At 37.4% G+C, this 144179-nt stretch overlaps 2 pseudogenes; both read left to right on the forward strand.

Annotated features, from left to right (window-relative positions):
- LOC138422912 (tubulin beta chain-like) overlaps positions 1-753 on the forward strand; it is an 805-nt pseudogene extending 52 nt beyond the window's left edge.
- Positions 754-33938: 33185 nt separating this feature from the next.
- Positions 33939-80501, forward strand: LOC138422913 (WW domain-binding protein 11 pseudogene; annotated as a pseudogene).
- The last annotated feature ends 63678 nt before the right edge of the window (positions 80502-144179 follow it).

Here is a 144179-nt window from a genome sequence, read left to right on the forward strand (position 1 = left end):
ACAGATGAGACCTACTGCATTGATAATGAGGCACTGTACAACATCTGCTTCAGAACCCTAAAGCTGACCACCCCCACCTACGGTGACCTGAACCACCTGGTGTCAGCCACCACGAGTGGGGTCACTACCTGCCTGCGCATCCCAGGCCAGCTCAATGCTGACCTGCGGAAGCTGGCTGTCAACATGGTCCCCTCCCTCTGCCTGTACTTTTTCATGCCCGGCTTTGCCCCGCTAACCAGCCGGGGCAGCCAGCAGTACCAGGCGCTGACGGTGCCGGAGCTCACCCAGCAGATGTTCGAGGCCAAGAACATGATGGCCACCTGCGACCCGTGCCATGGCCGCTACCTGACCGTGGCTGCTGTCTTCCAGGGCCGCATGTCCATGAAGGAGGTGGACGAGCAGATGCTTAACGTGCAGAACAAGAACAGCAGCTACTTCGTGGAGAAGATCCCCAACAACGTGAAGACAGCCGTGTGCGACATCCCGCCCCGCAGCCTGAAGATGTCGGCCACCTTCATCAGCAACAGCACGGCCATCCAGGAGCTGTTCAAGAGCATCTCGGAGCAGTTCACGGCCATGTTCCGGCGCAAGGCCTTCCTGCACTGGTACATGGGCTAGGGCATGGACAAGTTGGAGTTCACTGAGGCCGAGAGCAACATGAACGACCTGGTGTCCGAGTACCAGCAGTACTAGGAAGCCACGGCCCAGGAGGATTGCGAGTTCAAGGAGGAGGCGGAGGAGGAGGTGGCCTAGAGCCGCGGGAGCCGGAAGGCCAAGGCCCTGGGAACTCTTTATTCACTCACAGCCCGTTCTGATAGTGTGTCTCACTGTGTGTGTGTTCTTTCCTGTCTTGACATCATGTGCTGTATAGCCACCACCATTAAAGCATTTCCATAGTGGGGGGAAAAAAAAAAAGAAACATTAAATTTGGACCTATTAAAGTTACCATTTGGAATTTAATAGCATAAATGTAGAACAGCACAATGTCTTCTCTTGAACTCTTTAGATCATAATCATTATATTCTTATAATGTGATCCTTCGCAATACTGATGGCACTCCTGCTTATTTAATGAGGAATATAGGCAGAGAACCTATGCAAGAAGTGTGAAGAGACATCTAAATTCCAAAAGGAAAGTTTCTCTTTGAGCATGGCTCAAGACTAACCCAGGAGAGCACAATATCATGACTTTGTTTGGAGCCCAATCAAGGACATCATTTGGAAAGAGTTTGGTATTACAGACCAAAAACCGCAAAATTTCTTACAGGAGACACACAGTTACCTCTTGGTGAATGGAACTTGTAGCACAGAAATCTGCAGGAGTTATGGGGTGAATACACTGAGTACCAACAGTAGAAGTTGCAGAGGGTGAAAATGATAGTCACTCAGTCATGTCTGACTCTTTTTGATCCCATAGACTATAGCCTCCCAGGCTCCTCTATCCATGGAATGCTCCAGACACGAATACTGCAGTGGGTTGCCATGCCCTTCTCCAGGGGATCTTCCCAATCCAGGGATCAAACCCAGGTCTCCTGCCTTACAGGCAGATTCTTTACCATCTGAGCCACAAGGATGTGTTTATCCCCAGGTGCTGTAAACTGAAGGGGGCCCATATCTTTGGCCAAAAGATGGGCAAGAGGCTTAGGCCTCCAAGTTCTAAGGAAAGTACTGAAAGAAATATTGTAGGAAATGATATGTTTCTTGTGAATATTACTGAGCATCCATATAACCTCTTCATCATCCTAACATGTAACTTGAAGCTCAACCTTGAAGAAAACAATTTATGAAAAAGTTGATAATTTGGGAAACAGAAAAGAAAGATACAAAGAACTTAACTTTTAAATAATGAAGTTCGACTTATGAATGAATCCATGTGAAGCCAATACTAGCTCTGGATTTCCATCTCCCTATTTACTCTGAGTAAGACTTGGGTGGTACACGGTTATCTAATTGATAATACCATGGATTTGGAGAAGGGTAACATTAGGGCAAGGAAACCAGTTAAAAGACCATTGCTATTATTTGGATTAAGGGTTTGGACTACATGATGAAAACTATGATATTGGAGAAATTAACTTAAACCTAATATATTATTAAAAACTTGATACCTCAATCCATATCTGTTACAGGATTATTCACCCTAGAGCTCCTACATGGACTATACAGCCTGTTGGAGTTTCAGTATCAGTACTATCCATTTTATATAGGTATTTAATGATAAGCAGTCTTGCATTTTAAGGGACGAGGTCGAGAAAATGACATTTTCAGAGAACGAAACTATTAGACTGAACAAATAGTATAGCCACCTACCAGTAAAAACAATAGTACCTTCATTTGTTGTGTCAGTCACTGTGTTAGACACTTCTGCCATTTTATCTAAATTCTTACTCTCTCAGCCGGCATTATTCTCATTTTACAGGTGAGGAATCTGAAACTCACTGAGTTTGAGCAAGTTATAAAAATCATGTGCCTTATAACTGAAATCACTCAAATTTCATCCGCAAACTGTTTGGTTTCTAAAAACTGTGGTCTTTTCATGCAAACTGGGCTCAATAAAGGAAAGAAATTTTACGGACCTAACAGAAGCAGAAGATATTAAGAAGAGATGGCAAGAATACACAGAACTGTACAAAAAGGATCTTCGCGACCCAGATAATCATGATGGTGTGACTCATCTAGAGCCAGACATCTTGGAATGTGAAGTCAAGTGGGCCTTAGAAAGCATTATTATAAACAAAGCTATTGGAGGTGATGGAATTCCAGTAGAGCTATTTCAAATCCTGAAAGATGATGCTGTGAAAGTGCTGCACTCAATATGCCAGCAAATTTGGAAAACTCAGCAGTGGCCACAGGACTGGAAAAGGTCAGTTTTCCTTCTAATCCCAAAGAAAGGCAATGCCAAAGAATGCTCAAATTACTGCACAATTGCACTCATCTCACATGCTAGTAAAGTAATGATCAAAATTCTCCAAGCCAGGCTTCAGCAATGTGTGAACTGTGAACTTCCTGATGTTCAAGCTGGTTTTAGAAAAGGCAGAGGAACCAGAGATCAAATTGCCAACATCTGCTGGATCATGGAAAAAGCAAGAGAGTTCCAGAAAAAGATCTATTTCTGCTTTATTGACTATGCCAAAGCCTTTAACTGTGTGAATCACAATAAACTGTGGAACATTCTGAAAGAGATGGGACTACCAGACCACCTAAGCTGCCTCTTGAGAAATCTGTATGCAGGCCAGGAAGCAACAATTAGAACTGGACATGGAACAACAGACTGGTTCCACATAGGAAAAGGAGTACATCAAGGCTGTATATTGTCACTCTGCTTATTTAACTTATATGCAGAGTACATCATGAAAAACGCTGGACTGGAAGAAACACAAGCTGGAATCAAGATTACCGGGAGAAATATCAATAACCTCAGATATGCAGATGACACCACCCTTATGGCAGAAAGTGAAGAGGAACTAAAAAGCCTCTTGATGAAAGTAAAAGAGGAGAGTGAAAAAGTTGGCTTAAAGCTCAACATTCAGAAAACTTAGATCATGGCATCCGGTCCCATCACTCCACAGGAAATAGATGGAAAAACAGTGGAAACAGTGTCAGACTTTATTTGTTTGGGCTCCAAAATCACTGCAGATGGTGATTGCAGCCATGAAATTAAAAGACGCTTACTCCTTGAAAGAAAAGTTATGACCAACCTAGATAGCATATTCAAAAGTAGAGACATTACTTTGCCAACTAAGGTCTGTCTAGTTAAGGCTATGGTTTTTCCTGCGGTCATGTATGGGTGTGAAATTTGGTCTGTGAAGAAGGCTGAGTGCCGAAGAATTGATGGTTTTGAACTGTGGTGTTGGAGAGGACTCTTGAGAGTCACTTGGACTGCAAGGAGATCCAACGAGTCCATTCTGAAGGAGATCAACCCTGGGATTTCTTTGGAAGGAATGATGCTGAAGCTGAAACTCCAGTACTTTAGCCACCTCATGTGAAGATTTGACTCATTGGAAAAGACTCTGATGCTGGGAGGGATTGAGGGCAGGAGAAGAAGGGGATGACCGAGGATGAGATGGCTGGATGGCATCACTAACTCGATGGACGTGAGTCTGAGTGAACTCCGGGAGTTGGTGGTGGACAGAGAAGCCTGGCATGCTGATTCATGGGGTCGTAGATTCGGACACGACTGAGCGACTGAACTGAAATGAACTGAACTGAACTGAACTTCCTTCATATTAGGTATATATTTTATGTTTACATCACCATATTTTTATCCCAGACTCATAATACACAGCACACATCACCGGAGCACCAGTTGACAACAAGGGCATAAACTTAATTATTATCTATCTATTCTTTGGTCTTCCCTGGTGGCTCAGAGGTTAAAGCATCTGCCTGTAATGCAGGGGACCTGGGTTCAATCCCTGGGTCAGGAAGATCCCCTGGAGAAGGAAATGGCAACCCACTCCAGTATTCTTGCCTGGAGAATCCCATGGATGGAGGAGCCTGGTGGGCTACAGTCCACAGGGTCCCAAAGAGTCAGACACAACTGAGCAACTTCACTTTCTATTCTTTGCTTAATAGTTTCTACTCTGAAACAAATCTTACTAGGTCAGAAAAGAGCCAATGCAAACATCCATTCCTTTCCAATTCAAACTTAAAATTCCATCTATTAAAATACAGATTTCCTGAATTGCATAGAAATTAGAAGGTGAAGTAATTGAGCTCCATGTTATCTAAAATTTACCCTGAATACAAAATTTATCAGTTTTGGAAGCTTTTAGTAAAACTCTGCTCGTGTGTGTGTGTGTGTGTGTGTGTCTGTGTGTGTGTGAAGCAGAGAAACAGAGAGAAATAAAGAGACAGAGACAGAGGCTGACCTAAGCAAAGAGTTATTTTATGCAGCAAACAGCTGTCATACTGGCTATGCTTTATTGGCTTCTTGATATTCTTACAGTGGATGCTGAATCACTCATATTTTCTCAGTACTGGAGTCACTGACAGTACTCTTTTCACTTTAGCAGATGGCATTGCCTTTTGTGTCCTGGGACATGAGACTCAAGACTCAAGGGTTAAAGATGTTACTTTAGGACCTTAATCCACTCCACACACCCCTAAGTTTCTCCAGATTCAGAAAAAGTTGTTTGGTCTCTGAGAACTTTCACATATGATTTTGTAAAAACAACCCCTCCAGAGATCACCCAGTTTTCTGCTCTTTGTCTAGAGCAAGCACTTTTTTTCTGTAATGAACCAAATGTTAAATATTTTTTGGTTTTATGAGCCAGATGTTCTCTGTCATGACTATTCAACTCTGCCATTATAATGTGAAAGCAGCCATATGTAATATGAATGGCATGGCTATATTCTAATAAAACTTTATTTACAAAAACATGTGGCTGATGCAGTTGGTCCATGGGTTGTAGTTTGCTAAACCCCGATATAGGGTATCTCTATGTTATTTGTCTTCTTTTACCATAAGTATATTCAGTTTTGGACTATCTTGAATAAAATTTCACTATATAAAAGAATCAGCAAATCAAATTATCCTGAAATAAAATATTTGGGGAAAGTTATTCTGAAATATATGTATTATTTTGTTTACCAATTTTTCAAACTGAATTTCAAATCCTTATTGTCTATTTCAGCATATTTCTTCTCTATACATGCACCACCCCAGTCTGATATTGATTACCTCCTCAACAATCTAGTTGTACAACCATCCCACTGTGATATAGTGTTCATTTTATTCCTCTACCTCCTTTTTTCTTCAATCTCTACTTCCTGAAATTCTCACCTAGAAGTTACCTACCTAAATGATGGTCATATTTCAATGTGTAGAGCTAGAATGAACATGAATTTTTATTGTTTGGCTGAGTACTCTAATTGTTGGTAATATTTATCTAATTTAACTAATAACTTATGGCATTAATTGTCATGACCAATTATTCCCTCTGTGTGTGTGTATGTGTATGAGCGGGTGGGTATGACTATGTGGGGGGGGTGTTTTAATGCTGCTCTAGGATCTGGGTCGGAGAAGGCAATGGCACCCCACTCCAGTACTCTTGCCTGGAAAATCCCGTGGATGGAGGAGCCTGGTAGGCTGCAGTCCATGGGGTGGCAAAGAGTCGGACACGACTGAACGACTTCACTTTCACTTTTCACTTTCATGCATTGGAGAAGGAAATGGCAGCCCACTCCAGTGTTCTTGCCTGGAGAATCCCAGGGATGGGGGTGGGCTGCCGTCTATGGGTTCTCACAGAGTCAGACACGACTGAAGCGACTTAGCAGCAGCAGCAGGATCTGGATATTACTAGTTTGCATTCTAGTAGGCAAGACAGTCATTTGAGTAGCTGTTGCCATGTATTTTGCTTGCATTAAGCAATATTATGTGTTATATTATTCCTTCTCATTAAAACTGTAATATAAATGAAGACAGGAAACTGTTCTATGTTTCATATATACCTCACACAATAACTAGATAAGCAGATGTGTTTTTATTCCCCGAACTCAAAAACAAAATAATAAATTAAATCTAAAAGTGAAGTTTCTGTTTTAAATTACAAGTATTATACAAATTTAATATAATTTGCCACATTTTCCAGTTTTTGTATTTGTAAGGGCACCATGGGTTTTACAACTGCAGGTTAATTCTTAAGTTCCTTCTAAAGTTAGAGTTTCAGTTAGTAAACCACGTTTTGACTCAACATAAGGGAGCAAAAACGCACGTTGAGTGAAAGGTCAGGAAGCTTAGGAGAGAAAAGATACTTGGGCTGCTTGTAAACAGACTGCAGCTCTCTCTTTTAAATGTTTTATTGTCTAATAGGGGAAAAAAGCCTTTTCTCCATGAAGCTACTGTTAATTCAGGGGGAAAAAGGAAGAAAGAGAAAGGTGAAGAATGGTATCAGAACGCATTTTTCTTGATTTCTTTCTTTCATACACATGACAAACATGTGTATTCAGGGAAAAATATGCAATCACAGGCCTGGTATGTGTCACTTATAAAAGGATTCAGTATCTTTTCTTTAAACATCAGTTACTTAATTGAGAAATTAAAATTTTGATTCCTGAATCAAGTGACAAGATGTGTCAGGATTATATATCGGTCAGAAATAGCATAATTCTAAGTCACTTGAATTGAATATTGTTAAAAGATAATTTCTCACCAGTCTTACAATTACTTACAAGTAAGCAATCTGCCTAATTTTCTTTTAACATAACTGTGATGACAGAGGCCCAGTATTTAATTTAGAGCTAACTCCTATCAACTAATGGTTCAATTTGACACCTTGTTGCTATATACTAACAAGGATGAGATTTTGTAAAGGTTTTGGCAGAGATCCAGTCATCACAGCTGCTCTTGTATGATCACTGCTTGAGAAAACAGTTTTTCCCACCTCTAAATACCCTATTTTCAAATGTAATTTTGCTGTGAGAACTTCTTTTATCCTTTTTTAAATCCTTCCCCTTAGGAAATACTCTAACATTGGCTACTAACTGCTATTACTCACAACTATTACTCATCTGTGATATCATTGTAAAGTAAATCACCAGAAACCATCCAACCAAATATCACAGGGAGGGTAGTATTTTATTGTTAGAAGGTTAAGGTAGAGAAGCTTTTAGGCAAAAGAAACAACACATATCATGAGTATATCATAAAATTATTAAACTCCTAAAAACATTAAACTCATGTCTTTATAGCATTTTTTTATTCTTATAGACAAGGTGAAGATATTGGGAGATATCCAGATTCAGATTCCCAATTCCAGATATTGAGAATATTTAGAAAGCACTACACATAGAATAGATTCTAAGGTCCTGCAGTGAAAGCATGAACAAAATGAGTTTCTTTTGGCATGGTACTTAAGGACATTAAAATAATTTTTAGCTCTAAGTTTAGCATTATACAACTAGCTTAAGTACAGCTTTTTGTTAATATAATATTGATATGTAGTTATTTTGATTGGTATTTATTGGATTGTGATTATGTAAACTCTAGACTTCAGGAAAACTCTGGGCTTTGAAATGTACGTGATTATAATTTTGTATTCTGAGCCTACTAAGTTCACCTCTGAATGACATGCCAAAGTGCTCATAACCAGAATATCATAATAGACTTGCAAACATGGCACTAACACCAAAATTTCTCATTTGACCCATTATATCTTGTTTGCCTTGGACTACACTAACTTTGAGTCTTAATTAGCTCTGTCTCTTCTGCTCAGGCAATCTTACTGGCATATCAGTTGTCTCCCTTGCAGTCTTTCAACTTTTCATTTTGTTCCCTCAAATTTGAATGATGTCTAATTTAACTTGTCCTTGGTATCCATTGGCTGTTAAACTGAGAGCAAATACCACTTGACACAGAATCACTACCAGCAGCTATCACAGAAGTCTATGTCTGCTGCTGCTGCTAAGTCGCTTCTGTCGTGTCCGACACTGTGCGACCCCATAGATAGCGGCCCACCAGGCTGCCCAGTCCCTGGAATTCTCCAGGCAAGAACACTGGAGTGGGCTGCCATTTCCTTCTCCAATGCATGAAAGTGAAAAGTGAAAGTGAAGTGGCTCAGTCGTGTCCAGTTCTTTGCGACCCCATGGACTGCAGCCTACCAGGCTCCTCCGTCCATGGGAAGTCTCTGTCAGAACCCAACAAATGTGTGGTTTTGAGATGTAATATTATTAATTGTACAATAACACATAATTAAGAGTCAATTTAGATGGCACATAATTTTTTTAAAGTGTGCCTTCAATGGCAGAATCATTCTATCTTGCCTTCCCTATAATATTTTCCTTCTCTACTGATTCAATTTATATACTTAATTAAGCAAACATGTGTCCCAACTTTGATCCCTTTTATAGTTGGATATCTATAAACAATTTCATATATAGTGCTGCTAAAGAATACCTTTATTTCTTTATTGATTATATCAAAGCCCAAACATAAAGGATTTTCAACAGAGCTGGCTTCATAAATATAACCCTATATGCTTACACAGGGTCTTACCCTTAGAAGTATCCATACTTGGTATGGTTCTCTACCTCTTTGTCTTGAAATTCTTAAGAATTTTGAAACAATTTAAGTTTTACTACGCTTGACAAATTATCAGCCAGCTTGCTTTTGAAATTTGGCAAAGATGGTAGTAAATTTAGCCATAGGTGATTTTTGGTATTTATTAGGAGATGAGAACTCCCAGGATATAGGAAAAGCTTTAATTCAAAAGATATTGTGGGGACTACTTGGCTGGCACTATTGTTCTAGAAGTTAGTGCAACAAATGGACAAAAATCTTTTCATTATAAAGTTTATGTACCAGGAAGAGAGACAGATAATAAATAAACAGAAAGGCTACTACACTGTATACCAGATTTAAGAACTGGAGAGGGAATTAACGTATTATAAGAGGAATGAAGAAAAAGAGAGACAGACAGGCAGATTTTACCACCAGGACAGAGATGGAATGAAATTTAGCATCATCTCTCTTTTTACTGAAATTGTCTTTGCCTTAGAAAAAACTGCATATCTGAGGTTATTGATATTTCTCCTGGTAATCTTGACTCCAGCTTTTGCTTCTTCCAGCTCAGCGTTTCTCATGATGTACTCTGCATATAAGTTAAATAAGCAGGGTGTCATTTTACAGCCTTGACGTACATCTTTTCCTATTTGGAACCAGTCTGTTGTTCCATGTCCAGTTCTAACTGTTGCCTCCTGACCTTCATATAGGTTTCTCAAGAGGCAGGTCAGGTGGTCTGTTATTCCCATCTCTTGAAGAATTGTCCACAGTTTATTGTGATCCACACAGTCAAAGGCTTTGGCATAGTCAATAAAGCATAAATAGATGTTTTTCTGGAACTCTCTTGCTTTTTCAATGATCCAGCGATGTTGGCAATTTGATCTCTGGTTCCTCTGCCTTTTCTAAAACCAGCTTGAACATCTGGAAGTTCATGGTTCACGTATTGCTGAAGCCTGACTTGGAGAATTTTTAGCATTACTTTACTAGAGTGTGAGAGGAGGCCTGGCGTGCTGTGATTCACGGGGTCGCAAAGAGTTGGACACGACTGAGAGACTGAACTGAGCTGAACTGAACTAGGAAAAAATCTCCTCTTTGACCTTTTAATATGAAAGAGGGTTGTTATTAGTCTGTCATTTAGGTGAGAAAACAGAATTGGTAGAAAGTTTTCTTGAGAAGTTATTGAAATCAAATTTGTGATTGATTAAAATCTGTCTCTGGCTTAGAACAAGTTCTTTATTGTGGCAAATGGTGGAGTGAAGGAGTCTATGATGAAAGTATTACCTTTAATTCTGCCAAATAAATTGTTTCTGTCCTAAGGTAAGCACACAACCAGAGATAACATGGGTCTGGGTATTTGTAAAAGGAACATGACACCTTTGCAAATATATTTCAAGATTGATAAGAACATGTGAAGGTTATAAAGCCAAGATGATCAATTTTCCAAGTACTTAAAAAACAATAAATACCAGAAAATTAGCCTCATGGTATTACACAGTCTATCTTGGAAGACATTTGGTCTTGTCCAAAACATCCATTGAGACATGGGTCCATGATTTATTTATTAATATAAACATTTAACTTCATTAATTTTTATATTATTTTTATTGTAGTTCATGATGAATTTTGGATTTCACATTTATTCTTGTTCTTCTTCATCATTAAATTACTTTTTGGTAAATGAGCAATTTCTCTCAAACGTATATAGACCTGATTATTAGCTTTCTGTTTGTTATATGCTAACAGTCTCTCCAGAATAACATTTATTTCTGCTGTATTGACTATGCCAAAGCCTTTGACTGTGTGGATCACAAGAAACTGTGGAAAATTCTGAAAGAGATGGGATTACCAGACCACCTGACCTGCCTCTTGAGAAACCTATATGCAGGTCAGGAAGCAACAGTTAGAACTGAACATGGAACAACAGACTGGTTCCAAATAGGAAAAGGAACATGTCAAAGCTATATATTGTCACCCTGCTTATTTAACTTATATGTAGAGTACATAATGAGAAATGCTGGGCTAGAAGAAGCACAAGCTGGAATCAAGATTGCTGGGAGAAAATCAATAACCTCAGATATGCAGATGACACCACCTTTATGGCAGAAAGTGAAGAGGAACTAAAGAGCCTCTTGATGAAAGTGAAAAAGGAGAGTGAAAAAGTTGACTTAAACCTCAACATTCAGAAAACTAAGACCATGACATCTGGTCCCATCACTTCATGGCAAACAGATGGGAAAACAGTGGAAACAGTGTCAGACTTTATTTGTTTGGGCTCCAAAATCACTGCAGATGGTGACTGCAGCCTTGAAATTAAAAGACGCTTACTCTTTGGAAAGAAAGTTATGACCAAATAGATAGCATATTTAAAAGCAGAGACATTACTTTGTCAACAAAGGTCTGTCTAGTCACTGCTATGGTTTTTCCAATAGTCATGTATAGATGTGAGAGTTGGACTGTGAAGAAAGCTGAGCACCAAAGAATTGATGCTTTTGAACTGTGGTGTTGGAGAAGACTCTTGAGAGTCCCTTGGACTGCAAGGAGATCCAACCAGTCTATCCTAATGGAGATCAGTCCTAGGTGTTCATTGAAAAGACTGATGCTGAAGCTGAAACTCCAAAACTTTGGCCACCTTATGCGAAGAGTTGACTCATTGGAAGAGACCCTGATGCTGGGAGCGATTGGGGGCAGGAGGAGAAGGGGACAACAGAGGGTGAAATGGCTGGATGACATCACTGACTTAATGGGCATGAGTTTGGGTAAACTCTGGGAGTTGGTGATGGACCTGGAAGCCTGGCGTGCTGCAATTCATGGGATCACAAAGAGTCAGACATGACTGAGCGACTAAACTGAACTGAACTCAACAATCTCTATATTCTGAATTTGATTTTGTTAGTATCATCATGAGGTTAATGACCTTTTCTTAGTGTGACCACCAAAAATCTTGATAACTTATACATGTTTTTTTCAGTTCATCTTTTTAACACTTCATTAGATCTCCAAATTAAAGGATTTGGCACTATCATCAGCTTTTGAAATTTTCTATGCCAGCCTTCCACTGCATTTTTCATCCTGGGGTTGCTGTTCAGTTGTTGATGTGTGAACATTCCAAATTTCTTGTGGAAATCGTGGACCTTCTAGTTCTTTGCCTCTGTCATGCCTTTCAGGGACATATACTCTCTCCACATAATCCATTTGGTCATCTAAAATTTTTTTTTACACTGTCCATAATGGAGAAGGAAATGGCAACTCACTCCAGTAATCTTGCCTGGAGAATTCCATGAACAGAGGAGCCTGGTAGGCTAGAGTCCGTGGGGTTGCAAAGGGTCAGGCATGACTGAACAACCATCACTCACTCACAAAGTACTCAAAAGTTTCATTCACATCTTCCAAAAGCATATATGAAAGTCCAAAAACATGAATACATGCTTAGAGGTGTTACTTGTCGTATACTTTCATCTTAAAGCCAACAAAAATAATTTTTGCCACAGTGATTATGAAAAGTGAAACAAGGATTCTTTTACTTGTGCCTTTGGTTAAGAGTGGTTGACTCACACACATATTTGTAATCTCAAAATCCATCACACACAGTGAAAGTTTATAATGTTGAAAAGTTTTTCCCATGCAAATGCAAGTACATATATATATATATATATATATATATTTTCATCTTTCAATTATTATGCAAAATCAATACTACTGTGTAACTCAGTACTGTGCACAGTAAATATCTGAATGAACAGTGTTGATGCCATCTTGAAGTTGCCATTACTGAGTAGTGTGGTCATTTCAGTTCAGTTCAGTTGCTCAGTCATGTCCAACTCTTTGTGACCCCAAGGACTGCAGCATGCCAAGCCTCCCTATCTATTACCAACTCTCAGAGCTTTCTCGGACTCATGTCCATTGAGTCAGTGATGCCATCCAACCATCTCATCTTCTGTCATCCATGTTTCCTCCCGCCTTCAATCTTTCCCAGCATCAGGGTCTTTTCCAGTGAGTCAGTTCTTCTCATTAAGTGGCAAAAATATTGGAGTTTCAGCTTCAGCCTCAGTCTTTCCAGTGAATATTCAGGACTGATTTCCTTCCAACACCAACATTGTGCTGATATTTTCCTGTCACATCTTGAATGACTGGACTGTTACCATAATCCTGACTAGTTATACATCTGGCATTATAGGTTTTCTCTCTTTACAGTGGTGGTACCTTTTACTTCTATTTTTGTTAAAGGAATGGAAATGGTAACAAAACCATTATAATGTAACATTTTTTGTGAGTATACCTTTTCTGCCATTCATATTGACATTGCTAAGCAATAAAATAAGGTGTTTTTTTTTTCTTTATTTCATAGACATCTGACCAGTGGTTTCTGATTTACTGGTAGGGGAAACCTTATTAATGTCTTATGAACTGGACATCCTATTTGGCCAGGCTGACTCAGCCAGTTGGGAGACCCCAGCTGAAGATTTGGTGGTTCATGTTGATTAGCAGGTAAGTGTGGGAGTCACACCCACTAAAGCCTCTCTATGCTTCTTGAAGTCTACCTCAGTTGTACTTCTGTAGGACATCAGTTCAAGGGAAAAATCACCCATTAGCTCTGAGCAATAGAATAGTTTGTTGGGCATTAATTAGATGTGTGATATCACCCCACGGTCAATATTACAGTGACAAGTGAGATACTTTATAAAGTGTTCACATAAACTCATTTGCCACCTGTTTTACAGTGTCTTGACCAAGCTCCTGCTTACAAACTCCACTCTTTTTTAATGACCAGCCTCATCCAACCAAATGCCCAATGATATATTAATGCCCCATGCATCACAAGATCCCATCCTTGACTTGATATATTCTATGCATTTCTCCAATTGTAAGACCAACTGTAAGACTCTTCCTTGGTACCCATAATTAATATAACTCCCACTCTTTTGCAAGATTTGAACCCTCACCCACCTACCTAACTGCACATGCCATTACTAGGTAGGCCACTGAGGCAAGAAGGGTTATTATAAATTGTCAGTACAACCACAACATAGTTATTGGACCAATATAATATGATAAAATTTATGTATTATTATTTATGTATTAGTCTGTTAAACCAAAATATAAATAAATGTTTTGGTCATTTAGGAACCCAGGGACATTTTCTAAGCATGGGCATTTTGACAGGACGAAATATCAAGGGACATTTGTTATGGAACAAATATGCTTATGGATGTTTTGGTAGGATCAGATTTCAAGGACCTTTTGGCTTGGACCAAATATCTTAATGGACTCGCAGGACCAAATGTGTGCTAGTCCATATTTTATGATTTGTATGTTGTAGTTCTAAGTAGCATATGTTATTTTCACTTGGACAGATGCAATATGTATATGCTAACTTAATGTACAAGTCATAAAATTGGGCCTTGATGGGAGAACACAGATGTCATGTATAACATTCTATCCATGATACCTTCAAATTATCATAGCATCTGTACCATAATGACCTAAAGTCTCTTCAGATATATAACAAATGGAATTTCATACCTTCCCACAATCCATGCTAATCATATATTACCACAGTTCTTCAAGAGCTCTTTATATAAACCCAGGAAACCAAATTAACTTTGATAAGTCAGTGGGTCAGCTGATAAACATGTGGCTCTTCAAAAAACTGAACTACCTTATTTATATCAAACATCTGTGTGTATCCAACATTAGCACTCTTAAGCTTATGGGTCTGCTCAGTCACTCAGTCTTGTCTGATTCTTTGCCATCCCTTGGACTGTAGCCCACCAGTCTCTCTGTCCATGGAATTTTGCAGACAAGAATACTGGAGTGGGTTGCTGTTTCCCACTCCAGGGGATCTTCCTGACCCAGGGATTGAAACTACATCCCCTGCATCTCATGCATTGGCAAGCAGATTCTTTACCTCTAAGCTAGCTGAGAAGTCCTCCTTAATATTTATAGGCAGAATTAAATTTAATAGAACTATGTATCACCAGTCACTGGATGAATTGTGTAAATTACTCTATATATTACCAATCACTGGTTGAACTCGGTAAAGATAAAAATCTGTTCATATTAGCAGCGTCATCAAAAGTGGACATCATTACTTAAATAGTGACATTATTCACCAAACACTATTGATTTTGGCTGAAGATTCTAGAATTATCACAGTGTATAAAGCAGATACAACCACCTCTATGTACTTAGTTCAGTTCATGTCTGACTCTTTGCAACCCATGGACTGCAGCACACGAGACTTTCCTGTCCATTACCAACTCCCAGAACTTGTTCAAACTAATGTCCAACAAGTCAGTGATGCCATCCAATCATGTCATCCTCTGCCATCCCCTACTTTTCATGCCTTCAATCTTTCCCAGCATCAGGGTCTTTTCCAAAGACTCATTTTTTTGCATCAGGTGGCCAAAGCATTGGAGTTTTAGCTTCAGCATCAGTCTTTCCAATGAATATTCAGGACTGATTTCCTTTAGGATGGACTGGTTGAATCTTCTTGCAGTCCAAGGGACTCTCAAGTCTTCTCCAACACCACAGTTCAAAAGCATTAATTCTTCGGTGCTCAGCTTTCTTTATAGTTCAACTCTCACATTCATACATGACTATTGGAAAAACCATAACTTTGACTAGATGGACCTTTGTTGGTAAAGTAATGTCTCTGCTTTTTAATGTGCTTTCTAGGTTAGTCATAGCTTTTCTTCCAAGGAGCAACCATCTTTTAATTTCATGGGTGCAGTCACCATCTGCAGTGATTTTGGAGCCCCCCAAAGTAAAGTCTCTCCCTATTTCCCTTGTTTCCCCATCTATGAGGACCAGATGTCGTGATCCTAGTTTTCTGAATATTGAGTTTTAAGCCAACTTTTCACTCTCTTCTTTCACTTTCATCAAGAGGCTCTTTAGTTCTTCAATTTCTTCCATAAGGGTGATGTCATCTGCATATCTGAGGTTCTTGATATTTCTCCTGGCAATCTTGATTCCACCTTGAGTTCATCCAGCCCGGCATTTTGGATGATGTACTCTGTATATAAGTTAAATAGCAGGGTGACAATATACAACCTTGTGCAACAATATACAACATATAGAATATACAACCTCTATGTACTGCTGCTAAGTTGCTTCAGTCATGTCCGACTCTGTGTGACCCCATAGATGGCAGCCAATCAGGCTACCCTGTCCCTGGGATTCTCCAGGCAAGAACACTGGAGTGGGGTGCCATTGCCTTCTCCACCAAGTTTTAAAATATACTACCAAGTTTTAAAATGTGGATTATATACCTTCATCTGTGCATTTAATTTTGTTTACTTTTCCTAGATCAGAGTCCATTTCTTTTTTGCCTTGTATTAAAAAAATGTATTTTTTATTTTAAAATCTTTACTGTGCTTTAAATTATTTTAACATCTTTTCAATAGGATTTGAAGTAAAGTACATCAATTTGCATTTTTGTTTATTCTAGATAAGTTATGTTCCTGTTAGATAAGTAGTTTCCAAGATGTGCTTTTCCTACCATCTGTTCCAATAACTGGGGGGGAAATGTTTAATGGCTAATGATGTACATGTGCTAGTATCTCTTTAAGATACTCTATCATTTTGATGGGCTCAGTGGTGCTTACATAATCATCTAGCAAATGAAATTTAATTTTGAAATCTAAGAGTGATAGAGACAAAATCTGCAAAGCTTGAAGAAATATTTTGGGCTTGAGTTGCACACATTATTCCAAATTATCTCTGTCTATTTTTTAAAAATTTCATTTGATACCAGTTGTACAATCTAGTAGACTAAAATCGAGATTATCTTCATGAAAAGAGAGTTATGTTAATACATTTGTAGGTCATATATTATGTTCAGAGTATTTGAGCAACTTCTGTAAGTCTATAACACCTCTTGTGGAAGAAATCAGAACATATTATGTATGTTGTTTACATTGCAGTCCTCAAATATTTTGAACCCCTAAACCAATAAAAATGTTGGATAGTTTATTATTACCATTAGGAATGTAGAATAATTTTTATTAAAAATTGGATCATCTAGTTAAAATGAATATTCCAAGGTAAATTTAAAAAATAAGAGTTCACATTCATATAATTAGTAATCACCCTTATGGCATAAAGTGAAGAGGAACAAAAAAGCCTCTTGATGAAAGTGAAAGAGGAGAGTGAAAAAGTTGGCTTAAAGCTCAACATTCAGAAAATTCAGATCATGGCATCCAGTCCCATCACTTCACGGGAAATAGATGGAGAAACAGTGGAAACAGTGTCAGACTTTGTTTGGGCTCCAAAATCACTGCAGATGGTGATTGCAGCCATGAAATTAAAAGACACTTACTCCTTGGAAGAAAAGTTATGACCAACCTAGATAGCATATTCAAAAGTAGAGACATTACTTTGCCAACTAAGGTCTGTCTAATTAAGGCTATGGTTTTTCCTGTGGTCATGTATGGATGTGAGAGTTGGACTGTGAAGACAGCTGAGCGCTGAAGAATTGATGCTTTTGAACTGTGGTGTTGGAGAAGACTCTTGAGAGTCTCTTGGACTGTGAGAGCCAACTAGTCCATTCTAAAGGAGACCAGTCCTGGGTGTTCTTTGGAAGGAATGATGCTCAAGCTGAAACTCCAGTACTTTGGCCAGCTCATGAGAAGAGTTGACTCATTGGAGAAGACTTTGATGCTGGGAGGGATTGAGGGCAGGAGAAGAAGGGGACGACCGAGGATGAGATAGATGGATGGCATCACTGACTCGATGGACACAAGTCTGAGTGAACTCTGGGAATTGGTGATGGACAGGGAGGCCTGGCGTGCTGTGATTCATGGGGTTGCAAAGATTTGGACACTACTGAGGGATTGATTTGAACTGAACTGAAATGATAATTAGTAACACCAATTTAAAACTATAAATATGAAGGATAAAATACTATTTTTCTTTGTTTTTGGTCTATATGTTTAAAAATTTAAAACAATATTAGCAAACAAAAGCCTAATGAGATTGTTGTTGTTCATTTGCTCAGTTGTGTCCCGACTCTATGCAACCCCATGGACTGCAGCACAACAGGCTTCCCTGTCTTTCACTATCTCTCTGAGCTTTTTGAAACTCATGTCCATTGAGTCATTGATGCCATCCAACCATCTCATCCTCCATCTCTCCCTTCTCCTCCTGCCCTCAATGTTTCCCAGCATCAAGGTCTTTCCCTATGAATCAGCTCTTCGCATCAGGTGGCCAAAGTATTGGAGCTTCAGCTTCAGCATCAGTCCTTCCAATGAATATTCAGGGTTGATTTCTTTAAGACTGACTGGCTGGATCTCCTTGCTGTCAAAGGGACTCTCAAGAGTCTTCTGCAAAACTCAAACACCACAATTCAAAAGCATTAACTCTTTTGTGCTCAGACTTATTTATGGTCCAATACTCACATGCATATATGACTACTGGGAAAACCATAGATTTGGCCATATGGACTTTTGTCAGCAAAGTAATGTCTCTGCTTTTTAATACACTGTTTAGGTTGGCCATAGCTAATTTTCCAAGGAACAAGTGTCTTTTAATTTCATGGCTGCAGTCATTGTCCACATTGATTTTGGAGCCCAAGAAAATGAAAATGAAATATGACACTTTTTCCACATTTTCCCCATCTTTTGCTATGAATGCATAGATGCAATGAAGCTTCGTTCTTTGAATGTTGAGCTTTAAGCCAGTTTATCTATTCTCCTCTTACATTTTCATTAAGAGGCTCTTTAGTTCCTCTTCACTTTCTGTCATTAAAGTGGTATCATCTGCATATCTGAGGTTATTGATATTTCTCCTGGCAAACTTGATTACAGCTTGTGCTTCATCCAGCTTGGCATTTTGCATGATGTACTCTGCATACAAGTTAGAGAAGCAGGGTGACAATATACAGCCTTGATGTACTCCTTTCCCAGTTTTGAACCAGTCCATGGCTCCATGTCCAGTTCTAGCCATTGCTTCTTGTCTTGCATACAGGTTTCTTAGGAAGCAGGTAATGTGGCCTGGAATTCTCATCTCTTTAAGAATTTTCCACAGTTATTTTGTGATCAACACAGTCAAAATCTTTAGCATAGCCAATGAAGTGGAAGTATATTTTATTTATTATTATTAGTTTTTAGATGTCCTTGCTTTTTCTATGATCCAGCGAATGTTGGCACTTTGATCTCTGGTTCCTCTGCCTTTTCTAAATCCAGCTTGAGCATTTGGAAGTTACCAATTCACATACTGCTGAAGTTTTACTTGAAGTATTTTTAGCATAATTTTGCTGACATGTGAAATGAGTGCAGTTGTACAGTATTTTGAACTTTCTTTGGCATTGCTTTTCTTTGGGATTGGAATGAAAAGTGACCTTTTCCAGTCCTGTGGCCACTGCTGAGTTTACAAATTTGCTGGCATAGTGAGCGCAGCACTTTAAAAACATCATCTTTTAGGATTTGAACTAGTTCTGCTGAAATTCCATTATCTCTACTAGCTTTGTTCATAGTAATGCTTCCTAAGGCCCATTTGACTTAACACTCTAGGATATCTGGCTCTAGGTGACTGACTGCACCATCGTGTTCTTCTGGGTCATTAAGAGCTTTTTTGCACAGTTCTGTATATTCTTGTCACCTCTTCTTAATCTCTTCTGTTTCTGTTAGGTCCATACCATTTCTGTCCTTTATCGAGCCCATCTTTGCATGAAATGTTCCCTTGGTATCTCTAATTTTCTGGAAGAGACCTCTAGTCTTTCCCATTCTGTTGTTTTCCTCTATTTCTTTGCATTGATCACTGAGGAAGTTTTTTTTAATCTCTCCTTGCTATTCTTTGGAACTTTGCATTCAGATGGGAATAACTTTCTTTTTCTCCTTTGCTTTTCACTTCACTTCTTTTCACAGCTATTTGTAAGGCCTCCTCAGACAGCCATTTTGCTTTTCTACATTTCTTTTCCATGGGGATGGTCTTGATCCCTGTCTCCTGTACAATGTCATGAACCTCTGTCCATAGTTCATCAGGCACTCTGTCTATCAGATCTAGTCCCTTAAACTTATTTCTCACTTCCACTATATAATCATAAGGTATTTGATTTAGGTCATACCTGAACGGTCTAGTGGCTTTCCCTACTTTCTTTTATTTAAGTCTGAATTTGGCAATAAGGAGTTCATGATCTGAGCTAAAGTCAGCTCCTGGTCTTGTTTTTGCTGACTGTATAGAGCTTCTCCATCTTTGGCTGCAAAGAATATAATCAATCTGATTTTGGTGTTGACCATCTGGTGATATCCATGTGTAGTCTTCTCTTGTGTAGTTGGAAGAGGGTGTTTGCTATGACCAGTGCATTCTCTTGGCAAAACTCTATTATCCTTTGCCCTGCTTCATTCTTTACTCCAAGGCCAAATTTGGTTGTTACTCCAGGTGTTTCCTGACTTCCTACTTTTGCATTCCAGTCTCCTCTAATGAAAAGGACATCTTTTTTTGGTGTTTGTTCTAAAAGGTCTTGTAGGTCTTCATAGAACCGTTCAACTTCAGCTTCTTCAGCGTTATTAGTTTGGGCATAGGCTTGGATTACCATGATATTGAATTGTTTGCCTTGAAAACGAACAGAGATCATACTGTCATTTTTTAGAATTCTATAAATTCACATTAAAAATTAATCAGTCTTCCTTAAAGCAAGCAAGCAGAAAAATCATAATAACCACATTTTTAAAATATTTAGACTCAAAATATCCACAACAGAGTCACTGATAGCAAATATGAGTGTTTCTGTGCCATCTATGTAAGTGCCTACTCAGTGCCAAGCCCTGTCTTGGGGTAGGAATATAATGGTGCTGCAGCAGACACAATTTCCCCACCTCTGCACTGAACTGATAACACAGAATGGGGATATTTTTGACAGAGCATATTTCAAGATTTAGATGAGAAAAACATGGAACATCAAGGGGACCAAATAAATAAATTCAGTGATAGCTACTGGAATACAGAGTGTAAAAGATACTAGTTTAAGAGGCAAGATTGGAGAAAGAAAGGACTAGACCTTCTAGTGATGATGGCAGTTGTAAGTCAGGTTTAGGAGTGTAGTCTTTCTCCTTAAAGGAAATAGAAGCCATTAAGAAATTGAAAACTGAGAAGCGTCACAATCTCCCATGTTAGGCAACCGGGTAGACATCAAAATATTTACTTAAAAACAGAACACTGGGGAGGAGGCAAGTTTGGGAGATGATGAATTTAGATATTCAAATATTAAGTACTATGTCTCCTGAAAACACTCAAATGTACATGTGCAATTGGCAATTGAACATATATTTTTAGCAAACAAGAGAGTAGGGTGATTTGAGACAAAGCTTTGTAGCTTTATAGAAGTAAAATGAGGGATAAAAAGGTGACTTAATATGTAAATGGGAAAAGAAAAAAAATGTGTATCTTCAGTGAATTTAAGGTGAACAAGTCAAATGATTTTGGATCCCAGGTTCAGACGAATTATGAATACAGAAAACTATTAATAATGCAATCACTTATGGAAGAAAAGGGGACAAAAAGATTAACAAACAGATTATTGGAAGAAATTTATTTTTGTCATGGAAAAGATAAAGAAGCAGCATACAATGATTGGGTTAATGAAGGGATTCTTTAATTAAAAAAATTTAATGTTTGAATAGTGATGGAAAAAAGCAAAGAGCAAGGAGATCTCTATTTCTCTTCTTCTTTGTCTCAATGCAATAGTCTTGACAATATCTGTAAGTATAGTGTAGGTTTTGTATGCATAAGGTTAGGAAAATACTTGAGCTTATTTATCTGATTCAGTTTGATCTGGACAAAAGAGTAACCTTTTGTAACATTGTAAAAAGTAACATTGTAAAAGGTATTTTCAAGAAGCAGGGTCCTAATCTCAGAATACCTTGCGGTGAAGTAAAGAAGAACTAACTGTACCGCTGTGTCTTGAGATGCTTGGTGAGAATCTCAAATACTTGCTTCTTCTGGCAAGTATTTGCCTCTGACTTTCTGGGGTATTCCTTCATGTATTGTTTATATTCTCCCTGATGTCTCAGCCTCTGATAGAACAGTGTAGTAAAGTCATCCCTATTAATCAATTCTTGTCAATTCTGCCTCTGTTTCTCCAAGAGTTAAAGTCTGCTGATCTCAGAAATTATTCTTCTGCCAGGGCTGGAGAGAAAGAACATGAAAGGGAGAGGATCATCAAAGTAATATCTTTGCTTCAGTTCAGTCACTGTCGTGTTCAATTCTTTGTGACCCCATGAATCCCAGTACGCCAGGCCTCCCTGTCCATCACCGTCTCCCAGAGTTCACTCAGACTCACGTCCATCGAGTCCGTGATGCCATCCCACCATCTCATCCTTTGTCGTCCCCTTCTCCTCCTGCCCCCAATCCCTCCCAGCATCAGAGTCTTTTCCAATGAGTCAACTCTTCTCATGAGCTGGCCAAAGTACTGGAGTTTCAGCTTTAGCATCATTCCCTCCAAAGGAATCCCAGGGGTGATCTCTTTCAGAATGGACTGGTTGGATCTCCTTGCAGTCCAAGGGATTCTCAAGAGTCTTCTCCACAGTTCAAAAGCATCAGTTCTTCAGCGCTCAGCCTTCTTCACAGTCCAACTCTCACATCCATACATGACCACTGGGAAAACCATAGCCTTGACTAGACGGACCTTAGTCGGCAAAGTAATGTCTCTGCTTTTGAATATGCTTTCTAGGTTGGTCATAACTTTTTTTCCAAGGAGTAAGGGTCTTTTAATTTCAGGGCTGCAATCACCATCTGCAGTGATTTTGGAGCCCAGACAAGTAAAGTCTGACACTGTTTCCACTGTTTCCTCATCTATTTCCCATGGAGTGATGGGACCGGATGCCATGATCTTCGTTTTCTGAATGTTGAGCTTTAAGCCAACTTTTTCGCTCTCCTCTTTCACTTTCATCAAGAGGCTTTTTTGTTCCTCTTCACTTTCTGCCATAAGGGTGGTGTCATCTGCATATCTGAGGTTATTGATATTTCTCCCTGTAATCTTGATTCCAGCTTCTGTTTCTTCCAGTCCAGCGTTTCTCATGATGTACTCTGCATATAAGTTAAATAGGCAGGTGACAATATAGCCTTGACGTACTCCTTTTCCTATTTGGAACCAGTCTGTTGTTCCATGTCCAATTCTAACTGTTGCTTCCTGACCTGCATACAGATTTCTCAAGTGGCAGGTCAGGTGGTCTGGTATTCCCATCTCTCTCAGAATTTTCCACAGTTTATTGTGATCCACACAGTTAAAGGCTTTGGCATAGTCAATAAAGCAGAAATAGATGTTTTTCTGGAACTCTCTTGCTTTTCCCATGATGCAGCAGACGTTGGCTATTTGATCTGTGGTTCCTGTGCCTTATATACAACCATCTTGAACATCTGGAAATTCATGGTTCACGTATTGCTGAAGCCTGGCTTGGAGAATTTTGAGCTTTACTTTATCAGCACATGAGATGAGTGCAATTGTGCAGTAGTTTGTGCATTCTTTGGCATTGCCTTTCTTTGGGATTGGAATGAAAACTTACTTTTTCCAGTCCTGTGGCCACTGCTGAGTTTTCCAAATTTGCTGGCATATTGAGTGCAGCACTTTCACAGCGTCATCTTTCAGGATTTGAAACAGCTCAACTGAAATTCCATCATCTCCACTAGCTTTGTTTGTACTGATGCTTTCTAAGGCCCTGAGGTTCATGACATTGTAAAGGAGACAGGTATCAACACCATCCCCATGGAAAAGAAATGCAAAAAGCAAAATGGCTGTCTGGGGAGGACTTACAAATAACTGTGAAAAGAAGAGAGGCAGAAAACAAAGGAGAAAAGGAAAGACATAAGCATCTTAATTCAGAGTTCCAAAGAATAGCAAGAAGAGATAAGAAAGTCTTCTCCAGCGATCAATGCAAAGAAATAGAGGAAAAGAACAGAATGGGAAAGACTAGAGATCTCTTCAAGAAAATTAGAAATACCAAGGGAACATTTCATGCAAAGATGGGCTCGATCAAAGACAGAAATGGTACGGACCTAACAGAAGCAGAAGATATTAAGAAGAGGTGACAAGAATACACAGAAGAACTGTACAAAAAAGATCTTCATGACCCGGATAATCACGATGGTGTGATCACTCATCTAGAGCCAGACATCTTGGAAGTAATATCTTATTGTAATTCTAAGTCAGTAGAATTGGAATTTGTAAATCTCCTGATCTGACTTTATACCTTTTACCCACCCACCCACCTCAATCCCCACCCCCACCAAAAAAAAAAAAACACGTAGCTTTGAAAGCATTTAAAAATTTCAGTTTGTAGCAAATTAATATAAAGAGTAAATGTCTTTTTTTTTTCCAAGAAGTATCAAAAAGGCTCTTAATCCATTCTTTCTCCAAGGTAATTTATTGGGTGTCTTATTTATTTAAATAAGGAATGCTGGCATAAATAAAAACATGTAACTAGTTTGATTCAAAACATCAAGACTTCTCTAACAACACCAAAATGTCTTAGTCTATAACCTTTAAAAATGCTTTGGAAATGTAAATTAAAGATGACAACATGAAACAGTACTATTGGTACAATTGGTTTTAATTATGAAACAATGCACGGCTATGCAGAATTTAAGAGCTTTATGAAAGATTGTAACATTTTGCTAAGAAATGGAAGTTTGAATGAGTTTATGTCATAAGAGTGTTTGACAAGTATTTTACTATAAAGAAGCAGATAGTAAAAAGTGTAGGTTTTGAAAATCATTGGCTTTGTTGTAATGACTCAATTCTGTCATGGTAGTTTTAAAGCAGACAAACATAAAAGAATGTGGTCCACACAGTCAAGGTCTTTGGCATAGTCAATAACTCAGAAGTAGATGTTTTTTCTGCAACTGTATTGCTTTTTCGATGATCCAAGTGATGTTGACAATTATCTCTGGTACCTCTGCCTTTTGTATATCCAGCTTGAACATCTGGAAGTTCACTATTCATGTACTGTTGAAGCCTGGCTTGGAGAATTTTGAGTTTTACTTTACTAGTGTGTGAGATGAGTGCAATTGTGTGGTAGTTTGAGTGTTCTTTGGCATTGGAATGAAAACAGACCTTTTCCAGTCCTGTGGCCACTGCTGAGTTTTCCAAATTTGCTGGCATATTGGGTGCAGCACTTTCACAGCATCGTCTTCCAGGATTTGAAATAGCTCCATTGGAATTCCATCACCTCCACTAGCTTGTTCATAGTGATGCTTCCTGAGGCCCACTTGACTTCAAATTCTAGGATGTCTGGCTCTAGGTGAGTGATCACACCATCATGATTTTCTGGATCGTGAAGATCTTTTTTGTATAGCTCTTCTGTGTATTCTTGTCACTTCTTAATATCCCCTGCTTCTGTTAGGTCCAGGCTTCCCTGGTGACTCACAAGGCAAAGCATCTGTGTGCAATGTGGGAGACCTGGGTTCGATACCTGGGTTCAATCTCTGGGTTGGGAAGATCCCTTGGAGAAGGAAAAGGCAACCCAATCTGGTACTCTGGCATGGAAAATCCCATAGACAGAGAAGCCTGGTAGGCTACATTCCATGGGTTCACAAAGAGTCAAACATGACTGAGTGACTTCACTTTCACTTTTTCTATTAGGTCCATACCATTTGTTCTTTATTATGCCCATCTTTGCATGAAATGTTCCCTAGGCATCTCTAATTTTCTTGAAGAGATCTCTAGTCTTTCCCATTCTATTTTTTTTCCTGTATTTCTTTGCACTGACCACTGAGGAAAGCTTTCTTATCTCTCCTTGCTATTCTTTGGAACTCTGCATTCAAATGGGTATATCTTTCCTTTTCTCCTTTGTCTTTCATTTCTCTTCTTTTCACAGCTTTAGTAAGGCCTCCTCAGACAACCATTTTGCCTTTATGCACTTCTTTTTCCTGGGGATGGTCTTGATCCCTGCCTCCTGTACAATGTTATGAACCTCTGTCAATAGTTCATCAGGCACTCTATCAGATCTGGTCCCTTAAATCTATTTCTCACTTCCACTGTATAATCGTAAGGGATTTGATTTAGGTCATACCTGAATTGTCTAGTGGTTTTCCCTACTTTCTTCAATTTAGTCTGAATTTGGCAATAAGTTCATTATCTGAGCCAAGGTCAGCTCTTGGTCATGTTTTTTGCTGACTGTATAGAGCTTCTCCATCTTTGGCTGCAAAGAATATAATCGATCAGGTTTTGGTATTGACCATCTGGTGATGAGAGTGTGTAGACCAGTACGTTCTCTTGGCCAAACTCTATTGGCCTTTGCCCTGCGTCATTCTGTACTCCAAGGCCAAATTTGCCTGTTACTCCAGATATTTCTTGACTTCCTGCTTCCAGGTATTTCTTGACTTTCAAGAAGTCAAGACTTCTTGACTTGTGTAGGGTCCTTTTCAAGTCCTTTTCCAGTCCCCAAAATGAAAAGGGCATCTTCTTTGGGTGTTAGTTCTAGAAGGTCTTGTAGGTCTTCATAGAACCATTCAACTTCAGCTTCTTCAGCATTAGTGGTCAGGGCATAGACTTGGATTACTGAGATATTGAATGGTTTGCCTTGGAAAAGAAGAGAGATCATCCTGTCTTTTTGAGATTTCATCCAAGTATTGCATTTTTTACTTTTTCATTGACTATTATAGCTACTCCATTTCTTCTAAGGGATTCTTTCCCATAGTAGTAGATATAATGGTCATCTGAGTTAAATTCCCCCATTTCAGTTGATTTTGGTTCGCTGATTCCTAAAATGTTGATGTTCACTCTTGCCATTTCCTGTTTGACCACTTCCAATTTGCCTTAGTTCATGGACCTAACATTCCAGGTTCCTATGCAATATTGCTCTTTACAGCATCAGACCTTGCTTCCATCACCAGTCACATCCACAACTGGGTGATATTTTTGCTTTGGCTCCATCTCTTCATTCTTTCTGGGGTTATTTCTCCACTGATCTCTAGTAGCATCTTCAACACCTACTGCCCTGGGAAGTTCATTTTTCAGTGTCCTATGTTTTTTTGCCTTTTATAATCTGTTCATGGGGTTCTCAAGGCAAGAATACTGAAGTGGTTTTCCATTCCCTTCTCCAGAAGTCCACGTTTTTTCAGAACTCTCCACCATGGCCTGTCTGTCTTGGGGGACCCTACATGGCATGGCTCATAGTTTCATTGATCTGTGACCCATGTGGTCAGATTGGTTAGTTTTCTGCGATTATGGTTTTTAATTTGTCTGCCCTCTGATAGAGAAGGATAAGAGGCTTATGGAAGCTTCCTGATAGGAGAGACTGACTGAGGAGGAAACTGGGTATTTTTCTGATGGGCAGCACCTGTTCCCTCCCTGTTATTTACATGGGGCCAAACTATGGTGGAGGTAATGAAGATAATGGAAACCTCCTTTAAAAGTTCCCATGCACACTCAGCTAGACTCAGTGCCCCCCAACCCTGCAGCAGGCAACCATTGACCCACCACTGAGCCTCTTCCAGAGACTCTTGGACCCTCTTGGGCATGTCTGGGTCAGTCTCTTGTGGGGTCACTGCTCCTTTCTTCTGGGTTCTGCTGTGCATACGGTTCTGTTTGTGCCCTCCAACAGTCTGTTTCCCCAGTCCTGTGTAAGTTCTGGTGGCTCTATGCTGGCGTTAATGGTGACTTCCTCCAAGAGGGCTTATTCCATACCCAGATCTGCTGCACCCAGAAGCCCTGCCCCATGGCAGTGGACTGCTGACCCATACCTCCACAGGAGATACTCAAACACATTTTTGTCTCACTCTGGGTAGTGTCTCTGGGTCCTGGTGTGCACAAGGTTTGTTTGAGCCCTCTGAGTGTCTCTGATGGGTATGGGGTTTGATTCTAAACATGATTTCTCCCCTCCTGCCATCTTGCTTTTCCTTTGCCCTTGGAGCCTCTTGAACGTGAAAGAGCAGAATTAAAAAGTTGTCTTAAACCTCAACATTCATAAAACTAAGTTCATGGCATCTGGTCCCATCACTATGGCAAATAGATGGGGAAACAATGGAAACAGTGACAGGCTTTATTTTTCTGGGTCTCAAAATCACTGAAGATGGTGACTGCAGCTATGAAATTAAAAGACGCTTACTCCTTGGAAGAAAAGTTATGACCAACCTAGACGGCAGAGATATTACTTTTCAAAAAAAGGTCAGTCTAGTAAAGCTATGGTTTTTCCAGTAGTTACATACGGATATCAGAGTTGGACTATATAGAAAGATGACTGCTGAAGAATTGATGCTTTTAAACTGTGGTGTTGGAGGAAACTCTTGAGAGTCCCTTGGACTGCAAGGAGATCCAACCCGTCCATCCTAAAGGAAATCCATCCTGAATATTCATTGGAAAGACTGATGCTGAAGCTGAACTCCAATACTTTGGCCACCTGATGCGAAGAACTGATTCATTTGAAAAGCCCCTGAGGCTGGGAAAGTTTTAAGGCAGGAGGAGAAGGGGACGATGACAGACGATGAGATGGTTGGATGGCATAACAGACTCAATGGACCTGAATTTGAGTAAACTCTTGGAGTTGGTGATGGACAAGGAGGCCTGGCACGCTGCAGTCCATGGGGTCCCAAAGAGTCAGACATGACTGAATGACTGAACTCAACTGATTATTGCTTAGGTCAGAAAAGTATGCCTAGTACATGAATTTCCAAAGATATGCCTCTCAGTACTTGGACACTTCAGTGTGGAAACGTAGAAAGCTTCCAGAGTGACAGGTTCAGGATAGATTTTGTAGTTTATTACCTCATAGCCCAAGAATTGTTGAGATTGCCTACTCCCCAAATATTTGGCAGCTTTTTCTTTTAGACATTTATAAAGCAAATGGTCTGATTATATTGCCCTTTTTGAATATAATAATATTCAGCAAACTTTGTCATTCTTCAGTAAGCTACGTATCATTTTTTCATAGTGTCTTGTTTTATTTCTCTTTAAAAAAAAGATACCCTCCTTGAAGTAACAGTGTCTTTGCTAAAGCCAAGGTACCCAGAACATAAATAAATAAATCCATAAATGCACAGGTAATCTTAGGTATGCCATTAGATTATGTGAGTATTAAGCATTCACTACACAAAAAATAAGTTGGCTTAAAGCTCAACATTCAGAAAATGAAGATCATGGCATCTGATACCATCACTTCATGGGAAACAGATGGGGAACCAGTGGAAACAGTTTTGGATATTATCTTGGGGGGTGGGGCTCCAAACTCACTGCCGATGGTAATTGCAGACAGTAAAAGATGCTTACTCCTTGGAAGAACAGTTATGACCAACCTAGATAGCATATTCAGAAGCAAAGACATTACTTTGCCAACTAAGGTCCATCTAGTCAAGGCTATGGCTTTTCCTGTGGTCATGTATGGATGTGAGAGTTGGACTGTGAAGACAGCTGAGTGCCGAAGAATCGATGCTTTTGAACTGTGGTGTTGGAGAAGACTCTTGAGAGTCTCTTGGACTGTGAGAGCCAACTAGTCCGTTCTAAAGGAGACAAGTCCTGGGTGTTCTTTGGAAGGAATGATGCTAAAGCTGAAACTCTAGTACTTTGGCCACCTCATGCGAAGATTTGACTCATTGGAAAAGACTCTGATGCTGGGAGGGATTGGGGGCAGGAGGAGAAGGGGACAACAGAGGATGAGATGGCCAGATGGCATCACTCTCTTGATGGACGTGAGTCTGAGTGAACTCTGGGAGACGGTGATGGACAGGGAGGCCTGGCATGCTGCGGTTCATGGGGTTGCAAAGAGTTGGACACAACTGAGTGACTGAACTGAATGCAAAAAATGCCATAAATATATGATCAGAGTATTATTTGTCTTATCAGACACCAGACTGTTGCATTGCCCACCTCATCCTAAATCTGAAATCCCAGATACTTTTTGCTATAATCTAACACTGATAACTATACCTCTGAATTCACAGTCCTCATGACAGAAATGTGACAACTATACTTCCAAATAGGTTGTACTGAAATGATTAGTTTATTAAAATGTTATAATGTGTATCTGCCGCAGGTAAAACCCTGGAGTGGAGTCAAAGCCCAAGGCCTACTATCTAAGTTTAATAGTTCAAATGTCTTCTTCATGTTCATAGGACTTAACCACTCCCCTGTTCCCATACTTACTCCCAGCACAACAGAGTCCAAGGAGGGCGTCTAATGTTAGAGATATATGATGCAATTACTATTACACTATGTCTTCTTTGGTTATCTCTATCTCAAAGGCAAATATAAGTTTGAAGGCTTTAAAGTCTTTGCGATATGTCCATGAGATGAATATGGGTATTCTTTCAAGGTTCGGTTCAGTTCAGTCACTCAATCGTGTCTGAATTTTGCGACACCATGAATCTCAGCACGCCAGGCCTCCCTGTCCATCACCAACTCCCGGAGTTCACTCAGGCTCACGTCCACTGAGTCCGTGATGCCATCCTGCCATCTCATCCTCTGTCGTCCCCTTTTCCTCCTGCCTCCAATCCCTCCCAGCATCAGAGTCTTTTCCAATGAGTCAACTCTTCGCATGAGGTGGCCAAAGTACCGGAGTTTCAGCTTTAGCATCAGGCCTTCCAAACAAATTCCAGGGCTGATCTTCAGAAGGGACTGGTTGGATCTCCTTGCAGTCCAAGGGATTCTCAAGAGTCCTCTCCAACAGCACAGTTCAAAAACATCAATTCTTCGGCGGTCAGCCTTCTTCACAGTCCAGCTCTCACATCCATACATGATCACAGGAAAACCCATAGCCTTGACTAGATGGACCTTAGTTGGCAAAGTAATGTCTCTGCTTTTGAATATGCTGTCTAGGTTGATCATAACTTTTCTTCCAAGGAGTAAGTGCCTTTTAATTTCATGGCTGCAATCACCATCTGCAGTGATTTTGGAGCCCAGAAAAATAAACTCTGACACTGTTTCCACTGTTTCCTCGTCTATTTCCCATGGAGTGATGGGACCAGATGCCATGATCTCCATTTTCTGAATGTTGAGCTTTGAGCCAACTTTTTCACTCTCCACTTTCACTGTCATCAAGAGGCTTTATAGTTCCTCTTCACTTTCTGCCATAAGGGTGGTGTCATCTGCATATCTGAAGTTATTGATATTTCTCCCAGCAACCTTGATTCCAGCTTTTGTTTCTTCCAGTCCAGCGTTTCTCATGATGTACTCTGCATGAGAGTTAAATAAGCAGGTGACAATATATAGACTTGACATACTCCTTCTCCTATTTAAAACCAGTCTATTGTTCCATGTCCAATTCTAACTGTTGCTTCCTGACCTGCATACAGATTTCTCAAGAGGCAGGTCAGGTGGTCTGATATTCCCATCTCTCAGAATTTTCCACAGTTTATTGTGATCCACACAGTAAAAAGGCTTTGGCATAGTCAATAAAGCAGAAATAGATGTTTTTCTGGAACTCTCTTGCTTGTTCCATGATGCAGCAGATGTTGGCATTTTGATCTCTGGTTCCTCTGCCTTTTTTAAAACCAGCTTGAACATCTGGAATTTCACGATTCACATATTGCTGAAGCCTGGCTTGGAGAATTTTAGCATTACTTTACTAGCGTGTGAGATGAGTGCAATTGTGTGGTAGTTTGAGCAATCTTTGGCATTGCCTTTTTTTGGGATTGGAATGAAAACTGACCTTTTCCAGTCCTGTGGCCACTGCTGAGTTTTCCAAATTTGCCGGCATATTGAGTGCAGCACTTTCACAGCATCATCTTTCAGGATTTGAAATAGCTCCACTGGAATTCCATCACCTCCACTAGTTTTGTTCATAATGATGCTTTCTAAGGCCCACTTGACTTCACATTCCAGGATGTCTGTCTCTAGATGAGTGATCACACCATCGTGATTACCTGGGTCGTGAAGATCTTTTTTGTACAGTTCTTCTGTGTATTCTTGCCACCTCTTCTTAACATCTTCTGCTTCTGTTAGGTCCATACCATTTCTGTCCTTTATCAAGCCCATCTTTGCATGAAATATTCCCTTGGTATCTCTAATTTTCTTGAAGAGATGTCTAGTCTTTTCCATTTTGTCCTTTTCCTCTATTTGTTTGCATTGATCGCTGAGGAAGGCTTTCTTATCTCTTCTTGCTATTCTTTAGAACTCTGCATTCAGATGCTTATATCTTTCCTTTTCTCTTTTGTTTTTCACCTCTCTTCTTTTTCAGCTATTTGTAAGGCCTCCTCAGACAGCCATTTTGCTTTTTTGCATTTCTTTTTCTTGGGGATGGTCCTGATCCCTGTCTCCTGTACAATGTCATGAACCTCATTTCATAGTTCATCAGGCACTCTATCTATCAGATCTAGGCCCTTAAATCTATTTCTCCCTTCCACTGTATAATTATAAGGTATTTGATTTAGGTCATACCTGAATGGTCTAGCGGTTTTCCCTACTTTCTTCAATTTAAGTCTGAATTTAGTAATAAGGAGTTCATGATCTCAGCCACAGTCAGCTCCTGGTCTTGTTTTTGTTGACTGTATAAAGCTTCTCCATCTTTGGCTGCAAAGAATATAATCAATCTGATTTCAGTGCTGACCATCTGCTGATGACTATGTGTAGAGTCTTCTCTTGTGTTGTTGGAAGAGGGTGTTATCTATGACCTGTGCGTTTTCTTGGCAAAACTCTATTAACATTTGCCCTGCTTCATTTTGTATTCCAAGGCCAAATTTGCCTGTTACCCCAGATGTTTCTTGACTTCCTACTTTTGCATTCCAGTCTCCTCTAATGAAAAGGACATCTTTTTTTGGTGTTAGTTCTAAAAGGTCTTGTAGGTCTTCATAGAACCGTTCAACTTCAGCTTCTTCAGTGTTACTCGTTGGGGCATAGACTTGGATTACTGTGATAGTGAATGGTTTGCCTTGGAAACGAACAGAGATCATTCTTTCATTTTTGAGATTGCACCCAAGTACTGCATTTCAGTCTCTTTTGTTGACCATGATGGCTACTCCATTTCTTCTGAGGGATCCTGCCTGCAGTAGTAGATATAATGGTCATCTGAGTTAAATTCACCCATTCCAGTCCATTTTAGTTTGCTGATTCCTAGAATGTCATGTTCACTCTTGCCATCTCTTGTTTGACCACTTCTAATTTGCCTTGATTCATGGACCTGACATTCCAGGGTCCTATGCAATTTTGCTTTTACAGCACTGGACCTTGCTTCTATCACGAGTCACATCCACAGCTGGATATTGTTTTTGCTTTGGCTCCATCCCTTCATTCTTTCTGGAGTTATTTCTCCACTGATTGCCAGTAGCATGTTGAGTACCTACTGACCTGCGGAGTTCCTCTTTCTTTATCCTATCGTTTTGCCTTTTCATACTGTTCATGGGGTTCTCAAGGCAAGAATATTGAAGTGGTTTTCCATTCCCTTCTCCAGTGGACCACATTCTGTCAGACCCCTCCACAATGACCAGCCCATCTTGGGTTGCCCCGTGGGCATGGCTTAGTTTCATTGAGTTAGACAAGGCTGTGGTCCTACTGTGACTAGATTGACTAGTTTTCTGTGAGTATGGTTTCGGTGTGTCTGCCCTCTGATGCCCTCTTGCAACACCTACCATTTTACTTGGGTTTCTCTTACCTTGGGCCTGGGGTATCTCTTCATGGCTGCTCCAGCAAAATACAGCCGCTGCTCCTTACCTTGGACAAAGGGGTATCTCCTCACTGCCGCCCTTCCTGACCTTCAACGTGAAATCACTCCTCTAGGCCCTCCTGCACCTGTGCAGCCACCGCTCCTTGGACGTGGGGTTGCTCCTCCCAGCCGCCACCCATGGCCTCAGGCGCCAGTTGGCTCCTCCTTGCTGCTGCCCCTGACCTTGTACATGTGGTAGCTCCTCTTGGCTGCCACCCCTGGCCTCGGACGCAAGGTAGCTCCTCCTGGCTGCTGCCCCTGACATCAGACATGGGGTAGCTCCTCTCAGCCGTTCCTGCACAGTCGCAGACTGGCACTTTTGGCCACTGCCTCTGGCCTCATGGAGTAACTCCTCTTGGCCATCACCCTTCGGGCATGGGGTCCTCCCGGCTTCTGCCCCTGACCTCGGATGTGGGGTAACTCCTCTCGGCCACCCAAAAAAGCAGGTGTCAATAAATATGTCCTGGTTCTATCAGTGGCTCAGCTAGTAAAGAATTCCCCTGCAATGCAGAAGACCTGGCTTCGATCCCCAGGTGGGGAAGATTCCCTGAAGAAGCGAAAGGCTACCCACTCCAGTATTCTGGCATGGAGAATTCCACGGACTGTATAGTCCATAGAGTCACAAAAAGTCAGACACTATTGAGTGACTTTCATTTTCTCTTTCTATCAGCTTTGGAGATGATGATCAAAGGAATATGGTGGAAAGGGCATCAAAGCCTCTCACTCCCCTTCTATATTACTAGAAAACTACAGCATAGGCTACCTGTAGGAGATGGTACAAGCTACAAGATTATTTGTAGTGCTAGACCAAAACCTCAACATTTGGATAATCTAGCTCAAGGCAAGGCCTTTAACCAATTAAGAAGCTTCTCAAGGGATTTTATAGTGTATTTATTTTCCCCATTTATTCTCTACTCTTCTTCTTAGAATTAATTCTACTTTCACATGAAATCCCCAAGTAAGATTGATGATTAGACCTTATAGATGGCCCCTAAATTCATTTTAAACTAATTATCCAGAATACTGATAGAGAGCTGATAAACAGATGCAATGGTTAATGGTATATTCTCTTTAGGTAATTATGCATGAACTTGGATATATCCTCTGCCTATAAAACCCAAGCATTGTAATCCTACATGAAAACATCTGTCTTTTTGTTTCAATCTGGAATACCCAGGTTAGCATCCTTCAAGCAAATCTCTAAAATCAGCTTAAATGAATAGGGATCCTTATGATACTATGATACTTCTTTCCCAAGTGAAAGACATTACAGATAACAAGTTGAAACTGAAGAAAGTAGTAGGAGGGAGTGATGCAGTCAGCACAGAAATGCAATATGAATTTATATTGTTGTTGTTCAGTCGATAAGTTGTGTCCCGCTCTTTACAACCCCATGAACTGCAGCATACCAGGCTTCCCTGTCCTTTACTATCTCCCAGAGTTTGCTCAAACTCATGATCATTGAGTTAGTGATGCTACCTAACCATTTCATCCTCTGCTGCCCTCTTCTCCTCTTGCCCTCAAAGTTTCCCAGAAGCAGGATCTTTTCCAATCAATTGACTCTTTTTATCAGGTGGCCAAAGCATTAGAACTTCAGCTTCAGCATCAGTCCTTCCAGTGAACATTCAGCATTTATTTTGATTGACTGGTTTGATCTCCTTGCTTCTAAGGGACTCTCAAGAGTCTTCCCTAGCACCACAAAAAGCATTAATTCTTCAGTGCTCAGCCTGCTTTATGGTTCAACTCTCACATCTATACATGACTACTGAAAAACCATAGCTTTGACTATATGGACTTTTGTTGGCAAAGTGATTTCTCTGCTTTTTAATATGCTGTCTAGATTTATCATAGCTTTCCTTCTGAGGAGCAAATGTCTTTTAATTTATATAGGCATATTTAAAACATGCTATGATACTATTTAATTAAACTTCAGTTTAATGCATTCATCATCAACCACATATTGAACATATACTATGAATTCAGGGCTATAAACAGGCAGTAGATGTAGTGATAAATATTTCATTCTTGCCTTGGAGATGGCTTCATCCAAGAAAAAGAGAAAATCCCAGAGGAGACTATGATATTTGCTGAAACAGTATAAGCATAGGAAGTTACAAGTACAGGGAAAAAAAGCACCTTTTCCCTGGAAGAACTGGCTAAAGAATGGAAAACTCTAGTCTCTTACCCATTAGACAGAACATGCCTCCTCTGTTACAATGAGAGAGGAAATATGGAAAGAATGGCCAGAATGTTTATTTTTGCAAAAATCAACTGAAAAAAACTGGAAAACCAAGAAAATAGATGTTCTTTTCTAACATATGTGGCTAAAAATAATCAAATTAGAGTTGATTTAGTTCTTTTGTTGTTTGGTGGTAAGACAGAATGGTTTCTATCACTTTTATGTAACAACAAAAACAAAAACAACGTTCCCACAGGAATTATGAGAAGACTTCAAGTCACCATGAAGAGAGCTAGCCTGAAGACAGAGCTGACAGTGGAATAGAGCTAGATCCCCAGTAAACATGACTGTCTGTGTACTGCCTTATTGTGTAACATTTCAGTTCGGTCAATACCTTCATTTTATTAAGACAATTGTGTTTTGTTTTTGTTTTTTTTTTCCCTTAAACCACAGAGATGACAATGTTTTGTGATTGATATACAGAATGATAGAAAATAAATTTCCTGAAGATGTTTTAAATGCCCTTAAAGATTTTTTTATGTCAAAATATATCATATATATTATATCAGATTTCATACTGTTATTATATATTATTATATATTATATATATTATTATATTATAAGCCTAGGATATGTGATGGCATGCTAATATTCTCAGGAAGCGCAGGCAATGAGACTTGCTAATTTGTCTTACTTCTTATATCTTGTGTTCTCTTTTCCTCACGTTGAAACATTGCTTGTATTGGTCACTGGCAGAGGCAATCTGCCTAACTAGATGGGACAGAAATCTAATCTGGTGTGACAAATTAAAGAGACACATAATTGGCTATGTTTCTAGAGTGGAACTGTTATAATTTTAAGCAATTGATGTTCTGAGAACAGCATTATATACAACACAAGTGATTACAATTACCGTGAAGAATCACTGAATGCTCTCTAATCTTTCAGTGGGTTATAAAAATTAACAGAAACTTTTGGTAACTGGTATTTTACTCACATATGGTGATGATCTGAGTTTAGCTTCTTTGATGCAAAATGTTTCTAACCATAAAGCTATTTCTTATTGTGGAAAGTATCCATCTCTAAGTGTAATATGACTGCTCGTTTTCCTTTGAGTATAGAAGCCTTTCACTTTAGATCATGTCAAATTCTCTTACCTGAAGTACCTTCCAAGTGTGCAGTCTGGGGCACTTGTTTTGGTGACCTCAGCTTCTATTACTCTGCTCACCTTGTGGTCTAGGAAAACTTCTAAAATCACTAATATTATTCTTTCAAATTCTATTGTGCATACACTTTCATATGTACCCTAATTTACCAGAAAACCAAACCCTTTGAGGTTTAAGGGAAGTCTAACTTTCATAACTGAAAGTTGAGAGAAACCCTAAGTAGGCCGTATAAAGAGTCACGTACTAATCACTTCCTGGCTTGCATCTTAAGGAACTGATGAAATTTAGCCCAAACTTGGAAATGTCACTCTTTGTGAGAGATTGTGCTATACTACCGGTTATTTCTGTTTTTTCATTCCTCCAATATATCTCAGAGTTGGCTCATTCTCCATTTCACTGTTTTAGTAGATTCTGTATGATTTGGCAGATGGAAAGACGCAAATGAGACAGTTTTCCATGTGCCCACGTTCACCATGTGCTACAATTAAACTATGGTCTTTAGCATAGCCTGATTTACAGAAAACAACTTTTGACAAAATATTCTGGGTAACTCTGAAGCTGCAACGTTGAAAATATCCAGGAGACATTAATTCTCTATTATGTCCCCAAATACAAAATAACACTATAGCAGGACATAATAAATTTCCATGGCTTTGTAGGATTCTTAATGTAGAAGTGATCAGATAATTTGAAACACCCTAACAGAAGGAGAGTTCTAATAATAATAACAACAATAAGATATATTAGTACACATTCTGTTTTTGCCAGGCACTGCATTAAGTGCACCATATACATTAAATTCTAATCCTTTCCATAAACTCTGAACATTTGTGATCACTATCTACTTTTTAGAGTGAAGAGTTTGAAACTCTGGCCATTTACCTGGCAAAAGAATACACCAGGATTTGAATTCATTTTTGTTTCTCTTTAAAGCATGTGCCTTTTAAATTATAGCACCAAGCTCAGCTTCAAACTAGTAGTGCATTAAAATTTCTTTGTCACAAATTATATAATGGGCAAGAAGTAGATTCATTGTCCTGTTTTAAAAAGAAATAGTTGGAATATAAGGACCCAAAAGAAGGTAACATAGATGTCCAATATGTTATTCTATTAAACTCTAACAATAGAGGTCTTAGTTCAGGGTTGTCAGGCAAACATACTGCCAATAAATTAACCGATTTTTTTTTTCTTTAAGTAATAAACTAGAACTACATGTAAGGTTTTTTCTTTTTCTTTTTTTTTTTCCTTTTCTGATTGTGTAAGAAACAAAGCAAAATGTTTGAGTCATCAAAAACATTTCCTATTGCTTAGTGACTATAACTATTTTATAATAATATTGACTCCCATAATAAAAAAAAATCCAAATGACTCAAGATTATCTCTGGGGATTAATTTGGAATTATTTAACTGGTAGATGTATTCTGGACAGGAATTTAGTTAGTATAGCTATCAAAGGACTTCAAAATAAAGTTAGCTCACCGTTCTTATATACTAGAGCCTAATTAGCATTATGAGTTAAAGAAGACTTTTGTCACAGACAAAAGTTATTTGGACAAAGCCAAATTAAGGTGGAAATAAGTCCTGATACACAAAAACACTGCTCACTCCCCAATGAATCTAATGATAATTTATGTCTGGCTTAAAGGAACCTTTGGGAATGACTTGGAATGTTTTAATTTGTCCATCTTACTTGCCTGCAGGCTTTTCTGTTGCGGAGATGATTTAAGCCTCTCCTTGCTTTCAGTTAAATCTCAGCATGTCTCAGATTTCTGAAGCCACCTTTATCGTTTGAGGCCTTAAGGAAAAAATGAATTGTAATTCAGCTTTCATCTTACTTCATGCAGAATTAGAGTGTTACCATAATTTAAGTTACCATAATTTTAAAGAGAGAGTTGATTAAGAAAGCAAGAATCAATCACAAAACAAAACCAAAAAAAAAAAATAATAATAACTAGGAATGGATCTTTAGGAGTCCACTAATATGTATGACCTAATTTTTTCATGTAAAATATATCATATGAATATATATTTTAATTTAAAAGTCATATAAGATTGTTTGCTAAAATCACTGGGGAGACAAATTGAGATATGTTGAAATAGTACAAAGCCATAAATTTTCTAAAATCTATCAATATTTGGCATTCCTGTAATGAAATGAGACATGAAAATTACTGAATGTTAACTGTATTCTCTGCTTATATATTTTTACTGTTGAATACTTTGAATGAAACCCATCTGAGAGTGGTTATCAAAAAATAATGATATCCATTAAGAGTGCAGATCTAATTGAAGGCATTATCAAATGTGGTAATACTTGCATCTGGACCATCATGGAAATGGAAATAAATATGCAGATGGTTCAAACCCAGTCTGCCTGTCAACGAACCATTAAGGCACGTTATTCCAGCTGTCAAAATTTTTCCTATTTATATTGAGCATTCATCTTTGCTAAGTGGTAGACAGGCAAATTAATCTATTTATCTTTTAAGACTGTATTTTTATAATTTTAGAAAACTAAACTATTGCTCGGACTTCTCTGCTGGCTCCAAAGTAAAGAATCTGCCTGATGCAGGAGACATGAATTTGATCTGTTGACCAGGACGTCTTCTGGAGAAAGAAATGGCAACCCACTCCTGTATTCTTCCCTGGGAAATCCCATCAACAGAGGAGCTTGGCAGGCTGCAATCCATGGGGTCTCAAAGAGTCAGACACTCCTTAGTGACTAAACAACAACAACCAAACTGTTGCTTTCTGGAAAGTTTTTATATTGCTTTGTTCAATCACTCTCTTACTGTAAATGATATTATCCTAATTACAGATTATATCTATTATTATACTATCTACATTACAGTATGCTGCTGCTGCTGTTAAGTTACTTCAGTCATGTCCAACTCTCTGTGACCCCATAGACCGCAGCCCACCAGGCTCCTCTGTCCTTGGGATTCTCCAGGCAAGAACAGTAGAGTGGGTTGCCATTTCCTTCTCCAAAGCATGCATGCATGCTAAGTCGCTTCAGTCGTGTCCGACTCTGTGCGACCCCATAGATGGCAGCCCAGCAGGTGCCTCTGTCCCTGGGATTCTCTAGGCAAGAATACTGGAGTGGGTTTCCATTTCCTTCTCCATATTATAGTATATTACTAATTAAATATATTTGATATTAACTGCCTTAACATTTATTAACACATTTATTTTTCATGTAAATTCCTTTCATATAAACACCAAATCATTTTTATGACATTATGAAGAACACATCTCTTACTTTGGTTTTGAGCTATGTAGTTGTAGATGACATGTTCAGAAATGAAAATTTCAAAAATCTTTTGCCTGCAGAGAGAAATGGACAGCAACGTATTTTATTTCCTTTTTTTGTTACTTTCACTACACACACTCACACACATAGAAGTCCCAGTATTTCTATTATGCAGAAATAGAAATGTCAGAATGAGTAGAAAGTAGAGTCCTGCTGTCACTGAGAGTACTTGAATCTCTAATTCTGAATGAGTTATCTGAGGGTGGCTGGTAAATAAAGGAAAATTCTTGTCAATCTTCTACTTAATTTGATGTACTTACTTATTTGTATCTCTGGAGAGAAACTCTCTCAAAACAGTGGGCCAATAAAATTTATAATTAAAATACTACACTTAAAGTTTTGCTTTCATTTAAGCCGGACAGATTTATTCTTTTAAGTTTCATATGAACACATTAACATGAAATATATGCAACAAAATCTGTGTAAGGTGAATATATACATGAGTTTGAGTTAAAAAAAATTTGCCTTGAATCTCTATCATTTCTAAATAATTTTTTCCAATTTTATGTGGAAAGAAATCATTGTTTTTTTCACATTTGGGTATGGTGAAGTGTAGTGACATTCCATCAAAAAGTAATTTTGATACTAGTAAGAATTAAACTTGTGATATGAAATATGTGAGAATACATTCCAAAGTTGCCCATAACCCAGATTCGTCTTCAAATAATTAAATGGCTATGAAACAGGAAAAAGAATTGCAGTGGAAACCAGGAAAAAAAAAAAAAAACAAAAACTTGTATATATGTGTCAAAATATAAAGACACTTCTGCCAGCAAAGTAAAGGTAAAAACGGATGAATGAAAGGAAAAATGATGAACGATGAACATGACACACCACAAATCACTTTAAAATTGATAGTGGAATTCATAATTTGAAGGAGTAAGAACTAGATCGTGTCAGGGAAATCAGTAGCCTTTCCAGGAATGTTTCTCAGATGTTCATGAGGCCATGTTGAACAGAGATCCTGATGTGCTCATTACTCCAGTCTGCAGTATCTGACAAAAGCACAATATTAGTCACAGCAAAGTGGCTGAGCACTGACCTTCCTGCTGTTCAGCTATTGCATCCATGCCAGGTGATAAACAGTTGGCTTCAGCTTAGAGTCCAGATGCTTCCTCAACAAAGGAAAACCACCCATCCTCTCCTGTTTGTCTTCTCTCAATATCTTGCCTATTGTCAAGTCTAACAACTAAATTGACTGTAGGAAATCTAAATGTTCTCCTTCATAGCAAATTGAAAGAAGAGATCAGTGTTTCCTACATTCTCTGGCAGAATCTTAGTTCACAATATGAAAGTTAATTTCTCTTTCTGTTAAACATGGAGCAAAGAGAAAAATTATCTGACATAAGAAAAAATATTGCAGTTCAAAGGAAAGAGCACAATATTAAGAAACAAACATGTCTCACTATGACAAATAATTATAAAGAGTCAAGAAAATATGTAGACAATGTATAACTGTACTTAAATTTATTAAGTTTAATATTACTTCTAGAACAACTCACTAAGAGTTGTGAGTAATAATTCTAAAGAGTGTTACATATAACAAATAATTTTTATCACTATAGTAAATTTTTGTTATAATCCCCTTTTCACAGATTTTATTCTTAAGAAAAAAATCAAGAGCATGCTCTATATAGGAAAATAGAGGCAAAAGACATAAAAAGGGAAAAATATAAGATCAAAAAAGGATCATGGCTTTGGAATAATGCATAGCACATAGTAGGACCTCAATAAATATTTGTTGACTTGAATTTTGTTGTATTTGGGAGAGAATTTCTGATTTTATAAATATATGTGTTGTACTGTGCTTAGTTGCTCAGTCATATCTGACTCTTTGCAACCCCATGGACTATAGCCCACCAGGCTCCTCTGTCCATGGATTCTCCAGGCAAGAATACTGCAGTGGGTTGCCATGCCCTCCTCCAGGGAATCTTTTCAACACAGAGATCAAACCCAGGTCTCTCACACGGCAGGGAGATTCTTTACTGTCTGAATGACCAGGGAAGCCCTTAAATGAGATTGAGTTATTCACATAGAAACTCAGTTCAGTTCAGTTCAGTTCAGTCGCTCAGTCGTGTCTATTTGCGACCTCATTAATTGCAACACACCAGGCCTCCCTGTTCATCACCATCTCCCAGAGTTCACTCAGACTCATGTCCACCCAGACTCACATCCACCAAGTCCGTGATGCCATCCAGCCATCTCATCCTGGGTCGTCCCCTTCTCCTCCTGCCCCCAGTCCCTCCCAGCATCAGAGTCTTTTCCAATGAGTCAACTCTTCTCATGAGCTAGCCAAAGTACCGGAGTTTCAGCTTTAGCATCATTACTTCCAAAGAAATCCCAGGGCTGATCTCCTTCAGGATGGACTGATTGGCTCTCCTTGAAGTCCAAGGGACTATCAAGAATCTTCTCCAACACCACAGTTCAAAAGCATCAATTCTTCGGCACTCAGCCTTCTTCACAGTCCAACTCTCACATCCATACATGACCACAGGAAAAACCATAGCCTTGACTAGATGGACCTTAGTCAGCAAAGTAATGTCTCTGCTTTTGAATATACTATCTAGGTTGGTCATAACTTTTCTTCCAAGGAGTAAGTGTCTTTGAATTTCCTGTCTGCAATCACCATCTGCAGTGATTTTGGAGCCCAAAAATATAAAGTCTGACACTGTTTCCACTGTTTCCCCATCTATTTTCCATGAAGTGATGGGACCAGATGCCATGATCTTCGTTTTCTGAATGTTGAGCTTTAAGCCAACTTCTTCGCTCTCCTCTTTCACTTTGACACAAAGAAAATATCAGCATCAAAATAATAAAGAAGTTCAAGAATTTCCTACATAGTTAAAAATAAATGATAGAGGTAAAAATGAAATAAAGAAATAAAATATATTTATTAACAATTTTAGATAGTATTATAAACAGAATGCCAGGATGAAAAAATGGAAGAGAAGCAATACTAAGGAAATAAGATTTTTACAAAAGTTTAAGAAAATTTCTTTTTTAATATAAGCATTCATGATATATTTGGTAATTAAATTGATAATGGTAATGATGATAACTAGCATTAAAGTACAGGCATACCTCTGAGATATTTGGGATTTGGTTCCAGACCACTGCAAATCACAATAAAGTGAATCACATGAATTTATTGGTTTCCTAGTGCATACAAGTTATGTTTATATCATACTGTAGTTTATTAAGTATGCAGTAACAGTATGTCTTTAAAATGTACATACCTAATTAAAAACACTGTATTGCTAAAAAATCCCTAACTAATCCTCTGACAACATAGAATTGCCACAGCCTTCAGTTTGTAGTACATAGTATCTGTGAAGCACAATAAGGTGAGCAATGAGATAAGTTATGCCTATAACAATAATGATTAACTTCTAAAGTGCTCTATGTCTATAAATTCACTTAATGTTCATAACTTATTAACCCTATAAAAGCTTATTAAAGGAGTACTGTTATCAGCACTTTGCAGAAGCAGAAATTGAAGTGCATGACGAAAGTTAGAGCCTGGATTCAAACCCACAGAGCTTTTCCCTGAGCCCTTTCCTCTAATCACCTCTAACAAATTCTAGTGATGAAAAGAGACTCACATCTTAATAGATTAAGTAACTTCAAGAATAACAACAGCAACAACAGCTATGCTTATTCATGCAGAAATATATTAAAAATAAACAATGCAAAGGAAAAAAAGAAAAAACTCACAACAACGTGGTGCCTAATAAGATAGACATGAGAATTTTCAGACAAAAATAAGTGTCAAAGACTGTGAATCCATTTCCATATAGTTTTGAGTAAAACAAATTGTGATTCAGATTTTAAAGCTGGCCATAGACAATCTCGAAAAAGTTTACTTCTTGGAATAAAGAGTAATTCAAAGGCATATTTGGAATTAACCATGAGGTATATCAAGATAATTTCTTTAGAAATATGGAATCTTGGTTAAAAGTAAATAGTTAATGAAATATAAGAAACTATTAATAGATTCATAAATTACAATGTATATGTCAATATACCATTAGATGCAGATGTTACATTATTAATTTAATCTTTTATTCTGTAATATTTACTGAGAGGTAACTCAGTGCTTGGTGATAGAGATTCAACAATGAATAAGACAGATAGGTGAAAGCATGAAAGTGTTAGTCACTCAGTGGTGTCCAACTTTCTGTGACCGCTCACACTGTAGCTTGCCAGATTCCTCTGTCCATGGAATTCTCCAGGCAAGAATACTGGAGTGGGTAGCCATTCCCTTCTCCAGGGACTTTTACTGGCCAAGGGATCAAACTTGGGTCCCCTGCATTGCAGGCAGATTCTTTACCACTAGAGCCATCATTAAGCCAAAACAGATACATCCTTTTCTTATGTAATTTACTTTTAGCAAAGAGGGTGTGGTCACAAACACACACACACACATACACTCAAATCAGGTTGTAATGAATGCTGTGAAGTAAAATAAAGCAGAGAAAGGCAATAAGGAATGGCCTTTGTGTTAAGGAGACACTTGAATGAGATAAAGTAAGGGAGTGAGCCTTGTAGGTGTCTGGAGAATGATAATCTCAGGATGAAGGGACAGAAAGTACAAAGAACCTGGGGTTGAAGAGTGCCTGGCAGGGTTCAGAGTTAAGAGTGAAATGAGTGAGGGAAGTGAGTTAGTTTTTAATATTAGAGAAAGAACCAGATTTTTAGGCCAGGAGATGGCAAATGGTAAACGTATAGGTCAAATACTCGGTGGGTGCAGGAGGGCCGACAGGAGCTACCCCACGATCAAGGTCAGGAGGGGCAGCTGTGAGGAGATACCCACTCCTCCAAGGTAAGGAGCAGTGGCTGTGCTTTGCTGGAGCAGCCGTGAAGAGATACCCCACGCCCAAGGTAAGAGAAACCCAAGTAACACGGTAGGTGTTGAAAGAGGGCATCAGAGGGCAGACACACTGAAAGCATAATCACAGAAAACTAGTCACTCTAATAACACAGACCACAGCATTGTCTAACTCAATGAAACTAAGCCATGCTGTGTGGGGCCACCCAAGATGGGCGGGTCATGGTGGAGAGGTCTGACAGAATGTGGTCCACTGGAGAAGGGAATGGCAAACCACTTCAGTATTCTTGCCTTGAGAACCCTATGAACAGTATGAAAAGGCAAAATGATAGGCTACTGAAAAAGGAACTCCCAAGTCGGTAGGTTCTCAATATGCTACTGGAGATCAGTGGAGAATAACTCTGGAAAGAATGAAGGGATGGAGCCAAAGCAAAAACAATACCCAGCTGTGGATGTGACTGGTGATAGAAGCAAGGCCCAATGCTGTAAAGAGCAACATTGCATGGAAATCTGGAATGTTAGGTCCATGAATCAAGGCAAATTGGAAGTGGTCAAACAGGAGATGGCAAGAGTGAATGCCGACATTCTGGGAATCAGCGAACTAAAATGGACTGGAATGGGTGAATTTAATTCAGATGACATTATATCTACTACTGCGGGCAGGAATCCCTCAGAAGAAATGGAGTAGCCATTAGGGTCAACAAAAGAGTCTGAAATGAAGTACTTGGGTGCAATCTCAAAAATGAAAGAATGATCTCTGTTCATTTCCAAGGCAAACCATTCACTATCACAGTAATCCAAGTCTATGCCCCAACGAGTAACACTGAAGAAGCTGAAGTTGAACGGTTCTATGAAGACCTACAAGACCTTTTAGAACTAACACCAAAAAAAGATGTCCTTTTCATTATAGGGGACTGGAAGGCAAAAGCAGGAAGTCAAGAAACACCTGGAGTAACAGGCAAATTTGGCCTTGGAATACAAAATGAAGCAGGGCAAATGTTAATAGAGTTTTGCCAAGAGAATGCACTGGTCATAGCAAACACCCTCTTCCAACAACACAAGAGAAGACTCTACACATGGACATCACCAGATGGTCAACACTGAAATCAGGTTGATTATATTCTTTGCAGCCAAAGATGGAGAAGCTCTATACAGTCAACAAAAACAAGACCAGGAGCTGACTGTGGCTCACATCATGAACACTTTATTGCCAAATTCAAACTTAAACTGAAGAAAGCAGGGAAAGCCATGAGACCATTCAGGTATGACCTAAATCAAATCCCTTATGATTATACAGTGGAAGTGAGAAATAGATTTAAGGGACTAGATCTGATAGATGGAGTGTCTGATGAATTATGGTCAGAGGTTCATGACATTGTACAGGAGACAGGGATCAAGACCATCCCCATGGAAAAGAAACGCAAAAAAGCAAAATGGCTGTCTGAGGAGGCCTTACAAATAGCTGTGAAAAGAAGAGAAGTGAAAATCCAGGAGAAAAGGAAAGATATAAGCATCTGAATGCAAAGTTCCAAAGAATAGCAAGAAGAGATAAGAAAGTCTTCCTCAGCGATCAATGCAAAGAAACAGAAGAAACAACAGAATGGGAAAGACTAGAAATCTCTTCAAGAAAATTAGAGATATCAAGGGAACATTTCATGCACAGATGGGCTTGATAAAGGACAGAAATGGTATGGAACTAACAGAAGCAGAAGATATTAAGAAGAGGTGGCAAAAATACACAGAACTGTACAAAAGAGATCTTCACGACCACGATAATCACGATAGTGTGATCACTCACCAGAGCCAAACATCCTGGAATGTGAAGTCAAATGGGACTTAGAAAGCATTACTATGAACAAAACTAGTGGAGGTGATGGAATTCCAGTGGAGCTATTTCAAATCCTGAAAGATGATGTTGTGAAAGTGCTGCACTCAATGTGCCAGTAAATTTGGAAAACTCAGCAGTGGCCATGGGACTGGAAAAGGTCAGTTTTTATTCCAATCCCAATGAAAGGCAATGCCAAAGAATGCTCAAACTACCACACAACTGCACTCATCTCACATGCTAGTAATGTACATAATTCTCCAACCAGGCTTCAGCAATACGTGAACTGTGAACTTCCAGATATTCAAGCTGGTTTTAGAGAAGGCAGAGGAACCAGAGATCAAATTGCCAACATCTGCTGGATCATGGAAAAAGCAAGAGAGTTCCAGAAAAATATCTATTTCTGCTTTATTGACTATGCCAAAGCCTTTGACTGTGTCGATCACAATAAACTGTGGAAAATTCTTCAAGAGATGGGAATATCAGACCACCTGACCTGCCTCTTGAAAAACCTGTATGCAGGTCAGGAAGCAGCAGTTAGAACTGGACAAGGAACAACAAACTGGTTACAAATAGGGAAAGAAGTCAAGGCTGTATATTGTCACCCTGCTTATTTAACTTCTATGCAGAGTTCATCATGAGAAACACTGGGCTGGAAGAAGCACAAGCTGGAATCAAGATTGCTGGGGAAATATAAACACCCTCAGATATGCAGATGATACCACCCTTATGGCAGAAAGTGAAGAGGAACTAAAAAGCCTTTGATGAAAGTGAAAGAGGAGAGTGGAAAAGTTGGCTTAAAGCTCAACATTCAGAAAATGAATATCATGGCATCCGGTCCCATCACTCCATGGGAAATAGATGGGAAACAATGGAAAAAGTGTCAGACTTGATTTTGTGGGGCTCCAAAATCACTGCAGATGTGATTGGAGCCATGAAATTAAAAGACACTTACTCTTTGGAAGGAAAGTTTTGACCAAGCTAGATAGCATATTAAATAGCAGAGACAACTGTGCTGTTGGAGAAAACTCTTGAGAGTACCTTGGACTGCAAAGAGATCCAACCAGTCCATTCTAAAGGAGATCAGTCCTGGGTGTTCTTTGGAAGGACTGATGCTGAAGCTGAAACTCCAATACTTTGGCCACCTCATGCAAAGAGTTGACTCATTGGAAAAGACTCTGATGCTGGGAGGGATTGGGGGCAGGAGGAGAAGGGGACAACAGAGGATGAGATGGCTGGATGGCATCACGGACTCGATGGACATGAGTCTGAGTGAACTCCGGGAGTTGGTGATGGACAGGGAGGCCTGGCGTGCTGCGATTCATGGGGTAGCAAAGAGTCGGACATGACTGAGTGACTGAACTGAACTGAACTGTACTGAACTGATAAATCAAATTCTGCCCACTGCCATGTTTTTTTAACAAAGTTTTTTTAGAACACAGACACATCCATTCTTTTATTATTCACATATTCCATAGTTGTTTGCAACCTGCAATAGCAGAGTTTAGTTGCATATTATGCTTATTGCCCACAAAACTGAAATATTTATTTACTGATCTTTACAGAAAATTTTCCTGGAATCTGATTTATGCCACTGTTAAGTTTCTGAATAGAAAAGTGATACTATCTGACTTGGTAATATATAAGAAACAATATTGATGATATTTAGCAAATGAACTTTATTGAGACATGAGACAGAGAAAGGAAGTATTTGGTAGATTGTTTTCATAATCTGCACAAAGTTAGCTATGACTAGGTTGTACCTTAAATTTATATAATATTGTAAAGCAACTATACCTCGATTTTCAAAGAGAGGAGACTAACTGGGATGAATTAAACAGAAATTTGGGACAATATACAGTATTGGGGGAAAAATATAAATGTGCTTGCCTAAGATATTTACTTGATGATTTTTGAGCAGCCCTCTGTATGTGCCAAGCAGTATTCTAAGCATTGGGAATAGTGTGGCAATGGAAACACACCAATTCCCAACCCTCCTGAAGTCCTGATATGGACAGTTGACACCTAAGCAGTAAGTTTTTGTTGAAGTGCTAGTGAGTGTTTCCTGAGCTCTCCCAATATAACACTACTACCTCAACCTCTTGTGCTTACAAACAATATTGTTAATTGTTCTACAGAGCATTTGTCATTCTTGATTAAGATTAATCGATAGCAACATTTGTCTTTGCACATTCTAGGTACTTCAAAATCCCTAGTCTCAGACGAAAACAAGAAAACCTTGAGCATATTCTAAGTTCCTTATGGAAATGGGTTAGCTTACTGCCTGGATTTGGAATCATATTAGGAACTTAACATTTCACAACAGAATGTCAATTCAGCTGCCTGAGCGTCTGAAATGTAAAGCATATGGATCGTTTTATCAACAACACAAAATATTGGCATTCAGACACTCATTAAAAATGTCAATCATAAATTAACTGTGATGCCAAAAACTTGCTTGAGACATCTGATATTTGAAAGATAGGATCTAAAAGATATATGAGGCATCCATTTCTCTAGTCAGGCAATCAAGAAACTAAAGCTCCAATTTTCATTTAGTTCCAAATTACATGACTTGAAGGAACATGGAATCTGGTCTTTCACTCATGCCATTATGCCTATGATTTCAGAGAATAAACTGTGATGATTTAATTACTGTGTTCCTTCTTCACAAATATTTATAGACTTATTCCAACCATTATGCCAAATATAAATATAAAGGACATATTAAATAATAAACTTGCTTTTTTCATAACAAAAAAAAAACATTTTAGTAAAGAGCTCTACACTCAAACCAAATGTGAGTTTAAATCATTTCCTATCTTACTCATAAGCTATATCCTTTTAGAAAAATTATATTAACCTTCAAAACATCAATATAGGGATTAATAACTTATGCCTGTTATAGAGTTCCCACAATAATTTAAAAATGATATTACAAGAGCCTAGCACTGTATATGATGCCTAGTAAGTAGCTGTTATGATCATGATAGTTAAATTCTGATTATTATTAAGAATGCTTTTTCCAAAAGTTTTATTTGGGGATAGTTGTAGATTAACATTTAGTTTTAAGAAACTAGTAAAAAAAATTCCATATAAACTTTATTCAGTTTCTCTCAATCTGAACATCTTGTTTTAACTGTAATATACAGAAGCAAAAAATAGACATTGATGCATCACTGGCCTTATTCAGATTTCACATGTTTTATATATATTCATTTGTGTATGTTTAGAGCTATGCATATATTTGTGTGATAATGACCATAGTCAAGATACAGGATAATTCCATTTTTAAGGATTACTGTCCCTACTGTAAACGGCGAGAGCTTTGTCCCTCCCTCACCTTCTCTATAATACCTGATTATAACAGATAAGAACACTTATCTCTTTTCTATCTTTATAATTCTGTTATTTAAAGGATATTTTATGAATACAGTGATACAGAATTTGGAATTTTTTGTAACAGCATAATTCTTTTATGATCCATCCAAAATTTCAGATATAAGGATAATCTTTACCTTTCTAACTAAGTAGTAGTCCATGGAATAGAGTAACTATAGTACTATATTTAGCTTTTCATCTACTGAAATAATTCAATTGTGTCCAGATTTGGATCATTAAAAATAAAACTACAATGAACATTTGTCTACAGATTTTGGTTGGACATAAATTTTCACTTCCAAGAGTGTAACTGCTTAATCTTATATGGTAAGCAAATGTTTAGTTTTTTAATTAATTGCCGTATGTTTTCCAGAATAGATATCCTATTTTTATTTTTATTTTTTTTATTTTTTTATTTTTTTTATTTTAAAATCTTTAATTCTTACATGCATTCCCAAACATGACCCCCCTCCCACCTCCCTCCCCACAACATCTCTCTGGGTCATCCCCATGCACCAGCCCCAAGTATGCTGCACCCTACGTCAGACATGGACTGGCGATTCAATTCTTACATGATAGTATACATGTTAGAATTCCCATTCTCCCAAATCATCCCACCCTCTCCCTCTCCCTCTGAGTCCAAAAGTCCGTTATACACATCTGTGTCTTTTTTCCTGTCTTGCATACAAGGTCGTCATTGCCATCTTCCTAAATTCCATATATATGTGTTAGTATACTGTATTGGTGTTTTTCTTTCTGGCTTACTTCACTCTGTATAATCGGCTCCAGTTTCATCCATCTCATCAGAACTGATTCAAATGAATTCTTTTTAACGGCTGAGTAATACTCCATTGTGTATATGTACCACTGCTTTCTTATCCATTCATCTGCTGATGGACATCTAGGTTGTTTCCATGTCCTGGCTATTATAAACAGTGCTGCGATGAACATTGGGGTACATGTGCCTCTTTCAATTCTGGTTTCCTCGGTGTGTATGCCCAGCAGTGGGATTGCTGGGTCATAAGGTAGTTCTATTTGCAATTTTTAAAGGAATCTCCACACTGTTCTCCATAGTGGCTGTACTAGTTTGCATTCCCACCAACAGTGTAGGAGGGTTCCCTTTTCTCCACACCCTCTCCAGCATTTATTGCTTGCAGATTTTTGGATCGCAGCCATTCTGACTGGTGTGAAGTGGTACCTCATTGTGGTTTTGATTTGCATTTCTCTAATAATGAGTGATGTTGAGCATCTTTTCATGTGTTTGTTAGCCATCCATATGTCTTCTTTGGAGAAATGTCTATTTAGTTCTTTGGCCCATTTTTTGATTGGGTCGTTTATTTTTCTGGAATTGAGCTGCATAAGTTACTTGTATATTTTTGAGATTAGTTGTTTGTCAGTTGCTTCATTTGCTATTAGTTTCTCGAGTATACTACCCAAAGCAATTTACAAATTCAATGCAATCCCTGTCAAGCTACCAGCCACATTTTTCACAGAACTAGAACAAATAATTTCAAGATTTGTATGGAAATACAAAAAACCTCGAATAGCCAAAGCAATCTTGAGAAAGAAGAATGGAACTGGAGGAATCAACTTGCCTGACTTCAGGCTCTACTACAAAGCCACAGTCATCAAGACAGTATGGTACTGGCACAAAGACAGACACATAGATCAATGGAACAAAATAGAAAGCCCAGAGATAAATCCACACACATATGGACACCTTATCTTTGACAAAGGAGGCAAGAATATACAATGGAGTAAAGACAATCTCTTTAACAAGTGGTGCTGGGAAAACTGGTCAACCACTTGCAAAAGAATGAAACTAGATCACTTTCTAATACCATACACAAAAATAAACTCAAAATGGATTAAAGATCTAAATGTAAGATCAGAAACTATAAAACTCCTAGAGGAGAATATAGGCAAAACACTCTCAGAAATAAATCACAGCAGGATCCTCTATGATCCACCTCCCAGAATTCTGGAAATAAAAGCAAAAATAAACAAATGGGATCTAATTAAAATTAAAAGCTTCTGCACAACAAAGGAAAATATAAGCAAGGTGAAAAGATATCCTATTTTTAATTCTCACCAATAATGTAAGAGGGATTTAATTCCTGGGCATCTTTGATGGCATATGATGTAATCGCTATGATTTATTTCAGCCATTCTTATTCAGTTCAGTTCAGTTGCTCAGCCATGTCTGACTCTTTGCAACCCCAGATATTGCAGCAACCAGGCCTACCTGTCCATCATCAACTCCCAGAGCTTGCTCAAATTCATGTCCATCAAGTCGGTGATGGCAGCCAAGTATCTCATCCTCTGTCGTTCCCTTCTCCTCCTGCCTTCAATCTTTCCCAGCATCACGTTCTTTTCTAATGAGTCAGTTCTTCACATCAGGTGGCTGAAGCATTGGAGACTCAACTTTAGCATCAGTCCTTCCAATGAATATTCAGGATTCATATCCTTTAGAATAAGGGACTCTCAAGAGGTTTCTACAACCCACAGTTCAAAAGCATCAATCCTTTGGTGCTCAGCCTTCTCTATGGTCCAACTCTCACATCCATACATGACTGCTGGAAAAACCATAGCTTTGACTAGCTGGATCTTTGCTGGCAAAGTAATGTTTCTGCTTTTTAATGCACTGTCTATGTTGGCCATAGCTTTTCTTCCAAGGAGCAAGCGTCTTAATTTCATGGCTGCAGTCAACATCTGCAGTGATTTTGGAGCCCCCCAAAGTAAAGTCTGTCACTGTTTCTCCATTTATTTGCCATGAAGTGATGCAACTGAATGCCATGAGCTTCGTTTTTTGAATGTTGAGTTTTAACTAGCTTTTTCCACTCTCCTGTTTCACTTTTATCAAGAGGCTCTTGAGTTCCTCTTCACTTTCTGCCATTAGGGTGGAATCAGCAGCATATCTGAGGTTAGTGATATTTCTCCTGGCAATCTTGATTCCAGCTTGTGTTTCATTCAGTCTGGCATTTCTCATGATGTACTCTGTATATAAGTTAATAAGCAGGGTGACAATATACAGCCTTGATGTATGTACTCCTTTCATAATTTGGAACCAGTCCGTTTTTCCATGTCTAGTTCTCTGTTGCTTCTTGATCTGCATACACGTTTCTCAGGAGGCAGGTAAGGTGGTCCTGTATTCCCATCTCTTTAAGAATTTTCCACAGTTTGTTGTGATCCACATAGTCAAAGTCTTTGGCATAGTAAATGAAACAGAAGTGGATGTTTTGCTGGAACTCTCTTGCCTTTTCTATAATCCAACAGATTTTGGCAATTTGATCTCTGGTTCCTCAGCCTTATCCAAATACAGCTTGAACTTCTGGAAGTTCTCGACTTACTTCCTATTGAAACCTAGCTTGGAGAATTTTGAGCATTACTTTGCTAGCATGTGAGATGAGTGCAATTGTGCTTCAGTCAACATTCTTGGCATTGCCTTTCTTTGGGATTGCAATAAAAACTGGCCTTTTCCAGTCCTGTGGCCACTGATGAGTTTTTCAAATTTGTTGGCATATTGAGTGCAACACTTTCACAGCATCATCTTTTAGGGTTTGAAATAGCTCAACTGGAATTCCAATCACCTACACCTGCTTGATGCTTCCTAAGGCCCACTTGACTTCACATTCCAGGATGTCTTTCTCTAGTTGAGTGATCACACCATTGTGGTTATTTGGGTCATTAAGATCTTTTTTGTATAATTCCTCTGTGTATTCTTGACACCTCTTTTCAATATCTTCTGTTTCTGTTTAAGTCCATACCATTTCTGTTCCTTATTGTGCCCATCTTTGCGTGAAATGTTCCCTTTGTATCTCTAATTTTCTTGAAGAAATTTCTATAGTCTTTCCCATTCTATTGTTTTCCCCTATTTCTTTGCATTGATCACATAGAGAGGCTTTCTTATCTCTCCTTGCTATTCTTTGGAACTCTGCATTCAGATGGGTGTATCTTTTCTTTTCTCCTTTGTCTTTGGCTTGTCTTCTTTTCTCAGCTATTTGTAAGGCCTCCTCAGATAGCCATTTTGCCTTTTTGCATTTTTTTTTCTTGGGGATGGTTTTGATCACCGCCCTCTGTACAGTGTCATCAACCTCTGTCCATAGTTCCTCAGGCAATCTGCCTACCAGATCTAATCCCTAGAATCTATTTGCCACTTCTGCTGTATAATTGTAAGGGATTTGACTTAGGTCATATCTGAATGCTCTAGTGGTCTTCTCTACTTTCTTCAATTTAAGTCTGAATTTTGCAATAAGTCATTCATGATCTGAGCGACAGTCAGTTCACTGTTTTTGCTGACTATATCGAGTCTGCAAAGAATGTAATCAATCTGATTTTGTTATTGACCATCTGGTGATGTCCATGTGTAGAATCATCTCTTGTGTTGTTGGAAGAGGGTGTTCTTAACGGTGTGTAGTATATAATATTGTAACTTTAATTTGTATTTTCCTTATGACTAACAAAATTGAATATATTTTCATGTACTTATGTGATACCTGTTAAATAGTTAATAAATAGCTATTTTGTCTTCTGCCCATTTTCTAACTGTATCATTCACTTTCTCCCTGCTGCTAAGTCACTTCAGTCGTGTCTGACTCTGTGTGACCCCATAGATGGCAGCCCTCCAGGCTCCCCGTCACTGGGATTCTCCAGGCAAGAACACTGGAGTGGGTTGCCATTTCCTTTTCCAATGCATGAAAGTGAAAAGTGAAAGGGAAGTCGCTCAGTCATGTCCAACTCTTCTTGACCCCATAGACCACAGCCTACTAGGCTCCTCTGTCCATGGGATTTTCCAGGCAAGAGTACTGGAGTGGGGTGCCATCGCCTTCTCCGCACTTTCTCCCTAGAGACCTCTTTACATATTCTAGGTATACTTATTATCTTAAACACATGACTTGGAATATTTTTTCTCTGTTGGAGCTTAATTTTTACCCTCTTTACAGAATTTTTTACAGAGAATAGTTTGTTTGTTTGCTTGTTTTAAATGAGATCCAATTTTTAGATGATGTCCAATTTATCAGTTTTTCCTTTTTTTTTGAATTGTGCTTGTGGTAATAAGTCTCAGAACTTACCACATAACCCTAGCTCCCAAAGAATTCTTTATGTATTTTATAAAAATTCTACAGTTTTAGTGTTGTATGTAAGTTGATAATCCATTTTGAGTTAAGTTTTGTATTACAGTATGTTTTTTTTCTGCCTTTTTTTTTTTTTTTGGTTTGTAAATATTCAATTGCTTCATCACTGAAAAAATAATTTAGTTTGTTGAATTGCTTTTTCATTGTCTCAGGCACTTATTTGTGGGTCTGTGTCTCAGTTCTCTATTCTGCCTCATTATGGGATTCTCCTCCACCAACACCATGCTATATTCAGTCACTAGCTAATAAGTCCTAATACCAGAGAGAGTGATTCCTTATACTTCATTCCCACTTATCAAAACATTTTTTTTTAGATTTTTCTAGGCCTTGTATCATCCTATATAAATTTTAAGATAAGCCTGTCTAGCCTGTAAAATAATTTGCTGGGGTTTTTATATACCTTACATGAAAGAATTGGGCTAATTTGAAGAAAATTGACATCTTTTCATGTTGAATCTTCACCACAAATATAGTGTATCTTTACATTTACTTAGGTCCTGATTTCTTTGATCAGGATTTCATTACTTTCAATATACAAATTCAGGAGATATTTTGTTAGCTTTATATCTAAGTGTTTCACTTTCCTTAAAGCAGCTAAGGGATTTTGTTTTTCTTTTTTTCTTTAAGAATCAATATTGTTAAGGTTAACATACAACCCAAGGCAACTCACAAAGGTGATGCAACCCCTATCAAATTACCAGTGGTAATTTTTCAAAGAATAGAGGAACAAAATATTTAAATTTGTATGGAAACACAAAAGCCATTGAATTGCCATAGCAATCTTGAAAAAGAAAAACAGAGCTGGAGGAATCAGGCTCCCTGACTTCAAACTATACTACAAATCTACAGTCATCAAAACAGAATGGTACTGGCATAAACATAGACAAAGATCAATGCAACAGAATAGAAACCTCAGAAGCCCACTCACTTATGGTCTGTTAATCTATGAGAAAGGAGGCAAGAATATGCAGTGAAGAAAAGACAATGTCTTCAAAAACTGGTGTTCAGAAAACTAGACAGGATGGACTTCCTTGATAGCTCAGTTGTTAAAGAATCCACCTGCAATGTAGGAGACCCTGGTTTGATTCCTGGGTCAGGAAGACCCACTGCAGAAGGGATGTTCTACCCACTCCAGTTTTCTTGGGCTTCCCTTGTGGCTCAGCTGGTCAAGAATCAGCTTGCAATGCAGGAGACCTGGGTTCAATCCCTGGGCTGGGAAGATCCTCTGGAGAAGGGAAAGGCTACCCATTCCAGTATTCTGGCTTAGAAAATTCCATGGACTGTATAGTGCATGAGGTTGCAGAGTCAGACATGACTGAGCAACTTTCATTTTCACATGTAAAAGAATGGAAGTAGAGCATTATCTAACATCATCTACAAAAATAAACTGAAAATGGATTAAAGACCTATGTAAGATCAGACACTGTAAAACTCCTAGAGGAAAACATCAGCAGAAGACCTCTGGCATAAATTGCAGTGATATTTTTTTTGAATCCATCTCCTAGAGTAATGGAAATAAATACAAAGATAAACAAATGGTTCCTGATTAGGCTTAAAAGTGTTTTCACAGCAAAGGAAACCATAAAGAAAATGAAAATACAACCTACAGAATGCGAGAAAATATTTGCAAGTAATGTGACCTAATGGGATTAATTTCCAAAATATACAAACAACTCATATAGCTCAATATCAAGAAACAATCAATCAAAAAATGGGCAGAAGATCTAAATAGGTATTTCTCCAAAGAAGACATAGAGATGGCTAACATCCATATGAAAGACGGCCCAGCTTTGCTAATTATTAGAGAAATGTAAATAAAAACTGGTCAGAATGGCCATCAAACAAAAGTCTATAAGTAATAAGGGCTAGAGAGGGTGTGGAGAAAAAAGAACCCTCCTACACTGTTGGCAGAAATGTAAATTGGTATAGCTACTGTGGAGAATGGTATAGAAAGAGAAAGAAGAATGGAACTGGAGGAATCAACTTGCCTGACTTCAGGCTCTACTACAAAGCCACAGTCATCAAGACAGTATGGTACTGGCACAAAGACAGACATATAGATCAATGGAACAAAATAGAAAGCCCAGAGATAAATCCACACACATATGGACACCTTATCTTTGACAAAGGAGGCAAGAATATACAATGGAGTAAAGACAATCTCTTTAACAAGTGGTGCTGGGAAAACTGGTCAACCACTTGTAAAAGAATGAAACTAGATCACTTTCTAACACCACACACAAAAATAAACTCAAAATGGATTAAAGATCTAAATGTAAGATCAGAAACTATAAAACTCCTAGAGGAGAACATAGGCAAAACACTCTCAGACATAAATCACAGCAGGATCCTCTATGATCCACCTCCCAGAATTCTGGAAATTAAAGCAAAAATAAACAAATGGGATCTAATTAAAATTAAAAGCTTCTGCACAACAAAGGAAACTATAAGCAAGGTGAAAAGACAGCCTTCTGAATGGGAGAAAATAATAGCAAATGAAGCAACTGACAAACAACTAATCTCAAAAATATGCAAGCAACTTATGCAGCTCAATTCCAGAAAAATAAACGACCCAATCAAAAAATGGGCCAAAGAACTAAATAGACATTTCTCCAAAGAAGACATACGGATGGCTAACAAACACATGAAAAGATGCTCAACATCACTCATTATTAGAGAAATGCAAATCAAAACCACAATGAGGTACCACTTCACACCAGTCAGAATGGCTGCGATCCAAAAATCTGCAAGCAATAAATGCTGGAGAGGGTGTGGAGAAAAGGGAACCCTCCTACACTGTTGGTGGGAATGCAAACTAGTACAGCCACTATGGAGAACAGTGTGGAGATTCCTTAAAAAATTGCAAATAGAACTACCTTATGACCCAGCAATCCCACTGCTGGGCATACACACCGAGGAAACCAGAATTGAAAGAGACACATGTACCCCAATGTTCATTGCAGCACTGTTTATAATAGCCAGGACATGGAAACAACCTAGATGTCCATCAGCAGATGAATGGATAAGAAAGCAGTGGTACATATACACAATGGAGTATTACTCAGCCGTTAAAAAGAATTCATTTGAATCAGTTCTGATGAGATGGATGAAACTGGAGCCGATTATACAGAGTGAAGTAAGCCAGAAAGAAAAACACCAATACAGTATACTAACACATATATATGGAATTTAGGAAGATGGCAATGACGACCCTGTATGCAAGACAGGAAAAAAGACACAGATGTGTATAACGGACTTTTGGACTCAGAGGGAGAGGGAGAGGGTGGGATGATTTGGGAGAATGACATTCTAACATGTATACAATCATGTGAATTGAATCGCCAGTCCATGTCTGACGTAGGGTGCAGCATGCTTGGGGCTGGTGCATGGGGATGACCCAGAAAGTTGTTATGGGGAGGGAGGTGGGAGGGGGGTTCATGTTTGGGAATGCATGTAAGAATTAAAGATTTTAAAATTTAAAAAATAAAAAACTAAAATTAAAAAAAAAAAAAAAAGAAAGTGAAAGTGAAAAGTCGCTCAGTCCTATCTGACTCTTTGTGACCCCATGAACAATACAGTCCATGGAATTCTCTAGGCCAGAATACTGGAGTGGGTTGCCATGTCCTTCTCCAGATCTTCCCAACCCAGGGATCAAACCAAGGTCTCCTGCATTGCAGGCGGATTCTTGACCAGCTGAACCAGAAGGGAAATCCACGAGGGAATGGTATGGAGGTTTCTTAAAAACTGTAAGTAGAGTTACCATATGATCTAATAGTCATGTATATGTATGTAGATATGTATATACATACATACATATATATGTATATACATATACCTGTATATATATACTTTTTCAGATTCTTTTCCATTATAGGTTCAGGATATTGAATATAGTTCAATGCACCAACAGTAGGTCCCTATTGTTTACCGATTTTAATATAGTACTATATATATATTATCCCAAACAATTTATCTCCCTCCCACACTACTATTCCTTTTGGCAGCTATAAGTTCCATTTATGTGTATGATTTTTAATCAAATTTAGGAAGTGTACTGGTTTGCTAGGGCTTCTAGAGTAATGTACCACAAACTAGGTGCTTTAAACCATGGAAATTTATTTCCTTACAATTCTGGAGACTAAAGATCCAAGACAAAGTGGTGTTAAACTTCCTTTCTTCTGAGGCCTCTCTCCTTAACTTGTAGATGGCTCTCTTCTCCTGTTTCCACATAGTCTCTTCTCTGTCTATTTGTGTCCTAATCTCTTTTTGTAAAGTCACCAGTTATATTGGATTAGGGCACACTCCAATGACTTCATTTAACCTTAATTATCAAGTAGGCCTTAGGAAGCATCACTACAAACAAAGCTAGTGGAGGTGATGGAATTCCAATTGAGCTATTTCACATCTAAAAGATGATGCTGTGAAAGTGCTGCACTCAATACGCCAGCAAATTTGGAAAACTCAGCAGTGGCCACAGAACTGGAAAAGGTCAGTTTTCATTCCAGTCCCCAAAAAAGGCAATACCAAAGGATGCTCAAACTACCAAAAAATTGCACTCATCTCACACACTAGTAAAGTAATGCTCAAAATTCTCCAAGCCAGGCTCCAATAGTACGTGAACCATGAACTTCCAGATGATGAAGCTGGTTTTAGAAAAGACAGACGAACCGGAGATCAAATTGCCAACATCACTGGATCACTTAAAAGAGCAAGAGAGTTCCAGAAAAACATCTATTTTGCTTTATTGACGATGCCAAAGCCTTTAACTGTGTGGATCACAACAATTGTGGAAAATTCTTCATGAAATGGGAATACAAGACTATCTGACCTGCCTCCTGAGAAATATGTATGTATATCAGGAAGCAACAGTTAAAACTGGATTTGGAACAACAGACTGGTTCCAAATAGGAAAAGGAGTATGTCAAGGCTATATATTGACACCATGCTTACTTAACTTATATGCCGAGTACATCATGAGAAATGCCAGGCTAGATGAAGCACAAGCTGGAATCAAGATTGCTGAGAGAAATATAAATAACCTCAGATATGCAGATGACACCAACGTTATGGCACAAAGTGAAGAGGAACTGAAAAGCCTCTTGATGAAAGTGAAATAAGAGAGTGAAAAAGTTGGCTTAAAGCTCAACACTCAGAAAACTAAGATCATGGCATCTGGTCAGATCACTTCAAATAGATGGGGAAACAATGGAAATAGTGACAGACTTTATTTTTTGGGGCTCCAGTTCACTTCAATCACTCAGTTGTGTCCGACTCTTTGCGACCCCATGAAGCGCAGCACGCCAGGCCTCCCTGTCCATCACCAACCACCGGAGTTCACTCAGACTCGCATCCATCGAGTTAGTGATGCCATCCAGCCATCTCATCCTCTGTCGTCCCCTTCTCCTCCTGCCCCCAGTCCCTCCCAGCATCAGAGTCTTTTCCAATGAGTCAACTCTTCACATGAGGTGGCCAAAGTATTGGAGTTTCAGCTTTAGCATCATTCCCTCCAAAGAAATCCCAGGGCTGATCTCCATCAGAATGGCCTCGTTGGATCTCCTTGCAGTCCAAGGGACTCTCAAGACTCTTCTCCAACACCACAGTTCAAACGCATCAATTCTTCAGCGCTCAGCCTTCTTCACAGTCCAACTCTCACATCCACACACGACCACAGGAAAAACCATAGCCTTGACTAAACAGACCTTAGTTGGCAAAGTAATGTCTCTGCTTTTGAATATGCTATCTAGGTTGGTCATAACTTTTCTTCCAAAATCCCTGCAGATGTTGACTGCAGCCATGATTAAAAGATACTTGCTTCTTGGGAGAAAAGTTATGACCAACCTGGACAGCATATTAAAAAGCAGAGACATTACTTTGCAAACTAAGGTCCATCTAGTCAAGGCTATGGTTTTCCCAGTGGTCATGTGTGGATGTGAGAGTTGGACTATAAAGAAAGCCGAACACTGAGGAATTGATGCTTTTGAACTGTGGTGTTGGAGAAGACTCTTGAGAGTTCCTTGGACACAAGGAGATCCAACAAGTCTATCCTAAAGGAAATCAGTCTTGAATATTCATTGGAAGAACTGATGCTGAAGCTGAAACTCCAGTACTTTGGCCACCTCATGTGAAGAGTTGACTCATTGGAAAAGACTCTGATGCTGGGAAAGATTGAAGGTGGGAGTCTAAGGGGGATGGCAGAGGATGAGATGGTTGGATCGCATCCTTGACTCAATGGACTTGAGTTTGAGTAAACTGCAGGTTTTGGTGATGAACAGGTAGGCCTGGCATGCTGCAGTCCATGGAGTCACAAAGAACTGGACAAGACTGAGCAATTGAACTGAACTGAAATGATCACTTCAAAGACCCTATCACCGAATAGTCATTAGAGACACTTAGGTTAGGATTTCAACATAACAATTTTAAGGGTTGGTAGAGAAACACAATAAGCTCATAACAGGAAGTTCCTATCTATTTCTTATTTGCTATGAGTTTTTATCACAAACAAATGAATGTTGAGTTTTGTCAAGTCTTTTCTGTATCTGTTGATAGAACTGCATAAATTTTTTTTAAGAAGTTGGTGTGGTGGATTGAATGAATTATTTCAATGAATTATTTTTTTAATGTTGAGCCAACCTTGCATCAGTTCAGTTCAGTTCATTCGCTCAGTTGTGTCCGACTCTTTGTGATCCCATGAATTGCAGCACGCCAGGCTTCCCTGTCCATCACCAACTCCCAGAGTTCACCCAAACTCACGTCCATTGAGTCGGTGATGCCATCCTCTGTTGTCCCCTTTTCCTCCTGCCTCCAATCCCTCCCAGCATCAGAGTCTTTTCCAATCAGTCAACTCTTTGCATGAGCTGGCCAGAGTACTGGAGTTTCAGCTTTAGCATCATTCCTTCCAAAGAACACCCAGGACTGGTCTCCTTTAGGATGAAATGGTTGGATCTCCTTGCAGTCCAAGGGAATTTCAAGAGTCTTCTCCAACACCACAGTTCAAAAGCATCAATTCTTCAGCACTCAGCTTTCTTCACAGTCCAATTCTCACATCCATACATGACTACTGGAAAAACCATAGCCTTGACTTAGACGGACCTTTGTTGGCAAAGCAATGTCTCTGCTTTTTAATATGCACTCTAGGTCTTAACTTTCCTTCAAAGGAGTAAGCATCTTTTAATTTCCTGGCTGCAATACCATCTGCAGTGATTTTGGTGCCCCCCAAAATAAAGTCCTACACTGTTTCCACTGTTTCGCCATCTATTTCCCATGAAGTGATGGGACCAGATGCCATGATCTTCATTTTCTGAATGTTGAGCTTTAAGCCAACTTTTTCACTCTCTTCTTTCACTTTCATCAAGAGGCTTTTTAGTTCCTCAACCTTGCATACCTGGAACAAATCCACATTGGTCTTAGCATATAATTATTTTCATACATTGCCTGGTTCAATTTGCTAATACTTTATTGAGATTTTTACAACTAGGTTAATGAGAGATACTGATCTGTATTTTTATTTTTTTATGTCTAATTTGGGTATCAAGTTAAGAGTACACTCACAATGAATTGGAAAGTGTTCTCCATCTTCTCTTTACTAGAAGTTGTTGCATAAAATTGTGTTAATTATTTAATAGGATTCTCCAATGAAATCATCTAGGCCTGAAGATTTCTTTGGGGGAAACTTAAATTAAATATTTAATTTCTTAAGTGGTTTTAGGACTATTCAGATTTTTTTATTTTATCTTTTTGAGTTTTAGTAGTTTGACATTCTAAGACCTTTTTTTTTCTAAATTGTATAATTTATGAATATAAAGTTATTGACTAATCTTTTACTATCCTTTTGATGCTGGCAGGGCCTAAAATGAATATTCCTGGCTTTATTTCTAATATTGATAATTTCAGTCTTTTTTTTAATCTATGTCTGTTTTCTGAGGCTTTTCATTTTGTTGATTTTTTAAAATACATCTGCTTTTAGATTCATGCATTTTTTATTGTTTCCTCTTAAAAATTGAAAATTTTATTGATTTTGCCTTAATTTCTAATATTTCCTTTCTTTGGCTTGCTTTGTGTTTCAGTTCAGTTCAGTTCAGTTCACTCGCTCAGTCGTGTCACTCTTTGAGACCCCATGAGCCACAGCACACCAGGCCTCCCTGTCCATCAGCTACTCCCAGAGTCCACCCAAACCAAAGTCCATTGAGTTGGTGATGCCATCCAACCATCTCATCTTCTGTAGCCCCCTTCTCCTGCCCTCAATCTTTCCCACCATCAGGGTCTTTTCCAATGAGTCAGCTCTTCGCATCAGATGGCCCAGAGTAGATCTCCTTTAGGATGGACTGGTTGGATCTCCTCGCAGTCCAAGGGACTCTCAAGAGTCTTCTCCAACACCACAGTTCAAAAGCATCAATTCTTCAGCACTCAGCTTTCCTTATAGTCCAACTCTGACATCCACACATGACCACAGGAAAAACCATAGCCTTGACTAGACAGAGCTTTGTTGGCAAAGTAATGTCTCTGTTTTTTAATATGCTTTGTGTTTATTTTTTGTTAAAACATTTTTTCCTGAAAGGTGTTTGATTTGAGACATTTCCTTTTTTTCTAATGTAAGAATTTGGTGCTGTAAATTTCCCTCTAAGCATGGTTAGTTGAATAATGCATACTTTGATATCTCACATTTTCATCTTTATTCATTTCTACATGTTTTTTTTAAAAACTTTCTTTTGACCCTTTCCCTTAGACCTATGAATTAATTAGAAGTGTGTTCATTGTCATGAGTTTGGAGATTTCCTCTTGTCCTTTAATTATTAATTTTCTACTTTGATTCAATTACAGTCAGAGAACATACTCTATAAGCATACTTTTAATTCTTAGGGGTTTTTTTCTTATTTATTTATTTTTTTTTAATTTTAAAATCTTTAATTCTTACATGCGTTCCCAAACATGAACCCCCCTCCCACCTCCCTCGCCACAGCATCTCTCTGGGTCATCCCCATGCACCAGCCCCAAGCATGCTGCACCCTACGTCAGACATGGACTGGCGATTCAATCTTACATGATAGTATACATGTTAGAATTTCCATTCTCCCAAATCATCCCACCCTCTCCCTCTCCCTCTGAGTCCAAAAGTCCGTTATACACATCTGTGTCTTTTTTCCTGTCTTGCATACAAGGTCGTCATTGCCATCTTCCTAAATTCCATATATATGTGTTAGTATACTCTATTGGTGTTTTTCTTTCTGGCTTACTTCACTCTGTATAATTGGCTCCAGTTTCATCCATCTCATCAGAACTGATTCAAATGAATTCTTTTTAACGGCTGAGTAATACTCCATTGTGTATATGTACCACTGCTTTCTTATCCATTCATCTGCTGATGGACATCTAGGTTGTTTCCATGTCCTGGCTATTATAAACAGTGCTACGATGAACATTGGGGTACATGTGTCTCTTTCAATTCTGGTTTCCTCGGTGTGTATGCCCAGAAGTGGGATTGCTGGGTCATAAGGGAGTTCTATTTGCAATTTTTTAAGGAATCTCCACACTGTTCTCCATAGTGGCTGTACTAGTTTGCATTCCCACCAACAGTGTAGGAGGGTTCCCTTTTCTCCACACCCTCTCCAGCATTTATTGCTTGCAGATTTTTGGATCACAGCCATTCTGACTGGTGTGAAGTGGTACCTCATTGTGGTTTTGATTTGCATTTCTCTAATAATGAGTGATGTTGAGCATCTTTTCATGTGTTTGTTAGCCATCCGTATGTCTTCTTTGGAGAAATGTCTATTTAGTTCTTTGGCCCATTTTTTGATTGGGTCGTTTATTTTTCTGGAATTGAGCTGCATAAGTTGCTTGTATATTTTTGAGATTAGTTGTTTGTCAGTTGCTTCATTTGCTATTATTTTCTCCCATTCAGAAGGCTGTCTTTTCACCTTGCTTATAGTTTCCTTTGTTGTGCAGAAGCTTTTAATTTTAATTAGATCCCATTTGTTTATTTTTGCTTTTATTTCCAGAATTCTGGGAGGTGGATCATAGAGGCCTGTCAAGCTACCAGCCACATTTTTCACAGAACTAGAACAAATAATTTCAAGATTTGTATGGAAATACAAAAAACCTCGAATAGCCAAAGCAATCTTGAGAAAGAAGAATGAAACGGGAGGAATCAACTTGCCTGACTTCAGGCTCTACTAATTCTTAGGGTTTTTAAGATTTATTTTATCGCCCATGCTATGGTCTATCTTGGTAAATATTTTCTTGAACCCAGTGTAATAGTTAGGACAGTTTTTTAACTTTAGCCACAAATGAAAAAATGGTTCTTCCCTGGTGGCTCAGAGGTTGAAGCGTCTGCCTGCAAGGCAGGAGGGCTGGGTTCAATCCCTGGGTCAGGAAGATCCCCTGGAGAAGGAAATGGCAACCCACTCCAGAAATATGTTTTTTTTATGTAACATAATAAGACACCAAAAAAGAGACTCTTAATCCTTTGTGCAAAGAATTTTATATAATAAGTATGTAGCTTGTTCATTCATAAATTAATAAAATTAGTGGTATAAGTGTTTTATTTGTATGTGAGCATATATTGAGGAGCTATTTAATAAGAAATGGCTACTTGCATATAGAGGATGATAGGCAAACTTGCAATGATATTACCTAACAAATTCTTCTAACTAAGGTATCAGTAAACTCCTTGGCTATAAATAACAAGAGATAAGTGAAAGATAAAATAACTTTGGTTATAATCTGAGTCTCTCATCTTTTCTTCCTCTGAAATTTTATGTATGTATTAGTACCAGGTATTAGTTTCAAACAGTCATCGCTTCTAGGCTGAATCTTTTACAAATTCTGTGTTTTATGTTTGTTTTTTATTTCAATTTTAAAAGTATAATTTATTCTACAGATTATCAGTTACATCTTCACAAACCTGAAAACACAGAAGGTGATTTGGTGATTATGGTGATCACATAGAAGTCCCCAGAGACACATCAGTTCATCTTGATTTATAACAGAGACAAAAAAATGTGGCTGAATGGCATAGAATCAGATCAGCATCTGGAGCAACATGTCCTATTCATTTATAACCAGGAACTGAATGTGTATCTGTGTGTGCATGTGCCACCATCTTCATAGTTCAAAAACTTTATTTAAAGTATTGATGCGTATCCACACAACAATCCTTCATCCCCCTCTTCCCTTCAGTGAGTATGTGTGGACCTTCTAGGTTCTACAGAACACTTTCCATGGAATAATCTGAGACTATGCTACCCTATATTTGCCTTTTGGTGTTCAATCAGCAGATAACTTATATATTTGAGATGCTCAATAAATACTTGATAATTATGGTGTGTGTTCAAAGTCACTTCAGTCATGTCTGGCTCTTTGCATCCCTATGAACTGTAGGCCATCAGGCTCCTCTGTTCATGGGATGCTCCAGGCAACAATACTGGAGTGGGTTGTCATACCCTCCTTGTGGGGATCGTCTGGACCCAGGGATTGAACTCTTGTCTCCAGCATCTACCTGCATTGGCAGATGGGTTCTTTACCAATAGCACCACCTGGAAAGCCCTGATAATTATAGTAGTTGAAATTTTTTCTATACCTATATTTGTATCTATATCAGGCTCAGAGTGGGAGATACTTTGTGTGGTGACATTTGAAAGGGGAAGAAATCTAGTTCTTATTTTTAGAATCTTTTCGTATCTGGGGTTGATTTCCAAGAACACTGTGGCTTAGGCCAAAACCACTTTGGCTATGGAAGTTCAAAATAAAATTAGCTTGTGTCTAATACTCCTTACAGAGAAGGCAATGGCAACCCACTCCAGTACTCTTGCCAGGAGAATCCCATGGACGGAGGAGCCTGGTAGGTCGTAGTCCATGGGGTCGCGAAGATTCGGACACGACCGAGTGACTTCACTTTCGCTTTTCAGTTTAATGCACTGGAGAAGGAAATGGCAACCCACTCCAGCATTCTTGCTTGGAGAATCCCAGGGACGGCGGAGCCTGGTGGGCTGCCATCTATGGGGTCGCACAGAGTCGGACACGAGTGAAGCGACTTACCAGCAATACTTCTTATGGGCTTCCCTGGTGGTTCAGTGTAAAAAAAAAAAAAAAAAAAAAAAAATTCTACCGGCAATGTAGATGCAGGTTCCATTCCTGTGTCAGGAAGATCCCCTAGAGAAAGAAATGACAACCTAGCCCAGTATTCTTGCCTGGAAAATCCCCTGGGCAGAGGAACCTGGTGGGCTACAGTCCATGGCATTGCAAAACAGTTGGACATGACTGAGCAACTAAAACAACAACAACAAATACTTCTTACAGAGTTTAAAGTGCTATATTAAAAGCTTTTGATAATTAGAATAAAACATAAAGTTACAGTGTGATTTGTGGGACCATACAGCACCAGCTCCCTGTGAATAGTCACTAATAATCAACAAGGAAGGGAATGAATCTTGATCTTGGTTAGTTAACAGAAAATCAATTTCAAATCAATTTCAGATTTCCTCTGAACACCCATTGTTGACTCAGTAAGTTTTGGTCACTGGTTCCGTATAAGATGTGAGTGTGGACATGGTTGTATTAGCTATCTCTTGTCACACAAGAAATGACCCCCCCCCCCACACACTAAAATTAGTAGCTTAAAACAATGAACACTAGTTATTTCAGCTTTGTGAGTAAGGCATCAGGGTGTAACTTATCTAGATCCTGTACTTCAGGGTCTCCCAGGAGACTGCAGTTGTGGTGCAGGCTGGTGCTGTGGTCACATCTGAAGATGTGACTGGGAGAGGAATTGTTTCCAAGTTCATGAGAGTGAATACTGACAGGATTCGGTTCCTCACAAGCTGTTGGTTGAAGGTCCACCTTAATTCCTTATCATGAAGGTCTTTTTATAGCACAGATGAAAACATGGCAGGCAGCTCAATTCCCTCTGAGTGAATGAGCAAAAGAGCAAACGAGGTCACTCAAGACTGAAGTCACTTTCTTTTTATAACTCAATTTTGAAAATACCTTTTCATCAATTTTGCTTCATTCTATTCAATCCCTAGGTCTAGGTCACACTCAAGAGGAGAGGGTTATAAAAGGGCATGATAAAAAGTAGGCAGAGATTATTGGGGTTGCACTAGAAGCTAACCTGTCACAAGATCTCTGTTGTCAGTCATGATATAAGCAAATTATTTTCTTTAAAAATCCAATTTGATCTTTTTCTTTCATACTTGTAATTAAAGAAAATGCATATAAATGATCAGGAGAACAGACATACCCTGAGTATAATCCTGTTTTGGTGATATGAGTAGCTGTGTGGTAGGTGGAAACTAACCATATGAAAGATTAATAAATTTAAATGCTACAGAGGCACACTGTCTCACCTTGAAAATAGCCATTTAAGTTAAATATTTTTAAATGTCAACAGATTCTACCAACATTTAAGACTATATTTATAATTCAACAAAACATCTTGACATTTCTGACTTTTTAATTGATTTTTTCAATATTGGGATAAAAGATATCTGGTTACCATGTTTCATCTTTATACCAAACTATTGCTTAAAGAGAAGACAACATTAGACCAAAAAATATTAAATAACTTTGTGTAAAATGATAGGGAACTATTACATTATTAAACAAATGCATTTATACACTTTAGAAAATATCAAGGTGGTATTTTGTTTTTAATTTTTATTTTTCTGTTGTTTGCTATTAGTTTTTTAAGTATAATACTTTACCCCTGAAAAGGTCCCTGTTTTTAATTTAATTAATTAAAATGCCAATTTATTTTATTATCAAAATAATTTGTTCACCATGTCCACTAAGGTAGAATATAACCATAATTACAAACATCAGGTGATTTTGATACCTTCTTTCTTTCTGAATTCAGGTTTTCTAATCCAATATTACATCGTATTGATTTTTTCAGTAAAATCTCTTATTGTTGTTGTATGCAATATTGAACCACTGAATCCCTTTCTTGCTGTGAAATTAGACATGTAACCATTGTCTCATAATGAATATGCTGCCTAACAATGGACTCCTTTATAAACACAACAATAACATTTTGAATTTCATCATTATGAAAGATTAGAAATGTACAATTTAATTCCCAGGGTTTTAGCGTTAATACGATACTAGCTAAAATATTTACATTTCACTGCCAGTTTAATTAAGCATATTCATTGTCTTGAATCAAAACATAATTTGCACTGGGTTTAAATATTTCAGCATTATGTTTGTACAGAGTTTGAACACTGTCACAGAGGGTCTGGAGAGTTAATTTTAAACTCCAGCAAATGAGTCATTTTAAGCTAACCCAAGCTTCTTGGTGCATTTTAACACAGCTTTACATTTTGTGACAAATTGAATTCCAGCCAGGTGTCACTTTTTAGAATCCCCAAGGTTTATCTCTGCCCTTTCTGCTCTGACATATGCTTTTGACATACCCAGAAAATTGTGCAATAGAAACCTGTGGAGTGGTAATACCCTCTACAGCAGGGGTCACTTGTAAAGAACCATTAATGAGACCTCCCATAAACAAACAGTTCTGAGCAGTGACAGTGGTAGAGGAAACAAAAAGAGATACGATCTACTATTATATATTGAATATAGAGCAAGATTCTCTTATAACACATTTTTAAGAATGTTTTACAGAAAACAAGCTGGTTTTTCTGTCCGTCTCTCCCATGGGAAAATTATTTGACCTTGTTTAAATTATTATTTTTCCTTTCAATTAGAGAAATACTCAATATTCATTTTTATTGATGTTTCACAATGGGTGTGTCATCTACTGTCTGTCTTCATTAAAAATGCCACCAGTCTTTGAAGACATATACCTGAGCCCTTGAACTGAAATCAATTAATATTTAAATAACTTGCAATAAACTGTTCCTTGTGGACCCCACCATGTAGGTTATTCTGGGGTGAAAATAATGAAGAACAGAAACCACCTACCTACAATAAGTAAAAACTATCAAGTAAAAATGAAGTTGGACTTTCTGCTCATAAATTCTTAAAGTGAAATCTGCTGGAAATGTAACATTGTGTTTCAGGAGAAGCCCTTCAGTCATATTATTTACATTAACCCATAAGAAATAGATAGGATATCCTGGTACAGGAAGCAGGAATTAAGGTTTTGAGTAGATGACCTGGATAACAATTTAGTGGTTATCTATTAACTAATTTGTTTAGATGTGATATTTGATGGTTATTTTTCATTTGTATATTTGTTGACAATTAATGTTTTGCTTCTTTATGTTATATGTAACTACCCTCCAAATAATTCATTAATATACAAAACTTTATAATTAAGTTCAAACCCAAAAAGTGAAAAAGTAGAAGAGTTTGCAAAACATTTAGCATGTTGCAATATGCTTCAAATTTCTTGAACTTGACATAATTTTTCTCGTTTGTTGGTTATAAATAGTCCACACATAGATTTGTTTAAACTCAGCATACCATATATGAAGATATAATTAAGTTATTATATTAAATTTTAAAATAATTAGGAAAAATTCCTCTTCAGATTTTTATAAAATATGCTTAATAATATTATAAAGTTGTGCAGAAGTATGATCTGTTTGTTTCACTGACCCAAAATGAATAAGTCGGCAAAGTAGAGTGAAATGAGATAAAGGGTTAGTGTGTAAATCACCACAAAATGAAATACTGACTTATGGAGTAAAACTACCCAAAGACTGTTGCCCAATTTCTTATCCCCACTTCACAAGTCTCCTGGACTATTCTAACATGCCTTTCTGTCCAGTCTTAACTTAAGTTCAAGGACTCTGAATGAAAGAGATTTTATTTGCAGATTGTCCTCGTCTTTCTAAGATAATAATACTATGAGCCTTAGGGGATATATTAAATGTGACAAAGTTGTGTGTGTGTGTGTGTGTGTGTGTGTGTGTGATGACATCATACTAACTGCATTGTCAGTGATTTACATATATTAACAGTGCCTTAGAAATTTACCCTTTGGGAAAAAAATTGTTATTATTTGTAACTTTTATAATTCCTCAATAGATAAATCAATATTCCTATTTTGATTAGATGAATTTTGAATAGATTTGGGCAAACCTGACCCTCAAATATTCCTTTTATGAATTTCTCTGTAGCTTTGATATGCTAGGTGATGTGCCATGGAAAAAGTCCAACATGGATGAAAACCAGTTCCTGCCTTCAGTGGGCTGTATTTCCATAGGAAGTGACAGACATGTGCATAACTCTGTTAATGTTGGTATTCTTGTCTCTTTTCTCCTTACAGTTTTCTAAGTGTCTTTCTGGAGTTTTAAAATAAACATCATGAATAAACTTTCAAAAACATCAAACCTAAGAAATGTTAATAGGTAAAGATTAGGTGGATGCAGTCATTTTGTAAACTATTGGCTTCCCAAAATCTTTTTTCCTATTTCAAGAAATAACATATTAGGTTGAACAAAAAGTTCCTTTAGGTTTTTCCATAAGCTTTTACTGGGAATCCCAAACAAATTTTGGCCAACTGAATACATCACCATATCAGATAATATGTACGGTCTAATGGTTTAATTTACATATATTATGTAATAATTACCAAAAAATCAAGTTAATATACATCATCTCATACAGAAACAATAAAAAAAAATTATCTTTGTTATGAGAACTCTTAGGATCTACTCTCTTAATAACTCCCCTGTATACCATATGCAGTGATAACTGTGGTCATCATGTTCAGTGTTTCTGGTACTTATTTTATCATAAAAACAGGAAGATTGTGCCTTTCAACCCCCTTCCTCCAATTTTCCCTCCCACCCCCTACCTATGGTGACCACAGATCTGATATCTTTTTCTATAATTTGGAAGTTTTATTTTTGGACTTCATATGTAAGTGAGATCATGCAATATTTGTCTTTCTGAGTCTGACTTATTTCACTTACCACAATCACAGTACCTTCATGGTACATAGATTTTGTCACAAATGATAGATTTCCCTGTTTCTTTCTTTTTTTTCCCTTTATGTCTGAATAATATTTCATTGTATATATATATGCTGTCTTCTTTATCCATTCATTAATCAGTGGATACTTTAGATTGTTTCTATGTCTTCACTATTGTAAACAATGCTACTATGAATATGGGGTTAACTCAGTTCAGTTCAGTCACTTAGGCGTGTCTGACTCTTTACAACCCTATAGACTGCAGCACTCCAGGCTTCCCTGTCCATCACCAACTCCCGGAGCTTGCTCACACTCATGTCCATTGAGTCAGTGGTGCCATCCAACTCATGCTTTGTCATCCCCTTCTCCTCCTGCCTTCAAACTTTCCCAGCATCAGGGTTTTTTCCAGTGAGTCAGTTCTTCCCATCAGGTGGCCAATGTATTGGAGTTTCAGCTTAAGCCTCAGTCCTTCCAATGAATACTCAGGACTCATTTCTTTTAGAATGGACTGGTTTGATCTGCTTGTAGTCTAAGGGACTCTCAAGAGTCTTCTGCAACACCACAGTTTAAAAGCATCATTCAATACTTCAGTCCAGTTCACTTCAGTCACTCAGTCATGTCTGACTCTTTACTACCCCATGTTCTACAGCATGCCAGGCCTCCCTGTCCATCACCAACTCCCAGAGTTTACTCAAACTCATGTCCATTGAGTTGGTGATACCAACCAGCCATCTCATGCTCAGTCGTCCCCTTCTCCTCCTGCCTTCAATCTTTCCCAGCATGAGGGTATTTTCCAATGAGTCAGTTCTTCCCATCAGGTGGCCAAAATATTGGAGTTTCAGCTTCAGCATCAGTCCTTCCAATGCATATTCAGGACTGATTTCCTTTAGGATGGACAGGTTGGATCTCCTTGCAGTTCAAGGGACTCTCAAGAGTCTTCTCCAACACCACAGTTCAAAAGCATCAATTCTTTGGTGCTCAGCTTTCTCTATACTCCAACTCTCACATCCATACAAGACTACTGGAAAAAACAGCTTTGACTATACAGACCTTTGTGGGCAAAGTAATGGCTTTGCTTTTTAATATGCTGTCTAGGTTGGTCATAACTTTCCTTCCAAGGAGCAAGCGTCTTTTAATGTCATGGCTGCAGTCACCATATGCAGTGATTTTGGCGCCCCCCCCAAAAAATAAATTCCGTCACTGTTTCCACTGTTTCCCCATCTATTTCCCATGAAGTGAAGAGGCCATGATCTTAGTTTTTTGAATGTTGAGCTTTAAGCCAACTTTTTCACTCTGCTCTCACTCTCATCAAGAGGCTCTTTAGTTTTTCTTCTCTTTCTGCCATAAGGGTAGTATCATCTGTGTATCTGAGGTTATTGATATTGCTCCCAGAAATTTTGATTCCAGCTTGTGCTTCATCCAGCCTGGCATTTCACATGATGTACTCTGCATATAAGTTAATAAGCATGGTGACAATATACAGCCTTGACGTACTCCTTTCCCTATTTGGAACCAGTCTGTTGTTCCATGTCCAGTTATAACTGATGCTTCTTGACCTGCATACAGATTTCTCAGGAGACAAGTAAGGATTTCTGGTATTCCCATATCTTTAAGAATTTTCCATAGTTTGTTGGGATATACACAGTCAAAGGCTTTGGAGTAATCAATAAAGCAGAAGTAGATCTTTCTCTGGAATTCACTTGTTTTTTCTATGATCCAGTACATGTTGGCAACTTGATCTCTGGTTCCTCTGCCCTTTATAAATTCACCTTAACATTAGGAAGTTCATGGTTAATGTACTGTTGAAGCCTGGCTTGGAGAATTTTGAGCATTACTTTGCTAGCATGTGAGATGAGTGCAATTGTGCAGTAGTTTGAACATTAATTGGCATTGCTCTTCTTTGGGATTGGGATGAAAACAGATCTTTTCCAGTCCTGTGGCCACTGCTGAATTTTCCAAATTTGCTGTCATATTGAGTGCAGCACTTTTGCAGCATCATCTTTTAGGATTTGAATAGTTCAACTGGAATCCCCTTACCTCCACTAGCTTTGTTCATAGTGGTGCTTCCTAAGGCCCATCTGACTTTGCACTCCAGGATGTCTGGCTCTGTGTGAGTGATCATACCATCATGGTTATCTGGGTCATGAAGATCTTTTCTGTATAGTTCTTCTGTGTATTCTTAACACCTCCTCTTAATATCTTATGCTTCTGTTAGGTCCATACCATTTCTGTCCTTTATTGAGCCCATCTTTGCATGAAACGTTCCCTTGGTATCTCTAATTTTATGAAGAGATCTCTAGTCTTTCCCATTCTATTGTTTTCCCTATTTCTTTGCATTGATCACTGAGAAAGGCTTTCTTATCTCTTCTTACTATTCTTTGGAACTCTGCATTCAGATGGGTATATCTTTCCTTTTCTTCTTTGCCTTTAGCTTTTCTTCTTTTCTCAGCTATTTGTAAGGCCTCCTCAAACAACCATTTTGCCTTTTTGCATTTCTTTTTCTTGGGGTTGGTCTTAATCACTGACTCCTGTACAATGTCACAAACCTCCATTTATAGTTCTTCAGGCACTCTATCAGACCTAATCCCTTGGTCTATTTGTTACTTCCACTGTATAATACTAAGGGATTTGATTTAGGTCATACATGAATGATCTAGTGGTTTTCCCTGCTTTCTTCAACTTAAGTCTGAATTTGGGGTACAGATATATTTTTGATTTAGTATTTTTATTTCCTTTGGATAATTTCCCAGACATAGAATTGCTGTATTGTATGGCAGTTCGATTTTTAACTTTTTTAGTAATCTCCATTTTGTTTTCCATACCGGTTGTCCCAGTTTGCAGTCCCCTTGACAATTTACAAGAGTTCCCTTTTGTACACACCCACACTAGCATTTGCTATCTCCTGTTTTTTTTTTTAATTTTTGATTTTTATTTTATTTTTGATTTTTATTTTATTTTTGATTCTTACATGATAGTATTCATGTTTCAATGGCATTCTCCCAAATCATCCCACCCTCTCCCTCTCCCTCGAGTCCAAAAGTCCACTATACACATCTGTGTCTTTTTTGTTAATAATAATTCCAACAAGTGTGAGACTATCCCTCATTGTGGTTTTAATTTGCATTTTGCTTGTGACTAGTAGTGTTGAGCATCTTTCATGTACCTATTGGCCAACTATATATTTTCTCTGGAAATGGTCTAGTCAAGTCTTCTGTCCATTTTACTTGCATTTCTTCATTATTGAGTTGTATGCGTTCTTTGGATATTTTGGATATTAACCCCTTATCAGATATATGGTTTGCAAATTTTTTTCCCCATTCTATGTGTTAACTTTTCATTTGTTGATGGTGTCTCTTTCTGTAAAGATTCTTTGTTTGATTAAGTCCCAGTTTTGTTGTTGGTGCTTTGCTTTAGGTGCGATTTCTAAAATGTCGTTACCAAGACCCATGTAACAGGAGACTTTTTTCTATGTTTCTTTTTCCCCCCTAGGAGTTTCATGGTTTCAGGTCTTACATTTTAGTCTTTAACCTACTTAGAAAAATTTTTGTGAGTAGTGAAACATCCCAAACCTATTTTTAATGATTAGAACATCCTTTAACTTAAAATAGGAAATAGAGGGGTCACCAAACACACAGGAGTCACTTCAATAATTCTTTACCTTTTGTTTTTGCTTTACATGACCCTTTCATAACATGACCCTTTCATAACATGACTTTTTCACTGAACACATGTATACAAACAATTACATTAACTAAATAGTCTCAACATGTTCTTTACTGAAAAATAGCAAATGAAATGTATAATGACATGATCTATCTGGAGATTGTTAAAATAGTAATGGGATGGAAGGTGACTCTAATATTTTCATTAAATATGTGGGATGATTAAATAATATTTAAAATATTACATTCAGAACACTGATTAAATTTTATTTCTCTTTATCCTACATTGAATTTATATTATTCAGCTACTGCAATCTAGCCTGTACATATGTACAATGGGATCAACATCAAAGGAATCTATTTATTTGTTCTTGTACTTGCATTTCCTTATAGTTATCAAAACATAAAGTCCTTAAGTGAATAATTACTTTATCACAGAACTAATACAAAGAAAAATTGTTTCAACTATTTGCTATTTTGCTTTGCATTAATTAACTGATATCTCCTGATACATATACATACCTATTTATATTCATTTATTTATAGTCATGAATTAAAATGTTTTTGAAATGTCTATAGCAAATGTATTAATATTTGAACTGCAACAAACTTAGGAAATGTGTTAAACCCAGTGAGACTTTGAAGTAGCATTATTTTCAGATGATACATCCCACAAGATTAAGGGGTTTTACTCTATTTCCCATTGAATTGAAGTTCTTGTTTAGAGTTATTGGGATTACAATCCAAACAAACAACCTCAAATTTTTATTCTTGCACAATAAGGTTTGTATTATATCTATTAATAAAACATATACTTCCAGAGCTTCCTCTATCCTTCTAAGAATAAGAAAGACTGACAATCTTTACTCCTTGAGTTATAGACCTGAAGATAAACCAGTGAAAACCTCCAAAGAGAAAAACCTCGCTTGGTTAACACAGCTTCTCTGATAACTGTTCCAAAGCTGTACCTTTCACTCTGGGGCGGTGGCAAATAAACCTCTCCATGATCCTTTCTCCAGCAGTGACAGAAACCATGGTTTTGGACTTGGTTCATGGAGAAGGCAATGGCACCCCACTCCAGTAATTTGCCTGGAAAATCCCATGGACGGAGGGGCCTCCTGGGCTGCAGTCCATGGGGTCGTGAAGAGTCGGACATGACTGAGCGACTTCACTTTCACTTTCACTTTCATGCATTGGAGAAGGAAATGGCAACCCACTCCAGTGTTCTTGCCTGGAGAATCCCAGGGATGGGGGAGCCTGGTGAGCTGCCGTCTATGTGGTCGCACAGAGTCGGACACAACTGAAGTGACTTAGCAGCAGCAGTAGCATGATGTCTTAACCTAAATTTTGGAGCAAAGACAAGAATCTTAAAATCATGAATATCTTTTAAGCTAGTGATCCCCGTTTTGATGATTCTACTCTAAAGAATGAATTTGAAAATACATAAAATGTTTTATGTTGTATCATAATGTAAATTGGTATAGCCGGGAAACAGTATGGAGGTTCCTCAAAATACTAAAAGAATGACCATATGATCCAGCAATCTCACTTCTAAGTTTATATACAAAGAAATGAAAACAATATTAACAATAGCCAAGATAGAGAAGTAGTAACCCAAGTTGTCTTTTAATGGATGAGTGGATAAAGAAGATAAGGTGTAAGGTCTAAAGATCTAGTGTAAAACATGGTGACTATAGTTGATAACACTGTACTATACAATTGAAGTTTGCTAAGACTATAGAACCTTAATGTTCTTATCAAAAATAAAAACATAAATAGGTAAAGTGATATGTTAATTATCCCACCATTATTAAATGGTGGGAATTTCACAATGTATACATACATCAAATCATCATGATGTACAGCTTAAATGTCTTATAATTTTATGTCAAATTTACCTCAATACTTGTAGAAAAAAGCTTTTTATTATATCATTTCCCCATTATTTATAATAACAGTTAAAATAAATTATGGACCCCAAATTAATGATATACATTATGACTGAAATAAAATATTTTTCCAGGCTAATTCAATGAAAAGTGACTATGTTAGATTGGGTTAGATTAAACAATTAGCATGAATATTCAAAATATATAACCTTTGTTTTTTTAATATAAACTTATTTATTTTAATTGGAGGTTAATTACTTTACAATATTGTATTGGTTTTGCATACATCAACATGAATCAGCACCATTATATACTGAAGATATTTACTTATAAAATTTTTTAAAGTGTTAAAGAAAATTAAAGAAGAACAAAAAACAGCACATGATGGTACGAGCTACAGTTTTAAAGATGAAGGATCCCAAACAAATTATCCAGGACATGGAAAAATTGGATGAAATGGAGTTTAACCCAGTGCAGCAGCCACAGTTAAATGAGAAAGTGCTGAAAAACAAGCGTAAAAAGCTATGTGAAACATTTGAACGTATTCTACGACTCTATGAGAAAGAGAATCCAGATATTTACAAAGAATTGAGAAAGCTAGAAGTAGAATATGAACAGAAGAGGGCTCAACTTAGCCAGCATTTTGATGCTGTCAAGAATGCCCAGCATGTGGAAGTGGAGAGTATTCCTCTGCCAGATATGCCGCATGCTCCTTCCAACATTTTGATCCAGGACATTCCACTCCCTGGGGCCCAGCCACCCTCCATCCTTAAGAAGACCTCAGCCTATGGACCTCCAACTCGGGCAGTTTCTATACTTCCTCTTCTTGGACATGGCGTTCCACATATGCCCCCTGGCAGGAAACCTCCAGGTCCTCCCCCACGCCCACTTCCTCCTCAAGTCTTACAAATGTATGGCCACAAAGTGGGCTTTGCCCTAGATCTTCCCACTCGTAGGCGAGATGAAGACATGTTATATAGTCCTGAACTTGCTCAGCGGGGTCATGACAATGATGTTTCTAGCACCAGTGAAGATGATGGCTATCCTGAAGACATGGACCAGGAGAAGCATGGCGACAGTACTGATGACAGCGACAGTGACAGATCAGATAGAGAAAGTGAAGGGGATGAATTTGTGCACCGTGATGACTCTGAGAGAGAAAACAATGAAGAAAAGAAATCAGGTCTGAGTGTACGGTTTGCAGATACGCCTGGAAAATCTAGGAAGAAGAAGAAGAAGAAGATGAAGGAGCTGACTCCTCTCCAAGCCATGATGCTTCGAATGGCAGGTCAGGAAATCCCTGAGGAGGGAGGTGAAGTCGAGGAATTTTCAGAGGACAATGATGAAGATTTGGATGATTCCAAAGCAGAAAAGCAATCACAGAAACAGCATAAGGAGGAATCTCTCTCTGATGGCACGTCTGCAGCTTCCCAGCAGCAAGCCCCTGCACAGTCTGTTCCTCCATCTCAGATACAAGTACCCCCCATGCCAGGACCACCTCCGCTTCGACCGCCACCTGCTCCACCTTTACGGCCACCTGGACCACCTACAGGCCTTCCTCCTGGACCACCTCCAGGAGCTCCTCCCTTCCTGAGACTGCCTGGAATGCCAGGACTCCGAGGGCCTCTGCCCCGCCTCTTACCTCCAGGCCCACCACCCGGTCGACCCCCTGGCCCTCCTCCTGGCCCACCCCCAGGTCTGCCTCCTGGCCCTCCTCCTCGGGGACCCCCACCACGGCTACCTCCCCCTGCACCTCCAGGTATCCCTCCACGCCGTCCTGGCATGATGCGCCCACCTCTGGTGCCTCCTCTTGGACCTGCCCCGCCAGGGCTCTTCCCACCAGCTCCCTTACCCAACCCGGGGGTTCTAAGCGCTGCCTCCAACTTGATCCAGCGACCAAGGCGGATGACACAAGCGCAGCCACCATCGAGAAGAAAGCCACGGCAACAATCAGTGCCAAGCCACAGGTCACTAATCCCAAGGCAGATATCACACGAATCGTGCCGACCACACTGCAGGTGCGTTGGGAGAATAAAGGGGCTGCTGCTGCTCCCCAGAGAAAGTCTGAGGATGATTCTGCGGTGCCTCTTGACGAAACAGCACCCAAATCTGGCCCATCTGTTCCCGTGTCGGTGCAGACTAAGGACGATGTCTATGAGGCTTTCACGAAAGAGATGGAAGGGCTGCTGCGACAGCTTTGGATGCTAGGTCAGGCTTCTGTTCACATCAGTGGTTCATGGAGAAAGAGGCTCTTACTCAGCTTAGGTGGAAGAGTTTCTTTCACTGTCAGGGTATTTTAAATTTCATTTCAAGGAATATCTTAAAGTTTAGCCTTGTTCAGAATTTACTGCATATAAAAGAGAGGGTATTTCATTCAAAATAAATTGGTTATTGAAGCAGTGCTGCTAATAATATCCATCCCCTTTCATACCACCATTTTCAGCAGATTTCTTCCCCTACTCAAATTCCTTGGAAACTTGTGATCAAGGGGAACTTTGTTATTTGTTTTGGCTCTCTTATTGTGTGCTGTGGGCACTGGAGTAGAGATTTCTGGAAAAACCAGTTTATTTCACCCCATTTTGCCTTTCATGTTTGAGTTATTTTTAATATTTTCTTGTAAATATTTTGTAATATTGTAGTGAAATGGATCGCAATGTCATTTCCTAATACAAAGTGATATATGTGGGAAGAAAATGTACAATTCTATGATTAAAATTCCCACTGATTTAAACTTTGAGTGTTCCATGGAATAAATAAATAAATGTTCTACATCAATAAATAAATAAAATTTAAAAAAATGTTATGTGGGTAATGTATATTTTGTTCTCTGAATTGTGATCAAGGTGGTTTATTTTCAAAATAATCTTTCCACTATGTATCAGGAATAATGGTGGCTCAGAGGTTAAAGCATCTGCCTGCAATGCAGGAGACCTGGGTTCGATCCCTGGGTTGGGAAGATCCCCTGGAGAAGGAAATGGCAACCCACTCCAGTATTCTCGCCTGGAAAATCCCATGGACAGAGGAGCCTGGTGGGCTACAGTCCACGGGATCACAAAGAGTTGGACACGACTGAGAGACTTCACTTCAGGTAACATAAAAGATAAGCACCCTAAAGAGTGATATTAATATTTCCTTTAGCCTTCACAATGTCATTATGAATGAAACAGTTTTTTTAAATTTCTAGATTTAAAAGATTATTTTAAGTTATTATAAGAAGTAGTGCATGAATTTAAATCAATGCTTTGTATAAAAGTAGAAGTTATCTGCCCTTGCTTCAGTACATTTGATTATTCAATGTTTAAGAATATGGGCATACACAAAAAGAGATTTAAGAGAATTCAGACATAAGAGATAATGAAAGAGAGATGTAGAAAGTGAGAGAAAATGACAAAGAGAGGAAAACTTTATGTGTATGTATATATGTGTGTGTGTGTATATATGCATGTGTATACACACACACACACACACACACACCCATATAATATAAAAACATTAAAAATGAAATAATATGGCTGTGGCTCAGCTGGTAAAAGAATCCGCCTGCAATGCAGGAGACCTGGGTTTGATCCCTGGGTTGGGAAGATCCCCTGGAGAAGGGAAAGGCTACCCACTCCAGTGTTCTGGCCTGGAGAATTCCATGGAGTGTATAGTCCATGGGATCTCAAAGAGTCAGACACGACTGGGCAAATTTCACTTCACTAATGAAAGTTTTAAGTACCATTCAGAGCATGAAATATATTTGGAGGAATTTGAGAGTTTGCTTTGTTAAAGGAAAATTAAATTTTAAGCAAGTTTTCAAAAAAATCTTTCTGATGAGGTAATCTATTTGATTAAGGATTCAGGGATAGGAACATTAAAGCCAGGTGGTTCAAAGCACTCAGGCTCTCAGAGTGGCTTTGCTCTGAGAGCAAGCACGGAAGTTATTTGATGCACTCGTTCCTTCTCCAGTCTCTACAATTTCGTTCTAAATGAAAGAATACACACACAGCAAGATCTTTTCTTGGAACAAATTATGGAATACAAATTATGCTAGCTTAATTTTTTTAATGCTTGATTTATATTTCCCCCTAAGTTTTTATGTTTTATTTTGTCTTATGGGCATGAAAATTTCTATTTGTTGAAAAGAGAAGTGCTTGTTTTGGAGGTGACAAATAGCTAAAGAAAAAGGATCATATCAAAGGACTGCATTATCACATAATCGGCGGTGGGGATAGCACCTTAAAAACTGCACAAACTGCGAAGTTTTTTCTTACAAGAATAAGAAGTTACAGATGAACAAATGACTACTTTTTCAGCAGTCCTGTAAGTTCCTTAGGTGCTAATGTTTCTAAATGAAAATGGTAGAGTACCACGGCTATTTTAGGGACATTAGTGTTTAAAACTTTTACATGACTCACTTTTATTATAGATAGTCATTAACCAAGACTTATTTGAGGTTTTCTTTTTTTAAAAAGTACTTAAATTTTGACTTCTGAAACTAAATCGTTTGTTTGTGGGAGTCTGGTAAAAATACATTTTTTGTTACTTTAAAAGAATAGAATACTGGAACTTTGATCAGTGTATCAATGATGTTTTCCTCCTATACAAAGTCCATGAGAAATGTGTTGCACCCTTATTAGATAAGACCACCTGAAACATAGCAGTAATATTTGGTTTATAATAAATACAGAGATCGAAATAGAATTATAGTCCTCATTTTAGAATGTGATGACTCTGTTCTGATCCTGGGTAGATATTTATTGCTCTGTTTTTTTTTGTTTGGGTTTTTATTTTTTAATAATAAGGAATTGCAACATCGTGTAGGTGCTGATCATTTGACCAGTAGGTGGCAGCATAGCTCTTTGGTTGCTCGGAAGAAGTGTTCTCCAGTTTTGAATCAAAACGACTCTACGGTGATTTAAAAAAATAAATTTTTCTATATGCTTCATATGCTTCTTTTGTTTTCACACCATTTTCATGCATGGGCACATAATATTTAGGTTTTAGTTTTACAGAAGATTAGCAATCTGCCTCTTCAGATAGATTATGTGATGTTTTTATATATAGGCTGTATTTACAATATAATTTTCATTTTTAGATCATAACATTTTAGACCATAAAGGGACACTTTTAAATCTATTACATCACGCCTGTCATTTTACAGATGAAACAAACATGGAGTTCCAGAAATATAAAGTAATTTGTCCAAGATCAACCACAGGCAGTTTCAGAAATCAATTCATCCTCCTCTCTCAATAAAAAGTTATCTGCAACAAATTTGCTTTTGTACAAATGTTGATATCTGAGCTAGAGACTATAGACAACTACTTACATTTTATTTTGTTTATATTTTAAAGTGAAATCTCTCTCTCTTTTTCTTTTATTTGATAAGCTTAAACTGTATGGAAAGGCCATTGATGTGTGACAGTAATTTTTCCTGGTCACTAATGTTTTTAATCAATAACAACATCAGATTAGGTGACTAGTCAATGCCAGCTGATGTGACAGGTTTAAATTGTGAGATGTCACCTTAGTAACCACTTGTCTCCAGTCTTTCAGAATTTTGGTAATTTCAGTAATTTTTCTTCAGCTTAAAGTTAAAAGTAAAGCTTAAAGTTAAAGTTGTTATTGTGGGAAAGGACCCTAACAAACCTCCCCTCCCTTACTTCTTAGAAGTGGTGCCCCCCCGGCCCTTACCTCACTCCATTACTCAGACTCCAACCGGCTCCTGGAAATTGCCAAACAGATTCCAAGCCAGACCCAGGCTTTCGCATTCACTAAAACAGTGGTACCAAATATTTTCAAAGATTGCTCTCTTGTCTTCTTTGGGTTTTGGCACAAATATTATCATTGCAGGGAAACTGCATGATCATCTTAAATTACAACTGCCCCCTTGTCATTTTTCCAGTCCATATTCTCTGATTTCTCTAGTACTTCTTTTGGCTACCATAAATTTGAGAATATTTCTTCTCAGCAACCAAAGAACTATGTACTATTATCCACATAGGCAAACAATATATGTCATTTATTTAGTTTATTTATTAATTAGTGTATTATCATTTATCCCACTAAACTATAAGCCTCAAGGGGCCCCAGATTATGGCTATCTTGTTTTCTTCTATATCTCCAACACCTAGAATAGTCCCTGGCAAATAGTAATAACTCAAGAAATGTAATGTATTTTATTCTTTTAAATAAAGCTCCTGAGGAAGCTGTAGATAAGAAATTGCTACTTAAATGCCTAATTAACATACAGCTTACTTCCTGAATTATTTGTAATTCTTACAAAGTATTACAGCCTTGATTTGGCAAGTTCCTATATCTTTGCTAGTAATTGACGACTATTGTAAGGAAAAAAAAAAAGAAAACATTGATGGTGTATTATGCTTTCCAGATACATGGTGAATATCTTTTTCCCCCCCTCTTATTCTATTTTTTTTCTTCTTCTCTTTTTAAAATAATTATATAATAAAATACATAAGTCAAACTAATGAAGACATCTTGGAATTTTAATAATCTCAAGTTTGTTGTTGTTGCTGTTGTTGTTCAATCGCTAGTCATGCCCAACTCCTTGTAACCTGATGGACTGCAGCATGCCAGACTTCTCTGCCTTACTATCTCCCAGAGTTTGCTTAGATTTATGTCCACTGAGTCAGTGATGCTGTCTAACCATCTTGTTCTCTGCTTCCCTCTTCTCCTTTTGCCTTCTATCTTTGCCAGCCTCAAGGTCTTTTCCAGTGAGCTAGCTCTTCACTTCAGTTAGCCAAAGTATTGGAGTTTCAGCTTCAGCATCAGTCGTTCCAGTGAATATTCAGGACTGATTTCCTTTAGGATGGTCTAGTGTGATCTCCTTGCTTTCTAAGAAACTCTCAAGAGTCAACTCCAGCACTGCAATTCAAAGGCATCAATTCTTTGTTGCTCAACCTTCATAATGGTCCAGCCCTCACATCCATGCATGACTACTGGAGAAACCATAGCTTTGACTACATAGACCTATGTTGGTAAAGTGCTGTCTTTGCCTTTTAATACACTATCAAGTTTTATCATAGCTTTCCTTCCAAGGAGCAAGCATCTTTTCACTTCATGGCTCCAGTCACCATCCACAGTGATTTTGGAGCCCAAGAAAATGAAATCTGTCTCTGTTTCCACTTTTTCCCCATCTATCTGCAATGAAGCGATGGGACAGGAGACCGTGATCTTAGCTTTTTGAATGTTGAATTTTAAGCCAGCTTTTTCACTCTCCTCTTTCAGTTTCATCAAGAGGCTCTTTAGTTCCTCTTCACTTTCTGCCATTAGAGTAGTATCATTTACATATCTGAGGTTGATACTTCTCCCAGCAATCTTGATTTCAGTTTGTGGTTTATCCAGCCCAGCATTTCGCATGATATACTCTGCTTATAGGTTAAATAAACTGCATAACAATATACAGCCTTGTATTCCTTTCCAAATTTTGCACCAGTCTGTTGTTCCTTGTAAGATTCTGTTATCTTAAGTTTAGATACAGAATAATATTGACTTTGACAGGTGTATTAACGTGCTACCCATTCTGAGGTGAGCAACTATGCACATTTTTTGTGCACATCCTTCTTTCACTAGAATGTTCCTTTCTAGTCAAAAGGCTTATTTTTGTTACTAGTCACATACTGCTGGTACTTTGTGGCTTTGTGACTATAAAACCACGTAATCTAGGCTACAAATCAGTTACAAGTGATGGCAGAAGAGATAATGCTAATGATATGCATGGCATTTTTCCTTCTAAGGGAATATTGATCCCGGGTTCTCACATTCAGTTTGTAGGGAGAATTTTTTTACATGAAACACTGTCTTATGAGAAACATAGACACCATATCCTTTGCTTTGGGGTCATTCCAGATTCTCACATGTGTAAAATGCTATAATCTATATTTTGAAATATATATTAAGCAAGCTCCGTCTGTTCACATTAAATTCACACTACTCTTATTCATTTAGGTTCAATGATATGAATTTTGTATTATGAAAGGATGAAACCTTTTTTTCATACAAATGACCCATGAACACATTAATTGCTCCAATAATGCACTTGTGTATGATGTTATCACCAACAAAGATCTAATAAAAAGGAATTCTTATTGTCATAAAAATAAAATTGAATGAAGTAAAATGTGCATTTCCTCATTTAAATCATGAGTGATTGATATTGCTCACTTTGAACAATTTTTTTAAAAAAATAGTGAGATGAAAGAGTGGATCATGAGATGACAGACGGTTTTACATCCATGTGCATACATGATCACCTTCTTCAGGAAACAGTATCAAAAATAGTAAGTGCAGAGTTATCAAAATCTCTGAAATCACTTGATATTGCCTTAAATGAGATCTGGATATTTTATGTAGGAATGCAATTAGTCACCTGCCAGTCCACTAATGTAGAAAAAAATGTAATGCAAAAAGTATAATATCAAAAATGTACATTTTTATATTAAATTTGAAAAATAAAATGAATTCACACATGCAAAATTTTTGCCCTTACAGAGGCACATACTTTTTATAATGGTATTTACTATGTGAATGATCATATGGCATATTGTCACTTCAAATATTTTAGAGGAAAGATCTGAGTAAATTAACCAGATGATGTGGAAAAAAAGCCAATAAGCAACCTGTAGTTTTGTTTGTACACAATATCATACACATATAGTTGATCCTATTGATTTTAGACAACACAATCTGTAACATCTCTAAACATGAAATGAATATCCATAGTAGCCTCCTTAGGTTCCATCTATGCAAATAGTTTCCTGAGCACAGAGCTGAAATGGCATTAGGACTCTGCATGACTGCTGTCATTTAGAAAACACACTAAGGTTTTTGGAAAATTTAAAATATGGCCCTTAGCATTAATATTACCTACTTTCCTCATGGATAAAAAGAATGTTTTTTTTTTCCCTTAGATTAGCATTTTAAAGTCAATTGTGACTCTTCCATATTAAAATTATTATTAGACATTATGTTCCTGAACAAATTGAGATATAATTTATTGAAGAAATTAATATTTTCATACCATGCTGGAAAGCATATTCTATCATGCTGCTGTATTATAGTCCATTCATACCAATGTAACATTCACCTCTTTTATACTAATGATTAGTTTGTTTCTGTCTTCTCCCAGTAGGTTGTGATCTCTTAGGCAATGGAACTGTTTTTATTTTTATTTTTTGTCCGTTTTGGGACTTCAGGTATCTAATATAGTGGTTGGCATCAGGTATTATTCAAGAAATGTTTATTATATGGATCATAAACATTATGGAATTTTTTCCTTTTTAAAGCTTCTTGAGGCATATAAAAACTGAACAACAAATGAAATATTATACTTATTTACACATTATTTTAATTTAAATGATAGTTATAAACTTTTATAGAAATTAATTAGCTTAGTCTTTATTTGCTTTTCTTATTTCTACACTCTTTATTTTTGATGAAAATATATAATAAGAAAATGAAACCTATTTTCATCAGTGCTTGCCATTTACAGGGCTTCTTTTACATAAATTTTGACAAACATTTATGAGAAAAATGTAAAAATACTAGAAACTATCTCAGTGCATTTTGAGGAAGTGATTTATACTTGCTAGCTTTATTTCCTTTTTTATTCTTTCTGACCAATAAACAAAGACTTCTCAGTCAGGTCATGTCCTTTCTGATATGTCTCATATTTGAATCCAAATATGCATACACTTTTATATTACTTGCCAAAAAAAAAAACACCAATATAAAAACAATTTGTTTTCTCTGTTTTTTTTTTTGTTGTTGTTGTTGTTGTTCTAAAGTCAAGGCTTGTCATCAGCTTTCTGTGTAATATTCATAAGACAAAAGTCTGAATGCGAAAATTATCACATTTATTTGTTAATATTTGTCTTAGTTAAAATAAGACCCCTTTATGGAGAAGGAAATGGCAACCCACTCCAGTGTTCTTGCCTGGAGAATCCCAGGGATGGGGGAACCTGGTGGGCTGCCGTCTATGAGGTCACACAGAGTCGGACACGACTGAAGCGACTTAGCAACGGCAGCAGCATGAAAAGTAAATGAAAAAAATGGGGGTCTTAAAAAAGAAAGTCTTGAGAAAATTAAAAAGGAACAGAGGCTATGCTTGTGTCATTGCATTTCTTTTGTGTTATTAAACTATTTTTAAATTACATGAAGAGGAAGTCAATCTTATATCTTGTTAAACTTGTTTTAAAGCATTTTCTCTTTCTAAATCAGTGTTGGTGTGAATGTATATGTACTTGCAGGCCTTACAGGACACCATCTCACAAATCGGTGTTGCATTGTATCTTGGGCTTAAGTTCTATCTCAGGCTTCCTTAATTACCTCAGCGTAGAAGAAACCAGTCTATAAGGCATGGTGTTCATTCTGCTCCCTTCGGCCGTCAATACTGGTTTGCAGTTTTCTGTAGATTCATCAGACACAGGCACCTATCTTTTCACATATATATTAAGTAGATAAATTTTAAAATTGAATATTATGAAGTTAATTCAATGGATTTGGTAAGAAAATAATTAAAAGATACCATGCAGTAAAATGTTATATATTTTTCATTTTAACCTAAAGATGACTAAAACTACAAGTTTTAGACATACAAAATCACAGTACATTTCTGATATTAACTTATACGTCTTCTCTAGAAGTTAATGTCACTTTTAGTGGTTATGAGTTGATGTAGTTTCATTATGGTCTGGTTCAGCCCCTCCATTGCTTTCACCTTCTGTTAATCCTTTATCTTTTGATGCCAACCAATATCTTTCTGATTCTGTTACGTCTATCTGTTGTTACTAAGAGGGAAGATAATTAAAAACAAAGTCATTCATTTCATTTTTAAATAACTTCTTAGTAATGTTTTGAATCTTACTGCAGAAGTGCAAGTAATTCTAGAAATTAAGAAGATATTTTTTCTAGGTTATAGTAGCATCTTCCATCTAGAAATTATGAGTTGTGCTTCTTAAAAGTGTTTTGGGTGTATACTACATACATGAAAACAATTTTTAAGTCATTGTTATCATTATCCTCATCTCATCTAGACTGATTATTTTGAAAACAAAATGCTGGTTGAGAGCAAGTTCATGAAGGATTATGGAACCAGTAGTGTTTGTAACATAGCTATTCAAAGCCTACCAATAAAATAAGAAATATTCAATTCAGTTCATTTCAGTTGCTTAGTCATGTCCAACTCTTTGAGACCCCATAGATTGCAGCACGCCAGGCCTCCCTGTCCATCGCCAACACCCAGATTTATTCAAACTCATGTCCATTGAGTTGGTGAGGGCATCCAAACATCTCATCCTCTGTCATCCCCTTCTCCTCCCGCCTTCAATCTTTCCCAGAATCAGGGTCTTTTACAATGAGTCAGCTCTTTGCATCAGGGGGCCAACATATTAGGGACTCATCTTTAACATCAGTCCTTCCAATGAACATTCAGGACTGCTCTCTTTCAGAATGGACTTGTTGGATCTCCTTGCACTTCAAGGGAATCTCAAGAATCTTCTCCAAAACCACAGTTCAAAAGCATCAATTCTTTGGCTGTCAGCTTTCTTTATAGTCCAACTCTCACATCCGTACATGACTATTGGAAAACCTATAGCCTTGACTAGACGGACATTTGTTGGCAAAGTAGTGTCTCTGCTTTTTAATATGCTGTCTAGAATGGTCATTACTTTTCTTCCTAGGAGCAAGCATCTTTTAATTTCATGGCTGCAGTCACCATCTGCAGTGATTTTGGAACCCCCAAAATAAAATCTGTCACTGTTTCCACTGTTTCCCCATCTTTTTGCCATGAAGTGATGGATTGGAGGCCATGTTCTTAGTTTTCTGAATGTTGAGCTATAAGATGAGTTTTGAGATGACTGCAATTGTGTGATAGTTTGAGCATTCTTTGACATTGCCTTTCTTTGGGATTGGAATGAAAACTGATCTTTTCCAGTCCTGTGGCCACTGCTGAGTTTTCCAAATTTGTTGGCTTATTGAGTGCACTTTATTGCTGCACATATTGCAGCACTTTCACAGCATCATCTTTCAGGATTTTGAAATAGCTCAACTGGAATTCCATCACCTCCACTAGCTTTGTTCATAGTGATGCTTCCTGGGGCCCACTTGACTTCACATTCCAGAATGTCTAGCTATAGGTGAGTGATGATACCATCATGATTATCTGGGTCATGAAGGTCTTTTTTGTACAGTTCTTCTGTGTAATCTTGCCACCTCTTTCTAATAGCTTCTGCTTCTGTTAGGTCCTTACAATTTCTGTTCTTTATTGAGCCCGTCATTGCATGAAATGTGCCCTTAGTATCTGTAATTTTTTTGAAGAGATCTCTAGACTTTCCCATTCGATTGTCTTCCTCTACTTCTTTACACTGATCACTGGGGAAGGCTTTCTTTATCTCTTTACTATTCTTGGGAGCGCTACATTCAAATGGGTATATCTTTTCTTTTCTCCTTTGCATTTTGCTATTTTCTTTTCATAGCTATTTGTAAGGCATCCTCAGACAGCCATTTTTCTTTTCTGCATTTCTTTTTCTTTGGAATGCTCTTGATCCTGTGTCCTGTACAATTTCATGAACCTCTGTCCATTTTTCATTAGGCACTCTGTCTGTCAGATCTGGTCACTTAAATCTATTTCTCACTTACACTGTATAATCATAAAGGATTAGATTTAGGTCATACCTGAATGGTCTAGTTGTTTTCCCTACTTTCTTCAGTTTAAGTCTGAATTTGTCGATTATGAGTTCATAATCTGAGGCACAGTCAGCTCCTGGTCTTGTTTTTGCTGACTGTATAGAGCTTCTTAATCTTTGGCTGCAAAGACTATATCTGATTTAGGTATTGACCATTTGGTGATGTCCTGTGTAGAGTCTTCTCTTGTCTTGTTAGAAGAGGGTGTTTGCTATGACAGTGTATTCTCTTGGCAAAACTCTTAATATCCTTTGCCCTGCTTCATTCTGTACACCAAGGTCAAATTTGCTGTTACTCCAGGTGTTTCTTGATTTTCTACTTTTGCACCCCAGTCCCCTATAAAAAGGACACTTTTTGGGGTGTTAGTTCTACAAGGTCTCAGAGATCTTCATAGAATCATTCAACTTCAGCTACTTCAGAATTACTGGTGAGGGCATTGACTTGGATTACCCTGATATTGAATGGTTTGCCTTGGAAACAAACAGAGATAATTCTGTCATTTTTGAGATTGCATCCAAATACTGCGTTTCGGTCTCTATTGTTGAATGTGATGGCTACCCCATTTCTTTTAAGGGATTCTTGCCCCCTTATATTAAAAAAAAAAATCTTTCAGGTCTTCTTAGGAAACAACGTTAATTGAGACTGTGGTATACTGACAGGAGTACAGGAATATTTGGCCTTGGAGTACAGAATGAAATAGGGCAAAAGGTAAAAGAGTTTTGCCAAGAAAAGCACTGGTCATAGCAAACACCCTCTTCCAACAACACAAGAAGAGATTCTACACACGGACATCACCAGATGGTCAATAACAAAATCAGATTGATTATATTATTTGCAACCAAAGATGAAGAAGTTATATACAGTCAGCAAAAACAAGACCAAGAACTGACTGTGGCACAGACCATGATCTCCTTATTGCCAAATTCAGGCTTAAATTGAAGAAAATAGGGAAAACGACTAGACCATTCAGGTATGACTTAAATCTAGTCCCTTACTATTATACAGTGAAAGTGAGAAATAGATTCAAAGGATTAGGTGTGATAGACAAGAATGCCTGAAGAACTATGGATGGAGGTTCATGACACAGTACAGAGGGCAGGAATCAAGACCATTCCAAGGAAAAGAAGTGCAAGAAGGAAAAATGGCTGTCTGAGGAGACCTTACAAATAGCTGTGGATAGAAGAGAAGTGAAAGTCAAAGGAAAAAAGGACAGATATATGCATTTGAATTCAGAGTTCCAAAGAACAGCAAGGAGAGTTAAGAAAGCCTTCTTCAGTGACCAATGCAAAGAAATAGTGAAAACAATAGAATGGGAAAGACTAGAGATCTCTTCAAGAAAATTAGAGATACAAAGCCACATTTCATGCAACGATGGGCTCAATAAAGGACAGAAATGCTATGGACCTAACAAAAGCAGAAGCTATTAAGAAGAGGTGGCAAGAATACACAGAAGAGCTATACAAAAAAGATCTTCACAACCCAGATAATTACGATGGTGTGATCACTCACCTAGAGCCAGAAATCCTGGAGTACAGAGTCAACTGTGCCTTAGGAGGCATCACTATGAAGAAAGCTAGTGGAAGTGATGGAATCCCAGTAGAACAATTTCAAATCCTAAAAGATGATGCTGTGAAAGTGGTGCACTCAATATGCCAGCAATTTGGAAAGCTCACCTGTGGCCACTGGACTGGAAAGAGTCAGTTTTCATTCCAATCCCAAAGAAAGGCAATGCCAAAGAATGTTCAAACTACTGCACAATTGCACTCATCTCACACACTAGTAAAGTAATGCTCAAAATTCTCCAAGCATGGCTTCAACAGTACATGAACCACGAACTTCCAGAAGTTCAAGTTGGTTTTAGAAAAGACACAGGAACCAGAGACCAAATTGCCAACATCCATTGGATCATTGAAAAAGCAAGAGAGTTCCAGAAAACATCTATTTCTGCTTTATTGACTATGCCAAAGCCTATGGCTGTGTGAACCACTGCAAACTCTGGAAAATTCTTAAGGAGATGGGAATACCAGACCACTTGACCTGCCTCATGAGAAATTTGTATGCAGCTCAGGAAGCAACAGTTAGAACTGGACATGGAACAACAGACTGGTTCTAAGTCTGGAAAGGAGTACATCAAGGCTGTATATTTTCACCCTGTTTACTTAACTTATATGCAGAGTACATTATGAGAAATTCTGGCCTGGGTGAAGCACAAGCTGGAATCAAAATTGCCAGGAGAAATATCAGTAACCTCAGATATGCAGATGACACCACCCTTATGGCAGAAATCGAAGAAGAACTAAAGAGCCTCTTGATGAAAGTGAAAGAAGAGAGTGAAAAAGTTGGCTTAAACCTCAACATTCAGAAAACAAATATCATGGCATCTTGTCCTATCACTTTTTCACAAGTAAATGGGGAAACCCTAAAAACAGTGACAGATTTTATTTTGGGGGGCTCCAAAATCACTGCAGATGGTGATTGCAGCCATGAAATTAAAAGATGCTTGCTCCTTGAAAGAAACTTATGACCAACCTAGACACCATATTGAAAAGCAGACATTACTTTGCTAACAAAGGTCCATCTAGTCAAGGCTATGGTTTTTCCTGTGGTCATGTATGGATGTGAGAGTTGGACTGTGAAGAAGGCTGAGCACCAAAGAATTGATGCTTTTGAACTGTCCTGTTGGAAAAGACTATTGTGAGTCCCTTGGACTGAAAGAGATCCAACCAGTCCATCTTAAAGGAAATCAATCCTAAATATTCATTGGAAGGAGTGATGCTGAAGCTGAAACTCCAATACTTTGGCCACCTGATGCGAAAAGCTGACTCATTTGAAAAGACTCTGATGCTAGGAAAGATTGAAGGTGGGAGTAGAAGGGGATGCAGAGGATGAGACTGCTGGATGGCATCACTGACTCGATGGACATGAGTTTGAGTAAACTCCAGGAGTTGGTGATGGACAGGGAGGCCTGGTGTGCTGCAGTTCATGGCATTGCAAAGATTCAGACACAACTGAGCACCTGAACTGAACTGAACTGAACAGTGGTGTATTAGAAAACTACTCTGAGATTAAAGTAGTAAGTGTATTTTTCAGGCAAAGAAAAACTGTTAATGCTTCATGTGCTTTGCATGCTTAAAATACAAGTACTTCAGATAAAAGAGTATTTGTGCCACATATTTTCAATATACAGCCTAGTAGCTGATTTTATTTCTTTTTCCACCTTTATTTTTAAAGTGATATGTTTACTTAGCCATTTCATCTCTTCATTTGGCATTGCATGGGTGATTGATTGATGGTTGGTGACATTGCATAAATTGTAGCTATGTCAAACTTTGGCAAAATGAAATGTAAAGAATCTTGTCATCATTACTTGACCTTTGCTTTAATACAGTTCTTATGAGGCTGCCAGTTAGTTTTGGGGATATACTGAGAGAAACGCAGTGCCTGCCCTCGATCATATTAAAAAAGAAAAAAGAATGCACTCTCTTAGCAAACTTGTGTTCTCCTATACATAATGGTTATTATTATATTGTTGTTTCTCTCATGATAAAGTCAAAGAATTATCCTTGTCTGTGAGTTTCCCCATCTGTAGTAATAATTTTTTACATTACTATTGTGTAAATGGGGTATAGCTTGACTCACTGTTGGTTAAAATAGTAAGAAACACCTAGAAAACAGTCAGTATGATATAAAAATGATTTGCTAGTTGGCCCAGTGCACAAACAATTTACCTTTCATAAGTGTTTTACCTTTCACTTGTAAAAAAGTAGTTGAAATTAGATTCATTCATTCATTAAAAATATAGTTAAAATTGACTGTATCATTGTAATGTATTAGAAAGAAGAAGCTCATTTTTAGGTTAATTTTGTAAGTGGCATATTATTAGAATATTTAATAAATATAAATATATTTAAGTTGTTTATGATAGTAACAGTTGATGTCGTATTCAGACTTTTCAAAAAAGCTAATCTAAGCTAAACCATATGCTCTCTATCTAGAAACTTTACGGTATTTTTCTAAAAGATTTGTCTGATGTTATTTTATCCAAATAAGCAATGTTTCATATAGTTGCAGAAAAATAGTTTTTCAAAATTATTGTGAATATTTAGTTCATTTTCAAAGAAATAAAGATAGACACTTTTATTTAAAATTAAAGGGTTAAAAATTCCTATTACTCTATTATATGTTAAATGTAGCCAGCCTTGTTTTTTCAGTTAGACAGCATTAAATTTCAGAAAAGATGTTTTCAGGCTTTGGACCACAGGCAGGGAGTGACTGTAAATCTGAAGAAAGGAGAACAAACAAGGTAAGCCTTTCACGGAGTCAGCATTTCTGACTCAGAAGACCTTCTCTCCCACAGTGCTGTAAGTTGAAGTTCAACCAGAGTACAACAGCCTCACTGAATTGAGGGAGAATACTATAGTTTAGGGCAACTAAGGTGGTTGAAATTGATAGGACAGATGCTGGAGAGAAGAGAATGCCAAGAGAGGTCTCAGAAATCTGCAGAGTATGCCCCATGTTTCCATGACACAGGGAAAATTTGCAGATGTGCTGAGGAAGCTACTATTAATAGAAAGTTAGTAGATAGTCACTGTTACAAGGGACCAAGAACAGAGAGAAATACCAGAAATTATGAAGTGCTGAAAGGCACTGGTTGTCTAGCCCATTCAGATACAGAGCCCTCCCCAAGCTCCTTATACATTCAGTTGAGACTGTGAAATAATCAAGACGAGAAAAACATATATATTTGTTTTTTAATATCCTGGGATTAAGGGAAAAACTAAAATAGCTGTGTTCTAACAAAGAATAAAACCAAGCTTGGAAGTCTAGAAGTAATGTATAGTAATTTAACAACTTACTAGAGCAAACAAAACGTAAACACCTTGAAATGTACTGCAGTCTCACTGAAATGTACCATATGGTATCATGGTATAAGAAAAAAAAGACCGGATCTAAAGGGAGCAGCAAACTGTAATCCACAATGTAAAAAATTAGAAAGCATGCATAGAGGCAGGAAAATAACCAGTAACCAGGAGAAAGGAAAATCAATCAATAGGAACAGAAAAGAATCATGCCTAAGATGATAGTATTGGAATCTGTGTGAATGCTAAGTTGCCTCAGTCGTGTCCCACTCTTTGCAACCCCATGGTCTGTAGACCTCAGGCTCCTCTGTCCATGGGATTCCCCAGGCAAGAATACTGGAATGGGTTGCCATGCCCACCTCCAGGGGATCTTCCTGACCTAAGGATAGAATCTGTGTCTCTGGATTGGCAGGCAGGTTCTCTGCTGCTAGTGCCATCTGGGAAGCCATACAGATGTTAAAATAGCTATGACTCACAAAGGAGTAAACACAGAGTGACAGCAGGCTTTCACCTGGAACCACACAAAACAAAAGCTAATGGAACGTTATTTTTAGTGTAACAAAACAAAAACAACTGTTGACCTATATTTCTATACCCCCAAAACACTTTTCAAAGTGAACGGATTAATTCCTAGCTTAAGAGCACTGGGGGTTTTTGATAACATAGTCTCCAGTGAAACTCATGGAAATTATTTGTAAAAGCAACCATTTAAACCCTCTGGAAGTAGTACTGTGGGCAAACAGAAAATGAAGAAACATCTACTGAGGAAAATATATGAAAATTCAGTTGTGTTTTGTTGTTCAGTCACCAAGTCGTGTTCAACTCTTCACGAGCCCATGGACTTCAGCAGGCCACGCTTTGCTGTCCCTCACCATCTCCCGGAGTTTGCCCAAGTCCATGTTCATTCAATAGAAAAGACAAAAAGCTGTGATATTTGAGCCAAGATCATTCCCTCTCTTCTCTCTCCCAGCTCAGCAATAATGAGACTCCATTCCAGACTGCTCTAGCCAAGAAACAGAACATTCCTCTCTTTCCAGCTCCCAGTCAGAGGTCTTTCTTCCCAAGAGAGGCATGACTTCAGTATCTCTCATCTTGCCCATAAACACTGATAGCTGAGGCTAAATAAATCACATGCATCTGCAGCCTAGAGGAGGGGGCTTCCTTCTTTGTGACCTTCATTTGCAGAATGTAGGCTCTACTTTGAGTGTGGCATGAGTGTGGAAGAGCCATAGCTCTTCCTCCAGTTTGTGAAGTAGTGGGTTCACATGAGAGGTAAGCTCAGAGAGATATAGACTGTAACCTTCCTCTCCACTGACTCTAGTCTTAAAACAAAGATGTTACTAAGAGAGAAGCTTTCCGTTGTCCATCCTCAACTGTTTAAGAGATTGTACCTTTGGGCAAAAGCAAGATGTAAAACAGATAGTTTCTAATCTCATCTCAAAGAAACTGGCTTCTTTAGCAAGAGAGTATGGAGAACTTTAAATCTAAGTGCACTCTCAAGAGCAGTTGAGGTTTTGATGAAAAACAATTGGGAGGAGATTGGTTGCTCCAATGAAGATATCTTATACTATGGGCCTGCTTTTTTTCAGGAGGAAACTCTGCAATAAGACAGCTAGGGTTTCCAGAAAGATGTTCTGGGGAGGGAGGTGGGAGGGGGGTTCATGTTAGGGAATGCATGTAAGAATTAAAGATTTTAAAATTTAAAAAATAAAAAACTAAAAATTAAAAAAAAAAAAAAAGAAAAGAAGGGACGTATGTATAACATATGGCTAATGCATTTTGCTATACAGTAGAAACAAACTCAACATTGTAAAGCTACTATATTCCAATTAAAAATTAATTTACAAAAAAAAAAAAAGACAGCTAGGGTTTGCATCTATGTTCATCAGTGATATTGGCCTATAGTTTTCTTTTTTTTGTGGCATCTTTGGTAATATTGTGGCATCTGGCTTTGGTATTAGAGTGATGGTGTCCTCATAGAATGAGTTTGGCAGTTTACCTTCCTCTGCAATTTTCTGGAAGAGTTTGAGTAAGATAGGTGTTAGTTCTTCTCTAAATTTTTGGTAGAATTCACCTGTGAAGCCATCTGGTCCTAGGCTTTTGTTTGTTGGAAGATTTTTTTATTACAGTTTTGATTTCCGTGCTTGTGATGGGTCTGTTAAGATTTTCTGTTTCTTCCTGGTTCAGTTTTGGAAGGTTATACTTTTCTAAGAATTTGTCCATTTCTTCCAAGTTGTCCATTTTATTGGCATAGTGTTGCTGATAGTAGTCTCTTATGATCCAATATCAGAAAATATTTCCTCAAAGGAGACAAATTTGACTGCCTTAGTTTGAAGACTAATTTTGCTCCAGGGCCTTACTGGAAATAATAGAAAATTTTTCCAGCAGGGAAATTAGTGGCATTTCACAGATAGGTGGAGTCAGGGATAAAGTGGAAGAGAGCCCTACCAGCAATACTGGCATGCCATGGTGACTGTGGGCTTATTGAACACTGTGACCCTCAGAGGAGAATTTTCAGGGTCTTACATTGTGGGGTTAGGGGACATGAAAAAACTTCAGTAAAATAATCCAGCCAGCCACTGAACAAATAAACAAGTAAATTGTAATAATAAATCCAGGAGGAGAGACAGTAACCAAAGAATACCTAGAGTTGCTACAATATGTTATCTAAAATGTCCACCTTCTAAAAAAAAAAAAAAAGTGAGACTGGTCAAGAAATTGAGAAATATGACCCATACACTGGGCAGGGGTGGGGGCGGGGAAGGGTGGCGGCGGGAAAGGCAGGGGAAAAAAAAATGCCTGTAAGAGGAACTATGTCACGTTTAATGTCAAAAGACTGCAAAGAAGTTGTTGAATACATAATTGCAGAAGTAAAGAAAAGAATGATTAAAGGAGTAAAGGAAAGTATGGCAATGTTGCATCAAGTAGAGGGTATCAATAAATAAATAGAAATCAAAAATAATTAAATGTAAATTCTAGAGTTGAAAAGTTCAGTAGGTGAAATAAAAACTTAATAGAGGGACTCAACAGTATATTTGAACTGGTAAAAGAAATAATTAGCAAATTTGAAATTAAATTGAATGAGATTATGCACTGAAAAATAGAGAGGGGGAAAAAAGAAGAAAAATGAAAAAGGCTCAAAGAAGAGTAGAGGGACAACATATGTGTAAGAATGTAAGGAGAGGAGAGAGAAAAAAATTTTAAAGAAATAATGATTAAAAACTTACCAAATTTTTTGAAAGAAAGAAAGAAACAAATTCCAAGTAAGATCAAAATAGACCTGCAAAGTTCCATCATTTTAAAAGTTGCTGATAATAAAAAGTAAGGAGAAAATCTTGAAAGCAGAAAGAGAAAAACAGAATATTATTTACAAGAGAAGCCCAAGAAGATGAACAGCTGACTTCTCAGCAGAAATACCTGAGGCCAGAGGCAAGGAGATAATATATTTAAAGTTCACACACACAAAATAACTGTTGAGCAAGAATTCTATATCCAGCAAATCTATCATTTACAAAATCAAGTTGAAATAAAGACTCTCGCAGATGAACAAAAACTGAGAGAATTTGTAGCTAGCAGAACAAAACTAAAGTGCTTTAGGTTAAAAACAAGCAACTCCAAACAGTATCACAAATTCTTGTGAACAAATACAGAACACTTAAAGATAACTAGTGATAAAAGACATTCTAAAGGCACATATTCTCCTTTCTCCTATTAACTAATTTAAAAACCAATTATAGTTTAAAGTAGATTCATTAACAAGGAATAATTCAAGAGTTAAAATGTGATATTTAGTGCATTTTTGATTCACCAAAAGGAAATGTGTAAGAATCTAATTGTTTCAAAGCATATTTAACAAATGATTTCAATCCAAGGAGAAATCCCAAAATCCATAAATATAATTGTGTATTTCAATTATTAAAGTCATCTTATTAATTGAAAGAGGAGATTAAGTGTATAGATAACTTGAGTGATACTCTCAACTAGGTAAAGCAAACTAAACACTCTACAACAACAAAACACATTTTTTTCAAGTATATATTGGACATTCACCAAAGTAGACTATATGAGGTACAAGAAAAAACTCTTAATAAAGAGTAGTGAAATTATACAAAGTATGAATTCCTGCCAAAACAGAATTATATTAAAAAAAATCAGTAACAGAAACAGAACTGAAAAATCATCATATATGTATAAATTAAGTAAATACTTACAAATAATCCATGGCCAATGAAGATACACAAGGAAAATTAGAAAATATTTTTAACTAAAATATGACATATTAGTAGTTAAAGAAATTCCTAAGATAGAAATTATAATATTAAAATGAATATTAAAAAATCTAGCATCATTTTTCTTACCTTTTATATTAAGATACTAGAAAAATTGAACTGAAGTATACCTATCATATCTATAAGGATTAAAATAAGACATGTAAGAGTAGAAATCAATGAAATAGAAAACAGAGAAATGAAATGAAGGATTTGTTTCTTTAAAGATCAATAAAATTCATAAATTCTAGCTTATCTGAATAATGAAAAAGTGAAAATGCCAATTTCAGTATTAGTAATGAAAACAGAAACATCACTGCATTTTACATACGTTAAGCGTATGAGAAGGTAATATTATGAACAACCGTGGTACCAACAAATTTGATAAGTTAGATGAAGTAGAAAACTCCTTGAAAGATACCAACTATCAAAGCTCATTCAAGAAGAAATAGGTATACTGAATAGCTCAATACCTATTTTAAAAATTGTATTAGTAGTTTTAAATATTTCCACCAAGATCTGCTGCTGCTGCTGCTAAGTTGCTTCAGTCGTGTCCGACTCTGTGCGACCCCATAGATGGTAGTCCACCAGGCTCCCCCATCCCTGGGATTCTCCAGGCAAGAATACTGGAGTGGGTTGCCATTTCCTTCTCCAATGCATGAAAGTGAAAAGTAAAAGTGAAGTCGCTCAGTCATGTCCGACTCTTAGCGATCCCATAGACTGCAGCCCAGGAAGCTCCTCCGTCCATGGGATTTTCCAGGCAAGAGTACTGGAGTGGGGTGCCATTGCTTTCTCCACCAAGATCTAGGAACACTAAATAATTAATTTAATCAAACATTTTAAAACAAATATTAACAGTTTCTTACAAACATATTGCACAGGATTGGAAAAGATCAGTTTTCATTCCAATCCCAATGAAAGGCAATGCCAAAGAATGCTCAAACTACCACACAATTGCACTCATCTCACATGTTAGTAAAGTAGCGCTCAAAATTCTCCAAGCCAGACTTCAGCAAATACGTGAACTTCCAGATGTTCAAGCTGGCTTTAGAATAGGCAGAGGAGCAAGAGATCAAATTGCCAACCTCTGCTGGATCATGGAAAAAGCAAGAGAATTCCAGAAAAACATCTATTTCTGCTTTGTTGACTATGACAAAGCCTTTGACTGTGTGGATCACAATAAACTGTGGAAAATTCTGTAAAAAATGAGAAAACCAGATCACCTGACCTGCTTCTTGAGAAATCTGTATGCAGGTCAGGAAGCAACAGTTAGAACTGGAAATGGAACAACAGACTGTTTCCAAATAGGAAAAGGAGTATGTCAAGGCTGTGTATTGTCACCCTGCTTATTTAACATATATGCAAAGTACATCATGAGAAATGCTGGACTGGACGAAGCACAAGCTAGAATCAAGATTGCCAGGAGAAATATCAATAACCTCAGATATGCAGATGACACCACCCTTAAGGCAGAAAGTGAAGAAGAACTAAAGAGCCTCTCGAAAGTGAAAGAGGGGAGTGAAAAAGTTGGCTTAAAGCTCAACAATCAGAAAATGCAGATCATGGCCTCCGGTCCATCACTTCATGGCGAACAGATGGGGAAACAGTGGAAACAGTGACAGATTTGATTTGGAGGGGCTCCAAAATCACAGCAGATGGTGACTGCAGCCATGAAATTAAAAGACCCTGGCTCCTTGGAAGGAAAGTTATGACCAACCTAGACAGCATATTAAAAAGCAGAGACACTACTTTGACAACAAAGATCCATCTAGTCAAGGCTATGGTTTTTCCAGTAGTCTTGTATGGATGTGAGAATTGGACTATAAAGAAAGCTGAGGACAAAAGAATTGATGCTTTTGAACTGTAATGTTGGAGAAAACTCTTGAGAGTCCCTTGGACTGCAAGGAGATCCAACCTGTCCATCCTAAAGAGATCAGTCCTGAGTTTTCACTGGAAGGACTGATGTTGAAGCTGAAACTCCAATACTTTGGCCACCTGATGCGAAGAGCTGACTCATTGGAAAAGTCCTTGATGCTGGGAAAGATTGAGGGCAGGAGAAGGGGACAACAGAGGATGAGATGACTGGATGGTATCACCAACTCAATAGACATGAGTTTGGGTAAACTCCAGGAGTTGGTGATGAACAGGGAGGCCTGGCATGCTGCAATCAATGGGGTTGCAAAGAGTCGGACACGACTGAGCAGGTGAAATGAACTGAACTGAACTGAACTGAACTGAACAAACATATCCAGAAAATTGATGAGCCAGAAACACTTATCACTTCATGACACAGGTGTAAAATCCTTAAATGTAGTTTAGCAAATTTAGCAAAGCAATTTATATAAAAAAATATTAGGCCACAGCCAGGTTTGTCCTAGGAATGCAAGGTTTGTATAAAATTTCTAATTAATATAATCACACTATTGAGAGACTAACATTAAAAATTATGTGCCCATCCCTATAGATGCAGTAAAACCATTTGAAAAAAATTCAGCAATATAGTCATGATAAAAGCTCTCAGCCTACTAGAAATGCAAAAGGACTTCCTCAAACGGATAAAGTGCACCTATGAAAACTTACAGCTAACATGATGCTTAATGTTGAAAGGCTAAATGCTTTCCCTCTGATATAAGGAGAAGAGCAGGTATTTTTCACTTAAAATTGTCTAATAAAATGTTCTCAAGAGCTTGATGTTAATATTTTGTTATATCTTGTATATCAGTTATTAACATTTTCATGATTATCCAATGAAAAGAATACAAAACTAGTTCCAGCTAATTATTTGAGTGGTCTAACTGACCTTAGTTAAATACTTTATATCACTTTAGGCAAGACATTAAAAAAAAGAAAGTTTTCCTTTTGTTCCCAGAACTAGGCTTGATGTTCATATTTAAGTTGATTACATATTTAAGTTTCTCTCAGCCTTTTATCCATACATTTTGTTCGAACTTTTGTATTCTTGACTACACAGTTCTTTGAAGATCAGTGATTGCTCAAGTTCAACATTATGTGTAATTCTGTACCACATTCCATTTATATATAGCTTCTTTACCTTCAGTGTCTGAAATCCAAATATACAGAATAGAGAAAGAACAAGAAAGGGGGAAAAAGAAGCCAAAAATAAATGAACAAATAGAAAGTAATATAATTTATAAATTATACAGGTGGAGATAAAGCTATAATTGCACCAGCAAGTTCCAGCTGGACAATAAGAATTTGAGGAATGAGAATTAGGTTCCTGGGAGATATAGGTTCAAAAATGTTATGAATGATAGAGTGGCAGATTTGGTGGTGTCTCACCCAGATTCCCTCTCAGCCACTAGGTACCCGTCCTCCAGCTGCCAAGCCTATAATTTTGATCACTGATTATTTGCAGCTCTATTCCTCTCTTCAGTTCAGTTCAGTTCAGTCACTCAGTCGTGTCCGACTCTTTGCGACCCCATGAATAGTAGCACGACAGGCCTCCCCCCATCGCCAACTCCCAGAGCTCACCCAAACCCATGTCCATTGAGTCAGTGGTGCCATCCAACCATCTTATCCTTTGCCATCCCCTTCTCCTCCTGCCCTTAATCTTTCCCAGCGTCAGGGTCTTTTCCAATGAGTCAGCTCTTCGCATCAGGTGGCCAAAGTACTGGAATTTCAGCTTTAGTGTCAGTCCTTCCAATGAACACCCAGGACTGATCTCCTTTAGGATGAACTGGTTGGATCCCCTTGCAATCCAAGGAACTCTCAAGAGTCTTCTCTGACACCACAGTCACAGGAGAATGCTTCACTCAAGGCTGTTCAGCTTTCCAAGGGTTATCAGAGATTAAGCTGATGTGGCAATACAAAGGCCTGGTCCTTTGCCTAAATTTGAAACCACCCTGAAGGGTGATTCCAGTTGCAGAGCTCCATGTAAGATTAGCTGGGATCTTGGTTGCACAGCATTACAGTAGTCCCTCTGTCTAGTTCTGCTCTTCTGACTTCTGACAGGTTCTGTCTCCCAAATGCTCCCTGGTAAGCATTCTGCATAGAACTCTGTTTTAGAATCTGTTTCATTGGAACTGTATGTAAAACAAATGACCGTTGAATTAATACCTGTAGTAGAGTGGCTTTTCAGGTACATGATTCTATCTTGAAAGGGGTAAGGTTTCAATGAGCTGAGTACTGAACATGAGAGAGTGTGAGTGAGGCATGTGAAATGACCAGGGCAACCAAAAATGAATGGAACTGCTTAATTTATATAATGAATAGCATATGGAAAATATTTCTCAGAAATTCACTTTAAATTACTAACTAGAAGTAAAGTTAGCTTGCAAAAATCCCTTATTTAAAATGAAAGTAGAACAAAATCATTTTAGAATTTGACACCTAGATCCTGTAACTGCCAAGTACATCCTGGCAGTATTGGCACTGAAGCCAGGGTGAGCTTAAAGAGTGCCAATGGGAAAAGATGGTGCCAATCTAATGCTGAAAATTGCTTAAATTGAACACTAATGCCAGTTTGCTTTTGTACCACAATAAAATAAAGAAAACACTAAAATTTCACTTTTACATGATAAACGTTTTTGGTGTCCGAATCTAGTTATTTCTGAACTTGTCATCCATCCCTCCTCACTTTCCCCTCCTCCAGTATATCTTCCGGGAATGATTCCAAGCACTTAGTTCCTAAAACAAGAAATCTGAGAGCTAATTTAGAGTCTTACTTGCATAATCCTTGCATGCATACCCTACATCATGCCCAGGCTGGCTGCTACCTCTTTATTAACATTTGAATTTATTCTTCTCTCTAAATCCATTGTTGCTTTTGTGATACTGATCAATGTTGGCTAGATTATTTCATAGCAGTCTTACAGCTAGTATCTTCCAAACCAAGTTCAAAATTATCAGGATGAATATTCTAAATGCAAAATTAATCACGCTATCTTTCTATTACATGTTCCACGCCCTCTATCTTTAAGACTTCCCAGCTGCCGTCTCTGGGGTCGCACAGAGTCAGACATAACTGAAACGACTTAGCAGCAGCAGCAGCAGCAGCGTAGCATAACATAGAAGGCTCTAGTACTGTGTCTATACAGTACCTTTCCAGACATTTATCTTACCATCAAATCTTATGGCCCAACTATATTTTACTACTTTCAGTTTCCTCAAATTTGGGCCTGATCACATCACAACTCCTCTTCCTAGAAAACCCACTGGTTTAGATCTCAGAAATTATTGTCCTCCATAATGTGGTGTGGAAAAAATATAATTAGCTGATTCGTTGAAAAATTGAATTTGAATGGCTTGAGTAGGACCTCCACTCTCCAGTTGACTTTGCAACCCCCTGACTTTTATGATATCTAGGCAAGTTGCTTATATGTATCAGTATTTGTCCTACGAGACTCTGAGTACAATCTGAAACTTCCCTGACTGTATGGTCTTATTTAAGGGCTCCTACAAGTACCTTTAAATTTTCTTTTATAATAGAATTTTCAATAGTCGTCTCATATTACTTTCATTTTTCATATTACCTTCATTTTTCATATTATCTTCATTTTCTTCATTTTCCTTGCTGATGTTTTAAACAAGAATGTGCTATGTCTGATAAACTAAAACGTTGATAATTCCACCCAATATGTTCTCTATATTTTATATCAAGCTTTTCTGTGTGGCAACTTAAGTTACTGTAAAATGGCTGGTCAATATAGAACAAATAAATCCATATTATCAGGTCTCCATTGGTGATGAGTTTGCCATCCAGAGAACGTTTGCAGTGCCTGGAGACATTTTTGGTTGCTACAGTGATGGGTGGAGGGAACCACTGGCATCTGGTGAACAGAGTCCAGGGTACTGCTAAATATCCTACAATAGATAGTGCAGAACCTCACAACAAAAAATTAACCATTCGAATATGTCAAGAGTTCTGAGGTTGGGAAACTCTGATTAATAAGGAAACACACATCTCTGAGGCTCAGGAGTCAAACTATTTGGGTCTAAATTCTGCCTCCACGTGGGAAATGTCTGAGTGACATTGGCCAGTTTACCTATTCCTCCGTTTTCTTGAAAAAGTGGAAGTAGTGACCATGCATCAAAAGGTTATCATCAGAATTAAATGCTTAGAACAGTACTTGTATATAGGTAACAATTGGATATTTTAATTATTCTTGTCATATATTATAAACATAGTTCTCTTGCTTATGAATGCATGTGACTTCTCAGTCACAAAATTGTTAAAGCAGGTTCTCCAGAATCCATTTCTCTTACTGCAATATTTGCTTTTTATCTCATTGTGAGATAAAAATTCATTTTGGTTTTAATTAAATACCACCTAAGTTAGTGACATGTTTTGTTTTCATTTTCTCTTCTCTTCAGTCATGCTATCAGTAGGTCAAAATTGTTAGTGTTTCAGTCATATAACGAGGAAAAATCATACTGAACAAACAGATAGAAAGATTTAGTGTTTGGACAAGGTAAAAATGACATATAATTCCACCCACACTGACAACTGGAGATAGTTGACTTGGTTCTGATGAGTATTATGAGATTGCTGAGATTCTTAAGGGTAACAGCATTCTAAATTTCAAATAAAGGAACCATTTACACTGTTGGTTACAAAGCCTAAAATATCAGTGTCAGTTCAGTTCAGTTCAGTCGTTCAGTCGTGTCCTACTCTTTGCGACTCCATGAATCGCAGCACACCAGGCCTCACTGTCCATCACCATCTCCTGGAGTTCACTCAGACTCACATCCATCGAGTCTGTGATGCCATCCCGCCATCTCATCCTCTGTCATCCCCTTCTCTTCCTGCCCCCAATCCCTCCCAGCATCAGTGTCTTTTGCAATGACTCAACACTTCGCATGAGGTGGCCAAAGTACTGGAGTTTCAGCTTTAGCATCATTCCTTCCGAAGAAATCCCAGGGTTGATCTCCTTCAGAATGGACTGGTTGGATCGCCTTGCAGTCCAAGGGACTCTCAAGAGTCTTCTCCAACACCACACTTCAAAAGCATCAGTTCTTCGGTCCTCAGCCTTCTTCACAGTCCAACTCTTACATCCATACATGACCACAGGGAAAACCATAGCCTTGACTAGACGGACCTTAGTCGGCAAAGTAATGTCTTTGCTTTTGAATATACTATCTAGGTTGGTCATAACTTTTCTTTTAATTTCATGGCTGAAGTCACCATCTGCAGTGATTTTGGAGCCCAGAAAAATAAAGTCTGACACTGTTTCCACTGTTTCCCCATCTATGTCTCATCAAGTGATGGGACCGGATGCCATGATCTTCGTTTTCTGAATGTTGAGCTTTAAGCCAACTTTTTCGCTCTCCTCTTTCACTTTCATCAAGAGGCTTTTTATCAGTGTATACCCAGCATATTTTCAATATTATCATTTATATTGTTTTTTCAGTAGTATTAAAAGTTTCATAGTTTATCAGCAAATGCTTGCATTTTCTGATGTGAACAAAGTAACTGTTACAAAGCAAATAATTTTGCACTCATCCAGGTAGTTAATATAATATAAACTTAAAGTTGAATTCCTTCTCCCTGCAAATAATGGACTATATGGAATTTTCTACCTTCCCACTTATTGTAAGTTTTTTGGTAAAATATTTATTATCTGTTGAGGCACTGGATACTAAAAAGAAAAAAATGTTGTGGAACTCTTTTCATAATAAAAATGCAATTCATCACAGTTAGGGAATTTCCAGGGAAACTTATGTATCTTTCTTCATAGTTAATAACACGGAAACAGTCAGAACCATCACTTATCTTTGAGTGAAGTTTACTAAGGGCTGTATGAGAAAAATGTGGGTCATTCCTCAACCTAAATTAGACTCTATCTTTTTCCCCCACTGGAGGAAAAAAACAAAAGCAATGTTTTCTAAAAGTGATATAATATGTCTGACCAAAATATCAGTTTGCAAAACTTTAAATATGACACATTAAGAATTCACAAGCCTATCCTGTATATTTGCAAGGCTATCTAGTATATAAATAGGTATGGTTCAATACTTGATATGATAATTTTCATCTTCAATGTTGATTCTACAAAACTATAAAACTTTGTATCCTTATAAGACAAAGAGAGAACATTTGAGATAAGAACAAGAAAAGAGAAACACTTTAATAGAATCAGGGGTTTGTTTTCTTCTGTTTTGCTGTTGTTTGGGGGGTATTTTATTTATTTATTTTTGTTCAGACCTCAAAATATTAATACATGCATTTATCTCTTGTTTCCCCAAATCACACTATGATTAAATAAAAGAATCACTTGCTCTGAGGAAAGCTGGTTCCCATGTTGTGGGGACATTCAAACAGCCTAATGAGAGGTCCATGTAGCAAAGAAGTAAGGCTTCCTGTGAATAGCCCTTGAGCTACTGGTGTTTCCTGCCAACAGCCATGTAAGTGAACTGTCTTAAAACCAGATTCTGTGGTGTAGTCAAGATGACTGCAGCACTGACCCACATCTAGGCCACAACCTCATAGGGTACACTGAACCAAAAGTACCCAGTTAAGCTACTTCTGAGTTTTTAAGCCACATGAGCCAAAAGATGGCTTCCCTGGTCGTTCAGTCGGTAAAGCATCTGTCTGCAATGCAGGAGACCCAGGTTCAGTCCCTGGGTAGGGAAGATCCCCTGAAGAAGGAAATGGCAATCCACTCCAGTATTCATAATTGGAAAATCCCATGGACAGAGGAGGTTGGCAGGCTATAGTCCATGCGGTCACAAGTGTTGGACATGACTTGATGACTTAAACCACCAAACCAAAAGATGATAAATGTTTGCTGTTTTAACTTGATAAACTTTGAACTAATTTGTTACATGGTAAATGTGATACAATGAAAAAATAAAAAATAAAACACATCATATCAAATGGAAGCTGGTAACAATCTGAAAGCTGTAAGGCAAATAGACAAGTGATAGAAGACAAAATGTGGATAGGATTGAAAACAGGTGGATGGATAATTTTTGTTTTTCTTTTGGTGGATGGATAATTGAGAGTCAACAAAAGGAGAACTTAGATTCCAAAATGTCCTCTCACTTTCCTAACCCAAAACAAAATGAAACAAAACAAAAATCATCTCTTGCCATTTTGTCAGAAGATAGATAGACAACTTACTCTATGGAAGGATGGCAAATTCTGGTACCTAAGGTACAGAGGTGGAAGGGGAGTATCGGATTTAATAATGTCAGTTAAATGGAAGTCTACTTGGTGATTAGCAGGAAACCAGAGAGTTTCCTGATAACTTCCCAGAATTTTTAAAAGAAGAGTTATAATTCCCATCTCTCAAGAGATAAAATGAAATTAGTCCTACCTTTAAACTGATCAGCACCAGAAAAGGTATGCTCTTGGTGGAATGTGCATTTCTGCAGTAAAATGGCCTCAATTGTTGACTTGCTATGTTACTGTGGTCCACATCATGGTAGGCAGAGCTGTAAGATGACTCCTCTTAGCCTCATATAACCCCCTTCTTTGAGCATGGAAAGGAACTGTGAATAGGATGGGAGGTCACCCCAGTTATAAAGTAATCTTATTTGCTAAAAGCAAAAGGATTTTGCAGGTGTAATTTAGGTGTCTAACCAGCTCACTTTGAGTTAATAAAAAGGGAGTTATCTGGGATGGACATGACCCAAACACATGAGCTCTTAAAAGAGACTTAAAAATATAGAAGACCTTTGAACCTTAAAAGAGAAAACTGCCATGTTCTGGAGAGGACTGTGTTTCTAAGGATCTGAATGCAAACTTTAGGATCTGAAAACATCCCCTGGTGAGCAACCAGCAAAGAGAACATGGACCTCAGTACCATAAGGGTGAGACGTTCTACAGCTAAATTCTGTCACCCATCAAGATGAGCTTGAAAACAGTTTCTTATCCATCTGAGCCTCTGGAGGATAATTCAGTTTGGCCAACTGTTTCATTTCAGTCTTGTGAAACTCTGAGCAGAAAAGTCTTCTGAACCATGCCCAGGATTCTCATGTATAAAACTGTGAGATTAAAATTGATTTTCTTAAGCCACTAAATTTGTGGTAATTTGGTATGTGACAATAAGAAATGATAATATACAAACCATTAGACAAGTTCTGCCAATTTATATAACTTCCATTTAGCATTCTCCTTCCTTTCAACATGAATAAGTAACCAATCATAATTATACTTTGAGGAAATACCTTAATCATAGACAATGATTTTTTTTTCAGAATTGAAGAACATGAGTTTTCACCATAATAGACCCATTGAGTATATAGCAATAATGAAAAAGACTCAAAATAATTTGACATTATGAAATTTCAGAACATAGTGGATAAAGATACAGTTAAGCTGAACTGCATTAGATTGTCATTAATATATGGAAGGTAGAAGATAAGATAGTAATACATTTGCATACCAAGAAAAATGATTATTCCTCTACCTTGAGTTCTGTATCAAGGTTAACTAGGATTTTGTTTTACAATACAACACATATTTTTTGGTGCCATGCCTCTTCTCAAAATATTACTTCCTATGCCTTTTATGGAAACCACTGAAGGCTGTGCTCCCTAGAATTCTAGACAGTACACTAAGAAAAAAATGAGACCTCGATTCCAGAAAATAGAAGATCCAGATTAGTTCTACCAAAAGGATGATAGTGAAAAGAAGTCCCAGAGAGAGATGTATAGCAGACATGGAGAACAGCAGCATCACCCACATGGGGTTGTGTGCAGGGGAGAAGGGCTTCCAGACAGAGATCATCATGAAAATAATGAATTGATAGATATTTTGATTGGTTGGAACATGTGGGAAATTCCACTGAAAGACTTTTTAGAATCTAGCAGGCTATTTTTGAAGGAACAGTATTTCTTAGAAAACAGTACAAATTCTAAAATGGGGCAACCAATTATTTCAGAAAAGTTAAAACTTTTTTATGGGTACTTACTCATGTATATGGGGCTTCCTTGGCTCAGATGGTAAAGATTCTACTGCAATGAGGGGGACCCAGGTTTGATCCTTGGAGCAGGAAGATCCACTAGAGAAGGGAATGGCTACCAACTCCAGTATCCCTGCCCAGAGAATTCTATGGAGAGAGGAGCCTGGCAAGATACAGTACATACTGTCACAAAAAGTCAGACAGGACTGGGTGACTAACAGGCTTATGTATAATACATTGCTCAGCATTGAATGATAAGTGTAATTGCATAGTGTCAATAGTACTTACTGAGTATTTAAGTAAATTTTGTGATAAGAGTGGGAAAAAGAGAATGATGGAAAAGGTGTTTGTTGTTAGAGACACAAATCTTACATACCATTATAGAAAACAAGATGTACTTAAAAAAAAAAAAGTATCTCTTTTTGAGATTAGTTGTTTGTCAGTTGCTTCATTTGCTATTATTTTCTCCCATTCCGAAGACTGTCTTTTCACCTTGCTTATAGTTTCCTTTGTTGTGCAGAAGCTTTTACTTTTAATTAGATCTCATTTGTTTATTTTGCTTTTATTTCCAGTATTCTGGGAGGTGGGCCATAGAGGATTCTGCTGTGATTTATGTCAGAGAGTGTTTTGCCTATGTTCTCCTCTAGGAGTTTTATAGTTTCTGGTCTTACATTTAGATCTTTAATCCATTTTGAGTTTATTTTTGTGTATGGTGTTAGAAAGTGTTCAAGTTTCATTCTTTTACAAGTGGTTGACCAGTTTTCCCAGCACCACTTGTTAATGAGATTGTCTTTAATCCATTGTATATTCTTGCCTCCTTTGTCGAAAATAAGGTGCCCACAGGTGTGTGGATTTATCTCTGGGCTTTCTATTTTGACCATTGATCTATATTTTAATCTTTGTGCCAGTACCATACTGTCTTGATGACTGTGGCTTTGTAGTAGAGCCTGAAGTCAGGCAGGTTGATTCCTCCCATTCCATTCTTCTTTCTCAAGATTGCTTTGGCTATTCGAGGTTTTTTTTTTTTTTTTTTTTTTGTATTTCCATACAAATTGTGAAATTATTTGTTCTAGCTCTGTGAAAAATACCACTGGTAGCTTGATAGGGATTGCATTGAATCTGTAGATCGCTTTGGGTAGTATACTCATTTTCACTATATTGATTCTTCCAATCCATGAATATGGTATATTTCTCCATCTATTAGTGTCCTCTTGGATTTCTTTCACCAGTGTTTTATAGTTTTCTATATATAGGTCTTTAGTTTCTTTAGGTAGTATATTCCTAAGTATTTTATTCTTTTCGTTGCAATGGTGAATGGAATTGTTCCCTTAATTTCTTTTTGTACTTTCTCATTATTAGTGTATAGGAATGCAAGAGATTTCTGTGTGTTGATTTTATATCCTGCAACTTTACTATATTCATTGATTAGTTCTAGTAAGCAACACACACAGCTCAGTTCCAGAAAAATAAATGACCCAATCAAAAAATGGGCCAAAGAACTAAATAGACATTTCTCAAAAGAAGACATACAGATGGCTAACAAACATATGAAAAGATGCTCAACATCACTCATTAGTAGAGAAATGCAAACCAAAACCACAATGAGGTACCATTTCACGCCAGTCAGAATGACTGCGATCCAAAAGTCTGCAAGCAATAAATGCTGGAGAGGGTGTGGAGAAAGGGAACCTTCTTATACTGTTGGTGGGAATGCAAACTAGTACAGCCACTATGGAGAACAGTGTGGAGATTCCTTAAAAAACTGGAAATAGTACTGCCATATGACCCAGTAATCCCACTGCTGGGCATGTACACCGAGGAAACCAGAATCAAAAGAGACACGTGTACCTCAGTGTTCATCACAACACTGTTTATAATAGCCAGGATGTGGAAGCAACCTAGACGTCCATCAGCAGATGAATGGATAAGAAAGCAGTGGTACATATACACAATAGAGTATTACTCAGCCATTAAAAAGAATCCATTTGAATCAGTTCTAATGAGGTGGATGAAACTGGAGCCGATTATACAGAGTGAAGTAAGCCAGAAAGAAAAACACCAATACAGTATACTAACACATATATATGGAATTTAGAAAGACGGTAACGATAACCCTGTATGCGAAACAGCAAAAGAGACACAGATGTATAAAACAGGCTTTTGGACTCTATGAGAGAGGGCGAGGGTGGGATGATTGGGGATAATAGCATTGAAACATGTATAATATCATGTAAGAAATGAATCGCCAGTCTCGGTTCGATGCAGGATACAGGATGCTTGGGGCTGGTGCACTGGGATGACCCACAGAGATTGTATGGGGACGGGGGAGGTGGGAGGAGAGTTCAGGATAAGGAACTCATGTACACCCATGGCAGATTCATGTTGATGTATGGCAAAACCAATACAGTATTTTAAAGTAAAATTAAAAAAAAAATTATGTATCTCAGTATAGAAGTTTAGATATACATTTTGTGTATACACAGGTAAATATAAGTAGTCATTGCCTTAGGAAAGAAAAGCCAAGCAATGGAATTAGGGAGTACCAGGAAACAGTGGGAAAAAAACCACTTCATTACCAGGCTTTTTGGTTCCATTTGATTTTTTTAAAAAATGTATGTACTACTTTTTGTGTGTGTATGATGGTTTGATATTTGCATAAACTGTAAAATGATGACTACTATTTTATATTTTTATAAATTTATTTATTTTAATTAGAGGCTAATTACTTTACAATATGGTAGTGGTTTTGCCATACACTGACATGAATCAGCCATGGTGTACATGTGTTCCCCATCCTGAAGCCCCCTCCCACCTCCCTCCCCATCCCATCCCTCTGGGCCATCCCAGTGCACAAGCCCCGAGGACCCTGTCCCATGCATCGAACCTGAACTGGCATTTATAAAATAAAATTCATTAAAAAGATCATAGAAAACTAATTAAAATGTAAACATGGGGGGAAGTGTCGGAAAATGTTTCCTGCTTATGTGACAGTCAACAAGATGATATTCATTATTCAGTATTTTACTTATTACTGGTGAAAAAATATAATGTGTTGTCATGGCTGAGAGTGATTTGGAGACAGACTTCATTTTTTAAGTGTAATTCCTTTGATACTAACTCTTATTCCTGGGCTAGACACATAATTTCCTCATCTCTAAAACAATACCTATACTACATGGTTCCTGGAAAAATAAATATGAGAAAGCTTGTAAAGTATTTTGAAAGTACCTTGTAAGTAGTAAGTCAATAAGTCTTAGCTATATAAATTACTAGGGAATATTTACTAAGCAGCTCTTAGTAAATTTACTATGTACACAGCCTAAGTCTTAAGTGTGGGTACATAACTTAATGAATGAAACAAGAATAATTTCTGTATGTAGAAATGGCAATCTAGTTGACAGTCTAGATAAAAGACAAATGAGTAAATACAACTACAAATTTAAAAAGACTAAAAATATTTTCAAATCAGAATCCTCATAAATGATTAGTACTCTGAAAGAAACAGAATAGTAGACAACACAGGGTGTGTGTGTGTGTGTGTGTGTGTGTGTGTGTTAGGGTGAAAGTGAAAGTGAAGTCGCTTAGTCGTGTCCAACTCTTTGTGACCCTGTGGACTGTAGCCCACCAGGCTCCTCAGTCCATGGGATTCTCCAGGCAAGAATACTGGAGTGGGTTGCCATTTCCTTCTCCAGGGGATCTTCCCAACCCAGGGATTGAACCCAGGTCTCCCACATTGCAGGCAGATGCTTTAACCTCTGAGCCACCAGGGAAGCTATGTGTTTTAGGGTAGACACTGTATTTTTAAAGGTTATCATTAGTTGTGTCATGAGGAGATGGTATTTAAGTCACAGTCTGTATTAATCTGCTGAAGATGCCATAACAAAATACACAGTGAGTGTCTTAAATAACACATTTCTTTCTCATAGGTACTCAAGTCTAGAATTCTAAGATCAAGGTTCTTGCCTATTTGATTTCTGGGGAGGGCTTTATTCCTGGCTTGCAGATAGTCACCTTCTTACTGTATTCTTACACGGCCTTTGCTGCTTGCTCACCAGAAGAGGTGGTGAGGGGGTGGGGGGCAAACTGAACCTCTCTGGTGTCTCTTCTTAGAAGAGTACTAATCCTACTGGATCAGAGCTCCACTCTTAGGACCTACTTTAATTTTGATTACTTCTGTGAAGAATCTGTCTCTGAATACAGTCACATTGGTGGTTAGAGCATGAACATATACATTTGGGGGGAACACACACATTAAATTCACATTTCACCCCGGCCCCCCAAATTTATGTCATTCTTGCCATAGCCACAGCTACAAAAGACTTTAACTCACTCCAGTATCAACTCAAAAATGTAAGGTCTAACGTCTGTTGTAAATACCATGTAATTCAGTATTACTGAAACTCAAGGTACAATTCATCCTGAAGCAAAATTCCTCTCTAGCTGTAAACCTCTAAAATCAAACAAGGTATGTGCTTCCAAAATACATGTTGATAGGATACACATTCCCAGTCCAAAAGGGAGGCATAGGAAAGAAGGAAGAAGTGATATGTCCCACACAAGTCCAAAGTCTAGCAAGGCAGATGATATTAGATCTTGAGGTTTAAGAATAAACTTCTTCAGCTGTATATCTTCTGAACCCACTGTTAACTGCACATATGTTTCTGCCAGACAGAGAGCCCCACCCCTAAGGCACTAGGCAATAGTTACCCTCAGGATTTCAAGTGACCTAACCAAGGCTCCATTTAGTGGCAGCCTAGCTTATTGAAACTTATGATGGCTCCACCCTTTGAAAATGTAGTAGAAGCAGCCTCTGGACCTGTGGTGGGAGTGGAACCCTTGATGATTGGAGAATCACCTTAAGGTCATTCTTCCCTTTTCTTGAAAGATAAGGCATACTCATAGCCAAGTAATCTATGGTCCCATCTTGTAGAATATACCACATTATTTTTAACCACATCATGAAGCATGTATGATTTCTTTTCCCCATTCAGGGGTCAAACACATTCCTCCCACAGTGGAAGCATGGGGTCTTAAATACTTGACTGCCAGGGAACCCATCCTATAGAATATAAAGTCCTACAGCCTTCCCTCAATTGTCCTGTCTTTGTCCCTTTCAGTTAAAACTGGCATTGTTTCTGCTCATATAATCCCATGATGTATCTATGGCACTCCAGCCACATACTCAGTCGTCTCTTCACACCAGATTTTCTCATATTCTACAATACAGAGAGACTGAGAATTTTTCAAGCCTTTAAGTTTTTGTTCCTTTTTCTTTAATAGTTCCTCTTCAATTATCTCTCTCCTCTTTCATTTTGCTACAAGCAATCAGAAGAACCCACATCACACCTTCAATATTTTTCATAGAAATTTCCTCAACTCAATATCCAATTTCATCATTCACAGTTACTTCCACAAAACACTAGGAAAACATTTAATCATATTCTTTGCTGCTTTACAAGTATTGTCTGTCTTCCAGTTTCTAATAACCTATTCCTCATTTTTGTCTGATACCTCGCAGTTTGACTTATAATGGCCATATTTCCACTAACATTCTGTTAATGATAACTTATGTATTTTCTTAATGATGCAGACTTTCTCTCCAGCTCTCCCTTTTTCTAAACGATGTCTCACCAGAATCACCTTGAATATCCATATTTCCATGAACAGTTCCTTCTCAGCCATGTAGAGTTTTTCTAGCATGCACCTCAAAACTCCTCTAACCCTCTACTCATTAGCTAGTTCCAAAGCTGACTGAACATTTGTAGTTATTTGTTGTATAAGATCATCCTCATTTCATGGTACCAAAATGCATGTTAGTTTAGTCTAGCTGCCATAACAAAATAGTACAAGTAAAACAAAAGAAATTTATTTCTAATAGTTCTGGAAGCTTAAAGTCTAAGATCGAGATTCTGACCCAATTGCCAGTAAGATCTGTATCCCTGGCTTGCAGATGACCATCTTCTTTCTGTGTCCTCATATGGCCTTTCCTTTGTGCTTGAAGAGAGAAAGAGAGAGAGTGAGAAACATTCTAATGTCTCCCTTTATCAGGTCTCTAATCATGGGAGATCAGGACCCTACTCTTAAAACCTCATTTAACCCTAATGATCTCATTTAACCCTAATGACTTCCCTAAAGGTTCTATCTCCAAATATAGTCACATTGGGGTATAAGGCTTCAATGTGTATATTTTGAGGTGACACAGACATTTAGTTCATTGGATAAGAATGCAAATTCCATAACAAGGGACAGGGTAAGAAAAATTCCACATATGCATTGGTATATTTCAATAACTGAAATAAGCCTGATGTGGGAAGCAGACTTGGTAAACTTGGGCAGGTATAAGATAGGGAAAGATTTGAATAGAATAATATGATGAGGACCTTCATGTCATAAATTTTACTTTAGTGTTTTTGGCTGTACCACATAGCTTGAGGGATCTCACTTTCCTGACCGGGGACTGAACCCAGACCACGGCAGTGAAAGTGCCAAATCCTAACCACTAGACCACTGGGGAACTCCCTGGATTTTATTTTAAATGTGAGGGGTAAAAAAAATTAAGCCAGGGTGGCACTACAAGGCCATATGCATTTTAGAAACATCACTATGACAGTTGCCTTGAAAACAGATTGATTATGGATAATCCTTCTATACAAAGATCTGATCACATATGGAAATCCAGCAAATTAAACACAGGCAAAAATATGAACAAAGCACTTATGAATTAATATGTATTATAATATATATATACTTAAATCCAGTGTTCTTGCCTGGAGAATCCCAGGGATGGGGGAGCCTGGTGGGCTGCCGTCTATGGGGTCGCAGAGTCGGACACGACTGAAGAGGCTTAGCAGAGGCAGCAGCAGCAACTTTATTAATAAAGGATGTGCTAATACAAACATCAATGTAATGTTATGTTCATCTCTTCAAATGTGTTAAAGGGGCCCAACCAAGATAAAAATCAACCAATATGTTGAAGGGAGTCAACATGAAATCATATAAAAACAGAGCAACCAAAAATAATGAGTACCTCCAAGAGATGAAAGTGGAGGTCGCTCTCCTGTTTCCATTTCCCAGGCAGTGCCAGTCCCCAGTGGTCATATGGGAACATCAAGAGTGATTTTTAGTGTCACAGTACCTGGTGATATTCTACAGGCAGTTATTTGAGCAGAGGTGCTGGTGGGGAGAAAAACTAAACTTTCTGAAATGGTCTAGTGAATTTCACGCAAAGAAAGGTAGCCACACTTAAATGCCAACAGAGCCCTAAAGGACAACAATGAAAGGAGCACATAGCAATCACCCATTTCGTTCATCCTTCATGGCCAAGAGACAGGCTTTCTAGAGCAAAAAAAAAAAAAAAAAAACCAACCCAGAAGTAACCACATTCCAGAAGTAGGAAGAAAAAATATGTATGAAGAGGGAAAATGCTTGACCAAACGGACTATGAAGAATTATTGGGATGTAAATGACAGGGATCTGCCCAAGGCAGGCATAAGACTTAGACGAATGGAAAATACTAACTTATAAAATTGATTTCCATTTTGTAGTAGAAGTTTGTAAATTTGACATTTGACAGTTCAGTTCATATTTCACATACTATCCTCAGTTAAGCAACATAGCAAAACCTAAGTGAAGTCGTTCAGTTGTGCCCGACTCTTTGCGACCCCATGGACAGTGGCCTGCACCAAGCTCCTCCATCCATGGGATTTTCCAGGCAAGAGTACTGGAGCGGGTTGCCATTTCCTTCTCCAGGGAATATTCCTGACCCAGGGATCGAACCCAGGTCTCCTGCATTGTAGACAGATGCTTTACCATCTGAGCCACCAGGGAAGCTAACCTTTAAAATAGTTAATATGCTATAATTTCAGTTCAGGGAAACTATCCTAAGGAAATTATCAGAAACTCCAGGAATCCTCCATAAATTAGTACACTTTACTTATATTAAGAAAAGAGTGGAATGATTACGTATATATAGTTATCTACATTGTTTTTCAAAACATCATATGGACATGCACATGTTCCCACAATAAAATGACAAGAGAAAGTAGATCACATATTTACATAGTTTATAAAACATTGTATTTATATATGTATATATTAAAAAGAAACCTGATAAATATAAACAATGATTATCTCTGATAGGGAGTATCACTAGATAATTTTTAAAAATCTCTTTATATTTTTGAAACTTCTATCACAGTCATTTGTTTTCCTTCTTAATGGTTATTTATAAAATAAAATAGTACTTTTCTCAAGAAAATGATTCAAACAGCATTGAGATATAGGAATAATGTATTTTATTGTAAGAGAGGCATTTCTGGGGGTATTAGATAATTGAAAGTTTGCATAATTCAAGCCTAAAATAACTCCAGAATCTTATTCCTATAGCAAAGGCAATGGAAAAATGCAGTCTTAGAATACAGACATTTCTAATCACAGCACATACATCTCCTAGATGTGCTTTTCCCCCAATTATGTTTTTTTTTTAAATTTTATCTGAAATAAAGCTATCTAAATTAAAAGCTTGACCTTCTTCATAGAAGTTTAACATACCTAATTGAATTCCAAGGTTTGTGTCACCTGACAGCATTTTTCTGAACTAGCGGTGATTCTACTATTTAATTAATTCTTAGGTGATATTGCTGTAAGATAAAAATATTTTCAGGTAATAAAAACATTGAATGTCAGAATAACAACACACGTGTTATAAAAAAAAAAAATTCCTGGGAATTCCAATGCACATTAAAATAGTCTAGTTTAAAAGATACACTGGAGGGGGGTGGGGGGGGGGGAATGAGGGAAATGGATATTCCTTTTTACCAAGTAAGGTGATGCTAACCTGTGGCAATCATAAAAACATAAAATACAGTGAAGCTGGTCTGTTAGTTTTACATTCAAAAGTCTTGATAATAAAAAAGTCAACATTTTATATACTATTGTTTCATAAAATGCAATTATGCTACATATATAATACTATACAACACTCCCCTCCACCCAACCCCAGCGCAAACACACTTTCCTACCTTCTGTTCTCAATCACATATTTCTCCCTAGAGTTAACCACTTAACAGCTTGTGTGGTTGCTTCCAGTCATTGATTTTATGATTTTATATGTGCCTAGCATATTATATTACCTATGAATAAGAAAAAAACATTAAAATGTATATAAATCATTTTCCTTTAACTTATGTGCTAAAAAAATCAATTTGTTTGTAACATTCAGAAAAATATATAATTCCTATGTACTCTATAATTGATTGGCTCATAGACAGGTCCTATAATTGAAGATTTAAGAATTTAGTCACAAAAAGATTCTCTTTAAAATCTGTCCTCCAGATCTACATAATTATTTCTATTTGTTTTACCTAAATATGGATAGAAATATGTTGATTATGCAATTACACAAATTTCTGTTCCTGTAATATTTCTCCTAAAAGTAATAAAGATGAGGAAAGAGAAAAAAGCCAGCTTATCCTCTTGAGTTGATTACAGTGTAAAAAAAATGTTAATGTAATATTTTTCTTGAAAAATAAGAGCCAGCTATCTATTGAGCTATAGTAATGGCTCCTTGGAAGCAATTAAAGGAAATTGATGGAAGATACATATATTGGATTAGATCTAAATTATTATTGTTGTGAGACAAGGGTAAATTTCTTTCTTTTTCAATAAGAAATAAATAGAACTAAAAATATCAATTAAAAATATTAGCTAAGTATTTATGCTGCTGCTGCAGGAAAGGCTTAATTACAAATTTCTCCCCAAAGAAGCAATTTTTAAACTTCTAGTTCCACTACCTTAAAATGCTGCCTCTTTTATCTCTCTCCTCTAACATGGGAGAGGTACTTTTTGGCTATTTTTTTTTTCTATGTATAGTGGGATTCCTATTAGCAAACTATCAGGCAATTGCTATTTCAACAAGTAATAATATCCTGTGTAGCCTTGTAGTTTTCCACAGTCATCATGGTTAAAATGCAATGATTTTATCAACAAAGATGTGCTATGGGCAGAATACAAAATAATTGAAAGCATCCAAAGAGTTTCTAATGGTCAAAGAAAATAAGTTTAGCTATGGAGATGTTTCTTTACTATTAGAGATTAACATTGACAACAAATGCTTATACTCATTTTCTGAATTTTATATGATTTATATTTGGCTTTTCTGGATGGTTAAATAATTCAAATTGCATTCACTTTTTAAGAACTAGAAAAAAATTAAAGAAACAGATATTTTAAGATATAGAAAATTTTGTACTTATAATTAAGTACAAAGTATTAACTATAATTGAGTATAATTAAGATTGATCTGGGTTGCTGTCCTCATGTTTTTCAATGTCAGCCCACAGTGGCTCACTACTTAAATAGGAATGGTATGCATGTGTATGTTTACAGTTTTTGTATTTCTAGAAGAAAAAAGGTGCTTAACAGATGGAGCAATATTGAACTTTACCCAGAGTTACATTCATCTTATACACAAGTCTATGCAGCAAGCAAGCCAACTTGACAGTTTAATTCCACATTAGGATAATGCTTGGAAGGGTAATCCTATTCGCACTGCAGGATAAGGATGCCTGCGTTGTGGCTTTGGCCTATAAAATTGTTAGCTATAAATTCTGAGCTGGCATTATGAGCTTCTTAACTTTTAAACCAGCCTTTTCTTAGCATCCTATTGCTAAATGTAAGTTATTTGCCCCATAAATCCATCTAACCCATTATACTATTCTTTTTAAACTCATTTGGCAAATATACCCAAAGTAATAAAATCTCCTTTTCATATGGATTATCTTATTCTAGACATAATAATCATGTGTATGTAAAAGACACTGAATGAATTATAAATGGAACAATTTTGTTTATGAAAGTAGATTTAAAGAGAAACAGAAGAGTTTTATTTTTGCTGTATTTAAGGATTAAAAAAAAACCAACTGCTCATTTGAGTCAAGACAAATGTTAGCAGTATTTTATAAAGAAAATCAAAGAAATGCAAATACCTCTTTGTTTGCTTAGTTTTTAGAAACAAGCTCTCAAATCCAATTGTTCAACTGTGTACCTAGCCTTTGAGTTTATATAACAGAAATAATTGATGCTCACGCTTCACCACTGTGGAATGGTCAGAAAAGAACAGGGAGAGGTGAGCTCAAGGATACCCAAGAGGAGTCTACCCTGCCTTCATCATCTACATACTAGTTGGATATGTGAAGTTTCAAGCTTACAAATGTAAACATAAGGATTTTTAAAGGTCAAACATTTTACTCTTAGCTCTTTACATTTCCAGATGGAGAAAAAATCTGCTTTTGACCTTAGGTCTTGGGTGGAATCTAATCTCAAAGTCTTTAGATTCTGCCCTCTCTTTCAGCTTACTGCGACTGATTGTCTTTGAGAAAAATGTTTGAAGCCTTGGAATACCAACCCACTTCCAATTATGACTATCTCATGATATTACTTCTTCTTCTTTTTTTTTTCATTTCTGAGTCTATTGTTTTATTCTTTTTATTGGAGTTCCATTATCTAATGACATCTTTCTTCTAAACTGGATGCATGCATACTAAGTCACTTCAATCCTGTCCGACTCTTTGCAATGCTATGGACTGTTGCTCACCAGACTCCTCTGTCCATGGGGTTCTCCAGGCAAGAATACTGGAATGGGTTGCCATTCCCTTCTCCAGGGGATCTTCCCAACCCAGGGATCAAGCCCATGTCTCTTATGTCTCCTGCACTGGCAAACAGATTCTTTACCACTAGTGTCAGGTGGGAAGCCCCTTCTTCTACATTATCATTTTCAATTAATTATAATTTAGATTAGTTTGACAAAAAAAAAAAAAACAACCCACATCTTTTTAATATATTTGGTCACATGCATAATGTACATCTTGACTTATTAAATTTTTTAAATGAGACTGTTTTAGAGCAGTTTTAGGTTAATAGCAAAAATGAGAGTAGAATTCTCATATATCCCTTCTCCTCCCTAAATACACTGGCCATATTAATTTTTATTCTTTTTTTTCATTGTACTTTTCAATTTAAACATCACTGGATATTGTTTTCATATTTATATCTATAGAAACAAGAATGTTTATAATGGTTATAGCTATGTGAAAAAGTGAAAGTGTTAGTTTCTGTCATGTCCGACTCTTTGCAACCCCATGGACTATAGCCTGCCAGGCTCCTCTGTCCATGAAATTCTCTAGGCAAGAATACTGTAGTGGTCATTCGCTTCTCCAGGGGATCTTCCCGACCCAGGTGTTGAACCTGTCTTCTGCATTGGCAGGCAGATTGTTTACCATCTGGGCCTCCAGAAGCCTTGTTATAGCTATAAGGACCATCTATTCCCTTTATAGCAATATATCAGAAGTGTCAACTTCAATAGAAGAGAAAGCCTAGAGCTTTCAAATAAGAAAGATTTTTGCACTCTCTTAAGACTCAGTGGGGCTTCCCTGATAGCTCAAGTGGTAAAGAATCTGCCTGCAATGCAGAAGACCCTGGTTAGCTTTCCTGGGTTGGTAAGATCCCCAGGAGGAGTGATACCACTCCAGTGGTAACCCACTCCAGTATTCTTGCCTGGAGAAACCCCATGAATAGAGGAGTCCATGGGGTTGCAAAGAGTCAGACACGACCAAGTGACTAAGCACACTATAGCACAGCACAAGACAGAGTAGGACAGTTTCATGATCTATTGGATGTTTGCCATGGCAGAGGGTATAGTGACAGCATGCCTGGCATGTTTTTGCCAACCTTGACCTACTACTTTGGTATGGGAAACCAGACTTCTCTGCACAAGCTTTGTGAGTCATTTTATTGAAAGCAGAGCTTCCTGTATCAATATTGCAAACTTGTAATCATATGTTTTAGATCTAAAAGACTATCTTTTCTTCACTACTTGGCATAACATTAAATGGCTATGCATCACCATTTTATTTTATTAAGTACAGTTCTTATTTTAATAAATACAGTTCTTAGTTTATCATTCCATATGTGAGCTTATGATCCACACAGTCAAAGACTTTAGCATTATCGATGAAATAAAGGCAGATGTTTTTCTGGAATCCCCTTGTTTTCTCTATGATCCAGTGAATGTTGACAATTTGATCTCAAGTGGATCATAACAAACTGTGGAAAGCTCTTAAAGAGATGGGAATATCAGACCATCTTACCTATCTCCTGAGAAACTTGTATGTGGGTCAAGAAGTAACAGAACCCTGTATGGAACAACTGATTGGTTCAGGATTGAGAAAGGAGTATGACAGGGTTGTCTGCTGTCATCCTGTTTATTTAACCTATATGCTGAGCATGTCATGAAAAATATAGGGCTGGATGAGTTACAAGCTGGAATCAAGATAAGTGGGAGAAACATCAACAACGTCAGATTGCAGGTAATACCACTCTAATGGCAGAAGGCAAAGAGGAACTAAAGAGCTTCTCAATGAGAGTGAAGGAAGAGAGTGAAAAAGCTGCTTAAAACTAAATATTAAAAAAAAAAAACTAAGATCATGGCATCTTACTGGCAAATAGAAGGGGAAAATGTGGAAGTAGTGACAGATTTCCTCTTCTTGGGCTCTAAAATCACTGCAAATGGTAACTGCAGCCATGAAATGAGAAGACAATTGCTTCTCAGCAGGAAAGCTAAGATAAACCTAGACAGTGTGTTGAAAGGAGAGACATTACTCTGCCAACAAACGTCCATATATTCAAGGCTATGGTCTTCCCAGTGGTCATGTAGGGTTGTTAGAGGTGAACCATAAAGAAGGCAGAATGCCAAAAAATTGATGCCTTCGAACTGTGATGCTGGAGAAGACTCCTGAGAGTCCACTGGACAGCAAAGAGATTAAACCAGTCAATCTTAAGGGAAATCCACCCTGAATACTCATTGGAAGGACTGATGCTGAAGTTGAAACTCCAGTATTTTGGTCACCTGATGCAAACAGTTGACTTATTGGAAAAGTTCCTAATGTTGGGAACAATTGAGGGCAAAGGAGAAGAGGGCATCAGAGGATGAGATGGTTGGATGGCATAACTGATGCAATGACATGAATGTGGGCAATCTTTGAGAGATGGTGAGGGACAGGGAGGTCCGGCATGCTGCAGTCCATGGGGTTGCAAAAAGTTGGACATGATTAAGTGACTGAATAACAACAATGTGAATTTATGTGATATAAAAGTCACTGTCTCCATCCTGTATGATCATTAACAAGGAACAAATTTTGAAATATAATTACATCAATGGTATTTAAATTTTATTTTAACTTAAAATTGCTAGGCAACTTACACTCATTAATTCAGTTAATCTTCACATTATCTAAGAGAAATTATTTTTATCCAAGATTACTAATGAAGTCCAGAGAAATTAGTTTGCTTACACTTAGCCACCTGACTAGTAAGTGATAAAGACAGAATTAAAATCCAGGATACATGACTCCAAAGCTCATGTTTTTAACCATGACATATGCAGAGGTGGTAAGAAAGAGGTAAGAGGCATGATTCAGTTTTGAATCTTCTAATCTTCTAGAAGAAGGCAGTCCTTAATTAGACTGCTCTTTGTTACTTCAGAATGTCTCCCACGTTTGTTTTATTGATTGCTTTTGTTCAATGCAGAGCTCATGACAGCTGAGAGTCCTAGAACAAATCTCACTGGGACCCTGATTTTTTTTTCTTCCAGATATTTTTAGGGTGTGCACATTAATCAAACGTATTATTTGTTTGAAATAATTTTGAGCACAACAGGTTGTGTAAAAACTAGTTAAAAAAAAAAAAGTTAAATAAGTTATCCTGTCTTAGACTATTTACTGCCATTGTTTCAGAATTACTTATAGGCAAGGTAAAAGAAGAATCTCCCTAGGATGAAAGTATATGAACTTTTTCTCTTGTTTTGTCAAAAAAGATGTTCTGTACTAAGATTATCAACAGATTTTTGTAACTGAGTTTGTTTTCTTTGTTGAGCTAGGTCTATGAACAGAAAAACAAAAAATAAAAATAGCAATCACACTGCTTACTAGTAAGCAAGACAAGTAGAATACTAGAAGTGTACAATAATGTCACCTCCTTTCGACTAAACAAGTTATTTTAGACATTGCCTATATATTAGAATTTCCCTGGAAACTGTAGAAAACACCAAGGCACAGATTCTACCACCAGAAATTCTTATTTAATTGTTCTGTGATAGAGTTTGAACATTACTTTATTATTTAACCATTGCATACTTTTTTAATATACTTTATTTTTATATAATGTACATATGATGAAATGTACTCATTTAAAAATTTTAGTTCTTATGTTTAAAAATGTCAGTATCTGAAAAAAAGAGTTAGTATCTGTATAACCACAGCACATCAGGAAATACAGAATTTTTATTTTCCATTACTCCCTAAATTCCCTTATGCCATTTTGCACTAAACCTACCCATCTGTCCCTGACTCCTGGCCATCATAGACTGGCTCTCAGTCACCACAGATTAGTCTTACCTGCCCTAAAATTTTACATAAATAGAATAATTCAATATGTATCATTTTTTTTGTATCTGGCATTTTTGTTGTTGTTTAGCAAAATGCTTTTGAGGTTTATCCATGTTTTTGTATATATCCATATTCTTTCCTACATAATATTATATTGTGAGTTTATGCCATATACATATATATATATATTAATATACCGAGGGCTGAATGCATATATGTATGGAGATTGGTTCTAGGATCCCTGCAAATATCAAAATTCATGGATACTCAAAATCCTAGTGTAAAATAGTATGTCATTTGCATAAAATCTACACACATGCTTTGTAAACTCAGTGTAAATGCTTTGTAAATATAACATAAATAGTTGCCATTATTAAATTCCGGTTTTGCTTTTTGGAACTTCTGAATGTTTTTTAAAATATTTTAAGCCATAGTTGGATGAATTCACAGATGTGGACCTTGTGGAATATGAAGAACCAACTCTACAGACATATAAATATTATATATATATATATATATACATATATATATATATATATATAATGCCTTGTGTTTTCTGAGTTCTTTTTAAAAATTTTACCTACCCTGTCTATCCTATGTTGGGGCAAATATTTTCTTATATTTGTTTTAGAACTTTTACAGCTTTAAGTGTATTATCCCATTTGAGCTAGTAACTGTGGAAAAAGCAAATGGTTAAGATACACTTCTTTGGATATCCATTTTACCACTATTTAGTCAAATGATTATTTTTTGCCCATGGCAGCACTGTGAAAAATCAATTAACATGATTTGGGAAAGGTTTATTTTTTTAGTGAATTGAACAGATGATGGGTGTATATGAGTGGAGGTGAATAGTAAATTTCTCTACTCTTTGAGTTGTTCCATTTGATCTTGTTAGGTAGGTAGAATAGGGAAAAGGAGTCCAAAATGGCAGTGGCTAAAAGATAAGGAAGGGAAAAGCCCGTGAAAATAGAACAAAAGAAGGTCCAAGGACCTGAGTGAAGACCTCAGGTAAAACAAACAACACTCCTGGCTGGCACAATTTACATAGGACAAGCCCAGGGAGAGATAAACATATAAATAGAGGAGCCAAAGCTAGCTTTCTCTCTCTCTCTCTCTCCCCTGCGCTGGGGCGCTCTTCTCCTCGTGTCTTTGGATCCACGTGCCCTCATGCCTTGAAGATGGATTTTCCTGCTATCTTCTAAATGAAATAGAGCTGTAACACTGATTTGTCTAAGAGCTATAACATGGTCCATTCAAGACCTGAGAGCTATAACACGGTCTATCCATGACCTGAGAGCTGTGACACACCGAGGGGGCTTTAATGCCAGTCACTCCAAATCTTTGTTGTGATGAGACAAAGAACCAAGGAACATACACTTGGGTGACAATCTTTAAGTCTATCCTTAAGTGAATACCATACCACTTGATACCTTAAGAATGTGTCTTAAAGTGTATTAGCATAATTCTTTCAATTTTTTTTCTATTTCATTTTTAGTTTTTTTATGACTTTTGTAGTTCCTACAAATTTTAGAGTCAGTTTGTCAGCTTCTACTAAAACAAAATAAAAAAAATAAATAAAGAGAGAGAGAAAGGTTCAGGGGAGTTTGTTTGTTTCTTTTTTTAACTGAGATTATGATGACTATATAGACTCATTTGGAGAAAACTAAACCTTTATGGTATCATTTATTTCAATCCATGAAACTGGTTTGTCTCTCCACATTTTGAATAGAGTTAAATTATTTTCATAAATGTTTTGTAATTACTAGTAAACTGTTTTTTCATATATGACATTGAATTTATTCAAAGTTATTTTGCGACATTCATTTATAAAACACCACACAATCCCCAACCCAGTGGCACATTGCTCTTGGGTATTAATTTGGCTCTGAGAGAAGCAAGGATTAGCTAAACAAATAGAATCCTCAAGTTTCAAAGAGTTGAGAGTATCACGTTCTGGCACATCTGCTGATTTTATGTCTAAGGACTGTGGTTTTAAAAACTCGAAATATCTACAAAAATGGCAAAATATTACTAAACAACCTAAAGTTACAAAGTGTATTATGGGGGACATTCCAACTATACAGGATCATTCAAGTGAACAAGGATTTCCAAATCAAACAGAATGGGATTCCTGTTTTAATTGGCATGCAGAAACCTACAAAAAAACTTGAAAATTCCTAGTTTTATTGGAAGTTTCATTACAAAAGACTAAAGAAAAAATAAAGACACAGGAGGCATGTAAAGCAAGAGATCATAAGACTGATAGGACTTCTGCTATTGCCCTCTATCTTTTGCAACCTGAACATTTAGTCTACTAATTCTCTATATGAATTGCTTTTCCACTCTGAAGAGACTGTGAGAGTATAAACAAAAGTCAAAGATTGCCACACCAACTCCAACACCCCCGTATCTACCTTTGAAGGCAGGCTATTTCAGGATTGATGGAACTCTGAAGAATTCTCTGGCAAAATGCTACCAGTTATTCCCTCAAACAGGCAGAGAGAAACTAAAATTAAAGTTAATGGGAAATTTGCCATATTCTAGTACTCTCTTCTGCAAACTTATTTACTTTGGAGTCTGCAGATGGGATCCAGAGAAAATTGGCAAAAGCCAGCAAAGGATGAGAATTCTTACCAGCGTCAGCTGTCCTGGATCTCTGTAGTGTCTAGTTGAGAGAGAAAGATAAAAATTTTGCATTACTCCTTATTGATTATCAATCCTTTTACCTCCTAGGGACAGTTATTGCCTTCTTGTTTGTCTCATTTTGTATCCTAAGAACTTGGCTTGGCTTTTTCCTGCCTGGGACACACAAGTTTTTGGTTCTTTCATATGCAGGCAGCTCAACTGTCAGGCTGGGGGCCTCAAAATATGGTTGGACAGAAATGTAGGTTGCACCCCACTTGGGGCTAGATATTGCCAAGCAGAACTGGGTGTGCAAAATTCATAGCTGCAGTCCTACTGACTGTTGTCAACTCTCAGGGAATAATTTTTCTTTTGTTGGGCTGTCTTTGAGAATGACTCTGAATCTTGGGAAGATAGTATCTTTTGCACCCTCTTTGGGGATGCCTCTTGGCTTCCCAGGTAGTGCAGTGGTAAAGAATCTGTCTGCCAATAAAGAAGATGCCTGAGATGCAGGTTCAACCGCTGGGTCAGGAAGATCCCCTGGAGCAGGAAATGACAACTTGCTCCAGTATTCTTGCCTGGAAAATTCCACGGACAGAGGAGCCTGGTGGGCCTATAGTCTATGGAGTCATAAAGAGTTGGACATGACTGAGCATGCACGCACTTGGGCCCATGAAGTCATTCAATACTCCAGGAATATTTACGGTTGTCTCAGCTGAAATCTCACAACGTATTTGGAAGGATATATTTTTCTAAGTAATTCTGTGATCAGAAGTTGGCAAAATTGAAAACTAACATTCAGATCTTGATAGGAATCTTTTTAAAGGTCTTCTTTCTTAAACTAAATGAAACTCTTTAAACAAAGAGAAAGGAAAACATTTAAAAGAAAAATAGCTCTGAATCTAGAATATAGGAACCATTTGATTTGTAAATTGAAAATCTTCTCCCCGATATAAAGATGCAAACTGATAGTAATGTTCTTCGATGGGTGGATCAGTCCCTGATATTTCTGTAGCATCTTAACTCCTGAGAAATTAAAAGAAACTGTTCTACAAATTGAGGACATCTTGTAAAACTTGTCTTACAAATTGAGTCTTTAGAAGAATAGAATAAGTTCACCTGTCCTTTTGACCAGTCCCCAAACCTCCCCTATTGATCTCAAATATTTGTAGGAATTATAAAAATTCTAGATTTAGTAAACAAAAATCTGTCTTGTAGGAATTCACAGTCTTTCTCTGTGTCTTTGCAAATGTGAATATTCTACCCCATCTTCTCTAAGACCTGAGGGCCATTTCTTTGAAATGTAAACTTCAGGGAAGTAATTTCTCAGAAGAAAGAAATTGGGAAAGGATATTTGAAAACTGGGTGAGTGAAAAACCTTAAAATTCTTCTCCACAAATATTATTTAAAAGTTTAAAACATCTGAGCAGATAACCTTAACTTATTCCATCTATCAGCAATATCATTTGGGTTCAGCTGTTCTTTTTCAAACTATTGAGTTTTGCATTATCATACCCAATTCATGGCTAAACATTTAAAACAAATTTTTAAGATCTCTGTGTTTGTCTGTATATTTATGTATGTCTTTGAATACATATTGTAAATGTATGATTTTTTTTCTACCTTTGGATAAGTCTATGTAAAGAGCTCTGTTCAAGTTCACAAGATAATCTTCAGTAAGTTGTTGGTGTCATTAAAATATAGGCCTGTCTTTAGAGTCTTCAGCATTGAATATAATACTTGTATTTTACTTATATTAACCAAAAGACCCTGGAGGAGGGCATGGCAACCCACTCCAGTATTCTTGCCTGGAGAATCCCAACAGAGGAGCCTGGCAGGCTTCATTGGGTTGCACATGACTGAAGCAACTTAGCACAACCACAAGTCAAATAAGCTTATGTTTTTTCTGCTACAGAATTTGTCAGCAGGAAAGATAATTGAGGTGATGGTTAGCTGTTTAATGTCTAATGAAAATGCCATGAGTATTCTAAACATAATTATTGTGTGTATGTGTGCTCAGATGTGTCCAGCTCATTGCGAACGCAAGAACTGAAGTCCCCTAGGCTCCTCTGTCTGTGGGATTTCCCAGGCAAGGATACTGGACTGGGTTACCATTTCCTATTGCAGGGGATCTTCACAATACAGGGATAGAATCCATGCCTCTTATATCTCCTGCATTGACAGGCAGATTCTTTATCACAGTATCAGCTGGGAAGCCCAAATATAATTATTAAGAAAAATAAACAGATGTAAGATAAAAGTGTATAAATGGATTTTTCAACAATAATTATTCCTTATGGTATGTGTTTCCAATATCCAAAAACAGTTTCCAATATCTTTTTGGTAACTTGCGTGCTTCAACTTATATTCAGATAAATTCAATGATAGATATTCATTGAATATCTAAATCATTTTCAAATACCATAAAATAATGGAACATTAATTACTGAACTTAGATTTATCAACTTCTGGCTTCCTTTTACAAAAGAACTAAAAGTATTTGGGTACATTAGTAAACACATTTGTACCACATTGAAAAATTTAGAAGAAAGAATATACTTATAGAAATTCTGAAATGTATTCATAAGATTATTAATCCGCAGAATGGTAGTGTGAGAGTTTACACATTGCTTTCTTTTTAGTTTTCACTAGAAATCAAGGATTCTAAGGGTTACAGATTTTAATTAAGATAGATAAACTACTGGAAGGAATAAGGGAAACATGTCTGTACAAGGGGATTAGGTTGTGTTTTTGGTAAGAAAAGGTGTGTGGTATGAAGATGTATTTTTTTAAAGGGGAAAAGAGAGTAACTTTTTCCTAGAGTAAAACAACTGATTTTTCCAGAAAGCGAAAGATAGAAAAAGGTAGAACATATAAACAGTTGTAGAATGTTTGTGAAAGGACATCTTGGTAAGAAATTTTATGTGTGGTCAAACTGAGCAAAATTAGAATGGATATATTTCAGGCTATGTTATTTTAATATCAAAAGTACACTGGTGCAAATTTAGTATTTGGTTTTATCTATGTTTTATTAGATTATCGGTCTGCTCTTAATTATAAATTGTAAACAAAGGTTTTCTCTAACTTTTAAGTAATCTTCCCAGAAAGCAGAGATTCTGTGTCTTATCAAAATAGTTTACTGTCCTTCATGTTGTCTTTATCAGGTCTTTGGTTACATATGAAGACTTAGTCTTAATATTAAAAGAGCTAAGGCTTTTTACAATGATGTAGCATTCTATATTTGTTTTCAAAGTCTTTGAATTTTATTTTGATTAAATAGATTTTTTGTGAAACTCCGTCCAAATCAAATTCTAAGTAAAGTCTTTTTGCATTGAACTAACTGGGATTTTTCAGAGTCCTTGGAACATCTCAAATGATTTGCCCTCTCTTTTTATAAAAAGAGAAATGTTAAACTAATTAAGCTTATTTGATATGTTAAGTGCCATAGGAATCACTGTCAAATAAGTGATGTTTAAACTTTTTAGGTTATATTTGTATGTTATTAATATCAGTGTTATAGAAATTGTATAAGATTTTTAAAAATCTAGTATGTCCTAGTATAATTTTATTAGCCATAATTCCAATTGTCATTTAAAATGTTGTGTGTTACAAAGAGTAACCAACATTCTTTGTCAATTTCAGTATAATTAACTCTCATCAGATCTTTAACCATAAACTTTAAATCTTTTGTCATTTATAAACACTTATTGCCTCATTCTAATGTTTTTGCAAAAGTAAGAGTCATGGAAAGGAACTTACCAGTGTCTTGACACTGACATTGCTGCCAAATTCAATTCAGTTCAGTTCAGTTCAGTTCAGTCACTCAGTCATGTCCGACTCTTTGTGACTCAATGGACTGCAGCACACCAGGCATTCCTGTGCTTCACCAATCCCAGAACTTGCTCAAATTCATGTCCGTTGAGTCGGTGATGCCATCCAACCAGCTCATCCTCTGTCATCCCCTTCTCCTCCTGCCTTCAATCTTTCCCAGCATCAGGGTCTTTTCTAATGAGCCGGCTCTTAGCATCAGGTGGCCAAAGTATTAGAGTTTCAGCTTCAGCCTCTGTCCTTCAAATGAATATTCAGGGATGATTTCTTTTAGGATTGACTGGTTTGATCTCCTTGCTTTCCAAGGAAATTTCGAGTCTTCTGCAACACCACAGTTCCAAAGCATCAATTCTTCAGCACTCAGCTTTCTTTATGGTAGAACTCTCACATCCATACATGACTACTGGAAAAACCATAGCTTTGACTATACAGACCTCTGTTGACAAAGAAATGTCTCTGCTTTTATATATGCTGTCTAGGCTAGGTCTAGGAAGACATAACCTTGTCCCTAGGACGTTTGTCGGCATAGCAATGTCTCAGACTTTCAGCACACTCTCTAGGTTTGTATTTTTTTCTTCCCTTGTGGTTCAGCTGGTAAAGAATCCTCTTGCAATGTGGGAGAGCTGGGTTTGATCCCCAGGTTGAAAAGATCCCCTGGAGAAGGGAAAGGCTACCCACTCCAGTATTCTGGCCTGGAGAATTCCATCAACTGTATAGTCTATGTGTTTGCAAAAAGCTGGACATGACTGGGCAAATATCACGTCATGTCACTGCACTGCACTGCACTGCACTGCACTGCACTTCCTGGCAGGAAGCAACTGTCTTCTGATTTCATGGCTGCAATCACCATCTGCAATGATTCTGGAGCCCAAGAAGAGGAAATTTGTTACTACTTTCTCATTTTCCCTATTTACCATGAAGTAATGGAGCCAGATGCCATGATCTTAGTTTTTTTAATAGTTAACCTTAAGTGGGCTTTTTCACTCTCCTCCTTCACCCTCATCAAGAGGCTCATTAGTTCTTCTTCACTTTCTCCCTTTAGAGTGATATAATCCACATATCTGAGGTTGTTGATGTTTCTCCTACTCATCTTGATTCCAGCTTATAACTATTCCAGCCTGGCATTTCTGATGATGTTCTCAGCATATAGGTTAAACAAACAGGTGACAGCAGACAGCCTTATCCTACTTCTTTCTTAGTCTTGAACCAATCAGTTGTTCTGTACAGCATTCTAACTGTTGCTTCTTGACCCGCATACAGGTTTCTCATGGGACAGGTAAGATGGTCTGGTATCCTCATCTGTTTAAGAGCTTTCCACAGTTTGTCATGATCTATAGAGTCAAAGGCTTTAGTGTAGTCGATGAAACAGAGATAGATGTTTTTTTCTGAAATTCCCTTGTTTTCTCTGTAATCCAGCAAATGTTGGCAATTTGATCTCTAGTTCCTCTTCCTTTTCTAAACCCAGTTTGGACATCTGGAAGTTTTTGGTTTACATAATTCTTTACCTATGCTGCTGCTGCTAAGTCACTTCAGTAATGTCCGACTCTATGCGATCCCATAGGCGGATGTAGGTAATTCCCTCCCATGAAAAAAAATAAGCAACCGACCCTCAAATCAGCCCATTTCCCCATTTGCCTCTTTACTTTCAAACTTGAATTTGCCTTCTACATCATACCCCGTACTTCAGTCACATTGATGCACTGAAACTATTCTCATGGAACCCATAGCTGTTCAATTGCCACAGTTACTAGTATTTTCCAGCTCTTCCCATCCCCTTTAGCATTTGACCTTTCTATGACTCCTACCTCACTGTCAGAACATCCCTCTCCATTGACTCCCTTGAGCCATAATTCTAACCTTCCTGCCTCCTTTATGGACCCTTTTTCCTTGACCCCTAATTTGAAACCCATCCCCTGAGCTATTTCATCTGCATTCTCCATATAGATCTTTTTCTTATATTGTCTTTCTGATTTCCAGCTCTTAGAATATCTTTCCTGACATAGCTGACTTGGAATTTCCTCAGAATCTGAGACACTAGCACTTGTGAGATCCAAAAAAGTTCAAATGGGAGAAAGGTTTTAGAAAATTTTTACGCTTTACAATTTCCAAAGCTCAAGAATATGTCCCTGCCTGAAACAGCATCGGTAAGCTTGTCTACATTTTCCAGTCCCTGAGGCTTGAGAACATGGCACCAAAAAGAAAAACAGCATGCATACAATATCATATTCATCTTAACTGTGGATAAACTGCTCTCCAAAATCATAGATCTCACCTCTCACAGTGGTGAAAGCTCACTTCTTCCAGCAGTGTTTTTTTGTGTTTATTCCAGAGAAACACTGGGCAGCCTATTAGAAAGCCATTTGGATTTCACATGAAGCTGTGTATCTTTTGTAACTCAAGGAAGAATTCTACTGAAGAAATCAGAAGGGTCTCATTTCTTGCATCCTGCTGGCCAGAGAGAAGGAGAGATGGATTAACTAACTCATGCAGATTGGATGTCCTTTCAGCGATGATTACAGATGTTTTCTAATCACCCTTCTGAGGAAGTTTCACAATGCTGCTTACAATGATACAAGATAATTTGCAATCTCTTTTCTTCCATAAGGGAATGATATAGGTGGCCAGTGTGCTACAAAATAAGACATCATTTCTTCTTTTCTAGAATGATCCACAGTCATAAAATAACTTGAAAGACTCTCAGCTAAGTGCTGCAGAATTAGCCAACTTGTGCTTCACAAGCAACCAGCAAGATGAACAAATACATTTTTATATTTGAAGGAGGATGCAGAATGGAACCCATCTGTGACTCCTTGCTGGCCATTACTCAACTTGAATCATTTAGTTGTGTAGCCAGGGAGGAGGTGAAGGGAAGAAAAGTAAGTGATGGAGAACAGGCATTACTCTTCTTGCTACTGCCAGAAGAAGCACAAATAAAAATGGTAGTATAGTTTTCTTATAGTGAAACTAACCCCATTATTGTGGAAGCAAGGTGTTTATGGTACAAAGCCTATTACTAAAGACATCACATTCTCCCCTCCTCAAAAGCTGAAACACAGGGAAATCTCAAAGCTATAGAAACATAAATTCTCTAGTTAAATGTTTTGTTTTGTTTTCATTTTTCTAATTCCAATAAACATAGCCAGGACTGATCTTCAAAGCTTCCTGTGTTAGTCTGTCTGGGATGCTATAAGAAAGTATAAAAATCTGAAGGGCTTATAAACAAAACAATAGAATTTTATTTCTCATAGTTCTGGAGGCTAGAAATTCCAAGACCATTCAATGTCTGGTGAGGTCTGTTTCCTGTTTCATAGACAGCTGTCTTTTCACTGTAACTTTACTTGATGGAAGGAGCTAAGGGATTCTGTGAGGTCTCTTACAAGAGCACTAATCCCATTCATGAGGTCTATACCCTCATTACCCAAGTACCTCCCAGAGGCTGCATCTCCTAATTCTGTCTCTGTGGGCATTTTAGGATTTCAGCAAATGAATTTTTAGGGGACACAAACATTCAGTCCATAACACTTCAAATAATAAGCCCTGGAGCACTGGACAATGATCCTGTTCTTACAAATGAAGCTAAAATCTCAGCCCTGATCCATAGAAAAATAATGGACCAAACTTAGAGGTCTGACTTTCACTGTGCAATCTGGAATGGGAGAATTCTGCTTGACTGTATTCTCAGCCTGAGGGGGGAAAAAACGTTGACATCAACCCATTGGTCCATGTTCAATAATGACTTCCCTCTTTTGTATTGGGGTACACAATGTAATGCGTAATAATTATAACTTCCCAAAAATGCACAGAACAGTGGTCTAAGCATGCTTAAGCCCTCCTCAACAACCATATCTCTAGGCTAACAGGTATTTCTGAAATGTGGAATTGAGTTCTGTGGCTACATTTTGTCCAGCTGTTCTAATCATGAATCCACAAGTATCACACCCATGCACAAATACATACTTCCTTTTAGAGGAAACTAAACTAGTGTTCATTCAAGGAAGTGTTTTGCTTTGTTTCTCTGATTTCAGCATCATATCTGAAACAATTCAAACAACAATAACAACTAGGAACCTCAGATATTTTCAAATTAAGTTGATCCTGTTCTGTTCTTTAAAGTTCAAAAATGTTATTTACAGAAAGTCATAAATAACTTATAATTTCAGGAAAAGGAAGAAATCACCCCACCCCAGAAGATCTTATAACTGAGTCATTCTACAACAGTTGGAATTAGCCAAGGTATGCCTGTTCCTCCTCTTTTCTCTTTATATTACTTTTGCCCCTCAAATTAATGCATCAATTATGTCTACCTCTTTGAAATAGCTACAAAATATTTTAAAATCTAGATGTACTACCACTGATTATTTTGAACAAATATATTTGCTCTCTTTCTGTCCTTAAAAATTAGTAAGACATTAAAAAATATATAATTTTCATTAAAATTATATAGAACAGAGGTTCAAAAAAGGAAAAAAGAAATAAATAGCATTGCATATATATGCTAGGCAATTTTACAAATAGTAATAATTTTTAAATGAGAAAATAATTCCAGTGCTGGGATGTATGACTCAAGAATGGTCAAGTATGATAGTATATCCTTACCTAAATTAACAAGAGAGAACATGTAATGTCTCAAGGTTTATTTCTATTCCTTTAACCATTCCTCCCTGTATTACAGTATATCTAAATTAAACATAAATTGGTTGCTGTCAAAATTCCAGGTTAAAAAAAAAATCTATTACATAATGACTTTGAACTTGAACTAGATAATCCACAATTATTTACCATGATTTCTGAACTCACATGAATACACCCTGAGAACATAAAGAGTTTCAGCACTGAGGCTATTTTATGAGCCTGGTTGGTTGATTTTGTTTTCTTTGGTTTTGTTTTTCACTAAGAAGATACAGGAGAATGTTTATTAACATTTTTAGACTTAATGTACAAAACTCTCATGTAGGTTGAATGTAGTTGCTATTTCATGTTGGCAAACCTGGCAGGTTTTCATAATAATATCGTGCATTAAAATCCTTCATTTGACTAAACACGGGCAAGTGGCAAAGCAGCTGGTTATGCAATAATCCAGATGAGCTTAAAAGTTCTGGAGAAGAGATGAGTTGCTAAATGTTGTGATTGAATCAAGATTTTCTTGTCAAACATATTAGCTGAATATGGAAGCAGCTCAGCAGTTAGACTGCTCTGTCCACTTCCAAGCACTGGAAATAGCCTTAGGGAGGCAAGAATCCCATGTTTTAAACCTAGATTGAAAGGAAATTCTAAGAAAAGAAATAAGCCTTCCACAATTGCATGACTTAAAATAATAAAAACAAACAAATAACCTGTTGTTCAAGCTGTTTTGGCAACAGTTTTCTCATAGGATAATTGTCAATCCTAGGAGACATGAATGGTGTGGAAACCAAATGTGTTTGTGAGAATGTCCAATACAGTCACTGATGATTGAAAGTATTATCATGTTCCCATTGGCATTTGCCACCTATAAAGTGAAAAATGACCCTTGTAATGATCATTTCTACAGTGACCTTATAACAATTGAGATGGTACATGACTTGTGAAATTTAAAATATGATTCACTTATTTTCAGCACAGATATGTTATTCTATGTTAATTCTCTTTGACAGTGTTCTTCCTTTTGATGAAATTTTTATTCACCACAGAGGTACCATGTATGTCTTTAAGATTTACTGTTTCCTCTAGAACATACACAAGATGATTTTATTCATGTAGCAAACTAAAAACTAATAATAACTGCATGTTTTGTGGCTATTGAAGATGACAGACCTACTGAGCACAAAATTTACCCCGAAAGAGTAAACCGTATCTGCCTTCTGTTTGAAGTGTCTTACTAGTCTTTATACTAAACTGGCATGCCCTGTCTCTGATTAACTTTATATTTTCTTCAGTACATTTAACATCAAGGTATATTTGGTTTCTTCATGTGAAAAGGGGAGTTACAGTGCTCAGATTCAGTTGATCCCTATCTTTATAAATACTATGGCAAAAAAAAGTTTTAATTCGTAGATATTTCAGAGGGCTTTGATATATACATATTTTCATTTTCTACCCCTTGCAGACTTTTTGGTAAGTGTATGTTTCATTGCTCAAACTTTACATTTTTTAAGCTATAGATTGAAAGTCCAGACTATCCACTATTTTTTAATCTTTGTTGGTTGAATTGTGCATCTCTCCACCCACTTCCAAATTGGTATGTTGCAGTCCTAACTCTCAGTACCTTAGAATATGACTTTATGTGGAGATAGGATCTCTAACTAGAGATAATCAAATTAAAGTAAGATCATTATGGTGGGCCCTGATACAATATGAGTGGTGACCTTATAAAATAAGCAAATTTAGAGATAGACACACAAACAGGAAGAGAACCATATGAATTTGAAGGCAGAGATGGGTGATGCTTCTACACTACAAAGATCACCCATAATCCCATGGAATCACTTCTTTTCTTGGCCTTCAAAAAGAGCTAAACCTGCTTGTTATGGAGTCAGCACATACTTCTCACCACACCACAAGCCAATAAATTGAGAGATGAGTTACTGGGCAAGAAATAGTGATTTTATTTGGAAAGCCAGTAGATGAGAATATGGTAGACTAGTGCCCCAAAGAAACCACGTTATCCAAGTTAGAATACAGATTTCTTTTATACTAAAAGGGAAGGGGGTATGATTGGTTGTTGCCAATTTCCTGGTCCCAGAGTCCTTTAAGTTTTTCTTTATATGCATGGTAAAGTGTTATACCTTAAAGGTTGAAGCCTTGAGAATGGGCTATCCTGTATATTTCAAGCTATTAGGCAACAGTCTTCTACAAAGGTGGAGTGTCAGTCAAGCCTGTGCATGACTAAGCACAAGCAACAGAGTATAGGAGTTAGAGCTAAAGACATAGATCCAATATGAAGTCAAGTTTGTTCTTCTCTGTTACTTTTGATAATTTGATTTGGGACTTCTAGACTACAAAACAGTGAAATAATAAACTTCTGTTTGTTTAAGCCACTATGTTTATGGTACTTTGTTGACAGAGCTCTAGAATACTAACATAAAGTAAATACAGAGCTGAAAAAAGAAAATAGAAATGGACTAATTCTGTTGTTAATCTTCTTTTAACATAACCACTTGTTCTCACCAAGAATTTTCTAATTGATTCAAGCAAAAAAATTACTGATTTGGGTTACTTCTAATTTTACTTAACATTACTTTCCACAGTGACTCAGGGGTGGGGGCAGGGATAACTCCTCTCTGGCCCCTTATTGACACATTCACTAACTAGAGCATTTGATGATTAACACCACTCATCAGGTCACCTCCTTCCTGCTCATGTATCATAAAGGTTTCCTGCAGCTCCCAGCAGTGTCATACTAATTCAGTGCCCTAGCAAAATTAACAGCAGGAAACAAGCCTTTTGTAATTTTCTTCCTTTATAAATGGCATCTTTCATTCAGTAAAGGATAGTAGTTCCAGCTGTAATTGTTTCTGCACTGAAAAGTTACTTTCTTTCCATCAGTCTTAAAAATCAATCAAAATGAATGCACATATAATTAATCAGCCTACCGAGAAAGGAAACATTCCTTTTACTTTGATACTCATGTTTTCATCTCTCCAAGTGTGTCTTATTGTGCAGGCATTTTTAAAGCAAGCATTCAATACATGTAATGTGTCTTGAAGTTGCCACTGGAGAAAGTGGAACTATGGATGGAGCATGGGTGAGAGTATGTGAATTTTTTATCTCAAAAAATGATTTTTTTCTCAATAGGACACTTAATTTTTAATATCATTTCAATGTAGAATTTGGGACTTTGTGCTTTTCGTAAGTTTTTACCTCTTTGAATAAACACCAAAAAACATGACTGATAGAATGCATGGACAGAGTCGACAAGTTTTGTAAGAAATCACTAAACTGTCTTCCAAAATGGCTGTAACATTTTGCATTCCCACCCGTTTTCATCCTCAAGAATGAATGAGAGTTTCTGTTGCTGCACATGCTAGCCAGGATTTGGTGTTGTCAATTTTCTGGATTTGGCCATTCTAATAGATGCTTGGTGATATATATTTCCATCTTAATTTGCGTTTCCCTGATGATGTACGATGTGGCGTGTCTTTTCACTTGCTTTTTTGTCATCTTTACATTTTCTTTGGTGAGGTGTCTGTTAGGTTCTTTGATCCATTTTAAATCAGGTTTCTGTTTTCTTGTTAATGAGTTTTAGGATAACAATCTTTATCAAATGTGTCTTTTACAAATATTTTCTACCAGTATGTGGCTTATTTTCTCATTCTCTTGACATTATCTTTCACAGAGCAAAGAGATTTGTTTGTTTTGTTTTTTTTTTTTTATAAAATCCAATTGATCAGTTATTTCTTTCATAGATTTTTGTGTTTGGTATGTTGTATTTAAAAAGTCATTGCTACACTCAAGGTCATCTAGATTTCTTTCTATTATCTTCCAGGAGTTTTACAGTTTTGTCTTCTTTATTTAGCTGTAGGTCCATTTTGAGTTAATTTTTGTGAAGAGTATACATTCTCAGTCTAGAGTCTTTGCTTTCTTTTTTTATTTTGGTCACATGGATGTTGAGTTATGCCAGCACTATTTGTATAAGAGGCTGACTATCTTTGCTTCATTGTATTGCATTTGCTCCTTAGATTGCATTTATGGAGGTCTATTTCTGGGCTTTCTACTCTGCTTAATATGTCTATTCTTTTGCCAGTATGACACTTTCTTAATTACTGTAGTTATATATTAAAATCCAAAATCAAATAGCATCAGTTCTCCAACTTCAATCTTCTTAATGTACTTTATCCTCACCATTTCAGACTTTCTACATAGAATCCCCTGAATGGAAGGGGTAGGAATTTTCTATTTTTTCCCCAAGTGGACATGGTAGAAGAAAGGAAACTATTTAAAGAAAATTGTATTTAGTAACACATTTCTCTTAAAAAGGTAGACCACATGCCTTTTGCCTCTCCTTATGAATTTTAGAATCAGTTTGTTGATATTCATAAATTAACTTGTTGGGATTTTGATTGGGATTGCATAGTTTAACTTGCTTTTGTGCTAAAAAAATCAATTAATAAAGGCAATATTATACAGATGACCCTTGAACAAGACAGATTTGAACTGTGCAAATCTACTTATATGAGAATTTTTTCAATACTACAGTAGTATACAATATGAGATTGGTTTAATTCACAGACAAAGAACTATAGACATGGACAGCCAACTGCGCATTATGCTCAGATTTTCTGTTGCACAGATGGTTGATGCCTGTAACACCTGCATTGTTCAAGGGTCAACTGTACTAGGAAAATCTCTGAAAGAGTAAGTGCTGTAAGTTAAATCTGACTGCTGAGTTGAGAAGAAATGAAAGAATTGCTCTAAGACATTAAATTCTGTTTTCCATAGAATGTCATCTAAAATTAGAAAAATACAACTACATTCCACAACTATTTGGTGAATGTCAACTGAAGAACTTCAAAACATGGAGACTGATCAGCATTAGTATAGCATTAGTATTATAATATGCTGATTAATTTGGGTTATGCATTGTTATTTACTATTACTAAAGGAATATTAGGTTCTGAAAATTGATTTTATCTACTAAGTTAAGAGAAATGATGGCTCATTCATTTAAAATATGGAAGTAAACATTTTTTCAATTGTCTGTATTCAATTTTTCAAGTGTGCTCAAACTTGACATATATATTTAAATGGTAACTTCTTGTCCATGTATAGTATTCTGTAAAGAAGGCTATCTACTTCATCAAGGCAATAATTTAAGCACTAATGTGTTTAAACTCTAATGGCCAAATATACCAAAAAGAAAAAAAAAAAACCTACAAAAGTAGCAAACACACTTTTTAGACTGAATAAAATGTCTTGTTATTAATATTATTCTTACTCTGTTTTGTACCTGAGTTCAGCAAAATAACATGAATGAGGTTCTAGCTGAGATTGTTTATTCAAGCAAAAACAGAATTAGAAAGGGTGGTGACACATGCATCATTGCCACTGTTAGAAACAGCTTTGAAAATTCGTCTCAGTTGAGTGTATTAAACTCTATGAATGACTGGGCAGGCAAAATTATAGTCCACTTGGATAATTATAGTTCACAGTCATATCTACTGGGATCTGCATAAATCAGGGTATTGTTTGCCACAAAGTGTATTTATCCTTGTCAAATTATTGTAATTGGACATTTACAAAGGACCATTTCTATTCATAAACATGACTTTTAAAATGAATATTTATAAAGCACTTGTTAAAGAAAATAAATTTACTCAGGTAATTTTGAACTGTGATTTTACAGCATATAATAAAAAAATCATTTCTTACTAAGGAAACCTCTCTACTGTCTGCTGATGACAAAACTCAAAATTAGATAGAGATAGATAGGATCCTTTCAGCAGTTCTGGGGCAAAGTATTCCATAGTCTCTCTGTGCCAACAACAACAACAAAAAAAGCCCTCATAAATTTAAATTCTAAGGGGCTAATTTTGTTGAAGAAATACCACTAAGACAATATTCATTGGCACATGGATGCACACCCCATACTTATACAACTTATATAAAATCTGACAGATAATTCTACCTGTATTGCAGAACTTTCAGAAAGATTGAATAATAATTTATTACAAAATTAATCAGGAATTACAACACAAGATAAGTTTTTTAGACTACCACATATTACACTTTGGAAACCTCATTTTTTGAATTGGAATTCTTTCTTCATCTTATTCAGTATTTCTTTCTTTATTAGTCAAATTAACATTACAAAACAGATCCTTTTCATAGAGTCTTTGGCTGTTAAGGGTATTACTTGTTTTGGAATATACATAGCCCATATGAGGACCCAATTCCTTATGTCTTTGACTAGCTGTCTATACTCTGAGGCTACTTCTGTTAATCTGATGATTGTTCTTTATATCATGGACACCATTACTGGAAAATGCACTCATTTATTATTAGGACATGGACCGCAAAATTTTCTGATTCTGTTGAGTTCGGCTGGGTCACCAGAAACTAAAACATCTCCCATAAAAATAAGCCTTTGACAAGGAAGTTTTTGTGGCCTGTTTATTCATGCTTCCTTCCCAACATGCGGTTGGCTTCATTCCCCTTGATTATCTAAGATTGACCGTCTCCTCCAGGTAACTCAGAACTATGCCAATGTAGCAGCTGGTGGAGATGGAACAAGGGCATCAAAGGCAAGTCATGTGAATCAGAAGAATATACTGTCCTTTGAGTTCTATGTATAACCAGTTTATCCTTATTGGCAAAACTTCCTCTTCCACGCAACTTTACTCAAGTTGGTCTAGTTTTGTTGTTGAGAAGTGCATTTTCTCCTGCATGTACAACAAAGCTATACATCTTCAGGAGGAAAGACAGTTTTGAATTTCCTTTAGAGACTGGAATGTCACCCTAACACTCTGCTTAAATTGTTTGTTGTTTCCTGATAAGAGCATATGCTATCACAGTTGTAATTAGCATCTACTGTGTTTTCTTAGAACATCTTTCCCTTTTGTCTTTGCTTAATTTATTCTCATTATTCATGATTCAGTTAAACTAATATACTATCTTTAAATCTTTTTCTCTCACAGTCTTCATCAGATAATCTTCCCTGAAACTCTGCATATTAGTGTCCAAATGTTTTATAACTCTATTCCCAACTTAACTGTGGGATCCTGTGTCCAGAAACCTGGGTTATTTAACTCTGAATTCTCAGTGCCTACATCTAGTCAATGCCTTTTCAGTATGTGAAGAGATTATGGTAGCTCTTATGA

This window comes from Ovis canadensis, chromosome 17 (genome assembly GCF_042477335.2).
Source record: "Ovis canadensis isolate MfBH-ARS-UI-01 breed Bighorn chromosome 17, ARS-UI_OviCan_v2, whole genome shotgun sequence".
In the NCBI taxonomy this organism is placed as follows: domain Eukaryota; kingdom Metazoa; phylum Chordata; class Mammalia; order Artiodactyla; family Bovidae; genus Ovis; species Ovis canadensis.